The sequence below is a fragment of the Leuciscus leuciscus genome, assembly GCF_965113295.1.
Source record: "Leuciscus leuciscus genome assembly, chromosome: 16".
Classification (NCBI taxonomy): domain Eukaryota; kingdom Metazoa; phylum Chordata; class Actinopteri; order Cypriniformes; family Leuciscidae; genus Leuciscus; species Leuciscus leuciscus.
This window is the reverse complement of record NC_138740.1, coordinates 9,376,636-9,520,814: the sequence shown is the minus strand read 5'-3', so window position 1 is coordinate 9,520,814 and position 144,179 is coordinate 9,376,636. Positions and strand designations below refer to the sequence as shown.

At 39.7% G+C, this 144,179-nt stretch overlaps 5 protein-coding genes and 2 long non-coding RNA genes across 8 annotated transcripts; 2 read left to right on the top strand and 5 right to left on the bottom strand.

Annotated features, from left to right (window-relative positions):
* Positions 1–34,982: 34,982 nt before the first annotated feature.
* On the bottom strand, positions 34,983–36,804 carry LOC309477384 (P2Y purinoceptor 14-like). Its single transcript, XM_082140643.1, has 2 exons — positions 36,523–36,804; positions 34,983–36,390 (listed from the first exon to the last, which is right to left on the bottom strand). Exons 1-2 carry the CDS (start codon positions 36,565–36,567, stop codon positions 35,338–35,340), a joined length of 1,098 nt encoding a protein of 365 aa, XP_081996769.1. The 5' UTR covers positions 36,568–36,804; the 3' UTR covers positions 34,983–35,337.
* Positions 36,805–44,725: 7,921 nt separating this feature from the next.
* On the bottom strand, positions 44,726–48,478 carry LOC309477385 (P2Y purinoceptor 14-like). Its single transcript, XM_082140644.1, has 2 exons — positions 47,343–48,478; positions 44,726–47,210 (listed from the first exon to the last, which is right to left on the bottom strand). The coding sequence occupies exons 1-2, from the start codon at positions 47,385–47,387 to the stop codon at positions 46,158–46,160; spliced, it is 1,098 nt and encodes a 365-aa protein (XP_081996770.1). The 5' UTR covers positions 47,388–48,478; the 3' UTR covers positions 44,726–46,157.
* A 10,612-nt stretch (positions 48,479–59,090) lies between these two features.
* On the bottom strand, positions 59,091–105,803 carry LOC309477997. The gene is made up of 3 exons (XR_014198736.1): positions 103,924–105,803; positions 59,292–60,085; positions 59,091–59,212 (listed from the first exon to the last, which is right to left on the bottom strand). It is a non-coding gene; the product is annotated as an uncharacterized lncRNA (long non-coding RNA).
* On the top strand, positions 64,578–91,498 carry mpp1 (MAGUK p55 scaffold protein 1). The gene is made up of 12 exons (XM_082141347.1): positions 64,578–64,886; positions 76,993–77,121; positions 77,406–77,484; positions 82,106–82,191; positions 82,791–82,859; positions 84,199–84,395; positions 84,508–84,614; positions 85,534–85,614; positions 87,980–88,060; positions 89,227–89,429; positions 89,618–89,692; positions 90,787–91,498. The coding sequence occupies exons 1-12, from the start codon at positions 64,764–64,766 to the stop codon at positions 90,961–90,963; spliced, it is 1,407 nt and encodes a 468-aa protein (XP_081997473.1). The 5' UTR covers positions 64,578–64,763; the 3' UTR covers positions 90,964–91,498.
* LOC309478057 lies at positions 65,893–66,886 on the bottom strand. Its single transcript, XR_014198794.1, has 2 exons — positions 66,443–66,886; positions 65,893–66,373 (listed from the first exon to the last, which is right to left on the bottom strand). It is a non-coding gene; the product is annotated as an uncharacterized lncRNA (long non-coding RNA).
* Positions 105,804–109,799: 3,996 nt separating the features above from the next.
* LOC309476833 (uncharacterized protein) lies at positions 109,800–112,935 on the bottom strand. Of its 2 annotated transcripts, none has more exons than XM_082139969.1 (2): positions 112,615–112,935; positions 109,800–111,668 (listed from the first exon to the last, which is right to left on the bottom strand). In XM_082139969.1, the coding sequence occupies exon 2, from the start codon at positions 111,594–111,596 to the stop codon at positions 110,469–110,471; it is 1,128 nt and encodes a 375-aa protein (XP_081996095.1). In that variant the 5' UTR covers positions 111,597–111,668; positions 112,615–112,935; the 3' UTR covers positions 109,800–110,468. The 2 variants fall into 2 exon arrangements, with proteins under 2 accessions (XP_081996095.1, XP_081996094.1); XM_082139968.1 differs by having other exon boundaries at positions 109,802–111,673; positions 112,615–112,933.
* Positions 112,936–113,779: 844 nt separating this feature from the next.
* On the top strand, positions 113,780–128,024 carry ndfip1l (Nedd4 family interacting protein 1, like). Its single transcript, XM_082140665.1, has 7 exons — positions 113,780–113,967; positions 116,531–116,618; positions 118,352–118,482; positions 121,525–121,612; positions 125,691–125,815; positions 126,072–126,138; positions 126,382–128,024. The coding sequence occupies exons 1-7, from the start codon at positions 113,938–113,940 to the stop codon at positions 126,480–126,482; spliced, it is 630 nt and encodes a 209-aa protein (XP_081996791.1). The 5' UTR covers positions 113,780–113,937; the 3' UTR covers positions 126,483–128,024.
* The last annotated feature ends 16,155 nt before the right edge of the window (positions 128,025–144,179 follow it).

Genomic DNA, 144,179 nt, shown 5'->3' with positions numbered 1-144,179 from the left:
CAATGGGGTCCATCAACTGTTTGGTTACCGACATTCTTCAAAATATCTTCTTTTGTGTTCAACAAAACAGAGAAACCCATACAGGTTTAGAACAACACGAGGTTGAGTAAGTGATGACACAATTTTCATTTTTGAGTGAACTATCCCTTTAAGCACAACACAGAAATAAAAATTCAGAAAACAGACGCAAGAAAATGATTGAACAATGAATTACTCACTCCCATTGTTGTTTGGCCATTGTTTTGGACTTCATGAAGTCTTTTTCATTATCTGCCCTGAAGCGGATGAGCCACCGAGTCTCCTCAGGTGACCCTGAGGGAAAATATATGTTAACGTTAACTTGCTAGGTGAATCACGTAGCATAGGTAAGCTAGCTCTACCAATATCAAACCAGTCCACCGGTAAAATCAAAGAATAGTAATGTCAAGCTAATTCACTTCATACTGATTTCACCTAAAAACCATAATATGAAGTGTCATGTCAAGGATTATCAGATAGCTCAGCTTGACAAATAGCGCATAGCTGCTAACTAGCGGTTAACTAGCGATTCAAAACAAAAACATTAAAACCGCTTGAACATTTTATTAAAAGTATCATAAAACACAAGTGTCATAATTATATCAATTAAACTGCTGAAAATACTTACATTTGTGCGACTCCTTGATAGTTCGACGTTCAGCCATAAAAAAAGCTTGATGCCAGCACTTCTGAGAGAAATTTCTAACGTTACCCCTCTTTTTCAAGTGTGGTCCTCCGCAAACTTCGTTTCAAGGGCTATGTAGCCCTACGCCTTGGCCCTTGCCCTTAATCAAAATGAGAATTGAGACACCACTTCCCCTCACATGAACGCGCAAAACCGAGGGGGAGGGGTAAGAGTAAGGGGTAAGACAGAGAAATGAGACGCAGCCTATGTATAGCTGGGTACCAGGCTAACAGGGGGTTTGGTGAGGCAAACTGATAACGTTAAACAGCTTACAACTCTGGTAACGTTAGCAGCTATTCATTTTCGTGTTAGTGTGATGCCCCAATTGTTGGTTCTTCACAATTGATGAATATAATATTATCGCTGTATGTGAAAATACATTGAGTGGATGGTGGTTCTGCCAGACCAGTGGAGGGCGCTATGTGAGTGCAGTGTGTTGCGACGGGTCTGCTGCGTTGCTCGTCATAATCCAGCAAGACCGGAGCTGATCACACGCACATTGTTGTCCTGTGTTTCTTCCACCATTCTACAGGTTAGTCGATTGTTTTATATTTCAATTTCCATGGATGTTGAAAGAATACACGTTAGTGCATATTAAGAGTTGCAAATTGAATAGTTTTGATAAAGTTTAACATGGTTAATCTCGAGGTGAAATCGCGATCTTCTCCCGCGATTGTGTGGTATGTATGCTGCATTATAGAGTTGATTAAAGGTGAACATGTTTAAATGTGTTAATATATTAGTTAATAATATGTGTATTTTACTTAAATGCCTATATAAGTGGTCCAAAATGGGTAGAACACACAGGAATGTCTTTTTTGAATATGTGTTTCATTGAACACTGAACAGCATTTTGAATATTCAAATGAGTAAAACAGTGATTGGCTGATGGACATATCTTCATGAAAGCATTATGTAATTGTAAGAGAGACTGAAACAGTGAAGTTTTGCATATAAAACGAATTATTGTGACTTAATGTATTTTTTTGACACTTGTGTTTGTTCTAATGTGAACCTTTTGGAATAAATAGATAATCCAGCAAGACCGGAGCTGATCACACGCACATTGTTGTCCTGTGTTTCTTCCACCATTCTACAGATTGCTGGGGACGCTTAACTGTCAGCTGATACGGAGATCCTGTACCCGCTACATTAGCACAACTGTTTTTGTTTTGTTTTGTTTTTTATCAGACTGAAATGTTATTTCACTCTTGCAAAAGGAGGCTTTGTGCAAAGTACTAGCTGCTAACACGAAGGCACACGTGCTTTGAATGCCAACTAACTGTTAGAACTAGCCTAAATGATCAGTCACTCTGTGATAGCAAAAGCACTAGTTGTCAAGACTAGCTGTCTGTTGCAGTCAATTATCATACATATCGTCGCTGTCGGGCGGAAACCTCGTATGTCCAAATTTGGTCAATTTCATATTTTTTCACAAATCGATGCTATTGGTCAGTCCCCACGTGGTTCTGTTATTTTTTACAAATTATTAACCAATCTAAAGTGTTGAAAATAGCTTGAGAGCAAATCTCGTAACTCCATTGGACACTTAAACTGTCTGAGAATCCTCGTAACTCCACCTCTTCTTCACTCCGCGGCGGGAGCTTCCGCTGCATTTTGTCTCCTCAGGATTGAAAGTCACAACGATTAAGAAACCCTCGTCGAGCAACACGTAAAGCAAGCCTTAATTCTGATTTTATCTGTGTTAAACTATGATATCTGTTATTGATGTATTTTAAATGTCTACGTATTACTAGGCTTATTATTACTAGGCTTATTATACGTGTGCATTGAAGTTTTAAAATGTATCTAATATAATACTTGAATTGAATTAAATGTTTTGGATACCAGCATTAAATTATTGTTTTTATTATTATTTTACTGACTCGAAGTTGGCACTGTGCATGTAAAATACCCCAAGTAGCAGGTTTTATTTATGGGAGAAAAAGGGTCTACTGGCGCCAGTAAGCCTATCATTGCATAACTCTGTCTGTTTTTTAGACAATAACGAGTGAGAATAGTTAGGTTAGATACAATTGAGTCGGCTTGTTTTGTTAAAAATCGATAGCTGTAATGCTTTGGTGCAGAAGGAAGCCCGTGAGCCACGGAGGTAAGTTTGCGTGCAGATTAGGCAAATTTCCACCTAACGTTATTAGACTGCTAACGTTAGTCAGCTCATCATTTTTTGTTCTGCTTCACTTATAGCTCTTAAACCTTTAAAACTGAGTTTACGAAGATGTATGTAACCACAGTCGTTAGCTTTGATAATAACTATTGAAGCCTTTTCTCTTGTCAAAAGGCTCAACGCGACCGCCGATTTTGTTTGCGTGCAGATTAATTTCCGCCTATTTTAGACAGCCTAATATTTTGGTATTGCATCAGTCATATCTCTTAAACGTTTAAAATGGAGTTTAGGAAGATATATGTAACCACAATCATTAGATTTGAATAGCTCTTAAAGCCTTATCTCTTGTCAGCGACCGCAGACTTTGATGAACACTGCTGGCAGCTGCGACGTCTGTGTCCGTTCCATTCTAATCAATGACAGCGTAACCTCGTATCTCCCTGCTCCCAAGTCATAAATCTCGTATCTCCGATTAAACATGATTTTGGGAAAATGTTGTGTTAATGTTGGTATACAACAGTATATGATAGCAATACAAGGTATAATACCAACTTTAACGATACAATGTTTAATAACTCAAAAAATATGCAGTTTTTTTAATTTCCTGAAAAATAATGGTTTTGGAGATACGAGGATTCCGCCCGACAGCGACGATATCATAAGCCAGAATGCAAATGGAATTTGAAAATATTGACCATTAAAAATATTAAACGGGAACATGCCATGCTTAACCGTTAGGGTCAACGTTAAAACCACATGCCAGTTGGAAAGGAATGCTAAGGTTTATGAGTTAAAAATGTGATTTTCCAGCACTGCTAATCACTGTAAGCTATTTCAAACTTTGTTGATAGACAATAGATATATTCTTAACCTAAATTTGCTCATTACCTCGCAGCACAAAGACAGGGAACTAACTTTGAAGCACTCACCACTTCAATGTCGTGACTCGTGGTGGGGGAAATTCCAGGATCCTGGTAGAACTCCTTTGCGCATGCTCAGAAGATTGACGCTGTTCCCTCTTGCTCGGCCAACATAATATTTTTTGTGCAACGTTAAAAGTTCTGTGAACACAATTATTTATTTTCTCTTGATGAACATTTTGTAGTACAGTCATGGAAATCATGCAATCATTGACCAAACGTATTTTTCTTTTTTGACACAACCATTATGTCGAGCCAACATGTATTTCCTCATTTGTACAACTTTTTGCATCAATAATTTTTTACAGTGAACCGAATTACCATCGACGGCAATGCCTCTCTGGCAGAAGAACTTCATTGTTTCTTTCCACGCTATGAGACGAAAGCAGAAGGAACTGCAAGAATATCTACATCAGCCTCTAACAGCCACACTATCACAGTGCAGGAACATGATATGAGATGTGTGCTCAAGGCAGTGGACCCAAAGAAGGCGGCCGGCCCTGATGGAGTGCCAGGAAGGGTGCTTAAGTTATGCGCAGACCAGCTGTCTATGGTCTTCACAAGAATCATTAACCAGTCTCTTTCTACATCTACTATTCCATCTTGCCTGAAGTCTGCCATAATTATCCCGTTGCCAAAAAAGACAGTCATCAGTAGCTTCAATGATTATCGTCCAATCGCGCTTACTCCGGTCATTATGAAATGTTTTGAGAAGCTGGTCCTAAAACATATCAAAAACAGTCTCCAACCGACCTTTGATCCATTCCAGTTCGCCTATAAAGCAAATAGGTCTACTGAAGATGCTGTTGCTACTGCACTTCATATTGCGCTAAGTCATCTGGAACATCAAGGGGCTTATGTGAGGATGCTTTTCATAGACTTCAGCTCTGCCTTTAATACAGTCATTCCGGGCAGATTGGTCACAAAACGCCTCGGTTACGACTGTAACCTCGGTTCCCTGAAGAGGGAACGAGCGTTGCGTCGAAAACTGACGCTATGGGAACGCTTTGCGTGATGACGTCTTGAAGCACATGTAAAATCAGTCCAATGGTGTGGCGGAACGTCAGAGGCGGGTGACGTCACGTACCAGGAAACTATAAAAGCCGGCCCAAAACAGAAAACGAAAGCTTCGTAAAAGTCTGAAGTCGCGCTGACAGGCATGAAGGAGATATGGCAAGGCGACGCAACGCTCGTTCCCTCTTCAGGGAACCGAGGTTACAGTCGTAACCGAGGCGTTCCCTTTCAAGGGAACTCCCGTTGCGTCGATAACTGATGCTATGGGAACGTCTATACCAACGCCTCCATAGCTACAAATGTCTGTCCTGTGTGTAATCATGTGAGCAGCACTAAGAAGACAAAACATGAGACCCTGGAGTAGAGTCTAAATCCAGAGAGTAGAACCTGACGAAGGTGTGCGGTGAGGACCAGCCTGCCGCATCACAGACGTCCTGTAACGATACTCCTGATATAAGGGCCTTAGAGGCCGCCATACTCCTAGTAGAGAGCGACCGGACAGCCAAAGGAGAAGGCTGTCCAACCGCCTCATAAGCCAGTGAGATAGTCTCAACCACCCACTTGCTCATCCTTTGCTTAGACACTGGACCTCCCTTGTTAGGGGAGCAAAAGTCACTTTTACACCACAGGGCAGCTCTGTGGACATACGCGTCTAACGCCCGAACAGGGCAAAGCAAATTATTCGCCTCCTGGTCCGATTTCGAAAGGGAGGAGGACCTCCAAGTGCCACGAGGGAAACGAGATACCAAAGGGGCTTTCCCCACAGACATTCCACCCAAAGGACTGTGGTAAGCACCTACGGCCGCCACATAATCCTTTAAAGTGGACGGGGTCAGACCTGCAGTGAACCGGTCCTGCAGGAACTCCAGAACTGTACCAATTGGGCAGTTGACTGGATCCAACCGACGGTCACTACACAAAGAGGTGAATACTCTTCAGTTCAGGGCATAAAGTTTCCTCGTGGAGGGAGCTTGGACTGTAGAATGGTCTCAACAACCTCAGTTGAGAGACCTGACTCTATGAGCTGGGCCCCCTCAGAGGCCAAGCCCACAGGTTCCACAGTTCTGGGCGGGGGTGAAATATTGAGCCCCCTGCTTGGGACAGAAGGTCCCTCCTGACGGGTAGCTCCAGAGGATGCCCGTCGAGGAGGGACACAAGATCGGGAAACCATACTCTGCCCGGCCAGCGCGGGGCTATAAAAAGCAGGCAAACCCGGTCCCTGCGAACTCTTTCCAGAACTCCCGGGAGCAGAGCAACTGGGGGAAAGGCGTACAGACGTAGCCTCGGCCACGTCTGTACCATAGCATCCAGTCCCAGAGGAGCTGGATGCGTGAAGGAGAACCAAAGTGGACAGTGAGACGTCTCTTGAGACGCAAACAGATCCACTTATAATTTCCATATCAGCTCCACCACCTCGGGGGTGGAGCCACCATTCCCCGGGCCTCGGCCCCTGTCTCGACAGAGTGTCTGCTCCTATATTCTGGACCCCGGGGATGTAGGCTGCCTTGAGTGACAGCAACTTCCCCTGGGACCACAAGAGGATATGGCATGCCAGCACAAACCCCCTTGATATAGGCGACTACCGACGTGTTGTCCGTATGTACTACACATGGTGTCCCCTGAGACCTGTGATAAAGCTCCTCAGAGCCCGGAAGACAGCTAACATCTCTAGGCTATAGAATGCCAGGAACGATGATGGTCTTCCCACAGACCTTGAGATGAGCGACCCTCAGGATCGCTCCCCAACCCGTGAGGGAAGCATCCGTCGTTAGCAGTTTGCGACGACAAGGAGCTCCCAGCACTGGGCCCTGGGACAGGAACCAAGGTTTCTTCCACATAACCAAGGCACGTAGGCATCACCGCGTGACCTTGATTGTGCGAAATGGGTTGCCCCTCGGGGAAAAACCCTCTGGTCCTGAGCCACCACTGCAGGGGCCTCATGTGCAGCAGTCCAAAAGGTATCCCGTTGGAAGCTGCTGCCATGAAACCCAACAGTCTCTGGAACTGTTTGACAGTGAGTAGCTGGCCTAGCTTTACACTTCTCACAGCTGCCAGGATGGAATCGAAGCGTGGCGATGACAGGCGCGCCTGCATCGACACTGAATCCCAAACCACGCCTAAAAAAGTGGTCCTCTAAAATGGAGAAAGCACACTCTTCTTGGCGTTCAGCCGTAACCCCAACTCTTTCCTATGGGCGAGAACAACATCTCGATGTTGAACTGCCATCTAATGCGACTGAGCTAAAATCAACCAATCGTCGATGTAGTTCGTGATGCGAATACCCCGGAGGCGCAGAGGCGCCAGAGCTGCATCCACGCATTTGGTGAAAGTGCGGGGTGATAAAGCCAGGCCGAATGGAAGAACTCGATATTGGTATGCTTTGCCCCCGAAAGCAAACCTCAGGAACTTCCAATGACACGGACGGATGGAATATGCGTCCTTGAGGTCTATCGTGACAAACCAGTCCTCGGACCTGATCTGTGGCACGATTTGTCTCAAGGTTAACATTTTGAACTTGAGCTGCATGGCTGACTCGTACAGAACTCGAAGATCTAAAATGGGACGCAATCCCCCGTCCTTTTTTGGAACTATGAAGTACCGGCTGTAAAACCCGGTTTCCCTGTTGGAGGGGGGTACATATTCTATGGCCCCTTTCTCTAACAGAGTGTTTACTTCATGTTCCACAACCAGAACCTGCTCGGGGCCCACCACTGTGGGCAGGACCCCCATAAACCGCGGTGGGCGTTAATAGAATTGTATCTAATACCCTTTTTCCACGGTCTGCAGGACCCAACAAGAAACATTTGACAGTAGCTTCCACGCTGTCAAATATTCTACTAGAGGTACCAGTCTCTCGAGACTGGTTTCTGGATTTTGTTGCTGTTGAGTAGTCGGTTCGTCGCCCTGTAACGGCGCACCGGCAGGGAACGACCAAACAGACTGCTCCAGCACCCTCCTCAGAGGGGGCGGGCATCCCGAGGCCACTACGTTTCCGGGTGGACCTTGAGATATGTGCTCGCCGGAGACCGCTGCGCCCTGTAACACCGGAGGCGGCAGGGTTGGCAGAACGGTCCCCTGAGGGCACCGAAGAGAGACGGCACCGTATTTTTCTCCTGCTGTTGAGTAGTCGGTTCGTCGCCCTGTAACGGCACACCGGCAGGGAACGACCAAACAGACTGCTCTAGCACCCTCCTCAGAGGGGGCGGGCATCCCGAGGCCACTACGTTTCCGGGTGGACCTTGAGATATGTGCTCGCCGGAGACCGCTGCGCCCTGTAACACCAGAGGTGGCAGGGTTGGCAGAACGGTCCCCTGAGGGCACCGAAGAGAGACGGGCACCGTGAAAAGAGGTGTTAACCGCTCTGCTTCGGGGGGACTACCCTCATTTGTCCTGAGCCCTCAGACATCAGGACTTTTCCCCAGCAGCCTTCTTGGCGGTAATAACGGTCCGCAGATCCGTTTTACCCCTCGAAGACTGCTGGGTTTGAGAGCGCCCTCCGTGTCCCCGAGATTTTTGTGGGGGAGCACGGGAGGAAACGCTCTGTTTCTGAGTGGCGCGGTGCTCAGCGCTCTTTTTAGACTGCTCCCGCTCAGCAGCCTCATAGAAAGAACGGCGGGGGAGAAGATTCTGAAGTGCAGCTGCCTGTTTTGAAGCTTCTTGTGACTTCGCTACAGCACTATTAACTGCGTCTCCAAATAACCCTTGCGTGGATACTGGTGCATCTAAAAGAACATGTTTTTCTTTGTCCTTTATGTCACTTAATGTTGAGCCACAGATGCCTCTCAGTGGCCACCAGGGCTGCCATAGAGCGGCCGATGGATTTAGCCGTCTCCTTGGTGGCCCTGAGAGACAAATCTGTGGCTCTACGCAGTTCAGACACCGTATCAGCACTAATACCCCCGCCATCCTCAGAATCACCCAATAACTCAGCCTGGTAAGCCTGCATTATGGACATTGTATGTAAACACGCTGCAGCTTGACCGGCGGCGGCATAATCTTTATGAACCAGGGAAGATGTAACTTTTACTGGCTTGGATGGAAGTGCAGGAGCCTTCAGAGAAGATGCCGTTGCTGGAGAGAGATAGCTCGCGAGCGTCTCTTCCACCCTCGGCATCTCCCCATAACCATGCTCTTTATAATTGTGAATGGATGAATAGTGTGATGTTTGTGCAGTATACACTCGATATGACACTGGTTTCCCCCACGATCTCCACACAGGTGTGGAGATCGGGGAAAAACGGAAGGCTTCTGCACTGAGGCTGTGCACGAGATGGCAGGAAACGTTCGTCGAGCTTGCTTTTCGAACGAGCGCCCTGCCTGTCTTCTGGCCACTCAATAGATAATTGCTCGACAGCTCTAGTGATAACATCAAGCAATTCTTCAAACGCATGATACTGAGGTGGCGAATCCTCAGACTCAGCGTCAATACTAACAACGTCCAACTCCTCAGAGCTGGACAATTGCAGTATTGGTGCCTCCATCGGGGGGGAAGAAACCGCAACGCGTGCTTCCACACCCTGATGAGAGGCACTGGATCTATCAGAAGGAGGCTGAGATAAGGCAGAGCCCGTCTCAACATCCACTGATAGATCCATTTGCGAACCCCAGGTCTGTGATTGCCGCCGTGCCTCGGCAGCGGCGGGACCAGAGCCCTGGGGAACGCGATCGGGATCGGATCGCGATCGTGAACCGAGCCAAGCGGGATCGGAGCGAACGCAATGGAAGCGCGTCGCAATGCACACAGTCACCACCCTCGAGTGCTGACTGGGCATGCTCCTCACCCAAACAAACAACACAAAGAGTGTGAGTATCACCTCCCGTTAAATAACGCGGGCAGGGATGGACACACACTCTAAACTGCTGCTTGCTCGCCATACTGAATATATATATATATGTGATATAGACAGACAACACCAAATATACAGACAGATTTCACACAGAGCGCAACTGAAGACTCAGAAAGCTTTCGTTTTCTGTTTTGGGCCGGCTTTTATAGTTTCCTGGTACGTGACGTCACCCGCCTCTGACGTTCCGCCACACCATTGGACTGATTTTACATGTGCTTCAAGACGTCATCACGCAAAGCGTTCCCATAGCGTCAGTTTTCGACGCAACGGGAGTTCCCTTGAAAGGGAACTTGCCGACCTAGGCCTTTCCCAATCCATTTGTCAGTGGATCAAGGACTTTGACAAATCGCCCGTAGACCGTTAGACTGGGCCCCCATCTGTCCTCCACCCTAACACTAAGCACAGGAGCCCCACAAGGTTGTGTGCTAAGTCCCCTCATTTATTCTCTTTATACTTATGACTGTGTTTCCATCCACCCTACAAACACCATTCTAAAGTTCGCAGATGATACAACTGTGGTTGGACTTATTTCAGGAGAGGAAGAGACTGCTTATAGGGATGAAGTCCAAAGATTGGTGGTGTGGTGTTCAGATAATAATCTCAAATTGAACTCCTCCAAAACAAAAGAACTCATAATAAATTTCAGGAAAAGCAACTCAGTCATGAAGCCTTTATACATTAATGGGGACCGTATGGAAATTGTCCCTGTTTTCAGGTTCCTGGGCACATACATTGCTGCAGATCTTTCATGGGCGTACAACACCACCGAAATAGTAAAAAAGGCTCAGAAGAGACTTCATTTCCTGAGAATACTTCGGCAAAATCAACTGCAACGGAAATTTCTGGTATCCTTTTACCGTAGCTCCATAGAGAGTGTACTAACGTACTGCATTTCGGTGTGGTTTGCCAGCTGCTCAGCAGCAGACAGGAAAGCCATCTAGAGGGTCATCAGAACAGCCCAGAAGATCATTGGCGACTCTACGCCATCACTAGAGGAATTATTCAACTTGCGTTGTCTGAGTAGAGCAGCTAACATTCTTAAGGATCCATCCCACCCTGGACATCATCAGTTGCCCTCTGGTAGGCGCTTTAGATCTATTGCATCACGGACTAATAGATTTAAGAATAGCTTCTACCCCAGAGCTGTAAGAGAACTTAACAACTCTGCAAAGAACTGAACTTTTGACTATACTTTGGTAAATCATGATTCAATAGCTACGTTTACATGGACACAATCGGAATAAAATCAATATGATTGATGAATCCGAACAAGGTGTTTACATGAATGATAAATAAAGTAATCGGGTTGATATGCGCGTTCATATGTCACAAGTTTCAAATCGGATCTGATGTTTTGACATGCGCACACTGCACGAATATACAGAGTTTCCCGCTTTTCGCGCATAAATATTCTCCTCTATTGGTTCTTTATTTGTTTTAAACAGCAGACGTAATATTAATTCATCTCTGGTCATAATTTAGAGCATATTAACCGTTTTGCCGTGCTGCTTATTGATCACGCAGTGAAAATGCCCCTCCCCGCGGCCAAAACAAGGACTGGTGGGACGTTGTCCTGCTTTACTTCACAGACGCGCGAGTGAAATGAGAATTTTAGAATGACGGGAAACGTATTAATATGACACTTTATTCAACAGGAAGAACAGCTCATTCCGCGCGTCATACGTCATTACGCTATTTAACGTCATTGCACATGCGCAGTCCTTTCAGTTTCGGTTTTCAATCCGATCAAATTTACATGTTCTCTCGATCGGATTTCAAAAGGAATAAACCACCCCTTGAAATTTCATTCGGATCGAGCTCAATCGGATCGATTAAGGTGTTTACATGAAGGTTTTTTAGTCCGATTGAGCCGTCAATCCGATTATAAGTGTCCATGTAAACGCAGCTAATTATACAGATTATAATTACAGTTAAGGTCACTTTGTTTGTGACAAGAATGTGTAATTACATGAATCTATCAAGAATCTGTATTGTAGTGTGTTACATTTATGGTGTCTTAATTATTGTTTTTGTGTTATGTGTGGATGCACCGTAGAGTTTGCTAATTCATTTCATTGTATTTTACATGCAACGACAATAAAAGGAATTGAATTGAATGTTCCACTGTTATTTGCCTGTGAAGTCAGATATCACTCGTCTTAACAAATAAACACAAAAGACACACCAACATAAGCAGTAGATTTACTCTCTTGATATGCAATATTAGACATACTCTTGTCATGCTGCTGCCTCTGACGTTGTTAAGAAAGGCTGAAATCTTTGGCAAGAAATAACCCCTTGTACAGAGAGGGTTCCTCATTCCTGTCCATTACAATTGATTGCACAAAATACTCCCCTGATTTTATGAAGCGATAATGTTTGCAATTGCCATCGCAACACACTGCCAACATGTCTGAGTAACAAGTTGGACAATAAAAGTAATTTACTTCACACATCACCTCTTCTGTATGCTTGGAAAAACAATATTCGAAAAAACTTTTCTGGAACGTATCTGCACAGACATTCCCTGGCTATGACATAAAAAGTATTTTTACAGAAAATAAATATTACAATATTACAGATACAGTAATATGATTATGTGTTACAATGATTCAAGCATATTTACCCTTCCAGCCTGAACAGAACGGTGCTCCAGTAGCTTTAAAAAGGCATGCCTTGACATCGAAGGAGCAGATACTTTAATGTGAGCAAAAGCTTTTGAAAACGTCAAAACTATATATAAAACTGGCAGTTTGTTGTGCTTGGCCAGTAACGGTACTTAAGAAGCTCTTTCACCCCTGGGATCCATTCCACAAGGCAGGTAGGACAAACTTTACGGGGCAAACAGACATCATATTGTCCTGTGAAAAAAGAGGCACATTAAACGTGTTTCACAGAATCAACTTTTTCCAACTCAACTGTCCATTATTCATTCATTGTAGTTTTTGAAATGGCATTAACATTTGGTAATTGGTATATTTCTCAAAAGGAAAGCTCTGCCTTGATTGCAATTGTTAACTTCTGCGGTACAACAAAACGTCTCGGGTTACGTATGTAACCCTTGTTCCCTGAGAAAGGGAACGAGACACTGCGTCGGTGACGACACTAGGGGAACGCCCTTCAGCGTTCGGGCGTCTGAATTTATGAATGAAACCGAATCCAATCCTATTGGCGTTGCGTGATGACGTAGCGTGTGACGGCATAAGCGGATGTATACAAAAGCACGCCGGCACACAGAAATGTCAGCTTTTGCTATGAAGCAAGTGCTCCAGGCGGGGTGAGGTGTGGCGAACCGACGCAGTGTCTCGTTCCCTTTCTCAGGGAACAAGGGTTACATACGTGACCCGAGACGTTCCCTTTCGAGGGAACTCGAACTGCGTCGGTGACGACACTAGGGGAACGAGATACCCACTATACCACAACGAACCCCGCTCATCCTAGTGTGAAGCTGTCTTCAGGCACAACTTAGGATGAAAGCACTAGTGCACCGGGTGTAGAGGAAAGGTCCAGACTGTAAAACCTCATGAATGTGTGCGGAGTGGCCCAGCCAGCCGCCTCACATATGTCATGGATAGAACCCCTGAAAGGAGGGCTCTAGAGGATGCCATGCCTCTGGTGGAGTGAGCTCTCACGGCCATAGGTGAAGGCAATTTGCGCACCTGATAGGCCAGGGAAATAGTCTGAATGATCCAGTTGCTGATGGTCTGTTTAGAGGCGGGGAAGCCCCTTCTTGGGCGACCCAAAACACACCAGCAACTGGTCTGACTTCCGCCATGAGGAGGACCTCTGAATATAACACTGCAGTGCTCTGACAGGGCAGAGCAGATGAAGTCTCTCCTCATCCGCCGTCACATGAGGTGGAGGATAAAATGCCTGCAGAACCATGGGCCGTGCCACATTAGATGGCACCTTGGGCAAATAGCCGGGCCTGGGATGTAAGATGGCCTTAATGTTGCCTGGAGCAAACTCCAAGCACCCATTGGAAATAGAGAGCGCCTGGAGATCTCCTACCCTCCTCAGAGAAGTAATGGCCAACAAAAAGGCCACCTTAAACGAAAGGTTCTTGGCCTCAGCCGACTCCAATGGTTCGAAGGGAGCCTCAGCCAGCCCCTCGAGAACCACTGCCAGGTCCCAAGAGGGAACTCTGGTGCGAGTCGCAGGTCTCGTCCTCCAGGCTCCACGTAGGAAGCGTACGACCAGGTGATGCCTCCCCAGCGGGCCATCACCCAGAGGAGCGTGGAAAGCCGCAATGGCAGCCACATAAACCTTGAGTGTGGACGGGGTAAGCCCGGCAGAAAAGCGGTCTTGGAGAACTCCAGTACTGAAGCCACTGGGCAGTTAACTGGGTCCAAATCACGCTCTCTGCACCAAACGGAAAATACATTCCACTTAAGGCCGTATAACTTCCTCGTGGAGGGAGCTCTGGAAGTTAATATGGTTTCGACCACTCCAGCTGACAGGCCGGCTTCTAGGTACTGTGCCCCCTCAGGGGCCAGACCCACAGTTTCCACAGCTCGGGTCGAGGGTGGAGAACTGAGCCCTCCGCCTGGGACAGCAAGTCCCTCCTCAGAGGGATCTGCCATGGCGGGCCTGCCAGGAATGAAATGATGTCCGAGAACCATACTCGGGCCGGCCAAAACGGGGCTACTAAAAGTAGACTGACTCTGTCTCGACGGACCCTTTCCAGAACTGCTGGGAGCAGAGCTATTGGGGGAAAAGCATACAGACGTAGCCTCGGCCACGTCTGTACCATGGCATCCAACCCCAGCGGGGCTGGGTGCGTGAGGGAAAACCACAGTGGACAGTGGGACGTCTCTTGAGACGCGAACAGATCCACTTCCACTGGGCCGAATCTCACGCACATGGCCTCCACCACCTCTGGGTGGAGTCGCCACTCCCCGGGTCTCAGCCCCTGCCTCGGCAGTACGTCTGCTCCCTGATTCTGGTCCCCCGGGACATACATCGCCCTGAGAGACGATAGTCTCCGCTGGGACCACAGGAGGATCTGATGCGCCAGTCTGCACAGAGGGCGCGACCTCAGACCCCCCTGGCGGTTCAAATAAGACACCGACATGTTGGCGACCATGGAGGTCTGGCAGGAAGCTCCTCAGAGCCCGGAACACTGCCAACATTTCTAGGCAATTTATGTGCCAAGAGGAATGATGGTCCTGCCAGAGGCCTCTCGTAAAACGGCCGTCCATGACCGCGCCCCAGCCCGTGAGGGAGGCGTCTGTCGAAATAGATACTCGGCGACATAACGCTGCCAAATTGGGACCCTGGGACAAGAACCAAGGCTTCTTCCAAATTGACAGGGAACGAAGGCATCTGTGCGTAACCCTTATCAAGCGGAATGATGTCCTCGGGGAAAACCCCTTGGTTCTCAACCACCACTGTAAAGCTCTCATGTGTAGCAGGCCAGAAGGTATCACGCTGGACGCTGCTGCCATGAGACCCAACACTCTCTGAAAGTGTTTGACAGTGACGGCCTGGCCTAGCTTTAACCTGGACACTGTGGTCAGGATAGACTCGATCCGAGCAGGAGACAACTGAGCCTGCATCGTGACCGAGTCCCACACCACTCCCAGGAACGTGGTTCTCTGGGCTGGTGTCAACACGCTCTTCTTCATGTTGAGTCTTAACCCCAGGCTCTGGATGCGGGCGAGGACAACATCTCGATTCCGAATCGCCAGCTCTCGCAACTGGGCCAATATTAACCAGTCGTCGATGTAATTGAGCACCCTGATGCCCTCGAGCCTCAGGGGTGCTAGAGCTGCATCCATACACTTGGTAAATGTGCGAGGGGAGAGTGCTAGGCCGAACGGAAGAACCCGATATTGGAAAGCTTCGCCCCCGAAAGCAAACCTCAGGAACTTCCTGTGAGATGGAAGGATGGAGATGTGGAAGTAGGCGTCCTTTAGATCTATCGGGACAAACCAATCCTCGGATTGGATTTGACTCACGATGATGGGAATAGTGAGCATCATGAACCTGAACCTCCTCAGAGACCGATTCAAGTGCCTCAGGTCTAAAATTGGACGCAACCCTCCAACCTTCTTGGGAACTATGAAGTACCGGCTGTAGAACCCGGACTCCCTGACTGGTGGGGGAACATGCTCTATGACCCCTTTTTCCAGCAGCGAGTAAACTTCTTGTTCTAACACCAGACCCTGCTCTGGGTGCACGGTAGTCCAGACCACCCTTTTTCGTTGATACTTACCTTGGTGGGCGGACCCGGAACTACTGTCTGTACCCAACTTCTACAGTGCGCAGGACCCATGGAGAAATATTCGCGAGGCTTGCCATGCCTCTGCGAAATTTCCCAAGGGAACACCCTCAGGGCTGGTGTCCAGTGTTATGTGCGAGTCCTTGACGGCACCCTGAAGCGGAGGACCGTCAGGGAAAGACCGACAACGACTCACGGTGTGCGAACCCAAACGCTGTCTGACTGCAAGCCCTTGGGGCAGTCGACTCACCCATAATCCTCGACAGTTCCTGAGGGCCCAATGAGAGAGGGGACCTCGGTCGCTCTCTCTCGGGGGGGGGGGCGGCCCTTTGAGGTCTCGTAAAAGCTAGGACCTCTTTCCCTTCGCCTTCCTAGACCGAAAGACGGTCCTCAGATCAGTTTTCTCGGGAGGCTGTGGGTGAGAGCGCCGCCTAGGGTCCCAAGCTTAGCTTTTGCTTTTTTTTTTTTTTTTTTTTGAGGGGGACCTCTAGAAGCGACACTCTCCTTCAGATGGTATGCTGAATTAAAATATCTAACCAAGTTTTAAAGTCAGAATATTTTAATTATTTTAATTCCTCAGAATTAAATGCAGCCATAACCACTGGATAGTTCATATATTTATTTATTTATACGATCTCCTACCCGCTGCCTCGGCAACGCGAGATACGAGCAGTTACAAATTGGCTTTCATCCCTCGAGAAGAAAGTCAATATAGGCGCGAGGCTGAAACACCCGAAACGCACGACTGTGTGCGGCGAGTTATTTCACAATGAGCAGCCAGCACCCTCAGGAGCTGACTGCGAATGCCTCGCACCCACAGTATTATTTTCCAGATAGCGTATGTCCCTTTTATTGCAGACCCTTAACGCGCGCTGCCTCAACAAACGCGAGATTCGAGTCTTTCACAATATATTGGCTTTCATCTCTCGAGAAGAAAGTCAGCAGGCGCGGCTGAAACACCCGAAACGCACAGCGTGCGGCGAGATATTTCTCAATGAACACAGCCAGCACCCCTCAGGGACTGACTGCATGGCTCGCACCCACACAGAATTATTGCAAACTGCAAAGTACACTCGTAATCAACACACAGCCTCAGCAAACGCGAGATCCGAGCTACTAGATTCTGTATTGCAATGCAAAGCTTAGATCTACGCGCCGCCTCGGCCAACGCGAGATCCCAGCCACAGAATCTGATTGCAGAGTAGACTTGTAATCTACGCGCAGCCTCAGCAAACGCGAGATCCGAGCCCCTAGATTCTATATTGTAATGCAGACTTAACAGGACATACAACACCAAATAGGACAGACTTGTTTCACACACACAGAGCGCTTGCTGAATAGCAAAAAGCTGACATTTCTGTGTGCCGGCGTGCTTTTGTATACATCCGCTTATGCCGTCACACGCTACGTCATCACGCAACGCCAATAGGATTGGATTCGGTTTCATTCATAAATTCAGACGCGCTACGCTGAAGGGCGTTCCCCTAGTGTCGTCACCGACGCAGTTCGAGTTCCCTCGAAAGGGAACTAAAAGTAGGACTTTCCAAACTTACCATTCATGGTGACCACAGAAATATGCTTGCCAGAGGTGACCTCACTCTCATGGGTGCACTCACATATTGCCCTACATGTGGGCAAGGTCAACTGACATTATTCAGTGCAAAGAGGTTGTTACATTTTTCCTCAATCGAGAAGGTATATCTATACTTGTCATACTAGTGATTCAAAACCAACAACTACAAAATAGACCACTCTACCTAATGTCATTATCCCTGACATATAAATATGTTAGACCTATCACTTCTGCCACTAAAGATTGCTTTATCAATAATCTTCCTAATCAGTTTCATCATCTCAGCATCCCGGATAGCTTAGAAGAACTTGATATTGCAACAGAAACTTTTAACTCTCTCTTTTCCAGCACTTTAGACACCGTTGCTCCGTTGCGCTTAAAGAAAATTAAAGAAAATAGTCCAACACCGTGGAACAACGAGCACACTCAGGCCCTTAAGAGAGCAGCCAGAAAAATGGAGCGCAACTGGAAGAAAACAAAACTAGAGGTATTTCGGATTTCATGGAAGGAGAGCTCGATTATATACAGAGAGGCTTCAAAAGTTGCTAGATCTGCTTCACGAGTTCACACTTACAAATGATCAGAGAATAAATAGTTATGCGTATTTGGTGTGCTGTCCGGGGGGAGGGCTCCGAGCTCTGAAATTGGGCCCGAACCCAGAGTACTCCCCCCGTATCTCTTGGTTAGGGAGATAACCAGGCAAGTGTGAGGAGATGGGGTGGTGGAGGGATGCTGAAAACTGTCGAGGATTATGGGTGAGTCGACTGTGTGTATTTATAGGCCTTTAATCATTCTGATTGAGTGGACCTGTTGAGTGGACCTGTTGATTACTGATTGCTGACAGCTGGTTGGAATGACTTGATTGTTTGATCATTAGTGGAATTGCACTAGCATGGTTTAAATCATACTTATCTGACCGTTATCAGTTTGTAGCAGTAAATGAGATGTCTTATCGATCACAAGTTCAGTATGGCGTACCACAAGGCTCAGTACTAGGGCCGCTGCTGTTCACTCTGTACATGCTACCATTAGGAGATATCATTAGGAAGCATGACATTAGTTTTCACTGTTATGCTGACGACACTCAGCTGTATATTTCTTCACGCCCTGACGAAACTTACCAATTCACAAAATTAACGCAATGCATAGCTGATATAAAAAGTTGGATGAGTAATTTCCTACTACTTAATTCTGAAAAAACAGAGATTCTAATTATTGGACAAAAAACGTCCACACGTAATAACCTAGAATACTGTCTAACACTTGATGGCTGCTCTGTTAAGTCTTCGTCGTCGGTTAGGAACCTAGGTGTGCTCTTTGATACCAATCTTTCATTTGAAAGTCACGTGTCTAGTATCTGTAAAACCGCATTTTTCCATCTTAAAAATACTGTATATCTAAATTACGCCATATGCTCTCATTGACAAATGCGGAACAATTAGTTAATGCGTTCATGACCTCAAGGCTAGATTATTGTAATGCTCTACTGGGTGGTTGCCCTGCACGCTTAATAAACAAACTACAGCTAGTTCAAAACGCAGCAGCTCGAGTTCTTACCAGAACCAGGAAGTATGACCATATTAGCCCGGTTCTGTCAACACTGCATTGGCTGCCTAATAAACATCGCATACATTTTAAAATATTGCTGATTACTTACAAAGCACTAAATGGTTTAGCTCCGCAGTACTTGAGTGAGCTCTTAACGCATTATAGTCCTTCATGTCTATTGCGATCTCAAAATTCCGGCCAGTTAATAATACCTAGAATATCAAAATCGACTGCTGGCGGTAGATCCTTTTCCTATTTAGCACCAAAACTTAGGAACAGTCTCCCTAACATTGTCCGGGAAGCAGACACACTCTGTCAGTTCAAAGCTAGATTAAAGACACATCTCTTTGACCTAGCATTCACATAATACATTATAGACTTCTATAATTTAATGTTAGGCTGCATAGATTAGGTCAGCCAGAACCGGGAACACTTCCCAAGAATCCTGATGTACTCGTCACATCATAAGAAGAATGGCATCTACACTAATTTTAGTGTCTTTGTTTATCCCCAGGTTTTACCGCAGCCTGCCGGATCCAGGCCGTATCGGGAGGGGCTTTGAAATTCGGGAGTCTCCCGGAAAAATCGGGAGGGTTGGCATGTGTGGATTGAAGAGTGGCTCTTAAAAGTGCCTTTGTTTTCTATGTATAAAAGAGTGTCTGTAGAACAGCCAATAATCTGTAGAACAGACAAGAAAGCATCATTAGAAAGACCTCTGAGAAAAAAATATAATGTCTACATTAACTCACAAACATTGGAGTACACAATTATTTACTAATTACATTTGAATCAAAACAATGCAGAGAACAAAGAGATAATTTGGCTCTATGACGTCAAGAAAAAATAACAATAAATTTTAACCTGAATTTCTCCTATGTTCAGATTTCTGTAGACTGTAAATTAGTAGCCTACATTATTAAAGTTTGCATTATAGAGCTAAACAGTGACCGCCCACTTTTTTAACGGCTCTGGTTCCATAAGTGTTTTTCCTCATTCAATTGTTTAATTGACGTTTCGAAAATTGCTTATATAAAGAGTTTTAAGTCTGGAACTGAGCCAACCAGCTACGATATGAATAGTGAGCATAAAAATATTTGATTCGCCACAAAAAACATTTTGAAAACGGCAAAAAAAGGCAAAGGTACAAGACTGTGTACGGAAACTATCATAGACTTCAGTGGTAAAAGCTCGCAAACGTTTCTATGGTAACAGCGAGTTCGACCAATCAGAGACGTTGCTGTTACGCTTAGGGGTAGTGGGTAGATTGTGGGTAGTGTTGTTTTTCTCCATAAGATCGCGGATAAAACATGTTTTTCTTAAAACAAGGTTGATTTCATACGGACTTCCACGTAGCTTGTGGTCAGTCTACCTCTAATGGTTTAGAAATTATAATCTAAATCCTAATAGAGAAAATCAATGGGATTTTTACTTCCGGAACCACACTGTTGAGCTCTATTGCAACACAACAGACACAAACTAATCCCCAGGATGAACGCGACACTGATACAAACATAGTTGGGTTGCAATGTGCTTTGGTGCAGTGCGGGAATAAACAAGAAAGATGATGTCAATAAATAAATAACACAGGCTTGAGATACATACCGATCTGTAGACGGTAATCCTCGCAATGATTAGAAAAAACGCAAATGCCATCACAGAATTGTACAATAAGCAAAAGGCTACAAACTGATCAGGGGAGATAAGAGGTTGACAGGTTTATTAGGCTACATTGCATCGCAAACACAGACGACTTGAATAGCCTACTTAAAGTGTCAAAATCAGTGATAGGCATTATCGTCCAGTGAAGGTGAAACAATCTTTGGCGACCACTGAATATTACGTGGTACCGTCATGGAACAGGTTGACCAGAAGTTATCCTATCGATCAAACGATGACAGAACAATGCAATATCAAGTTAAAATCACTCAGCAATGGTAAAAAAAAAATATTTAAAGTGAAGTACTTTTTAAAGTAAACCCAGAATAAAGCGATACATTTCCAAATTATAAAACAACGTCAATTGGGGGAGCGCAGGTGTTGGAACAGGGAATCCATGTGTGGACCACGGATGCTGCCTGTCACTGACTTACATAGTCATCACTTCCATGGGCCCATCACGTAATTTTCGGTGATTCCATGAAACTGCCACAGATTTTGAGTTAAGGGGCCGTGTTCATTTCACGGAATTCTGTGAGACCAGGTTGCAACGGGAGTACAATCTTACGCTACCGGATTATCGAGGAGGCCTACTGTAAGGCCTACAGCTTCGACTTTCATGGATGTCAGGGACTCTGAGGGAGCATACTCAACCATCCCGAGTGGGAGGGAGTAGCTAATCTGTCTCTACCTGAGCCTGGGTGGTGAAGGGTGATATCATACGAGCTATGGGTAGCAAAGTACTCTAAATAATGACCCTTGCAAGGGGAGTACTATCAGCATGACCTTGAGGAATGTATCAGGGTCGAGGCCTATTATCTTGTATTTTTACAAGACAGATTTTACATTCTCTACTAAACCCAACGAAATGGAGGCCACAATAAGCGGCCAACGACATTCAACCTTATGACTTGAATTATTATATTCAAGGGGCTCAGCGGATCCTTTTTCAATTTTAAGGCCTAGCTGGATAAACTAGCTACAATACTCAGCTCTAAAGGGCGGAGGCCTGTGCATAATGCTTCTTACTTTCTAGAGAGAGAAGGCCTGACAACGCCCATTACATATCTGCATGGGAGGCTTTTTAAAGATGACCTATGCTGCCATCTACCCTGTAACACCACTACCATTTTTACACCTAGTGCAAAAGGCGGGCCTTGGCTAGACAACTCTTATAGTAAGACGCCACCAATTTCCTAGTTACTAAGCCTAAGCCAAAAATTGAGGCGGCCCTGTGAGGGCCGACACACGAATATAAAGTGACTGAAGTTCAGAGAAATAATCTCAATGACTCTCTAAAGTGAGAGGAGAACTGCTGCTCTAGTATAAGGTGGCTATCAAGGTGGCCCGAAGAGGGCCAATGCTTGACTTTGTAGTTCTATCTGGAGCTTGACAGAGCGGTGGCCTCAGTAGAATAACTCCTGATAGGGAGGAAGCCATCTCACACAAAAAATGTCTATTAGGTGCTCGGATGAACGGTGGCCTCACTAAAGAATTTTCCATACAGCCAACCTGTTCACTATTACAGATTGGCACTATCCGTTATATAAGCCTGACGACTCAAACATAAGATTAGATTAGATTAGATTAGATTCAACTTTATTGTCATTACACAAGTACAGGTACAAGGCAACGAAATGCAGTTTAGGTCTAACCAGAAGTGCAATAGCAGCAGGATATACAGTGGTTCCATAAGTGCAGAACACGGATATGTACTGAATAAATATAGAGTTGAATACTATTATAAACAAAAATTTACAGATAGATTTGTCCTATGAATATAATATACAGATAACTATTACTGTGAACAGAATTTACAGCTAGATATGTACTGAATATAATATACAGATGGCTATTACTATAAACAGAATTTTTACAGATAGATATGTACTGAATATAATATACAGATGGCTGTTACTATAAACAGAATTTTACAGATAGATATGTACTATGAATATATATACAGATGGCTGTTACTATAAACAGAATGTGAGCATAATATACAGATGGCTATTACTATAAACAGAATTTTACAAATAGATATATGTATAAGTTAGGCTAAAATGAGCAGTATAACAATGGATTTAAAGTAGTGCAAATAAAGTTTGGACAGAAGCTATCCGAGTGAAAGTGCAGTGGAAAGTAATTGCATATTACAGTTAAAGTACGGTATTGCAAATGTATATATAAACAGTCGGTACTGTAAATAAACAGTCGGCAGTGCAAATTGAGCATATTCCAGTCAAGGCAAGGCAAGGCAAGGCAAGTTTATTTATATAGCACATTCAAAGTGCTTTACATAGAAGAAATTAAAATAATAAAAAGAAACAAGAATAATTAAAACAGTTTAGAAAAATAAAATGAAATACAATACAGTACAGTCGGACGAACAGCGGCACAGTGCTCATTCAGTAAATGCATAGCTAAACAGAAGTCAAAGTAGTAGTGCAAGATGCATATGTAAACAGTTGTTACTATAATAACAGTCAGCAGTGCAAATGAACAAAATGGAGGCAGGTGTGAGGAGGGAGAGGAGAGTCAATCAGTATATGAGGGGAGTGGGATCAATGAGGGTTAGAGTTTAATAAAGAGACAGCTCTGGGGAAAAAACTGTTCTTTAGTCTGCTGGTCCTGGTCTGGAGGCACCTGAAACGCCTGCCGGAGGGCAGGAGAGAAAACAGTCTGTGGGCTGGGTGAGAGGAGTCCTTAAGGATGCTGCGAGCTCGATGCAGACAGCGTTTCCTCTGGATGTGCTCGATGGCAGGTAGTGGAGTCCCAGTGATGCGCTGGGCGGTTTTCACCACCCGCTGCAGTGCCTTGCGCTCTGCAACAGAACAGCTCCCATACCACACTGTAGCACAGTTGGTCAGGATGCTTTCTATTGCACAGCGATAGAAGTTCACCAGGATAGTGGAGGAAAGCTGATTCTTCCTCAGTGTCCTCAGGAAGAAAAGGCGCTGGTGAGCCTTCTTGACGTGGAGTGGAGGCCTATGGGAAGGGTATGCATAGCCTACCTAAATATGGGAACTTCAGGGCCCTAATTTCACCATCCTATGAAAACCATATTTAACACCCCTTTAATACTTCCTAACGGGGAACTGTGGCCTATTATTCAACCTTACTAAAAACTCACATAAAGGGAGAAGACCTACAGAGCTCAACCTGCTGCCCATAGAGTGATGGCCTAAACGACATTCACAAAATGGAGGCCTATCACCATTAGAGCGCACTTACTACCAAACCCGACGACCAGACCTACAGGAGGGTTCCAAATTGAAGGAATAACTCATAATAGGTCCAGCCTCAGGCTGATGCAAGAAGCACTTGGGTGTGAGATATTTAAATGCTTCAAATCAGATCAGCCTGGTATGCTTGCAAAACCATCATTGTGTGTAAGTCATCACCAGCCAGACCCGCCACCGCGTATGCCGTGCCATTTAAGCGTGTTGTCATATTTTAGTGGCTTAAGAGGCAAGGCTGGAGCACTTAGTGTCGATGCCTCTCCAGCTGTGAGATAGTTCCTCAATATCAGCGTAGTTCGCTGATGGCGATGAATGCGCACTTAATACGGGTTCTTCCATGCCTTTCTGATCTCATTGTGTAGATCCGGCAGGAATGGAAGGCTCACGAGAGCTAGAGCTTTATGGCTAGAAAGAAACCATTCGTGAAGTCTGTCACGAGCGTTCTCTTCCCTCACGCGCTCCAACGACAGCAGAAGCCTCGTTGATGCGCGTTCCATAAAACTCAACAGCTTAACATACGCGGTGCAGGGTGGCTGTGAGGGTTTGGGTTGTATATCCTCTTCACCCTCATCAGCCATCTCCTGCTCTCTTGGGCTGGTTGTTTTTATACACAGCAGAGCACTCGCTGCTGGATCAGAGGATGTTAGTGACAACACATCCTCATCCTGCAGCTCACTCTCGTAAGTCTCTGAAGGGCGTGATAGATTAACAACTCTCTCAACCTCCTCAGCGAGCTCCCTCTGAAATACCCCAGGATTCCAGTCTCTGCTCTGCATCAGCGCAAGCGAGACCTGAATCGCCTGGTACAGATGTCTGTCCATCTTCCCTCGAGAAGAGAGCAGACGAGAGTGGAGTTTTCTCAAGGGAAAAAAAACTCACTGTGGCACAAGCAGATCCCTCAGGAACTGATCATGCATGCTCTGAGGCCAAACAATAAACACACAAGTTGTGTGTCATCAAGTATCAATATCTTAGATACGGATGCACACACTTCCTGAAGTGTTTTTCACAAGCCATGATTACCTTTTTTACCGTACAAACAAAACAGTTTACCTGAAGACGAAAAAGGTTGTTGACATGTTCTCCAGGCTCCCCTTATATACTTCCCGGTCGCACTAGTGATGATGTCATAGGCTGTCGCCGGCCAATAGGATTGCCGTGATTAGATAAGCGTTTCAGACACCAGTTCACGCAGAGGCGTTCCCCCATAGCGTTCTGATGCAGTGCGAGTTCCCTTTCGAAAGGGAACTACCAATACTGTGGTAAAAGCATGGTAAGTTTTGTGGTTACTGTTAATTTACAACAAATATCACAGTAAAACTAAGGTTACTGTGGTAACAGCATGGTAAATGTTGTTTTTACTGTGCTTCTACTACAAATACCACTTTGGAACTAATTGTACTACTTTGAACCTGATATGAATATGATTAACTGATTGAAGGTCAATAGAACGTCACGTGACAGCTTGTGTTTAATCTCCCTAGTTTAGTAAGGTGTTTTGAAATAGAAAGCAATGAAACGCAAAGCCTCCGTGGAGATGACAGATATAATGCAGTGACTGAACATGAGGGAGCTAATCTGATTAATATCGACAAACAGAAAAGACATTATATCAAACATTATTGGGACAGCATATTTACGACTACTTACCAACATCTGGCACACGTGAACTGATGCCAAATATCGCGATGTGTTCAATATGAGACTTCTTCAGCGCGATTTCCTACTGATAAAATTTGCGTCTGTTGTTGACGCCACAGGTTTCCCATTGATAGCAATGGAGTTCCCAATTCGTCCATAGAGTGACGCCAAGGGGGCGCCTTTGGCCTTGGGAGTGAGAATTGGTTGCAATGGCGTGGGCCAGCCCTATTAAAGAATGTCATTGTTGGGGGACAATTATTTTAAGGAGGCACAAGAAAGAAGGAAAACGTGATTAGAGATGAAGGAACTGTGGTGAGAGCAGCTCACTCTCTGAGATCGTAACTGTGCAACTATGAAAGGTCATACGTGCAAATGCACTGGTGACCTCTCACTTCATGTTACCACATCAGGTTCATAAGAAACACTGAGGGTCTGATCAGGCAAGTCACTCCACTGGTTTGAGTCCTATCTCACAGGTAGGTCCTTCAAGGTCGCATGGAGAGGCGAGGTATCCAGAGCACATCAGCTGACCACAGGGGTTCCCCAGGGTTCAGTTCTTGGTCCCCTCCTCTTCTCCATCTACACCACATCACTGGGACACATCATACAGGCACACGGTTTTTCCTACCACTGCTATGCTGATGACACACAGCTCTTCCTCTCCTTTCAACCAGATGATCCCACAGTAGCTGCACGGGTCTCAAGCTGTCTGGCGGACATCTCCACATGGATGAAGGAACACCACCTGCAGCTCAACCTGGCAAAGACTGAACTTCTCGTCCTCCCTGCCAATCCGTCTCTACAGCACGACTTCACCATCCAGCTAGAGTCATCATTAATCACCCCATCAAGATCGGTCAGAAATCTTGGAGTAACGTTCGATGACCAGCTGACCTTCACAGATCACATTTCAAAGACAGCTCGATCATGCAGGTTTGCACTGCACAACATCAGGAAGATCAGGCCTTTCCTAACTGAGCATGCAACACAACTTATCGTCCAGGCCCTGGTCATCTCTAGGCTTGACTCACTGCATGAAAAGAGGGATTTTCGACAGTTACCGGCGCTGTAGATTGTCGTGGAAGTTCAGGTTTACGACTGCAAACGGCAATTTACAGGCAACACTGCAAACTGTCGGAAATTGTCGGAAATTGACGTGGGACTTGCTTGCCCCGTGACCCCCCTCCCTCTAATGCTTTAACATGTAAATGAGTCTGCTGTGAGCTTTACAAATGCAAATGAGGGTAGCAGGGGGAGTTTTATCCCAGGTGACTAAAAGGTATTAACTTAATTCTAAAAAAAATACAATACAATATTTATTTATAACGCACAATTAAAAACAGCCAAGGCTGACCAAAGTGCTGTACAGGGCAATAGATAAAATGCAGGGCAGAAACAGGACAATAAAAAAAATAATAATAAAAAAAATAAGCCAATAGTTGTATCATAGTCAAGGGGTATTAAAAGCAAGAGAAAATAAAAGTTTTCAAGGATGTTTTGAAGATGGAAATTGAGGGAGCTAGTCTGATATAGAGGGGTAGACTGTTCCAAAGTTTTGGGCCTGCAGTCGCAAAAGTGCAGTCGCCTCGTTTTTTAAGTCTGGATCTGGGCATGATAAGAAGACAGTGATCACTGGATCTCAAAGTACGAGATGGAGTGTACGGGCAGAGGAGATTGGTCAGATATTGGGGGGGCGGTTTGTTAAGAGCTTTATACACAAATAGTACAATTTTAAAAACAATCCTGAATGTGACAGGTAGCCAGTGGAGTTTGAATACCGCTACCACTTTTGGAGCAATGCACAACATGTTGCAGAAATTTTCACTGCCCTTTTTGTGATAGCAGTATTATTAAACAGACAAAATGGGACAAATTGAATAACCACATTAAAATCCACTTTAAAAGGCTGTTGTTCATGAAGGAACATCTGGACTTACAGTGTACAGTGACAATATATATTATTTTACATTTATCCATTTGTCAGACGCTTTTATCCAAAGATAGATTGTTTTCTGCATGATTTAGACAAAATATTAAATTATCTTCATTAATGTCTAAAGGTTACACAAACAATCCACACTGAAACTTAAGCTAACAAAACACAAACAATTATATATTCCTGTATTTTCTGTATTGTTTCTCACAGTAAACTGCCATGCAGGCTAGAATTGCGAAACATTATTGGATAAATCTTATAATTTACATTTCTCTGGGCCAATCGGAATCTTAGCACTTTTTCTCTTGGCCAATCGGAATCTTAGCACTTGCGTCATAATCTTGAAGCACACACACACAGCGTCAACAACAGCTGAGCTCGCCATTTGCCTGGCTACCGTGCGAGTCTAATGGAAACTCACGCATGAATTTTCCTGCATTGAACTTGTTTTAGCGCCTGCCAAAGTGAATTTTCGTCCCGCCAAAGTCTTATTTGATCGGTGAGTAATGTAGATGAACGGCTGCGTTTGTGACAGGGCGCATGTTTTAACTAAAAGAACGACCAGAGAGAGAGAGCCCCGGTCGCGCGCGCGCACTCTCTGTGTAAACAACTTCTCGTTAGCTTTTGGCGCTTTTTTTTTTTTTAAAGTTAGCTTGCTGCTCATGGTTCATGTTCAGTTTCCATGTTATTTTAGCTGTACACGAGAGAATATGTCAATTTGGGATACTAAACTGCACGTAAACCGATAGCAGCATGGCATAGAGTTCTGAGTCTGACTGGCTAACTTAGCTCTTTGCTAACTAAGTTAGCTTGTCCATATAGCAGCTTGCTACGGGGTTCACAGATGATGCAAGGTGGGTTTAAAGGTGAATTGTCTAATTTATAAATGTGCGTCGTGAATGTGACACCTAACGTAACAACGTTACCAGGCAGAGAAGGACGATGAGGTGATTAAATCTAACGTTAACTTAACGTTACGAGGAAGCACAAAAAAATAAAAAATCGGAGGGTTCTGTTAGAAATGGTATTCTCATTTTCAGATATTTTATATCTGAAATATAAAATCGGTTGATACAAATTGGGCCTGAAATTTTATACAAATGATTGATTTTATTTTTATTTTGCAGTATTATTGGATTCGGATGAGAATATCAGGGGTAATCGTTTTCCCTTAATTTATAATTGCAGTTTAAAAATTAAATTCTTTCACTTTATATATTTTATTTTACATTACCTCTGTATAAGCGTCAAAATATACTCCCTTCAATAATGTACGAAGGAAGCTGCAGCCCATTGAGGACACCAGCATGTTGCACAATACTGGTGAGTACTGATGACAACTTAAACATAATATTGTATTGTGTACAACATAAGTCACAGGCTTATTCATGTGTTTTATCTAATAAAGATTGTGCCATGTCTAGCCAAGTGGAGCGTCCTGGCAGTGAAATGTCCACTCCTGGTAAGTACTTTTCCCCCTGCACAAAACATTGCTCTGCACAGTCACACTCCATTCAAGACAAGTAGTTTTTTACTGCTTGTGAATGATTATTTTAAATGTGCTGGTCAGAGTTATTTAAGCCGCTTAATTAAGAGTGAGAACCTACTCATCTTGAATGGACAAAAAAAGCTAATGTTTTAGTTTCATCTTTCCATAGAACGTTTGAAAAGTAACTGACACTACTGGACCTTCAAACGGGCAGCGTTCTATGGTCAGAGTCTGGTCGTCCCTCTGCCCGTTTGAAGTTCCAGTAGTTTCAGTTACTTTTCAAACGTTCTATGGAAAGATGAAACTAAAAGCTTTTTTTGTCCATTCAAGATGAGTAGGTTCTCACTCTTAATTAAGTGTAGTAATGACTCCAGTATTTCATTATTAATTTAGTATAGGCAACATGACCGTACTTACTGGCTGACTCATGTGTTTCAGACTCTAAGTCAAACTTTGAATGTCTTGTGGAAGCCTTCTCTGACCCGGAGAAATGTGCAGCCAGATTTCAGCGCAAGGAAATTTCCAGTGAGTATTCACTTTATCTGTTGCCCCAACCTGATTTCTCGACTGGGATTGTGTAGAGACTCTGAAGCTGCATTGAGACGGACATTTGAACCGTCTTGGAACATTGAGATCTTTGGTTGCCATTAAAGTATATGCCATTAAAAATATGGAAATGTTTTCCTTAAACTTAATTTATTTTCCACTGAGGAAAGACAGACATGGATATCTTGTCAGTCAGTGTGAGTAAATTATCAGGAAATGTTCATTTTGAGGTGAACTAATCCTTTAAGGCTGATTTATACTTTTGCGTCAGACCGAAGCCCGAGCCTCTACGCTATAGGCTACACTGTTTCATTTATACTTCTGCATTGTTGTCCCTGTTGACGCACAATTACACATGCAGAAAGAAGCCTGTGAAACCCGAGGGAGGCGTTCTAGACCAATCACAGCGCTTCCGTCCACGTAAAATTGACGCATTGTTACATTTTGGGAGAGGTGCACGTCAGGGTGTGCTAAAGGGTACGCTATGTACACAGCCTACTCTGTAGCTACAGCGGGAGGTTGACGCATAACTATAAATTGGTCTTTACTTACTGCTTGAGAATCAAGTTTGGTAACAGTTTATTTTATTGGCTTAATGACATGTTTCAGACAGTCTTGCTTAGAAGAGCAGAGTGTGGCAATTCTTACCTTTTTGTTTGATTTCAATAATTGTACATTTTTGAATATTCTTTGTTTTTTTCGCCCTTAAGATGCTAGCGCACCTCTGAGCAAAGACCTGTTGACACCCAGTAAGTATTCATCTCATCGGTCACTTTTGTATTTTGTCAGGCCTTGTGAAATGTAAGAATATTCTGTTTTTCATGATTTCATCATAAAGCAAGAGGTCATGGGATTGATGGCTATTATTTGTTTAATAATTGTAAATAATCCTGTAATTTACAGGAAGCAGTATGCCATCTTCACAACTCTGAGACAAATTGTGGGCGCTACGAACTGGAGCAAGGTAAAAAAAAAAAAAAAAAGAATCTTACATTCTTTTATTTTTTTACTTTCATAAAAACTTACAAACATTTTAAAGGTAAGATTCAAAGAATATGCTTTCATTCTCTTGTATAAGAAAATAGATCCGTTATAGTTTACGATCTTAATCATACATTTTGTTTCCATAGAGTAACCTCGCCTCATAACGAGGGCGTAACCTCACATTTACTCAGAGCTATGTCTGCAAGTCCAGATTTTCATGACGCTGATCATGACGACATTGTAAGTAACTTTTACTATTTTCTCTTTGTTTCATTTTACTGTGACTTGCGTTGTTTTTATTCATATCACTCTCATTAAATTGTTTTCCAGCTGCCTGTAAGACGTACTACGAGACAGTACGCAGGAGCTTCAGGTACAAACAACCAGATCTGGCATTGCAGGCCGAAGCTGTGAAGAGTTCAGCTCGGAGTCGAGCGAGAAGAAAGAGGGTACGATTTTTAGTCAATGTGACTATTTTTCACGTGCATTAATAGATGTTTTGTGTCCATACACAGTGCATCACAGTACTGATTGTCTGTATTGGTTGTTTTTACAGCTGCTAGAAGCGAGACGGTGTGCTAGGTGAGGATGACGTAGGCATTTGGAAGTGCGCCACCATAGATCTGATGTCCGATGAAGTTCAACCACCAGCCAGGAGCTCACAGAGCTCTGTGCTACGCTGCAGTCGAGATTAGAGGCGACTCCTAAATACAGGGCAACGCACCACAGACGTTTTCAAAGTGGATCGAATTCAGAGAGAACGCCGCTAGTCACCTACAGCTCTGAAGATGAAAACAGACACTGAGCTTCCAATTTGTTGTGTGTGCAGATGATCTATGCTTTGTACATAGGTGTATATTGTTTTGTGTTTGTGCTAATAAAGCTCTTTCTTTGAATAAACAGCATGTCCCTGGCAAATTTTCCTTTCCTTTATAAATTCATGTCCTTGATGGTAATAATAGTGTAGTCCATAGGTTAACAATGACATGAATATACCACAGAATAGCATATTATGAATATAAAAAAATAATTTATATATTATTATTTATATGAATATTATAATTTTTTGAATTTATAATGAGCGAGGGTGACCAATAGTAACAGATCTGCCAACCAATCACGAGTGATTTTTCTTGTTTAAACCACGTGGGTTCAACCAATAGTGAGTGAGGAAATTCAAGCCTTTCTCTGGCGGGAGCTGCTATTCATATGGTAATTAGAGCCATTCACACCTCCGGCGCGAGCGCGCTGCATACGTCATGGTTCGTTTCCGACAATATTCGGCACAGATGAACGCGACGTTCACAGGCTGTAAATTGTCGTTAACTGCCGAAAATTAGGGAGATTTACGGCCGTTTACGGGGTCGGAAATCCCAATTTTCATGCAGTGACTACTGCAATGCCCTTCTGGCTGGACTCCCAGCATGTGCGACCAAACCCCTACAGATGATCCAGAATGCTGCAGCTCGTCTTGTCTTCAACGAGCCCAAGAGGGCCCACGTCACTCCTCTGTTCATCTCTCTGCACTGGCTACCTCTAGCTGCTCGCATCAAGTTCAAGGCACTGACGCTTGCTTACAGAACTATCACAGGCTCAGCTCCCTCCTACTTTCACTCACTCCTACGAGTCTACATCCCTACCAGACACCTACGATCGGTCAACGAGCGACGTCTCGTGGTTCCATCACAGAAAGCCACAAAATCACTTTCCAGAACATTCTCATTTACAGTTCCATGCTGGTGGAACGCTCTCCCCACCCTCATCCGGAATGCAGAATCCCTGACAACATTCAAAAAACAGCTGAAAACCAATCTCTTCCGTGAGCACTTAACCTTATAAAGAAAAAAAAAAAAAAAAAAAAAAAAAATCCTTTCCCTTTGAAACATCACTTATCAGGCTTATGCTACTCTGAATAATACCAGAACTTCGTATTTTGAGCACTTCCTGCGTTGTTGTTGCTTTTGCCTCTTTATGATGACTCGCTGAACTTAGTCCTAATTTGTAAGTCGCTTTGGATAAGGGCGTCTGCTAAATGACTAAATGTAAATGTAAATGTAAATGTCTTTCACAGATAATTTGCTTTGAATATTCTATTGCACCAAACCCATGGAACACACAATATTAAAAATGTTAAAGCTTTACATATAGAGACTGCAAAGTTCAGAGGTTTTGCCTGGTTTATAATATTCATTATATACATTATAAAAACACTTTTTTATGTGCAACTATGTGTTAAGCGCACATTAAATAGATATTAAGTGGAAAATGATCTGAACTCATAAAACTCATCAAGTCACAAATGGGATCCTGCAAGTCACCCACACGCGGCAGAAAAAAACCCGATGATTTCATCAGTGTTTGCTTAGATCTGTTGATCAGAAACAAATGATAACTTTCAACTCACACAGCAGCTTTGAGCATCACATCAAGCTCACCTATCATCCTAAGATATCAGCTGAGAGCAACAGAATTTTTTGCAGCAAACAATGCACTGATGCACACTGAGATAATTTATTTAAATTGTATTTATCTAAAAATGTATTCTCATGAACAATACAGTACAATATTTGTTACAATAATGGCTTTAGCCAGAATACAGATACACAGTACATACACAGTAATGCATTTTATGACATAAAAACATGCACCATTTCATAGTATTTATCAGGTTACTAATGCAGGCTAATAAACATGGCTAATTTCTTAATAGTTTTAAGTTACTTAATTGTCAATGAAAATAAAATAAAATATTCAACCATTTATTTATTTGCCTATTGTTTAAATAAAAAGTGAAAATATCCTTTAATCAGCATTTCCCCACATTACTTTCATGTTAAGACAGAAAGTTGGTAGCTAACACTTAAACATTGGCAGATACATTTGACTCATAACACAACAGTAAACATGTTAACCACATAAGATCTTTTTCAAAAGCGATTTTGTCGCTGTATGTCACTAGTCTCTATACTCTGAAGTCGCTTGTGGGCGTTGGTAGTGCTGTCGCTCTAATGTTATTGGTAGACTGCTCGTCTGGCCATATCTATACAAAACACCATCACAAGTGATACAACTATATTATTTTAATTTGACTAGAAATTAGGCTCAAAAGAAACAGTATTCTGTTGGGAGAGTGCTTTTATATTACCACAGTAGATAATTTACTAGATTAACAATCGATCAATCTACAAATTAAACTCACTCATACTGTCATAAATTACTAAAACGTCATCCGAATTTGACAAATAATAAATTTTCTTGTCCCTAATAGTCAACATAATGCAGGAGAAACTGTAAAATTAACTGCAGCAGTGCTAAACTTGCATCATAAAACTACAACACTCGAACTATAAATGTATGAATTAAACTCACTGTGACTGTCGACAGTTTCTTTTCCATGCATCATTTTATTATATCCATGTTTGTGGTTAGTTACAGTCAAATCATATAAAACAGTCAAATCGCCCTCGAACTCTTCTGTCTTGCCTGCACTGCACTCGAGACGGTGACGGGAGCTGAGCTCCACTGAAAGTTGAAATTTAGTTGCTGTGTGTGGTTGTTAAAGTGTCTTGAGTTTATGCTCAAGTGGGCTCAGTGATATTAACAACAATATTATGGTGTTTTCTGGCTCAAAGAGGGAAAACTCACTGTTGTAGGTCTTGAAAGAAACCACAGCATTTACAAAGGTAATTTTTTCCGTACTTGCATAAATAAAGGTCATGCTCTCAGTAAAATACATTAATAAAGGAAATGTAAAAAGTCTATCCACAAATAAACAGTCAGAGTACTCAAGCACAGTGGTTCTCAATTGATTGGTAATGCTTCCCATATTTTGTTGTTGAAGTCAACAGCTCAGCTGTGCATCTAAAAAGCGTTAGATGAATATGTTACTTGGTAGAAGCTAGTCAAATAATACAGATGCCAACACTGACATGTTCTGTGACATACCCAAAAATATGATAAATGAACAAAAAATTACCCACTAGGTTCACTTACGATGAGGATAAATTATGAGGATTTGTGTCAACCACAATTTGTTTTTAATTTGTGGATGCAGAAACCATAAAATCATTGAAATAACACATTTAGAAATCAAACTCTCATTTTCCTATTTAGCCTATGTCATGTAAATAACTGTACATGTTGTTGGGCCTGTGCAGTTTCATACATATATCCATTCTTAATTTTAGATAGACCATTTTTAATTGTTTTTGGGACCACCACACAATCTGAATCAAAGCAAACCTATTTGAGAACAATGCTCAGCTAGTCAGTATTTACAGAAACACAATAAATTCTTAAACACACTTACACTACCAGTCAGAGATTTAGACACACCTGATTATTTTTTATTTATTATAACTTCCTGCATTTTTTTTTTTAGATCATATGAAACAAATTGTGTGTGCCCAAATCAATAGTGTACATAATTTAAAACTAAATATCTTAGATTGTTGAATCTACAAAATTTGATTCATGTAGTCACAAATGGAAAACTCATCCATTAAGGATGAGAGGTTTGCGCAGAGGTTGCGTAGGTTTGCGCAGAGAAAACTGATAATCGTTTGCACCTTGGAACCTATTTCCGGGAGGGCATTCTCGAGCCACAAGGCACTGTTTTGTGCGGATGGGTGGCCGGAGCGTGTTGAGGCTTTTCTGTTAGAACGATGTCGTGTTACCGGCCCCTAAGTTAATAACTAATGATCTTCGTAATGGAAGTGAATCAATCAATCAAAACTAACTTTAGCTGGACACTAACTTTATCCTAGAGCTGCTATAAAGCCAAAACAATCTCTGTTACTGTAATTTCCTATTATCACTGTAAAGCTGCTTTGAAACATTTCATATTGTTAAAAGCGCTATATAAATGAAGGTGACTTGACTTGACTAAGGCTAAATTTCAGTAACCGAGTGGTTTATGCTGATTCTCCTTCTGTTTAAAGCATACATATTTTTAAACTTGCCCTGAATGGCACAGAGTATGGTTTTCCTGTACGCACTGTTTAAGAAGTAATAGATAATTGGGTCTAGGCAGCTATTTAGAGTGGACAGTAGCAAGGTACTCTCATTTAAGATATGCAACAATTGTTGGCTAGGAATATCCCTGATCACGTTCAGCTGAGCCAGAACGTATGGGATTCGTATTGCATGGTAAGGCAAGAAACACAAAGTAAAAATGGCCGGTACCAAGAAAGTCTTCATGATGACCCTCTTTTTGCGACTCTGTGCCTTAGAGTCACCGTTACCCATGGACATAGTCCTGAGTTTATTAGTTATCTTCACATAAAAACAAAGAAAGGCCACATAAAAAACAAGGAAGAACACCACTGTTGTCAGGTTAATGGTCCCACTGACAGTCCCCTTGCTGTGGAAGTGGAAGCAAACTTTGTCGCACGGATGTTTCTGACTGTCGCTTGTCAAAAAGGGGATCGTTCCTAAAATGAGGACAGCCCAGATGATATAGCTTGCCATGTGGCTCCACTTGGTCTTTTGGATGCTGAACACCCAAACGGGCTTAACGATTTTCAAGTAGCGATCCAGACTGATGAGGCTGAGGAACAGGATGCTGGAATACATGTTGATGTAGAAGAAGATCCCCACCACCCTGCACAAGTAGAAGGGACCTACTTTGTTGTGGTAGTAAACCCGCAGGGGCAAACACAGGACCAGCAGAGTGTCTGCCAGGGCGAGGTGCCGCATGTATACGGCCATGGAAGAGTCTGTATGCCACCGAAGGAAAAATATGTAAAGGGTGATGGTGTTGCAGAGCAGACCGATGCAACAGATGACAATGTAGCCAATAGGCACGAAGGGTGAAAGTATGCCATCATGAATCTTGCAGGATTCGTTCAAGGTTAAATTGCCTTCCTGCAGCATTGTGACAGCCAAGAAATTGGTGTACACTTGCTGACCACTGCTCCTCAAAAATCTTGACACACAGAGATCCTAATGAAGCAAAAGGGGAAAAGGTCAAAGAATGGTCTGCATTTTGACAGGTTCTTACTTGATCTTTCCTACAACTTGTTGAATTGCTATTGGACAAATGCTAAGATTCCAAGAAAAGAATAGCACTCTTACCTGTGTGAGTGGTTTGCTTGCGCCTGAGCAAGTGACTAAGTGCATGTCTGTTCAGAAACTTCTGCACCTATGCAGGAGACTCTGCCCGTATTTGCCGTCAGACCTGGTAACTGTGGTTGATGATGCTGTTAACCCCAGCAGATCTCACTTCCTCTTTCTCAGAGAACAGGAAATGTCTGGTTGCCTCAAATGAGAATTGGTGATCATTGCCTTGTTTTGCCCCCAACATTGTGCACAATTGAGGAATATACACTTTAGAGTTCTTTGGCTTGTAACAACCTTACAATAACCTTAACAAAAACACTTCATCATAAAAGTTTAGTAGATTTAATAATATTAAACTTTCAACCCCCAACGCCTTTCTTCTGACAATGGGCAAAACTGTCCCAGAACTGATCGACACAGAATGGAAATGGGACCTCGCCTTTTAACAGATGTGACAGAAATGTTGAACGGCCTCAACTTGCAGCTCCAAGGCAAGGGAAAAACTAATTTGTGACATTTTTTCCCACACAAAAGCATTTGAGGTGAAACAAGCACTGCTTGTGGGACAAGTGCAAAAGCAAGACTTCACTCATCTCCCTGTAGGGGCTTTGTGTGATATACAAAGCTTATCATCAACAGACAAAGTCATGGTAAAAATTACTTTATTGAATAACCATAGTTGAAACTTTCTCAGTGATCAGTTTGACTTCATCTGATAGCACAAATTCAACAAGTAGTTATTTTACCAAAGCAAAGACAGGCTTTGGGCTTGGGAAATGATCGATAGATAGATAGATAGATAGATAGATAGATAGATAGATAGATAGATAGATAGATAGATAGATAGATAGATAGATAGATAGATTCCTTTATTGTCATTGTACAAACATACAATGACATTTTTATACTTTCCAACGTACACAGTAAAGAGTAGTTAAATTCATATTGCAAATTGCCCATTATTAAATAAAGTGCTTAGTGTTATTTCACGTAATTGTCTAACATGTAAAAAATGTTTTCCATTTATCAGTTTTAGTTCTATTGCTGAATTTGAATAAGCTTAAAAATGACCACCTTTACTTTTCAAGTGAAGTTACCTGAGCACATCTTTAGGAACTCTCTGTGGTCTAACGTAATAAAAAAATAATAATAAAAAAAATAACTGACCATAATTTTATGCTGATTTATTTTCTACTGCAGGACACGGAGCCAGAAGACATTCACAAGGGGAGAAGATGAGGATCTTAACTATCGTTGAAGATTATGTTGCCACTATCCACTCAAACCCAAATATAAGGTGCCTCTCTGTAGTACTATAAGAGCAGATTGGGCCGGATAATGTGCAAGACCTTTGCCACAGTTGTTACTCTCGTCTTTGGCTTGATTTATGCCCTCAGTGTGAACTATCTTGAAGTATTAGAAAACACTTTAAAAAAAGGTGTTTATTTATCTAGACCTAAAGTGACCCATAGACAATGTTTATTTATCATGACCCATAGACAAAAACCCGATTCCTTTTGTATTTTAGTGGGGCTGTTCTGTGTAGTGTATACGCATCCTCACCAGCGAACCAGTCTGAAACTTCTTTATCGGTTAAAACGAACACCCGTTTTTTTTTAAACAGCGTCTTTTAAGCGTCCCCCCCCCCCCCCCCCCCAAAGATCCAGGGTTAGAAGGTGTGTAATAAGTCTTTTTCATTTCTTCTGACATATTGCCACTTCACACTCCATAAAAGAATAACTCAGAGGGTTTAAGTGATTCGGGTTTTTATTTCTTAAACAGTAAAAGGATACAAAAGGTATCATACAGCATCAATGTAGTGTAGACATTTTATACACATCACAATGTTTTTCTCAAGAATGTAATCAACCAGTGTTTCAATAATTTCACAAACATCAGTCTGATTGTTTCTTGTCAATATGTCTACACATAGATCGGTCACAAATGTACACAAACACAATGTATCAGCTATTCTAATACAGCTGCCACATTCAGTCATCAGGTCTAAACATTTTCTGATAGTTACACAAACTGGCTCACCCGCATTAACGCATAAACGCATCATATCTGTCCATTCATTTGACACAGTTCTTACAACAGACATTTGTTTCTTGAGGTTTGTAAACGTTTGGTATCAACAGCACATCTGTTTACAGTAACAGATATATTGGCACGTTCATTAATGATTTTATACAACAAGCTGGTCATCTCACATCTAATACGTTGTTTAAGTAGACACTTTGCCAGTCCAGTTGCAAAACAAGTATTTCCCATGTTGGTGTTACAGTCAGTCAACTTGGACAATACCTTTCCAACTGTCCACAGCGTCATAGACAATTTTAAGAGTTCAGATGCAAAAGCCTCTAAGTGCCATCTGAAATTTTCTTCTAGAATGATCATTTTTATAAAGCTTGTATATTTAAGTTAAGTAATTTCACTTAAATGACAATTAATAGGTAATTTGCATTGCCATTTAAGTGAAATTATTGAACTTAAATATACAAGCTTTATAAAAATGATCATTCTAGAGGAAAATTTCAGATGGCACTTAGAGGCTTTTGCATCTGAACTCTTCATTTGCTCGCTGCTGACGTCCACAACTTTCTCTCTGACGTCACAAAGTTTTTCCACAATGAAAACTTCGTCACGCAGTTCATGTAAAATAGTGTCCACTGAACCCTGAATCCTCTGGGGGTGAACCATGAAAGCTTTAGCGTAAGTTCTGCTAGGAAGACTCAATCAGCGCGTCATGTATTACCTCACTTCTAACCAATCATGTGCTAACACTCGCAGTATAAAAGATTGGTACTTAAATTTGTCTGAGTTCGCAGATGCTGACGCTGCCAATTACGCTTCCATTCAGTTCGCAGAAACCGACGCCGGCGTTCACTCACTCGCGTTTCGATTCCAACCATAACAACACAAGTCATATTGTTGATTTGATCTCAGCAACTTTCGCGGTGCGCAAGTGCGACACACTTGTGTAGGAAACAAGCGTGTGGCAGCTTTAAATCTCATGAGAGACGATCTCCACACAGGGTTTTTCAAGTTCAAGTTCAAGTTCAAGTTCCACCCTATTAACTTGCTACTCTACTGTTCCCTTCATCAGCAGTAAAGTTCAAATGGCGACTGTGGTGATGTGGTATTTTTCTTTTTTTTAAAACAACAAAAAAACTGCCGATACATACTGCAGTCTGCAACGCAACATACTGTAACGCTTTAAAGCATTTCAACAACTGCAAAGTTACAACGCACAAAGTCAAGCATGGAAGATTTAATTTAAAGAGATTGCTTTGCAAGGACTACAACAACGCTGAGAGGGACTGTGCGGCATTCCTTCCGGATAAGTGGCATCACAAACCCTAAAGTTACATAAATCCAGCTCCCGGAATATGATTTATAGCATATCGAGAGAGAATGAGCTAATGAATGACAAGAAGATAACTACGCATAAGCTACATAATTCATCAACTAACCATCCGGAAATGGGGTCTACATGTTGACACTTCTGAGTCTCTCCATCTTTGTCTGAGTCGAGTTTGAACAAAGCTAAAAGTTTTGAAAATGTCTGTGAGAGTAATCGAAGCTGCAAAACGAGCTGTTGAAACTCCACCCCCTGTGCCGGGAGCAGCAGCCCGACTGCATCCAAAGGGACGGACAAAAACTATGCACTTTACTCACCCTCAATGACAATTCCAGCACTGTATATGAAAATATCTTTGGAGCATTCCAAGTCAAACCCCTCACACACACCCTGGGGACACTGGAGACCCATCACACATCGATTTCGTAATTGTAGACGAGGAAGGAACTACCGGCTGTGATCAGGATGGGAAATAAAGGAATCTGAAAAGAAAAACGAAACATTATAAACAAATACTGCAGAAATATACGCTTTTAAGGTATAGGGAGCCACGCCTTCAGTGATATACGGTCTAGCTGGATTGAGCAGAGCGACTAATTTACATGATCACTGTTAGAGGAGGGCAGGGTGATGGATAAGGGTTGCTGAAGGGCAGAGCCACCTGAAGACTAAAGTGCGTAGCTATAGCATTGCAGTGGTCAGGAATGTGCTCGCGTGACCTTAATCATGAAATTGGAGACTACTGATTGCCAGATAAACGTCTCAGGAATAAACAAGAAGATCTGCCTTAGTGATGCAATCGAGCTTCGTTAGCACATACTGTACAGCATAAGTTTTGCCACCACTTCGAACCCAAAAGGATGTTAGCAGCCGCTATAGGATAATTTCTGTAAAGCGTGAATGAACAAAGCCTGAGCAGGCTCGGTAATTCATCTAACATTTGCTGATCAAAATGTCCAAAATCTGAGATCGGATATGCATCCTTCGTCTAGCTGCATTGGGTCACTTAATTAGGCACTGAGTGGGCCAGTGTTAACAGACGAGAGATAAATGCCCTGCCTTGAAGAGATACTTATATTTTATTTTTATTTTATTTTTTATACATTTATATATTTATTTATTTGGATTTTTTTATATAACCACTAAATCTTAATCTTATTAAACTTAGTACAATACTTACCTGAAGTAAGGTGACGGCATACCGATAAGATACAACCTCAATCACACTTGATATTCTGTTGTTGACTTTTGAGCATAGAATGTATTTCTCAGCTGCGCAGCGTACACCTGACATTACTCTCGAGTTGCTCTTTTATGAATGAAGTTTTATTCACGGACGAGAGATCTTCTTGACTGTGATTTTTCTGGTGATTGGTTTGAATGATATAACTTAAACTTATAACTATTAGTTCTACTGTGTTAAGCACATTTTGGCACAAGTCTGTGACCTTTGACCTGAGCATCCTTAGTCTGCCTTCTTTGTACATGTAATATCAAATACCTATTACGTAAATATTTCTATGACACATATTGGTGGATTAAAGTAGTCGCCAAGAACATTTGTGTTACAGCGATTGTACCATATTTCTGTTACTGAAGAACTTAAATGTAAGTATTAAAAGATCTTGATGATATGAAGAAAAAAAAAAAATATATAGAGTGTGGAACAGTTTATAGAGAATTATCAGCACTGTAAATGTATCAGTTACTTCCTTTGTATTATATACTCCTGCTACATATATATATACCCATATAAGCCCCTTCATAACCATGTCTACTACGACATACGCATAATGTCCAATGACCAACTTGCTTCCTTTAAGGTCAGCTTCTTTCTTTATGATATGGTCATATATGTATCATTTTAAATTTTAACATTTCAAATTATTATTATTATTTATTTTATTTTTTTGCTGAGCTGAGTAAATAAAATAATATGCCCCCTTTGATTGGTTAAAGTCTGCAATCATCTATGTATAAATCAAGATCTTCCCGGCGGTCGGGAAGTGATTGACAAAAACATCTCCATAAATGCCGAAACAATAACGATTTTAGAGAAGGGTGTAAAACAAGTTGAATAGGCCTACTGCTCCTTTAAGATGGAAGGCACTCTCACAATGGTGAGTGAGCAGATGAGGAGCGCGAGCTGTAATACATGGCATAAGCATATAAAGCCTATTTAATATCTTAGTTGCTCTTAAGCTTGTTTTAATTTTATTCAGCAACCCAGTTGTTAGTATTTTGCAACTGCCCATGAGTGCGTGGGATCAACGACGCTGATTACCACTGTGCTGTGGGATATCAGTTACGTGAATCTTTGCATACACTTGCTACAACCATCCAGGAATTTTTTTTTTTTTTTTTTTTACATTTGTCACGTTAGTTACATTAGGCTACACACGTTCCGCATTCTGACACCGCAGCGTGCAGCCTCTGCATGGGTTGTACCATGAGAGGGAGTTCTTTATATTTATAGTTCTAAAAAGCATTATATTTGAATATTTTTGAATACAAATAAATCTGTAAACATTAGTTCAATATGCCTCTTTGTGGAAGAGTGGGATACATTTCAAATGCTTTCTTTCTTTCTGCTTTGGTTAATTTATCAACCTATCCTTGTGGAATAGTGGAACATTTTTTGTTAACTTCTCAGCTTAAGTGAATTATTATTTAACCTTTACATTATTTGTCGAACCATGTTATTAATAAAAACTACACAATAGTAAGAGCTGAACTGTTGCTTTATTTATTCAATTTGGAAAAATGCTAATTTGGAATTCCACCATGGAAAAAGAGGGCCGGTCTTGGGCCTGAAACTCCCAGGCTGAAAAGTGGCCCCACTCCAGCCCTGCATTTCAGCGAGCTATCCGGCCCTACTGTTTAACAGTGTAACCCCTAACCTTATTTAAAACATCACATTCAAGATGTAGGTAGAGACGTAGGTGTGAAATGGCAGACCAGGAAGGAACACCCCCATACAACTTCAATGGCTAGTTGTGAGCTCATTAAACCAGCCGTAAAAACAATTAAAAGTCGAATTTAACATCTGTTTGATCTGTTTTGTCTTTTAAAATAACCCCACAGGACATCACCACGGGAGGACATGTGACAACAGCACAACGTGTCGCTATACCAACCTGGCATACACATCTCAGTCAGTTTGCCACTGTAAAACAGAAACACTGATTTCTTGAGACACGGATGACCTGTCAGCCACAGATGACAATGGGGTCATAAATCAATCATAAGTGACACATGGTATATGTTAATACTACTAAAGTCTATCCACAAATAAACAGTCAAGAGTACTCAAGCACAGTGGTTCTCAATTGATTGGTAATGCTTCCCATATTTTGTTGTTGAAGTCAACAGCTCAGCTGTGCATCTAAAAAGCGTTAGATTAATATGTTACTTGGTAGAAGCTAGTCAAATAATACAGATGCCAACACTGACATGTTCTGTGACATACCCAAAAATATGATAAATGAACAAAAAATTACCCACTAGGTTCACTTGAGGATAAATTATGAGGATTTGTGTCAACCACAATTTGTTTTTAATTTGTGGATGCAGAAAAAAAAAAAAAAAAAAAAAAAAAAAAAAAAAATCAAACTCTCATTTTCCTATATCATGTAAATAACTGTACATGTTGTTGGGCCTGTGCAGTTTCATACATATATCCATTCTTAATTTTAGATAGACCATTTTGTTATTGTTTTTGGGACCACCACACAATCTGAATCAAAGCGAACCCATTTGAGAACAATGCTCAGCTACATATTCAGTATTTACAGAAACACAATAAATTCTTAAACACACTTACACTACCAGTCAGAGATTTAGACACACCTGATTATTTTTTATTTATTATAACTTCCTGCATTTTTTTTAGATCATATGAAACAAATTCAGTCATGTGTGCCCAAATCAATAGTGTACATCATGAAAAAATAAATATCTTAGATTGTTGAATCTACAAAATTTGATTCATGTAGTCACAAATGGAAAACTCATCCATTAAGGATGAGAGGTTTGCGCAGAGGTTGCGTAGGTTTGCGCAGAGAAAACTGATAATCGTTTGCACCTTGGAACCTATTTCCGGGAGTGCATTCTCGAGCCACAAGGCACTGTTTTGTGCGGATGGGCGGCCGGAGCGTGTTGAGGGTTTTCTGTTAGAACGATGTCGTGTTAGCGGCCCCTAAGTTAATAACTAATGATCTTCGTAATGGAAGTGAATCAATCAATCAAAACTAACTTTAGCTGGACACTAACTTTATCCTAGAGCTGCTGTAAAGCCAAAACAATCTCTGTTACTGTAATTTCCTATTATCACTGTAAAGCTGCTTTGAAACAATTCATATTGTTAAAACCGCTATATAAATGAAGGTGACTTGACTTGACTAAGGCTAAATTTCAGTAACCGAGTGGTTTATGCTGATTCTCCTTCTGTTTAAAGCATACATATTTTTAAACTTGCCCTGAATGGCACAGAGTATGGTTTTCCTGTACGCACTGTTTAAGAAGTAATAGATAATTGGGTCTAGGCAGCTATTTAGAGTGGACAGTAGCAAGGTACTCTCATTTAAGATATGCAACAATTGTTGGCTAGGAAGATCCCTGATCACGTTCAGCTGAGCCAGAACGTATGGGATTCGTATTGCATGGTAAGGCAAGAAACACAAAGTAAAAATGGCCGGTACCAAGAAAGTCTTCATGATGACCCTCTTTTTGCGACTCTGTGCCTTAGAGTCACCGTTACCCATGGACATAGTCCTGAGTTTATTTGTTATCTTCACATAAAAACAAAGAAAGGCCACATAAAAAACAAGGAAGAACACCATGTTGTCAGGTTAATAAAATAAAATATTCAACCATTTTTTTATTTGCCTATTGTTTAAATAAAAAGTGCAAATATCCTTTAATCAGCATTTCCCCACATTACTTTCATGTTAAGACAGAAAGTTGGTGGCTAACACATAATCATTGGCAGATACATTTATTTCCACACACTTTGGTTGACTCATAACACAACAGTAAACATGTCAACCACATAAGATCTTTTTTACAAGGGAAAACCACAGCATTTACAAAGGTAATTTTTTATGTTCTTGCATAATTAATGGTCATGCTCTCAGTAAAATACATTAATAAAGGAAATGTAAAAAGTCTATCCACAAATAAACAGTCAGAGTACTCAAGCACAGTGGTTCTCAATTGATTGGTAATGCTTCCCATATTTTGTTGTTGAAGTCCACAGCTCAGCTGTGCATCTAAAAAGCGTTAGATTAATATTTTACTTGGTAGAAGCTAGTCAAATAATACAGATGCCAACACTGACATGTTCTGTGACATACCCAAAAATATGATAAATGAACAAAAAAATGACCCACTAGGTTCACTTACAATGAGGATAAATGAAGAGGATTTGTGTCAACCACAATTTGTTTTTAATTTGTGGATGCAGAAACCATAAAAGCATTGAAATAACACATTTAGAAATCAAACTCTCATTTTCCTATTTAGCCTATGTCATGTAAATAACTGTACATGTTGTTGGGCCTGTGCAGTTTCATACATATATCCATTCTTAATTTTAGATAGACCATTTTGTTGTTTGTTTTTGGGACCACCACACAATCTGAATCAAAGCAAACCTATTTGAGAACAATGCTCAGCTACATAGTCAGTATTTACAGAAACACAATAAATTCTTAAACACACTTACACTACCAGTCAGAGATTTAGACACACCTGATTATTTTTTATTTATTATAACTTCCTGCATTTTTTTAGATCATATGAAACAAATTCAGTCATGTGTGCCCAAATCAATAGTGTACATCATTTAAAAATAAATATCTTAGATTGTTGAATCTACAAAATTTGATTCATGTAGTCACAAATGGAAAACTCATCCATTAAGGATGAGAGGTTTGCGCAGAGAAAACTGATAATCGTTTGCACCTTGGAACCTATTTCCGGGAGGGCATTCTCGAGCCACAAGGCACTGTTTTGTGCGGATGGGTGGCCGGAGCGTGTTGAGGGTTTTCTGTTAGAACGATGTCGTGTTAGCGGCCCCTAAGTTAATAACTAATGATCTTCGTAATGGAAGTGAATCAATCAATCAAAACTAACTTTAGCTGGACACTAACTTTATCCTAGAGCTGCTGTAAAGCCAAAACAATCTCTGTTACTGTAATTTCCTATTATCACTGTAAAGCTGCTTTGAAACAATTCATATTGTAAAAACCGCTATATAAATGAAGGAGACTTGACTTGACTAAGGCTAAATTTCAGTAACCGAGTGGTTTATGCTGATTCTCCTTCTGTTTAAAGCATACATATTTTTAAACTTGCCCTGAATGGCACAGAGTATGGTTTTCCTGTACGCACTGTTTAAGAAGTAATAGATAATTGGGTCTAGGCAGCTATTTAGAGTGGACAGTAGCAAGGTACTCTCATTTAAGATATGCAACAATTGTTGGCTAGGAATATCCCTGATCACGTTCAGCTGAGCCAGAACGTATGGGATTCGTATTGCATGGTAAGGCAAGAAACACAAAGTAAAAATGGCCGGTACCAAGAAAGTCTTCATGATGACCCTCTTTTTGCGACTCTGTGCCTTAGAGTCACCGTTACCCATGGACATAGTCCTGAGTTTATTAGTTATCTTCACATAAAAACAAAGAAAGGCCACATAAAAAACAAGGAAGAACACCACTGTTGTCAGGTTAATGGTCCCACTGACAGTCCCCTTGCTGTGGAAGTGGAAGCAAACTTTGTCGCACGGATGTTTCTGACTGTCGCTTGTCAAAAACGGGATCGTTGCTGAAATGAGGACAGCCCAGATGATGTAGCTTGCCATGTGGCTCCACTTGGTCTTTTGGATGCTGAACACCCAAACGGGCTTAACGATTTTCAAGTAGCGATCCAGACTGATGAGGCTGAGGAACAGGATGCTGGAATACATGTTGACGTAGAAGAAGATCCCCACCACCCTGCACAAGTAGAAGGGACCTACTTTGTTGTGGTAGTAAACCCGCAGGGGCAAACACAGGACCAGCAGAGTGTCTGCCAGGGCGAGGTGCCGCATGTATACGGCCATGGAAGAGTCTGTATGCCACCGAAGGAAAAATATGTAAAGGGTGATGGTGTTGCAGAGCAGACCGATGCAACAGATGACAATGTAGCCAATAGGCACGAAGGGTGAAAGTATGCCATCATGAATCTTGCAGGATTCGTTCAAGGTTAAATTGCCTTCCTGCAGCATTGTGACAGCCAAGAAATTGGTGTACACTTGCTGACCACTGCTCCTCAACAATCTTGACACACAGAGATCCTAATGAAGCAAAAGGGGAAAAGGTCAAAGAATGGTCTGCATTTTGACAGGTTCTTACTTGATCTTTCCTACAACTTGTTGAATTGCTATTGGACAAATGCTAAGATTCCAAGAAAAGAATAGCACTCTTACCTGTGTGAGTGGTTTGCTTGCGCCTGAGCAAGTGACTAAGTGCATGTCTGTTCAGAAACTTCTGCACCTATGCAGGAGACTCTGCCCGTATTTGCCGTCAGACCTGGTAACTGTGGTTGATGATGCTGTTAACCCCAGCAGATCTCACTTCCTCTTTCTCAGAGAACAGGAAATGTCTGGTTGCCTCAAATGAGAATTGGTGATCATTGCCTTGTTTTACACCCCAACATTGTGCACAATTGAGGAATATACACTTTAGAGTTCTTTGGCTTGTAACAACCTTACAATAACCTTAACAAAAACATTTCATCATAAAAGTTTAGTAGATTTAATAATATGAAACTTTCAACCCCCAACGCCTTTCTTCTGACAATGGGCAAAACTGTCCCAGAACTGATCGACACAGAATGGAAATGGGACCTCGTCTTTTAACAGATGTGACAGAAATGTTGAACGGCCTCAACTTGCAGCTCCAAGGCAAGGGAAAAACTAATTTGTGACATTTTGTCCCACACAAAAGCATTTGAGGTGAAACAAGCACTGCTTGTGGGACAAGTGCAAAAGCAAGACTTCACTCATCTCCCTGTAGGAGATAGGCTTTGTGTGATATACAAAGCTTATCATCAACAGACAAAGTCATGGTAAAAATTACTTTATTGAATAACCATAGTTGAAACTTTCTCAGTGATCAGTTTGACTTCATCTGATAGCACAAATTCAACAAGTAGTTATTTTACCAAAGCAAAGACAATGGAAAATGTCTGCTTCACAACACTGTCGGGAGACATTCTAACCTGTGAAAAAATTACAGTGCACAATCATAAGGTTAAACAGTAATGTAGCAATTGCAGAGTAAATAAAATTAGTATAATATGAATATAGAAGATATATACAAGAAGAAAATAAATGATTTACTCACCCCTTATTTTGTCTCAAAATAATAATTGACTTTCTTCTGGTGAACACAAAAATATTTTGAAGGATTGAAGGTATTTTTTTGTCCACAAAATATTTGTCCAATACTTTTAAACTCCATAATGGACATGAAGGCAGCATGAAAGTAATCCATATGACTCTAGTGATTTAAACCAATCTTCACTGATGCAATACGATCAGTTTGGGTGATGAACAGAATGTGAGCCTTAATACATGTACGATTTTGGGTGACCTAAAATAAAAAGCATTAATTATGGATTCTGCCGTGGACGAGTGCCACAGGCAATCACTCCAATGCTGATATGGCATTGTTTGGGCTTGGGAAATGTTTTCCATTTATCAGTTTTAGTTCTATTGCTGAATTTGAATAAGCTTAAAAACATGACCACCTTTACTTTTCAAGCGAAGTTACCTGAGCACATCTTTAGGAACTCTCTGTGGTCTAACGTAATAAAAAAAAGAAAAAAAGTACCATAATTTTATGCTGATTTATTTTCTACTGCAGGACACGGAGCCAGAAGACATTCACAAGGGGAGAAGATGAGGATCTTAACTATCGTTGAAGGTTATGTTGCCACTATCCACTCAAACCCAAATATAAGGTGCCTCTCTGTAGTACTATAAGAGCAGATTGGGCCGGATAATGTGCAAGACCTTTGCCACAGTTGTTACTCTCCTCTTTGGATTGATTTATGCCCTCAGTGTGAACTATCCTAAAGTATTAGAAAACACTTAAAAAAAATAAAAAATATAGTGTTTATTTATCTTGACCTAAAGTACTCCGCAAGGCTGATTTTTTGCATAGTCCTTCAAAAAATAGGCCAAGTAGCTGCAATCCATATGGATAAAATTGAAAGGTTGAGCATTTATCGGAAGGCCTCATCGACACGACCAATCTGACTTCTGACCTGTAACGCTGCCTGGATCATAATCATACACTGTTCGCTCGTTGGCCAGAGGAGAACTGGCCCCCGACTCAGCCTGGGTTCTCCCAAGGTTTTTTTTTCTCCATTCTGTCACCTGATGGAGTTTTGGTTCCTTGCCACTGTTGCCTTGGCTTTTGGCTTGCTTAGTTGGGGACATTTAATATTCAACAATATTATTGATCTGCCTTATTATGGGTGGACGATGATGCAATTTTCTTCTAGAAACAAACTTTGTTGTATTATTTTCATGCTATCAATGTGAAGCTGCTTTGATACAATCTGTATTCTGTGTTTTGCAGAATAGTCAATAAATAAGTTATGTAATGATAGCAATGTCTTTTGTATTGTGTTGTATTTACAGTATGGTTTACTCCCTGCATTTAGATTTTTGAAGTATCTGGGTGAGAAATTTGAAAAAGTTGAATCAACTTAAAAAAGTAAAGCAACCAACTGCAAAGCTTTTTTGAGTTTACTGAACTTCAGGACCTCTGTAGTTGTGCTTACTCTTTTCTTTGAGTTGGACTGGTAGTTGGATGAACTTACTGAGGACAATTTGATTTGGCACAACTTCAACCATTGAAGTTGAGTAAACTCAAAAATGCTTTGCAGCTGGTTACTCAACTTTTTATTTTATACAGTGTGCCCAAAGCCTCTCAGCGGCCCCAATCCCAGCTGAAAAGTCAGTGGAAGCGCTGGAAATGCTGAAGGCGGAGTTTGACATGCGATTCCGTGAGCTACAAGTCCACGCCAAAGAAATCCAACTTTTTCAGAACCCCTTTGCTGCCGACATTGACGAAGCCCTGCCTTCTTATCAGTTTGAGTTGGCTGAGTTACAGGACTGTAATGTTCTGAAAGACGCATTTAAGCCCAACAGTCTCATTGAATTCTATACTGCCCTCCCTAACGAGACCTACCCAAACACCAAAAGGAATGCAATGAAGATGTCCACACTTTTTGACAGCACGTATATCTATGAACAAACCTTTTCACGCATGAAACTGATGAAAAATCAAGACTCACTGATGAACATTTGCATCATTCTTTGAGACTGGCTGTGACAGAAATGGAACCTGACATTGGACTTCTCACCAGCCGGAAACAAGCCCACAGTTCACACTAATTAGCCTAAAACGCATAAGTAAGTAAATGTTTTGATTTCAATAGCAATGAATATGAAAAAATGTCATTACGATAGTAATAATGCAATTTTAATAGGCTATATATCCCTTGATATGTATGGATGTACGGTGAGTAACAAAATAATAAACTAATCTAGCATTAGTGGGCATAATAAATACATTTAAAATCATAATAAAATCTCCACAATAATAAGTCACTCTGGCCCATGTAATTTTCTGTTACAGACTGACCCGACCCCCCATTATAGAAAAGAAAAATGATGTGGCCCTCACAAAAAAAAAAAAAAGTTTGGGGACTCCTGTATTTGTGCATTTATAGTGTTTTTATTATTAATTTGATTCCAGATGTATTCACAAAATCTTTTTTTAATTCCTTACCCTCTCAAAACAACTCAAAGACATTAAAAGAGATGACAAGCAGTAATAACTTGTGTATATGATGTATAAGATAGGGTAAAGGCAACTATGTGATAAATTCCTCACCATCACATTGCAAGCCTAGATGAACAAATAGCAAACTGATATGAAAAATCTTGTGCGATGTAAAGTGGTTTGACCTGGATAGTGCTATTCACTTTCTGTACAAAAGTAAAAACATTGTTTATAGTGTTTATAATGTTTATGATGTACTATAATGTAACTTATTTTTGGAGTAAAATAAGCCTTTATGGCTGGTCCTGTCCAGACATTTAATTTATAAACCATGAGAAACAACTCAATTCTTATACATTTACTGTACCGCTGCACAAGCTCATAACTGCTATCATTGCTCACACAGGAAGTGACAAAAGAGCCAGTATCAAAACTCATGCATGCCAGACAAACCACAAACACAGCTATAAGAAGCCTTGAACTTTCTAACCGTTAAATCTGCTACTTAGTGCAGAAAATGATGAACAGGTCATTTCCAACCCACGCTGCAAAAACTCCCCCAGTTTCACTTACGACATAATCAGAACTAAGAGGAAAGTCATTCTGGTAACACACATCAAATGTAGTGTTACACATAACCTAGGAATTTCATTTTCTACTCTGAATATTTTAAAATTCAAATATCCACATACAGCAAACCATTAGATTGAGTAAATAATTAATACTTATTTAATCAATCTAAAATGAATATGTTGAAGTACAACATCTCAAATTGTGATATTTTTCTTTGTTTGGGACCTTCGAATTGGGACAGCCTTCGTCGCACCGCGGTGACGCAATCGGCTAGACCTTCCCCTTCAAATGAGTCTCGGTCAGGGGGGTAATCGAGCTCTCGATTTCCGTACCACCCCCGGCGGCCGCCATTGGCTAACAAGCCTTCACCTGCTGTTAGCATCCCATTGACTCCCATTCATTTTGGCGTCACTTTGACAGCGAATAACTTTACATCTGAGGCGTTTAAAGACTCCATTTGTCCATTATTTATTTCTAAAGAAACACGACAATGTAAAAAATGCTCCATTACCATGTATCTTACGTTATGGCCCCGTAGAAGCAGTTTTTGTAAAAACAGGCTAACGATTGCGTCATAACCACGCGACTCTCTGGAAATTACCATAGAGACAGGAGGAGAAGCTCGCAGTCAATCAGGGGGACGTGGAGGCATAAAGTCCGATAAAGTCAAGGGAGAAGCCCATAGAGAATCATAAAGTTTCTCCTGCTCCTAGCTCATGGACAGCTCCTACTCACGCTCTCCGTCTCTGCAAGTTTCGGAAGGGAATGATTCAGATTTCTCTTGGCACAGCTACTAGAAGACAGACGGGTTGCTCACGTCACATCCACGTCGTCAAGCTCAGTTTGAGTCTGCGCAGTTCGCTCGGCAATCAGGAAATGAGTGCTTCTAATTTGCTTCACTTTTCTCCGTTGAAACCTATGGGGTCGCTGTGTCCAGTTTATATACTGTCTATGGTCTCGGTACGTCCTTCGAGGGCTGCGTCGGCCGCACACTTCGAAGGACGCTGCCTTCAAAGGATGCAGCCCCTGAATTAGGACACAGCTAGAGTGACAAGGAGGCTTTTTACACCTGGCCACTTCATATGTTTTCTCAGATCGAATATCTGATTTATCAAAACAATTCCATTTACACCTGGTCACATAAATGTGTTTTTGCAAAACGGATATAAATCCAATCTTCAATTCCTGCACTATATGCAGATTTAATTGAGTGCACGTCACCGAAAGCAACAGATATGAGCTGCATTTTATTGATCATCAGCTAAAATGTCAAAATCAAAGACTGCAATAAGAGAGAGCGGCAACAGCCCTGGTAAGATCATTTCGTTTCTTTACTTTTAATGAAGATGATTGTGTTTTAAGCGTCTGCAACTTACTTTCACTTTGATTTGTGATAGTTTGCACGTTGGCTTGATGAATAGATGCTCAGCTGCTCACCTGCGGTGATGCGTGTTGCAGCAGCGTCGTCATATCTGGCTATAACATGACGTATACCATATGATTATACCAAAGCCAGTTATACCATAGACAGGCTTTGGGTAAAGCCCAGGGCTGAGTTTCCCGATAACGTTGTCTCTTAGCGTGCTACGAAGACTCTTAAGGTATAACTTAACCAAAGGTATACCATTGCTAGGCGTGTTCCCCGAACCATACCTTAGGAAGCTGCTTAAGATATACCTGCGATAAGATATATATGCGACGTTACCCGGTGCTGTCCGTGGTGATGGTGCTGAATTGGTTGATATCGATGGCTGAAGACTGGAGTAATGATGCTGAAAATTCAGCTTTGATCACAGGAATAAATTACAGTTTAAAATATATTAAAATAGAAAACAGTCATAAATTGTCATAATATTACACAATATTACTGTTTTTTTTTAATTGTTTTTTATCAAATAAATGCAGCCTTGGTGAGCAGAAGAGACTTATTTTAAAAACATTAAAAAATCTTACTGACCCCAAACTTTTGAACGGTAGTGTGTATGTATATATACATATGCTTTAATTAAATGTTACACTAATTATGTTGTATACAGAAGAGAACATGCGAGTGCATGTTTTAACATGTAATTAAAGCATATATATATATATATATATATATATATATATATATATATAGCTTACGGTATATATATATTATATATATATATGCTTTAATTAAATGTTACACTAATTTCACTGTCTGCAGAAGAGAACACGAATTTCGCGAGTTTTATTTGCATGTTTAAAAAGTTAGATGACATATTTTAACTAGTTTGTATGTTGGCAAACTATTGTGAAGTAAAGCGTTTTTTCGAGCTATGAGCCGCGTACATGTGACGTCACATGGGGCGTGGCAATGCGAACCTCCAAACTCCATCTGAGTCCGATGCCTTTATGGCTGATGCCGTTTTGTCCGATGCCTTTTAGTCTGAGTCCGTTTCGTCTGATGCCTTTATGTCTGATGCCTTTTTGTCTGAGGCTGTTTTGTCTGATGCCTAATTGTACGAGACCTGACACCTGACATTGTTTTTCCTGAGACCTGAAGCTTTTCAGTCTGAGGCGCGATGCCGTTTTGTCCGATGACTGAAGCCTTTTAGTCTGAGGCATGATGCCTTGTCTTCCTATGTCTGAGGTCTGAGGATGTCCTAAAATGTACACCGTACTCATGGGATATTATACAAAAATTATCCAAACTATAATAGCCTATAATAGCCAAGCCTATATTTAAAATTGTATCATATATTGCTGCCATGATAACCATTTCAAATTTTTAAGTGCTTTCTTCTCTTTCCCATTTTTGTTCACTGAGGTGGAGCTGCGATGAAATATTGTTCTTGTAAATACTTTCCAGCATTTCAGTAATAAAAGTGTACATCTTACGTACGGTGCGCTGCAGTGATCAAAAAGGATTTAAACAGTGAATTTTGAATCTCTTCTTGTAAACTCAGAGATTTGGATTCAGACGGTAATTAAATTACCACACAAATTACCAAACAGTAGGTACTAATTTGGCCAGGGATTTTTACGCGGGTTGGGTGAGAAAAAACACTGATATTTTGGATTCGGACGGCACTAAAATCACCGACTTACCCTTGTAAATGTTTAAAATAACGGACGAGCCCATGAGAAAAAATTAGCGTCAGAATAGGACTTAACTGACTGTAGCCTATGCTTTCACTGGCCTTTAAAAGCGCTCTTTTATTAAATTAATAATGTAATATATATAATAATATAATTAAAATTCTAACAACAATCAGTGTAATGACAATTTTATTCTTTGCATGAAAACACTTGAATTAGCCTAACTGAACACTGTCTGACTCTGGGTGTATTAAAACTTCAGAATTATATTCGTATAGACCTGTAACAGTGATAAGGTAAAGCTAAGAGTGGTCCAGACCAACCTTCCGAACGTATGACTTACAGAAGGTATACTTAACTAAGAACGTTTCGGGAAACACGTATTAACGATAAGGTACAGCTTAAGGTGTAACTTAAGAACGACGTAGCGTTAAGAAGGTTTCGGGAAACCCAGCCCTGACCATTTTGTTAGACGATTCCCACCCCTTGTATTATGAGTTCCATCTCCTCCCTTCTGGTAGCCGGTACAGAACTCCGCTTAGTAAAACAAATCGGTTCAAAAATTAATTTATCCCCTCAGCTGTAAAGTTTTTAAACTCAAGGTAAATGTATTTATTGGGTACTTAAAAAAAAAAAAAAATGCTCATATTTCTTGTATATGTGTGTGTGACATTGTTTTATGTGTATGCTTGTATGCTGCAACCAAATTGCCTTCGGGAAACAAATAAAAATGAACTGAACTGTATAGCCTATAACACGCTCTTGCACATTTATTTTTTAGCATTTTCGGGAAATGCAAACCAGATGCATTTACACTTGTCCAGTTTCGTCTGGAATGTGGCCCAGACCACATCCTGAAGTGGTTTGAGCGATCGGATTCAAATCCGTCTCAAATGCGTTTTGGAGGGCATTTACACCTGGTCTTTTCACGATCGGATAGCTATCCAATCACAGAGAGGTTTTTGAATAAACTGCTTTTGTGGGAAAACAGCTCATCATTTCATGAATCGACAGCCTATCGGATAATCTTCAACATGTTTGCCATTAAACATTAGTCTTGGATTGATTGATTTTTAGAGTTTACACCCAAAAATTGCTGTTTTCTAAGAGAAGTCACAGACAATTTTGCAACAGGTAGAATTCGATTTATGGCACTTCTCATTTGTTTCTATGGTATACGTAAACAGTGATTGACAGTTACACAACTCATTGTGAGATATTCATTTATGTGAAAGAAATTCAATGACATCAAGGCTGTAATGTGATTGGTTATCAAGGCACAGATGATCCAAGTTGGCTGTTACGTTTTTTCCAATGGTAGAGCCATAGACCCTGGTATGTCCCAATTATAAGGCTGCCGGCAGGCGGTGAAGCCACCAGAAGTGTTCGATCAGCCATATTGCTATACCTAATAGACAGAAGGCATCACTGACTTACAGCCAAAACATTGACCTAAAATCATCCGATTTGCATTGTATTAGTGAGACAGGATTAGTTTTGACAGGATCCTCCACACAGGGTTACTTCAAGTAGTAGCGCGGGTGATTTGAGGATCACAGTGAGTATGCTTCCTTCGGGGAACCAACCTCCTAGGAACCCTCACTCCTTGTGCATTCCGCAGCCAGTGGAGCTGCCACAGGTACGTGCTGGGCCATCTCAAGGCATTGTACCAGCCGTATCCTTTGAGCGAGACTTCTTCGTAGATGACGATTTTGGCTATGGTTGCGGTAAGGGATGCTGTGGTTTACATGGATGCCTGGTGTTTGGACGGGTCCCCACCTGCATTGGCACATCAACTGCCTCGAGTTGCTTGCAGTACGTCTTGCTCTGAGCCGTCTAAAGAGGCCACTACAGGGAAAAGATGTGCTTGTCCGCACGGACAACTCTGCGACCATGAAATACATCAACCGACAAGGTGGTCCACGCTCCCGTCGCATGTCGCCTGCCATCTCCTTCATCTGAAGTCAGAAGCATCTGAGGTCGCTTCAGGCCATTCATGTCCCAGGGCTGATTAACCATGTGGCCGACGAGCTATCATGAGCTGCGCTCCCGGGAGTGTGTCGACTCCACCTCCATGTGGTCCAGCTGATCTGCCGTCGTTTCGGAGCCGCACAGGTTGACCTACATGCCTATCCAGAAACCACACCCTGCCAGTTGTTTTACTCCCTGACCGAGGTAACTCTGAGCACAGATGCACTGGCACACAGCTGGGTCTTCGCAAAAATGCTTTTACCCCAGTGAGCCTACTTGCACAGACACTGTGCAAAGTCAGGGAGGATGAGGAGCAGATCTTGCTAGTTGCGCCCAACTGGCCCAACCAGAGCTGGTTCCCAGAACTGCGACAGCCCCTCCTTGGCACATTCCTTGGCGCAAGGACCTTCTTTCTCAGAGACGGGGCACCCGCGCTCAGAACTCTGGAAACTCCATGAGCATGACCTGGTTATCAGGTTCCTACGGTTAAATCCTCCTCGACCTCCCTCCATAACCTCTTGGGACCTTATTCTGGTGCTTCGAGCACTTCAAAACGCGCCCTTCATGCAATTGCAGTCAGCATGATAACATGACACGTAAATACTTCAGCGCCAATACCTGGTTGACCTTTCAGGTGGCAGTATTGCACCTGCTGACATCTACCAAACAAGAAGATGACGCAGCGTGTGCAGCTACTCTGAGAAGAACCATGTCGTGAAACCATGAAACCACGAACCATGAGTGAAACGCTCTGTCCACACCTGAAAAAAATAAGCTCGCCAGTGTGGGAGTTTTTCGGCTTCAAAGAAAACAGCACCTTAGACAGACCAATCTGCAGAATGTGTAGCCACCAACTCTTTTACCCATCTCCGTGTCCATCACCCTGCAGATTACGCCATTTTACAGAGAGTAAATTGTGATTTATTTTGACTAGTCATGGAATGGGAAATGTGACATTAACCTGTTAACAGCTGGTTTGTGTGTTCATATATTTAATTAAAGGGTAATTATTAAGTACCCCATTTTCTGTGGTAAAAAAAGAAAAACTAAATAAACAAAGTAAAAATTTATTTTGACTGATAACTTTTTTCCCCCAAGGTTTCTATAGATATCGCAATATAGCGAAATCGTTAATTATTTTGGCCACAATAACCGTGGTGTGAAAAATCTAACATTGTGACAGCCCTAGTAAGTACGGTAGTAATGTAATGTAGTAACATTTTACACTAAGGTCTCATTTGTTAACATTGTGTAATGTATTAACTAACATGAACTAACCATAAGGCTATACATTTGTTAATCATTGTTAACGTTAGTTAATAAAAAATACAGCTCTTCGTTGTTTGTTCATGTTAGTTCACAGTGCATTAACTAATGTTTTTTTTTTTTATTTAAATTAATGTATTAGTAAATGTTGAAATGAACATTATTAACAAAAATTTAAAAATGCTGTTAAAGTGCAGTTCATTATCAGTTGATGTTAACGTAGTTAATGTTAACTAATGAAAACTTATTGTAGTGTTACCATTATCTTTAAGTTCCCTTTGTCTTTTAGATGTTATTGTTTGAATATAATCAATTTGAGACAAATTGTTTGTATAACTGAATTAGGCTACCTGCTTTTTTCAGAAAATGCTTTGAAGGATGATGCAAGGGTAAAACGGGACAACAGGACTTTGTAAGCAGCTGGTTGGCCATTTCTCACACAGCTGGAAAAAGAAAAAATGCACTGAGTGAGGCATAAAAACGTTTGAATCTGCCATTACTCGCTGCAGTGTTTGTCACATAACACTCAACACAGTGCCATCTAGTGGTTTTCTTGAGTAACAGGCACAATCAATAAATATCATACAAGTCCAACCTAAAACTACACCAAAACCATTTGCTTTATGCCTCAACACTTCACACAAGCTCCTCATTTCCACCAACAACACACAACAATAATAAAAACAATACATACCAGATTGCAATAAAAATGTAATATTGTACATTTTTTACAACACATTCTGTCTCAACGATGGTTGATTTTGTTCATGACATGATGTGCTGAAGTAACTTCAGATTCAGAAATTGATCGCTCTCTGGGTTCAAAGCAACCAGTGACTGCTCAAGCTGCATGTGTTGCGCTCACCAAAGCGATGGTTGATTTCTCCAAGAAGTGTGTCAAGTTCACTTTAATAAAGCCTTCGTAGCTCTGACTTGTCATTGTCCTTTTGTCCCATTGTTTCTTCAATGAAATACTGGTGTAAATTCTTATTTACTCTGCGCTGCTGTTTTGAAGGTGCAGAAGCAACATCCAAAGCGGTGACCGCATCCCACAGCTCTGTGAACTTGGCCTTCACAGCGAAGTTTACTCACACACTCAGTGCCAGCTCACTCACGACCAGTTCCAACCCAGTCAACAGGTCCAGGTCCTCACTCTGCAAAAGCTTGTTAGGGCCAGAGCCATAGAGAGAAAGAGTTGCGACACTCCCATAGACCTCCGTTGTAAAAAATGGCGGCGCTTTTAACCGCCTACTTCCGGGATTTGAAGATCGGAATAGTTCCAAACACTGTCATTTGGGCATTGGACACCATTCACTTACTCACACACTCATTTGTACATGCACAGCGTAATTATTTATATTTTATGTTGGTTGTTTCAACCAATTTTCAAGCACTGCCTGCTAGCTAGTTAGCTAGCGTGACTTCGTCAGCTGTGACAGTAAGAGTTCGGTAATGAATCGCTACCACCTTTATAACAACTTTTATTTAATTACATTTTTTTGGGATATACTAACTTTTCATTATGTTTTGTTGTCTTGAGTGAAGTGGCTTGTGAGAACAATGCTGGACCTCTAGGATTGTTATGGCCATCACCAGTCCTGTCTGTGTCATGGATCACCTGCCCCTGGTTTTTGTTTTTCTTGTTCACACACACTCACACAAGCACACATTTTTGTTGTCTGCCATTGTTTAATAAAAAATACTTTATTTGAAAACCTTCATTTGTCTTCAAGTGTTTTGTTAGTTAATTGCTTAAGTTACTTGCTACCCTTACTCTTAGCCTACTCTGTACACTAACCCAGAGCCATAGAGAAAAATCTTCACTCTGCACTTACCTATATACCCAAACATAAAAGCGTAAATTCGTTTTTAATCTGTTACAGTTTTGATAATATGTGTATGGCTTAATCTTAAAATCATATTCTTAGTCTTAACATGATCATGTTTCACGTTGTGGTCCTGGGGGTGGCCACTTTCATCAGATGAAGTGAGCTAGCTTCTAAGCGAATTCTGAACGGACCGCCACGGCAGACCTCTTTGCGTGATCACGAAGGTAGGCTAATGGCTGAATCGGAATTTATAAGCAAAATCACGGGAATCAATAGCCTAATATGCCCAGTTGTGCTAAAATAAATATCATGAGACGTCCATCATCAGATGAATGATATGGAAAAGTTAAGTTAGAGCCGCTAAAGCCAGTGCTACTACCCATGCGAACATGAACACTAAGCTTTTCCCTCCAAAAATATAGCCTAAAACTTATCTCCAAATGCAAAACTGACATTAACAAAATGCAATAATGCAATAACAGCTGAAAAAGTACTTGGGTGTGTGTTTTATTTTTCTATTTACCGTTCAATAATGCAATCGCTGCTGTCTGTCCCATAGAAGAACATGACAGCCAGCGTATGTTTTGGAACTATTGTGGCTTACATGAACCACGTGACAGCCATAGCGGTGACATCAAAGAGTGTCGCAACTCTTTCTCTCTATGGCTCTGGTTAGGGACATCCAGCAACCCCAACACCTTCTTTACAAAGTGTGCGATAAACAAACGCAGGCTGAGAAATTTCCCTGAAAAGCCCAATGGCCTCCATCCTCACCTCAGCACCATATGTCCGCTCTGCGTTGACCTCCGAAAGCAAAGAAATGATCTACTTATAAGACGTAATGATCGCAGGGTGCAACATCAAAAAAATCTCTGACTGCTCTCTCTGCTGTCAAAGTGTTCACAACAGCTGGCGGTCCATGCAATGAACATATGGGATTTCTCAGCCCACTTTTAATTGGAGTAGTTTCTGCACACTGCCATTCTTTCCAACCATAACCGAAGCTCCATCATACACCTGACTTAAATTTTTTTGAAGTGTTCAGTCTTGCTTTTGCCAGTTCTTCCATAATTTTGCTTGTAAACGTGTTGGCATCACCGGCATCCACTGTAGTTATTGTGAGAAGACGTTCTGTTGTTTAATTTAATGCTGTCACGGTTCACTAATTCATTGTTTCCTTCTCGTCTCGTGTCATTGTTGTTATGTGTGTGTGTATGGGTGTATGTGTGTGTTTGGGCGTGACCGAGTCATTACCGCTGATCAGCGACACAGCTGAGTCTCGTTAGCGGCGCCAACTGCAGCTCATCAACTCACCTTCAAATACTCACCGTTTTCTCCTCTCCATTGTCAGATTGTTGTTGATGTCTTTGTGTGCTGTCTCTTGTTCCCTGTTCCTGATCCTTGCTGCTGTCTGGTGTTCGTGAGTCGGTGTTCCGTTAGGTGTTGCTGTGTTCCTCATTCTGTGTCTGGATTACATCACTCATTCACCAGCGGATTCATCACTTCACCACCTTCATTTGTGTTGTCCGTCGAGGTCCCTGCGCCACTCATCGCCATCGTGTTGCTGCTTGTTTCTTCACTCATTGTTTACTCAATAAAGAGACTGTTTCACTCGCAGATTTGCTTCCTCATAATTCATCATGACAAATGCAGACACGAAGCGAATAACAATGGATATCTTTTCATATCCATTGGTGTCCCGTGTTCCATCCACTTTAATAGTATACCACGTATCGTCCACTTGTACAATGGCATTGGTCACAACGTTACTCATAATAGCTATCAGTTCATTTTGCATGTCCTTGTGTAGCTTGCATTACGGGGGATTTGTTTCATTATTTCAGACAATGTAGGGTCTTTCTTAACAGTATAATTCAGAAGGGAGAGAAAAAGACCATACCATCCTCTGCCATGTCATTAAAAGCATCGCAGGCTCCCTCTGAAAGGTAACTGATTTTCAGCGAGAAATCCCACAACATCAATGAGAGCAGACACGTAATAACGATTTCAGAATTAAGGAGTGCCAACGGGCCAAAGGGCCTAGCTCGACAGGAACTTGCCCGGGCAACGGAGGGCACAGCAATCCTTCCAGGCTGTCGGACCTGGACAAACAGCAGTTGCTGCTCTGTCCTGTTGGTTCCGGCTCTCCGATCACTCGCCACTCCACCTCCATTCGACGCTGTACGAGCCTCTGCTGCTCAGACTCAACGACTCTCCACAGAACCACCGCTCGACACTGACCTCAGAGAGGGACAAAGCTGATGATGACATGATGCCCGGAGAAGAATCTGTGCAGTTCTCCAGGATCTGGAGCGGCCTGAGGCTGGAATATTTCCGACATGACATTGTTAGTAATGTTTCAATAATAATTAATAATCAGTGTCAGTGGTCAATTACAACTTGTTACTATAGTTACTCAAATTTAAAAGTTTATTTCATATGCAAGAAATCAAATACATGTGATCACTTAGCTGGGAAAATTGGGGGATCAAATGGGTTAACTCGCACAAGTTACTTCTCATTCATTTAGGCTACGTTCACACTGCAGGGCTTAATGCTCAATTCCGATTTTTTGAAAAAATCAGATTTTTTTGCAAGGCCGTTCACATTTCCAATTAAATGCGACCTTTTGTGATCTCCTGTGTGAACGTGAAATGACCCAGAAGTGACCCGCATGCGCAGAAGAGTACTCAACGGTCAACGACGTCACTTGTTGTTTGCGGAAGTAGCTAAACTTTAACTGTGATTCTCTCTCACACATACACACGAGCGCGCGCAGCGACCGTTACACAAGAGCCAGACAGCAGCCGCTGACCTATCTAATATCAGATTCAGCACAAATAAGTTAACATAACGTATATATAATGGCCGTGGGCTTTTATTTTTATTTTTTAATTAACGGGCTTGTCGAGGTCGACCCGTTCGGCAGATTTACCTCAGCTTGACGAATATGCAGTCCGTTTTCAAACCGACGACTACTTCAACGCAGAATTATGACGTTTTTCGCGTATCAATGACGTGCGGGTCGGATAAATGCGACCTGGCCGTTCAGACTGAAGTCGCATTTGAAAAGATCGGATATGTATCGGATTTGGGACCACATACCCAAGTGGCCTGGGTCGCATTTGAAAAGATCGGATCTGTGTCGTTCAGACTGTCATGAAAAGATCAGATACAGGTCGCATAGGGGCAAAAAAATCGGAATTGGGTCGTTTCAGCCTGCAGTGTGAACGTAGCCTTAGTCAATCATTGTACAACGTCATAACACACCATAAACAAATGAAACACTATACATCCTCTTTGTGATAAAAAAAAAAAATACCCCCCCCCCCCCAAAAAAAAACCCAATGACAATGATAACAACAATAAAAAAAAAAAGAATAAAATTCAACTCTCCTCAGAAATACTTCTCCCAAAAATTGTGCAATAAAATAAGAATAAAAATATATAAACTTCAAACTCCTTATAGAATAAGAAAAGAACAATAAAATTAAAGTGTCCTCAGAAATAACATGAACTCTTTATTTCAATCTCACCTGTTGAGCTCTTGTTTACAGAAGAATGCTACATGGCAATGGATGACTGACGATTTCTTTCGTGTGTGGGACGCAAGGGGGCGTTCATGGTCTTAAATTTGATTTTACTCAAGCTTATGTCTGAATTTCACCTATGGAATTTCACACATCGACATTGACTGAATATGGAAAGGAAAAGTTCATTTGCATTGCTATTATAAGAGACATGAGGATTACTTTTCTTTCGCGCTGTTTTTTTATTTTATTTTTTATTATTCATATTGGTAGGCCTACAAGGGTGACCACCCGTCCCGCTTAATTTGCGTTGTAGCCTACCGCACAGCATTTTCACCCCTTAATTGTCCCGCACGTCGCATTCTGAAAATGCCCCGGCTTTTCATCAGTCTATTGTTCTTTTTATTATCATATTAAGAAAACGTGCATGCGTTATTTTGCCTTTAAAAAAAAAGCATTTTATTTATTATTTTTCACCTATATTTAATAGCACTTCGTCAGAAGTACAAATACAACAGCCGTTTTTAAAATCCCATCCAATGTTTGAAAAGAAAGGAGTAACCACGGTCACTAGGTTGTGACGGCTGTCAATCAAAATGTGGACCGGTGATTCATTCCACGAGTTTCTTGTCAGAAAACAAAAGGATAATTCGGTCAATTAAAATTTTTATATAACAAAAAATGTATACACGTGTTGCCTGCTGTGGTTGTTTTAATTCACACCCCTTCTAAAAATATGAGTTTTTGGTTTAATATATTCTTAATAATATATAAGACTGTCAATGATCTAATTTCATGTTGTTTTATATTTTATTTGTTCATTGTTTATTTTGTTGGATTTTAGTTGGACTTGGTCAGAACTGTTTCAAAAATAGTTATCTGCATGATGCCAGCTGCATTTGGGCTCATGTAAAATAAAGACGTGTTATGTTACATTGTGATGTAATGGTGTTTTCTGAAAGGAACTAAAGAACAAATAACTTTTATCAGCTGAAAGGCACACTACAAATGCTTTTATTAAGTTTGATCGAAATTATATAACAGTTTCAGGTTATGTTTTAGTGTTGGTAACATGTCCCACATTGTCCCACAACTTATAATCGTCCCACATTTGGTTTGTTTGATGGTGGTCAATTGGTAGGCAACTAGGAAGCACCACCGAACAACAAGCTGAAAATTCGTTGACTTGTTTATGACATTTTCAGTTCCATAGGGAAACAAAACAACTGCAATCAGCAATAAATGGTAAACACAAAACTGTATTTCGAAAGACCGTCAGCTAATTTTAAAATCCTATTACGGAGAAGGCTTTGCTCATTAATATTTCTCGAACCGTCATGGAGAATCCAGTCACATTACCTACTTAATATTCATGATCCACGCCTTCAATAACAGGATTCGCCAGAGAACTGGCGCCCGCCCACAGACGCTGTCTTCCAGCCAATTAATTTGGACCATTCGCGTTACGTAATTAATATTCATAATTTTAGTCTTTGCCATAGTAGAAATCGCGTGCGGTTCCCCGCTACGTTCTGTCAGGGACAGTAACTACGCAAGTGCGCACTCTAAAGGGAAGCTGCAGTGTTCCAGCCCCCTCCTCATACTACTGTTTATGTGCTTTGTCGGCTGTGTCTTGTCTCTTGCGCAAACTCCGGACTTCGAGCCCGAATCTCAAGCTTTATCTTCAACTATCTCAAGCTTTCTTATCACGTCGTGTCGCTCTACTGACCCACCCCTTTCGGACCTTGAGCAGACCCAACGCGGTCCACACTATTTTCCCTTTTTTTTCTACCCCCACCCCCTCAAACTGTGAAACATGACATTAAATTCTAATAAAAACGAACCTGCTGTCACTCTGGAGCGTGTGAACAGCGCGCGAACGGCTCTCTCCGATCTCTATCTGGAACAGCTGCTGCAGAATAAACCCAAGTCTGACAAGGTAAGAGGATTCGCATTAAACAACACGATCTAGAACGCGACTCATTTCCTTATTTCAGCATTTCCATTTGACAATCGGATGTTGACCGTGTCTGTCGATAGTTTTTTATCAGTGTCACAGATATACGAGTTTCTTCTTGTGTACTGAGGGATGAAGATTTGCTGGTTTAGACTGGTCTGGTGCAGCCCGGTTTGACATCACACACCGCTGCTCAGAACAACTTCCCTCTTCATACCATTAGATGTTTTGACCATTAGATGTTTTGACGATTTCAGCCTTGAAATAGTTCGCAAATTTTACATGACTCACATATACAGGCTTTGAATACATTATAGAATATTATTTTGCATGACGCATCGTGACGTCACGTTAATAGTGGCTGGGAAGTCCGATTCATTTCTGCGAATCGGTTCGTTCGAACACTATCAACCGATCTTTAAAAAAAGTTACGGTGATTATTTTTAATGCCATGACGTTTTTCCAATACGTTTACGTGTTTAATTTGTTTTTCTGTTTAGCTATTAAGGCCTCCGGAGAATCGCTCAGATAGTCTGCTTTGTGAACAAATCTTTCATAACGTTTAGTGAACCGGTTCACCAATTCATTGAAAAGAAACGATTCATTTACGCTATAGATACTGGCAGCTGTGTGCGCGTCGTTTCTCTCTGGAACAAATACATTCATTTATATAAGTATGTAATTTAATGCTGGTGGGCATTTTTTTTTCTCTGTGTCTGGAAACATATTCTTATGCTCTCAGATAATTTAAGACAGGCCTACTGTTTCTACTTTTTGTTGATGTTATACTCGAATCACCGGTCATATCAAACGACTAGTTTGCAAATAAATAAGGAATTTGTATTGCTTAAAGGTGGCTCTTTTATAGCTCAATACATCTAGTAGAGTTCAGTTAGTTTATGTATGAACTTTTTTTCTGACACAAGTCTGTCAATTGTGGATACATTAACAGTATAAGAGTTTTAATATTTAATGTAGATATAATAGCTCAGATTATTTGAAAAAATAAATAATCCTGAGCAGTGAGTCTGGGGTCTTTTTTAAGGAGTAAATATAACTTACTTACTTGAAAGTGTCACTTCAGGTAAAGTCTTAATTTAATGTTGTTCCTTTCTAGGTTAAACAATAGATACAACAAAAGTGATCTCATTAATTATTCTATGGGCTAGCAAAGATTATGATCACACCATATAACATTTATCTTAAAACACAATCATACTTTGACTGATAATTTAATCAATCATCATAGTAATGTCTCAGATTCACAAGTCAACTCATCATTATTACCAGTCTCTCTACTCTTTACTTTTATGAGTTAACGTCATTAACTGCTTTTCCTTTTATTATCAGCAGTGCTGGTGATTGTTCAAAAGAAGTTCATAGACCTGGGATTAGGGATGATCAGATTATGATTTTGCTTGTCCGATTTCCTTTCCTTTTTTGATATAGCCTACATATATATATATAGCCTATATATATATATATATATATATATATATATATATATATATATATATATATATATATATATTTACAACCAAATGAGCGGATTCCAATACTAATTGCAGATTTTTTTCTCTCTTTCTTTAAGCAACAGGCAAGAACGATTGCAAATGGTACATGAACATGAATTTGAAATTAAATTACAAATTAATTTGTATTTTATTATTATTGAGCAAAAAACAGAATGGTCTGACGTTATAGTAGCTTTGTAAAATTGCATAAAACCAGAGCCCGTCTACGGAGAGCTTTGGCACTTCCTATTAGCCCCATTGTATCGATCTTGGTTGCAGTTCCATTAGAATTCCACTGGAGGTGATCGCGGGCGAGTGCAGAGTGAATGGGAGTCTATGGGGCTAGACGGCTAAATGTGTCTCTTTCACCCGATTGCCGTTGAGAAATCTTAAATTTTATTGTAGGTTTTGCAAGTTCAACATGGGTTATAGGTCGAAAATTGAATGAACGAGTACTTATGTCCTTTCGATTTCGATTTCTAACACGCTAGCATTCTGCTAATGAACGCTGATTGGTCAGTGAAGGACTGATTACGACCAGAGATGCCGCTTGATGGCATCGTGGCATCCGAAGCGGGACCAGAAACAAACAAAACAAAAACTCTTCTAGCACGTGTATTTACCTGTGTCAGCTGTGTTGTGTGTTTACCTGTGTCAGCTGTGTTGTCGATGCCTTGAGAGAAAAGAAAGTGTAGAGCACGAAAGCACCAAAGTGACTGAAGGATTGCCGTAAAGCAGTATCTCTGGTCGAACGATGTGTATGACGTCATTGACATTTTAAAAGACTTTTTAAAGCAAATAAGTGACTCTAAAAAATCTAACACCCAGCAATGTGTAATTTCTTTGCATCTCCTTTCGAATACAACATTCAAATTACTAGACAAAATTTATATCCTGAGAAAAGTGGATTTTGATGGGTATAGCGCCATAGACCTTCATTCATTCTGCACTCGCCTGCGAGCGCCCCCGCATGGACAGAGACGTGTTACTGCAGCCAGTCCAGAAACCGGAAGTAAGCAGAGAGTGCCAATACGCTGATTTCACGCAGCCGCCATTTTGAAATCGAAAGTGAGGCTCCGGTGGGAAGAACCCCGGAAGTAAAGATAAACAACAATGCCTTGGATTACCAACCTGAAGCTGCTGCCGCGATTTACACTATTGGATGTTAATATCCAATATAGGATATGTATATAGTTCATTCCTGCTTCGTTTTTTACATTCTGAATTATATATAAAAAAAATTTATTTTATTTATAAATGAATTTCACTGTATATAGTCTAAAGTATGAAAGAAATGTTTGTACATTTTTAGAATTGACACAACATCATTAAACACAACAATACGCGATCACATTCACGACTCTCCTGTGATTAAAGGCGACACTTCCGGTTTTCTTCCCACCGGAGCCTCACTTTCGATTTCAAAATAACGGCTGCGTGAAATCAGCGTATTCTCTTCCTATTAGACATTCTCTGATAAAACCAAAATAAAATAATTAAAAACATTATTAAGTGCAATCAAAAGATGTCAATGTGATTTTAAGATAAAATTAAATTACAATCATACACAGAATAGCCTATATTGCCTTTATTCATGGCTTTTCTTTCAACAGCTTATGTAAGCTTTTTTTTTTTTTTTTTTTTACAAAAACAAGCATTTCAACTTTGTCACAAGCTAGACTTTTTCTTTTCTCGTCCACCACGAGCCGAGCTGAACCAACATTCATGGTCTTGTGCTGGGTGCACACAGTTACGTTCACAATTGTGCAGCAATTGACCAACTCTAGTTCGCTTCTTGGTATATGTGTATGTTTAGCATCATCAACACATTTAAAATACTCATTGTGTTCTTCTGGATGATGGACTTCCAAATGTCAGATCAAATTTGTCGTGCCAAATTTCCTCACTGTAATATTTATATTGGGAAAGACACATTCCCGTTTACACCTGGAGCCAACTGCATAAACATAGCCATTGTGTTAAGACTGTGACAGGTTTATTGGCCAAATCTACAGACTTTCAGCTATTTGCAATAAAAAAATTAAACAAAAAAGTAATTGAAATAGCTCAACACAACAAAAGTGGTTTCCCCAAATTCACATGAAAATGCAAAATTATTCAACACCCTGAATATAATCCCTCACAACAACACACATCTGCCAAACAGGTGTTGTCTGATGCAACTAATCAAGGGCTTCATTAGTTGCACCAGGTGTGCTTGAGCTAGAACACATTAAATATGTGAACTGGCTAGGTTTGTTGAGTGTCACGTTTAACTGCATGTTAGAAATATGGCTAAGTCAAAAGAATGGTCCAAAAAGTTAAGAGAAGATATCATCACCCTTGTTATGATGCTTTTCATCCTCTGGCACTGGAAACCTGCAGTGTTTGGAAGGCAAGATGGATTCATTTTTGTATATCAGGAAATTATAGTAGAAAACGTCATGCCGTCAGTGAGGAAGCTGAAGCTTGGGCATCATTGGACATTCCAACAGGACAATGATCCCAAGCATACCTCAAATTCCACCAATGCTTGGTTTCAGAAGAAGTCCTGGAAGATTCTACAGTGGCCTCACATTCACCTGACTTGAACCCATAGAAAATCTCTGGTGGGATTTGAAGAAGGCGGTTACAGCACGCAAACCCAAGAATATTACTGAACTGGAGGCCATTGTTCATGTGGAAAGGGCTAATATTCCTCAGAAATGCTGCCAGAAGCTGATGTCTGGTTGTACTTGTTTGCAGCAGGTAATAACAGTAAAAGCCTGTTCTACTAAAGCCTGAAGTACTAAAGATGCTTGCCATGTAGGGGTTGAATAATTTTGAGATTGCAGAAGACTGATTGAATTTGGGGAAACCACTTGTTGTGTTGAGCTATTTCAATTACTTTTGTTTCATTTGTTCATTGCAAACAGCTGAAAGTCTATAGATTTTGCCAATAAACCTGATAAATAAAATAAATAAATAATAATAAATAAATAAAATGTATATTTATGGGCTTTTTCAGTTATTTCTATGCAAATGGATGAAATAAGCTCACAGAACTTTCATTTGCATGCATAATGAGACAACAGAAAAAGATGAGGAGAGCAGCCACTTTTGTTTATGCAATAATAACCGCAAGACCCCGTCGAAAGCTGTGGGTTCACGCTAGAAGTCAGGACTGGTGGAAGAACATTGTGCTCGGTATGATGTCCATCTTCGAGGATGCAATGATTGTTTTTCATGTTTCATGTTCCCTTTTGCCCCGGCAAAATTAAAAACCCACCTGACCAGTGCGCTTCCCAACAACGCGTCCCACAATGATAACGCTTTAGGTCAGTAGACGGAGAGTTGGCAGTCATTTTCGACTGTTCGAAAACATTCGGCCACATGAGAGTTTATACTACAAAAGCAATCCGGTCAAATGTGTTTAAGACTAACTCTGAAAGTGGTCGAAAGTGGGCAAGCTCAAAATGTTTAAAACCCCCGTTTACACCTGTATTTAGCGTCGTAAAAAAATGAAATCTCTTAAAATCTGCTTTAAACAAGTTGGCAAATACTCTTCCTTTTTTTTTATATATTGGTGTAGCAATAGATATCCAATAAATATTTGTATGTAATAATCAGTATACAAAAATCTAATGTTTACAATAAAGCCCGACTGTGTTATTTTATGTTAAATCCTAAATTGAAATCAAAACTATTTATTTTACGGTACAAAGATGGAAACCTTAAATATATTCTGATGCTGACTGTCCTGATTCAGTACTAATATTGGCCAATAACATTGTGGCACCAGTATACTGTGAATTGTCATCAGAATATCACTTGTAAGTGGATCTTTTGACTGAACATGTAAGCTACCCTAGCATTTACCACCTAGAAACACTTTAACTCTTTTTAAATGAGAATCATGGAGATAATAAACAAAACAGTTTGCTGCAACCAACATCACCAACATCTCATCAGAATAGCAAACCTGTACAGTGGTATTGCTGACAGGGGTCTATTGGACTCTGAGCATTGTGGGTGCTGGCTTGCTGGCACAGCACCTTCTAGTCATAGATCTACAATGCTTCACTTCACTAGTCAAACTGAAGAAGCACACGCTTTCTATAAATAGAAGCCATAACTTTCTCTGCAGATAAAAGGGGGGAAGTCTGGAGAACAGTTTGTAGCTGCTTGTGTAAAACACAGTGTCCCTGTATTGTGTTTGCTTTAGATAAAAGCAAAAGACATGTAGCTTCCCTGTTCACACATGGGTGATTGTAAGTGCTGAGACTCTAGTACATCTATGAGTAGCTGGTCTACCGTGGAAATGGATATTCCCCATGTAAACGTTTTGCAAAATCTTGCCAAAATGTGAGCACAACTTATATAAATAAATATAAATTAGCTGGACCATTTTTTTTTTTTGGGTTAGTGTTGGTGTGATGAGTTTTTGGAAACTTTATGTGTAAATGATTCTTATGTAAATACATCTGGTTATTCAGGCCAGAAAAGTAGCTACACTTTATTCCTCTTAAATTGTTACACTGATCGAGCCATATTAAAAATCAAAGTACAAATTACCATACGGGGAGAAAGAGGAAATCTGACAGCTCGGCACTGGCACCATCATGTAAGTGTTAGGGGTGGGCAATATGACCAAATTCTTATTTCACAATATGAGAAATGTTATTTCACGATAACGATATATATCACAATCTAGTTATTTTGTGTTATTTTATCTCATTTATGTTATTAGAAATAAGAAAAAAAGAATCAAATTACTAACAATAGGACAAAAACTAAAAATATTAATTAAATTGTTGTTTTTTCAGGTACAATAGGTTTATTTAACATGTTAGAATTAGTACAACATTTAATAATCAAATGTAAAAAATAAAATATTGCATTGTAGAATTCACTGTATGAATTAAATATACATGTATTAAAGCTAAAAAAAAAGTAATTCAGTCAAGAACAGTGATATATTTTCTCTTTTGTTTGGTTCACATTAATCACACAGAGCAGAAGCTAGGTATATTAGGCTGCTGTCACTTTAAGACCAAACGTACGGATCCATCATACGGTTTACACCCAACTGTATACCTTTACTTGAGACATAATCGGCTATGATTACATAAATACTCTGATAATAGATCACTATAAATGTGTAATGTGAAACTGCTTTGAAACGAAGTGTATTGTGAAAAGCGCTATACAAATACATGTGAATTGAATTGAATTGAATTGAATTGAATTTAAGCGCTATAAGACGTGAAAGAAAACTGAAATTGCTATTGATAAACTAATAGACGCGGCTTTCCGTGCACATGCTTACGCTGTGTGTCAGTCAATATGCACCGCATGAGTTCTTCTTCACTGCTTATTGTGCTTAATAACACTTTTTAACATCGAGAACATCCCAAACTCGTGATCGCCTTCTGAGAGACAGCTTTCTGTGCGCGCACTTTGGCAGTGTACCAGTCAGCAGGAGCACCGTACCGAGGTTCTTTCAGGAAATATTGCGTTCATAACTCTTTTTAACATCAAACATGTCCTGCTCTTTATATTCTCATTCATGCATTTCATCACTCTGAAGTGTCAATAGTGCTGTACATTTACAAGCCACGATATAGCAAAATCTCTAATGATAGACATTTATACATTGGTAATGATATATATCGTCATACTCATACCACCCAGCCCTAGTAGGTGTTATACATATATTGTGTGAATAAAATATTGTATTTATATGCGTACTGTGGAGACCCATGACATTTTTTTAATCAGATAGATAGCAGTCTAATCGAACAAGATTTATGAAGTGACCCTTTCAGGCAGGTTGGTCTACATGGTTTGGAAGATGACACAGCTAAATCTCAGTAGTGTTGTTTTAGCTTGTGTTCGCTCAATGCAGTCGTCATAGATCAGCTTTGTCCCCCAGGGCTCAAGACGTGAGAGTCAACACACTGAGTCACCCAGTCTATCACACTGGTTTTGGTGAAGTGCACTGCAGTGCGTATCTCCAGAGCTCTTCTTTCTCTTAGATTTGTTTGCTTGCTTTAGATGGAGAATAAAAGACTGCAGAGTTTCAGAAGGAGGTGTTTGAAGTGATGTACATGATAAATGATTTCATGGGATAAATGGGTTTTTTCTTTGTCTATTGAGTCACATGACAGTCCTGACACAGTGAAACTCTAAAGTAGGAAGTGTAGCGAGCTGAATAAGGACATCATGGTGCAGACCATTATTTTGACATTGGGAATGAGGATGTGTTAGGGCCTGCCACAGATTTTCATCTTCCTCAAATCCACCACAATTTTTTGGGAGTGTACAAATAAAGTGCCCAATTAGCATTACAGTCAATGGTTGGATATGGATATGGGATTTGCTTCCAGAGAATATGACCTCTGGCTGCTGTAAACTGCAATATCTGTAGTTATGCCAACACTGAATTCTACTTGAAGTGTTGATTTCACAAGACCTGAGTCAACAAGTTTCTTTGCATGGACACGCATTAGTAGGTTCTCTTTAGCTGACTCATGCATTGATGTTTTATCAGCCAAATCATGGCATGCAAACTTTGCTCAGGATGTTTGGCTGTTTCCTATGAACATGTGACTTCCCTCTAATGACGACAGCTGTGTCAGCAGTATGAAGCGAGTTTACAGGAGGCTTTACTAGGAATGGGGACCAAACTTTACTTTCAAGGGCACTGACCGGATTACGTCGGTACTACCGAGTACCGTTTCACATTAAATCAATCGGAGAGAACGCATCTGGGCACGAGAGTATTTAAATACGAATCCTGCATGTTCTGCATGTCTCTGTGTGAATGAATGGCGTAGATGCGTGGTTTCATTTACCACACACTCACACATTGTGGAAAACAAAACATTTCATAGAACATTTTTAAAGGTTTTTTTAATGAATTAAATAAGTAGCTGGGAGCCTACTATTTACGGGTAAATATAGTATACAAACATCGCAGACAAGCAGTGTGCATTGACAATTGTCAACTTGTGTGTTTAAGGGCATTGAGACATGATATTAAACTTGCACCTCTGCCTAATGTGTTCTGGCAGATGCTATATTTAATTTTATACTCAATTGAATTAAGTGTAAATGTATATGAGTAAGCACACGTTTCAGGATTATCATACAGTACATGTGTGTGTTATGTGTGTAAATGGGTTTCTGCAGAGAATCCATACGATCAGGAAATTTTAGAGCCCTGATTTGATTTGCTTAGTTTAGTCTCCCAGATTTGGGGCTCCTCTTCTGTCCTGTTATCTCACACTAATGGACCCGGCCATAATACCTTTCACTGACACTATCCTGTTTAGGCAGAGAAATAAATGCAGAGCATTATCTAACATGCTTTTATTCAATTACTGACTAAAAGTTTTCTTATGGAGGTTTAGACAAAAGCATCTTTTGATAGTTGATTATGACCTAAATGTCATATAATGTGTCAAGTCAATTTTATTTGTATACTATAGCGCTTTTCACAATACACGTTGTTTGTTTCAAAGTAGCTTTACAGAAAATCATGATGTTAATATTTATAACATCTTAATATCCTTATGCATATAGATGATATATCGCAGTCTAGTCAAATGTATTTGTTCCATTTGTTAAACAGGTTATTGCCAAAACTTGTCATGTGTCAGGGATTTCAAAGAATGTTTTTACACTGCTGTTTTTCATTAAAACTTTAGGTGTGTCAAGTTCAAACTGAAAAGATTCATGGCTAGACCATGACAAGCGAGATTTTGTGTCATTCTTTGCTTTCAAAAACAACCTCTTTCAACAGGCTTGTTAAAGATGTTAAAGGCTGCAGTAATCTAATCCTAAGAGTTTGTTCATATGAGTCTAATCTTCTGTTTCTAATAATTGCCCTGGTCTAATGGAAGGTGCCAGCTATAATACATGTTGATGAATTGGCAATTAATAAAACCATGAACCAAACTCTCCTGTCTCAGCTACAACTAATGTTTGAGGACTGGTCAAAGTAGACGTAGCTCACTGGCAGCCAATGAAGACATGCTGGTATTTTGCAAATTTGTTACAAACCTACATACGTTCAAGCAGGAAGTAAGACTGTAATTATTGATGAAGAAAAAAAGGGACACTTTAATTAAGTGTTTTAGTTCTGCTTTTTTCTCCTTGCCTTTTTTGTCCATTCAATGGAAGTCAGTTGGCACCAATACTTTTTGCTACCAACATTCTTCAAAATATAAGTCATTAAGTTTTGGGATGACATGAGCGGGGATGATATCATATTTAAATTATGGGGTGAACTTTGCCTTTAAGGAAAAGGTGTCACATCTTATCCCACTGCCGCTCACGTGGAAACCGCATAAAAACATAGTGGATTTCACAATGTGGGAAAACATCATACTTCATCACAATATCTAGCTGACACCGGATTATGCTGGTTATCAAAACCTGACATCAGCCAATCGTCAGTCATCATGTCTTAAAAGCCGAGTTCCAAAGTCCTGATCGTGTGATACTAATGTGGTGTAAACTTTGCCCTGAGCTCGGGTCATTGATACACTGTTGATATTCAGCATGTAAGAGCTTTTCTTATATCACTGATTGAAGGGTTGTAAAATGAAGACATGGCATTTTTATGCATGTCTTCATAGAATGATTAAAATGACTGACTGCTGCCCCCTAGATCCACTGCTGTGCCTGTGAAAGCAGATGATTGACTAACAGCATCTCTGTGAGATCATTTTGCTCAAAAATAGGCTAATGCATGAGGGCAGGTTACCAGAAATAGTTTTACCATAGTCCTGAACAATAAATAATTACAGAAGTTGACCTGAAAAGAAAACTGTCAATAAAAGAAAAAAAAAAAATACGGAGAATGCAACATATTAAGCTTGTTATGAATTGTATCTGTGCAACAACACATAAAATCATGCTTTTGTAGCTAAAAGCGTTTGTGTTAATGTGCTTGAGTTAAAAAAATGTTTAAGCCTAAAGCTTCGGTCACACTATACTTTGAGCACTTCTGACACTGCAATGAATAAGATATGATGTCATGCTCTGTGGTGTCTTTTGTAAAAGCATAAATTCAACAACAACAACAACAACAATTATTACAAGATGTAAAAACACACAATCTACTCCACTTTCCTGCAATGTAGAAACATTCTAATTCAGCTAACACCGCGTTTGCACCAGAAGAAAGCGTGCCGACGTGGCAAAAGCAAATATAACCCATTATAATCAGTGATGCTGTTTACACTGGATCTGGGGCGACACAACAAATACCCGACGCTAAACTGATGCCCCATGCCTCTATTTCAGATGTACTTTAAGCGCTCGCGCTACTTTTGACACAAAGAACAAATTATTTTTTGCTTGCAACGGCTGCTTTGTCTCGTCCAGTGTAGACAGCCTCAAGCTGACTCAACAACTGTTGCGTCCTGTGTAGACACGGTGTTAGAGATCACGCTGAGATGTCTTTTTCTTCTTTTGGTCACACATCTTCATGCAGGTCAGAGTTCACCAAACTTGAATTTTGGAAGGCAGCAAAATACACAACGTTTCGCACAAGAGTGCATTTCCAGTCTCTTGCATTCACATGGGCATTCGTCCCTGTGCGGTATTTTATTTAGCAGGTTTAGGTGTCTAGTTTGTAATAAATGTGTTAATTCAAAATAAAGTCATTAATTTTATTTTAAATTAAATGAATTAATCCTTTTCTAATAGTCACATTCAATTGGAACTTCACCAAATGGATCTCGTTTGTGATTTCATTGACTTGAGTGACTTGATCTCAAAGTTAGGTAATGAACTGCCAGTTACCTGAAAACAGGCTAGTTTGTTAAGAACCTGACTATCCAGCATAAAGGTAAATACAGAGATGATTATAGTCATTGTAATGTATGAACAAAATTAACGTAGATTTGCAACTTTATTCTTGTCAATAAAAATGAATGTCAAAATTTTGAACCACTAATGAAAAGTTGGATATATACATTAAAACAAATATTTAAAAACTTGCTCTATTTAACATATTAATAACAGAGCACTATAGAAGGTACCATTATTAAGTTGTGATGAAGTTTGTTTAGTCATGCTAGTCAAGCCCCCTCATCAGACAACATAACCATGCCAACCTGTTCCCAGCACTGCAGGATTTAATGAAGTGTTAAAATGTGGCCGTTTAATCGTTAACCCAGGACAGATGTCCACAATGACTCCTTAATTCTCCTCCTCTATCATACCACTTTATTTTAAGCCAAGACAAAGTTCTTATATAGCCTATGTTTGGTTACACTATATTTTAAGGTGTCCTTTTTTACAGTATAAATTATACATTTAAGTATCGAGTAATATTAATTAACAACGTACTCACTATAGGGTTAGGATTAGCGATAGTTGCATGTAATTATGCATAATTTGCTGTTATTACAATAGTAATTGTAACATGTATAACAATGTTATAAATGTGAATGTTATTTTCCTTCCTAATATCCCGTCACAGATACATGGATTCAGCTAAGACAAAGCTAATTATTAGGATCTCAAAGGTTTGGTTCCTGTAATACAGAGCTTAATGTGCTCCCTGTTTGCATTCCCAGGCCGCCATGCAGACATATGACAACAAAGGACAGGAAGTCTTCACCAACGGCAGCGCGGGCCACATGAACGGCAAAGACGTAACCAAGATGAGAGAAGTGGCCTTTGAGAAGAACGCCTCTGAGCCACTGGTATTATACCTTTTATTTTTATGTGTAAATAAATGTGTTCTTTTGTATTTACAAAATCATAATTTGAATTATCTTTAAAGGAATAATTCACAGATTCATTCTGTTATTATTTACTTGTGTTGTATGCTTGTATGCTGTTATTTCTTCAATGGAACAAAAAAAGGAGTATTTTAAGAAGATCTTATCCAGTTCATAGTGACCATGTCTACTGAGCTCCAAAATGAAAAGAAGTTTTGAAGTCTCCAAACAGCAGAAGTGTAATATTGTGTTTTGTGTCTATTCAGGGTGTAACTCTTAAGCTGAATGAAAAGCAGAGGTGTACAGTGGCCAGAATATTGCATGGAGGGATGATACACAGACAAGGTACAGTGTATTATTGGTTTGTTTGTGAACAATTATGCAGTTTCCATAAGGGATGTCCCGAGCCAGTCTCAAGGATCGGTATTGGTCCGATTAAGCTTTTTTTACTGATCGGTATCGACTATCCTAAAGCCGGGTGCACACTGTGCGATTTATAATAGTCCTTTGCGATTGTTGCTTGTCAGACTTGTATGAACATGATCACCGCTGTAATCCATGTCACACTGTATGATCTCAGTTGTCATTAATCTAAGACTGTACGACAGTCAAGACGCGTTAAAAACGGACGCACGCAAGAAAACTTGTCCGGAGTTTTACATCATCAATCAATGACACGTACGTGCACAGTGAGCTGCATTACACGCGGGATTGAAATGGTGGCTACAAAGAAATCTTTAACGTTAACTTTGGTCACTGCTTGTCTTGTAAAACGAAGACAATTTGACGGTTGTCGTTAGAGAAGTCACACTGCAGGACTGCGAGTCAAATCTTCTGACTCTGCCAGAATTTCATCTGAGGTAAAATTTTATCGCAACGGTCATGAATCGGCTGTCGGTGAACATGTCAAACTAACGATGAAAGACTTTAGGTTTTAGCCTAGGATCAGAGGATTCTTTTAGGATTTGCAAAATTTGTCTCAGACGGCCAAATCGCTATTACGCAGGTGTCGTGCAGTAGGTGGCGGCAAGCACATTCAAGTGAATTTGAATTTTCCAACCGCCGTTAAAAGGAAAAGAAGCAGCTCAATTGAACCAATGAGGTCTGTTCTAGCGCGCCAGAAACTTATCAACGCTTCCCCGTGACTTTTAGCACTAAAATAGCTTCGCTACTGAATCACTAAGTTATATTTCTCGGCAACAAGGAGGTAACATCGCTGGTTTTTAAGTAATTAAACTCACAGCTTCATTGTTTATAGAGAGAGATGCTGAACCAGTGGCAGAACTAGAGTTTTATACATGGGGTGACCAGTGGGTGGCCACTGCTACTTTCGGGGGCACACACACACACACACACAGTGGAAGGAATTGGGTAATTCTGTTTGTGTCTATAAGTGTTGAAAAATGCCCACAGGCAAAACAATAAGCTGAATCTTGACTTACCGGTACAGAATATTCGAGCCATGAATTGTCCTTACACCAGGAGCTGTTGAAAGCCCTTTTCCTAGTACCACGCTGAATTCTGGGAAATGTTTTTAATCATGGCTGTACAGGACCCTCTTCTCTGGATCTAGAGATGTCTGAAATGCAAAAAAAATAATATTATAATAATATAATGTTAAATAATGTGTCACATCTCTATGGAAATGTATAATTAAGGGATCCACAAGAGTAGATACTAACAACTGCTAACTCAACTGTGTAGTTTAAAGTAAAGGTCTGGCCTATCACTGGGTCCTTTTGGAACAACAAATCTGGTGCTTGATGCAGTTGGGAGGGGCTCCATGACATCTCCTGGCAGCTCTGGCTCACTGTCTTGCTCAGAACCACAGGTATCTGTGTCCTCCCTTGATGCATCTATTTATAACACAAAAACCATTAGTGTATAATCACAATATAACTGCCACAGCCATCAACAACAAGAACACACATGAACCAACATTTTAAAGGTCCAAACCTGTATGACCTTCTTCTATGGAACACAAAAGAAGATATTGGTAACCACACAGTTTTGGTTCCCATCAACATCCATTGTATAGAAAGAAAAAATACAATGGAAGTCAACGGGAACCCAAAACTATTTGGTTACCAACATGCTTTAAAATATCTTATTTTTGTGTTCATTTTTGGGTGAACTATCCTTTTAATCTGACAAAATCATCTCAACTTAAATTCCTGAATTTGGTATGTGATTGACCGCCTGTGTCTGGTAGATGTTCCTGAAGTCTGACCACACTGACTCTGAGGTAGGGAGCTGCTCTGGGGTCCAGTGGTGATGCAAGGGCTGGGGTCTGTTTGCACCTGGTCTCCCCGTTTGTGCTTCTTTAAAAATAACTCTGATATCTCTCCCTTTCTTTTCATGTTTAATTGGTCATGTGCAAAAATATGACAACCTGTGGTTACATCTAATCATCCAATTACCAACATTTTTATCTTAACTCTTTCCCGCCAGCATAAAAAAAAAAAAGAAGTTGTCAGCCACCGCCAGCGTTTTTGTTCATTTTCACAATTTCATGGCACCCCGGAATATTTTGATATATGAATATCTGAACATGCAATATACCAAAAGAAAGAACAGACCCTCTGCTTTATATATATATATGTTTTATTCTAGCTTCGTGCATACTTTTTTATCAACACTTTAATGTTGGTAAGTTTCATTAAAGCTGCCGTCGGCAACCCTGGAAGATTGAGTGGACTTACCCAAAATTTTGAATGTTTACAACTCTCATGCCCCTCCCCCACTATCAACGAATACCCTCCCATCGATTTTGTGCTCGTCAGTGCGTGTGCACCAGATTTTCTGTGAACGCGCCCGTCTCATCAGCATCGATCAACACCATGGAGTAACTCATAAAGTAAATGGTTGATAAAGCACAATTACCTGTCGAGAAGAAATGTTGCAAGCTCTGCATCCATCTTGAACCCAATTAAATCACGTAAATCTCTCCACCTTTCAAATGCCGATCCGATGTTGATCCTGGTTTTATTAAGGGCACGGTCGCTTTCTTTCTTTACTTCTTTCTTTTCAACAGTTGTTCTCTTTTCCTGGGTTGTTTTTGACCTCCTAGCTCTTGAGGTTAACCGAGGAATTGGAATCTTTTCCGCCATCACTCTTCGTTACTGTGCGAACTTCAGGCGTGTGCATGTGATTGTAACGTGTGCGAGGGGGAGTGGGATCTGTGGTGTGTGCACGACCTGTGATTTGACAGTCAGATCTCACACCCCCCTGCGCTGATTGGACCCGATGATCCGGGAGTGGTGGATTTTTGCAAAACAAATAGGTGGAGTTAGAAACTCTGTTTTTTTTCTAAAACCACCTTATTTATGTTGTTCTGTCGGATTATAGTGTTGATTTCACTGAATATGATAAAAAAAATTTTTGCAGACGGCAGCTTTAAAGGAGAACTTGGTAACTTTTTTAACTTAATAAAACTGTCTAGAAATCATTTGGATGGTTAAACAACCTGTTCTGGTGATATTGGTGACTTTCCCCGCTCCCCCCAGCGTTCCCAGGCGGAAAACCAACCTTGCAACTTGCAACACTACCGTCCCGGCAAGTTAGAAATTGGAAGTCTCGTGAGAAGCGAGAACTAGAACGAGAACGAGCGCGAAACACAAATTGCTTTACGGCAATTCGACATAAACACACACGCATGTATGAAGTATTACCAGATTACCCACCTCGGTAGACATAGCTCCACGCGATACAGTTGGCTTGCTCCGATCAAAACAAACGCACATGAGCAGCGGTAGAGAGGGGGAGGAGGCCGCCGCAAATGAGTCTTTTACCACTGTGTTGTGAAATATACGCCCCCCCCACAGCTGTAGGGGGAGCTCGTGGGGAAAACATGCGACAACAAAAGGGAAAATCAGCGAAGAAGTGACTAGAGTTCGCTAGAGTTACCGAGTTCTCCTTTAAAAAAAAAAACATGAGCAAACAGCTGAGAAAATCTTATTTTTATCAAAGACTACATCCAGATCAGATTCAGAATGATGATCAAAACACAGATGAGTAGATCGAGTCCATCAGCACCCTACACCTCCAAAGCGTCACAGTCCTATAGTGATCGCATTATGATATCACTTGTTTCTGCTTCTTCTTTGCCTGCGTTTTGATCTGGAGGTACTCGTTCAGGAGATGCGTAATAGAGCAAACAACCCTGATGCTAAACCTTAAAAACGTTCAAATTTCAAATATGATGTTTTCTTATTCTTTGGTATCTTGCAACCAAATTCTCTCATCCTCTGCTCGTCCGTTTGAAAACTGTGCGCGCTGCCGGCGAACGTAAAAAAAAAAATGGGGTTGGCACCCCGGACACCCCTCTGGCTCCGCCACTGCACTGAACAGATGCAGGTAATTCACACACGGACACAGGTAATTCAAACACGCATCTCTCTCTCTCTCTCTCTCTCTCTCTCTCTCTCTCTCTCTCTCTCTCTCTCTCTCTCTCTCTCTCTCTTGATAATGAATTCAAATAAATGCTAAAACTCATTCATTTAAATAAATGTAATCTTACTCACTACTTAATCTCTGTGTCTGATTCAAAGCGGCAAAATGCTAGATCTAACAAGCCGTAACTAACTAAAATATCCGCTATTTTTACCCTTCTGGTCAAATATTGTGCAGCAAACATCAATAACAGCTTTAACTTGTCAACGTTGGCAAACGACAAGCAGGATAATCCACGGCTAGCTGTGCATTAAATTATTTGAATTCACTCAGCTTCGCGTCGTGCACTAAAATTGTTTAATGCACAGCTAGCTGTGGGTTATCCCTTATGTATTTATATACAGGCCTCTAAATTTAACCAAACATTAGGAAAATATAAGAATCGGATCAGTATCGGCAGATACTCAATATGCAATGACTCGGATAAAAAAATAAACTGGATCGGTACATCCCTAGTTTCCATAGAGCTCAATGGATAACTGCTTAACTCTTTTTTTTTCTTTTTTTTTTACAGGTTCTTTACATGAAGGCGATGAAATCGCAGAGATCAATGGGAAAAGTGTTGCTAATGAAAGTGTAGACCAACTGCAGAAGATTCTGGTGGGTTGTTGTGTCTGCACACTGAAAAAGAAGTACACTTTTAACATTAACTTTTAAAAAGTGTGCTTATTACAGAAATAACACTTTAAAAAAGAAAATGCTAAAGTGTAAACTGATTGTAATGTCTTCGTACACTTAATTGCACGTTATTGTAACTTTTAAGTAAAATTTTATTTGATATAAAAATACAAGTGTACTTGAGTGTGTTAAGAAACGTAATCAGTGGCCTTTTATTTAATTAATACTATGTTATTGGCAAGTACAGATTTATATATATATATGCATATACATTACTGTATACATAAATAAGAAAGATATGTTTTTTGCATTACACTAATTAGAATTTGCTGTGAAACTGAGCAAAGAAAGCGTAAGTGTAAATTGCTACTATCTGTTAGTAACTTTTTGTGTAAATACTTTATTAAAAGATTAACTTTAAATTGTGATTTGCTTGTTGCTTGACTAGCTACAGTTTCAAAGCAGCTTCTCCAACACTAGAACATTTTGAGCAGTTTTTAAGAGGAATTGACACTCAGAGATGATATTTGTGATTATGTTACTTTTTATTGTATGTTGTTGGGTGCTTTTTAACATTACAGAAAGACACAAACGGTGTTGTCACATTGAAAATCATCCCCAATCAGCAAAGTCGCCATATGGCATGTGAGGTGAGTAAAACAGCAGCAAAATCAATCTCACATCATACCTTTTTCTTGCTTCATTTTATTATTATTATTTTTTATGATCACAATCAACTCATCTCGCTTTACCCTTTGATCTGTAAATATGCGCTCAAATGTGATTTGATCACTTCTTTCTTTGTCTATTCTGTATCCTTGATTAAATTAAGGTGTGGGGTTTATCATGGGAATGGGAAACCAATGAAAGACACAGGTGACTATTTAAGCATCAATAGCAGATAACTGTACACTTACTTTTCTCATTAGATGAAGTAACTTCAAACCCTCTTCTGCCATCTTCTGGTCACACAGCGTCAAACTGCACTGCAGTTGATTGTGAAACATTGCTTGACGTTGTGATGAGCTATGGCAGTTTTCTAAATCCTCTTTCACCATATACAAGTAACCATTGTGCTACGTTTAAGTCAGAACATCTAGTTCCATCTAGAGTTTTGCTTATCTGTTTTAGACTGTATTTGCACTAGCTGTAGATATTGTCACTAAAATCATTCTATCTATCTATCTATCTATCTATCTATCTATCTATCTATCTATCTATCTATCTATCTATCTATCTATCTATCTATCTATCTATCTATCTGTCTGCTTTCTATCTGTCTATCTATCTATCTATCTATCTATCTATCTATCTATCTGTCTGTCTGTCTGTCTATCTATCTGTCTGCTTTATATCTATCTATCTATCTATCTATCTATCTATCTATCTATCTATCTGCTTTCTATCTATCTATATCTATCTATCTATCTATCTGTCTGTCTGCTTATTATCTATCTATATCTTATATATAAAGAATGATTTCTGAAGGATCATGTGACAGTGAAGACTGGAGTAAATCACAGGCATAAATTACAAAATATATTAAAATAGAAAACAGTTATTTTAAATTGTAATAACATTTGCTTATTGTAACAATATTGTTATTTTACTGTATTTTTGATCAAATAAATGCAGCCTTGATGAGCATTAAAATAAATCTTAATTATTTATTTAAATCTTTAATGACAATTAAATTAAAAGAATAGTTAAACCAAAAATGAATGCATTACATAAGGGGAAACTTATCTATTTATGTATTTATTTTGAAGATGCTAGTTATAGCTTCAACTTAAATTGAACTGAATTCTACAACAGGATGATGTTTATATACACAACATGATTTACTCAAGTGGGACATGTTCCTGGATTCGTTGACCCTGGAGAAACCGACCGCTAAAATTGGAAGGCACTGATTGGCTAAATCATCTTTATGAAGCACTTGTGATGGTTTTATGAGAGAGTAATGTTTTCCGAATAATGTTTTTGCAGATGTATATGAGAGCACAGTTTGACTATGACCCTGCCAAAGATGACCTGATCCCATGCAAAGAAGCTGGCCTGAAATTCCAAACGGGCGACATTATTCATATCATCAATAAGAAAGATCCAAACTGGTGGCAAGGAAAGGTGGACAGCTCCTCCACAGACTTTGCAGGACTCATCCCTTCTCCAGAACTTCAGGAATGGTGCGTTCTGACCTGCATTTGATGACTGTTCAACATTCGCAAGTAATTAGTGATGTACGTTTAAGATCTCCCTCTCTTTCACACAAACTAAACATTTCTGATGTTTCTTCAGGCGAGTAGCAAGCAAAAGCAAAGCGACACGGGAAGCCGGACAATCCTGCAGTCCTTTTGGCAAGAAGAAGAAATGCAAAGACAAATACCTGGCCAAACACAGCTCAAGTTAGTGAAGCTCACCTCTTTATAATTTCTAAGGCCTGTTTTACATCATTATTTTGAGAAAATGCTCTTATAACACTCTTTTGAAAAATAAGGCTTTTATAAAGCAATATAAAATTCTAGCGCAAACTACTTACCCATTGTTTGAAAATGCACTTTCGGTGCTGCACTAAATGCAGGTTATTTAAAGGTGCATTGCGCAAGTCTCTGAGTTTTTGCAGAAGTATGCCCCCTCTGGCGGCACGCTCACGGACCGTTTTCTTTTTTTTATCTTACGTGGAGTTTGCGTTGGTGTTTGAAATGAACTATAAGCCGGTCTCTTAGAATCCATCTTCTACGGAGAATGGCGGCGAATACACAAACCTGCCAGACAGCCAGGTGAGCGTGCCGTGAACGCGCATGACGTCACGCCCAGTCTCAAATTCCGACCCGAATCCCTCTTATTTATTTTACTGTACAGGATTATAGAGACAATCGCAGTGATCAGAGAAGGGCTCATTTAGCCCATTAGGCAATTGTTTAAGCATGTATGGGTTAGAAAACGGGTATTTTTAACATGAAAAGTTGCGCAATGCACCTTTAAGCTGTTGATAATCTGCACTTTAAATTTGTGTTCCATTCCATGTAGATTCATTTTCTTTTTGGATATAAAGGTGACAGACACCCCTACTAATGTAAATATGATTTCACTATGATGAGTTATTCTCCAATGCCATCTCCCAATAACCATTTTATGGCTGTAATTAAAACATACTCATTGTGGTAACCCAGAAATCATTGTGTTTTCTGTATAGAGCTTTAGCTCTGTTACGCAGCTCAAAAGGTGTCTGAGTTAAAGCAACAACATGAGTATGGTCCTGTAAAAAAGGCCTTAGACAGATGCACTTGTCAAGCATTAACTGATGAATTTTTTCTTCCTCAGTCTTTGACCAGCTTGATGTAATATCCTATGAAGAAGTGGTGAGACTTCCTGCATTCATCCGAAAAACTCTGGTTCTGATCGGTAAGCATTATCATACCCTATTAACTTTAAATATTGTGCCTCCGTCACCTTTGACACAGCTTAGACCAGCAGGGAATTCTTGGGAATGGAGGATTTATGTGTCACATAAACAAAAATAAAATAAAACTTTTAATTGCAGCAGTTCATTATTTTCCAAAACAACGAAAACTCTAGATCAAAAACATGAATTGAACAACCAACTAACTAAGATGAGATCGGACAATGAACAGAACTAAGGCTACGTTCACACTGCAGAGCTTAATGCTCAATTCCGATTTTTTGAAAAAATTCGATTTTTTTGCAAGGCCGTTCACATTTCCAATTAAATGCGACCTTTTGTGATCTCCTGTGTGAACGTGAAATGACCCAGAAGTGACCCGCATGCGCAGAAGAGTACTCAACGGTCAACGACGTCACTTGTTGTTTGCGGAAGTAGCTAAACTTTAACTGTGATTCTCTCACACACACACACACACACACACACACACGAGCGCGCGCAGCGACCGTTACACAAGAGCCAGACAGCAGCCGCTGACCTATCTAATATCAGATTCAGCACAAATAAATTAACATAACGTATATATATAATGGCCGTGGGCTTTTTTTATTTTATTTTTAATTAACGGGCTCGTCGAGGTCGACCCGTTCGGCAGATTTACCTCAGCTCGACGAATATGCAGTCCGTTTTCAAACCGACGACTACTTCAACGCAGGATTTATGACGTTTTTCGCGTATCAATGACGTGCGGGTCGGATAAATGCGACCTGGCCGTTCAGACTGAAGTCGCATTTGAAAAGATCGGATATGTATCGGATTTGGGACCACATACCCAAGTGGCCTGGGTCGCATTTGAAAAGATCGGATCTGTGTCGTTCAGACTGTCATGAAAAGATCAGATACAGGTCGCATAGGGGCAAAAAAATCGGAATTGGGTCGTTTCAGCCTGCAGTGTGAACGTAGCCTTACACAGGGCTTAAATACACAGGTAGATAATCAAAGAAACTCAGAACAGGTGCGTAACTAAATCAGTAACCATGACAACCAACTCAAAGCACTGAGACAGGCGGACAGGCAGGTAAAAACAAAACTAGAGCACAAAGCAAACAGACGTTATGGGAGTACATATCATCATGGGCTCTTTTCACAGTCCCTTTTGGACTGTGATGACGTGTCTGCACAGTTATTAACATCGTAAATCTAGCTCAAAGTATAAAAAAATTGTGTTATATTACCTTTAAAGACATTAAATTTAACATTCAACGATAATATTGATCTGCCTGCATTGACACCATTATATGAGAACTGAACTGAGCTGGATGATGACATCATGGTTTTGAAACTGAAACATCTCTGAGCTTACATTTTCATTCATATGTAAAAGTATGGTATTTGGGGTAAAAGGCACCCCTGCTGTTGGGGCTAAAGGCACGATAATTAACATTATAATAAATATCTGGCTGACTTTTCCATTTGTTGACATGACATGGTTAGATTAAGATGGTAAATATCATATATTAAGTTGGGTGTCCACCCTAGAGATAATCACCATATTTATAATGAAGCCATCATTCTTAAAAAATATGACATTAATCATATCATATAATAAAATATTATTTATTGTTACTACTGTACATATATTTAATAGTTATGGGATCTCCTTCAATGCTTTCAAAATCTTTACTTTATTTTTTAAATAATTTTGTTTCTGTATTTATTAAAATGAACATTAATGAACAAAAATCTATTATTTTATCAAAATAAACCAAAAATAGTACAAACTTTGCTGAAGTGATTGTTTTGAAAAAGTATTAACTTTGGCTAAAATAATATGTTTTTAATAATGTCTAAGTAATTGTATCAATACGGTGTGCCTTTTGCCCCATGCTGGTTGTACCCCGTGTGTCTGTGGGGCAATAGCTCCACCTCGCCACCGCATACACTTATCAGATTTTTAAACAAAATAAACCACTTTTATGGTTATTTTCACACAAAATCTGTTGCTCCATCAATGTTCAATACAAGCTTCTTTTTTTCTTTTTTTCTTTTGCAATCATACACTATTAGAGAAGTGAAAAGCTCATTTTCTTAAGATGTGCCTTTAGCCCCTTTGTACCCTACTTCAAATAAAGTTTAATTATAATATTTAAATCAGGAAGTCTCAAGTGATACGTCAGTAAATATGTTAATGATTTTGTAGTATACTTATTATAAATATAATACATATATAAATACATTTTGGTATAGTTTTTTTTTCATTAAGGTAAATTAGCATGTAGATCCACAAAAAGGAGCTTAATATTTGAAAATGTGCAGCTAAGTTTACAGGCTAAAATGTTATATTTAATGTTTTGCTCTTGTTTAAAGGTGCACCTGGAGTTGGAAGGAGCCATATTAAAAATGCATTGCTGACTAAATATCCTGAGAAGTTCGCCTACCCAGCACCACGTATGTACACTCCAAAGTCTTCCACCTGTATTTAGGAATTTTAAACAGTGTTTAGGAATGTTTAAACATAGCAAAACAATTATATACAGTGGCAAATCCATGTATGGATACCTTGCTGAAAAATCCAGTATTGCTGTTCACCAGCATAAGGTATTTTTTATTTAATTTAATTTTTTTGCTTGATAACAGCTTGACTATACTGGTTCACCAGCTAGACCAGCATTATACCAACTCGTAAAAAGACCGGACCAACATGGATTTCACGCTGGTTTATTTAGGATTTTTCAGCACAGTAGTTCACCTAAAAATGTGTCATTCATTACTCACCTATATTAGCAATGTCAAGTTGACATGCCACACCATTTTTATTGTTTATGTACTTAAAGCGAAATCGCAAAACAAATGGATACGAGGTCATTTTGAACAAAATCTAGCCAAAACAAAACCATGACTGTTTGCATAATAAGGTAGGTTTACTATGGGCCCCAGCAATATTTTCAGGTTCCTTTCTTGACTCAATAAATTTCTTCATCAAGGTCAGACATGAGTAAAAATGAACACACTGGAGTGCTACTTTATAGTTGAAATTCAATTCAAGTTGTTAGTCAATGGCTACCGCCAATTTTCTTGTTACCAACATTCTTCAGAATATCTTCTTCTCCTTCTTTTTGTCAATTTCGTCTGTTTTTCTATGTAAGTATGTGCTAGATGGACATCTTTGTTTGTTTCTTTTAATGCAGCACTCATGTTAAACGAAGTTCAACTTTTTAAAAATGTGTCACTAGACCTTGCGCCTTTTAAAAATGTTAATTTTCTATTTTAAAATGCAAAAACATGTTAGGCTGTTTTGACAACTTTTTGCTTCAAAATTATTTTCTTAATTTATAGATTTATTTTGTTTTCCAGCATCCTATCATCCTTAAAACAAGATCAATTTTACTTGAGAAACAAAACTGAATAAGATCTATATAAGACTATAAGATCTATATAAGCCTAGAAGATGATATATATTTCAAAGATTTAAAGATTCATATACATTTATTATGTATTCTCTGTAAACAAGTTATACGGAGTTTTGCTTCTTAAATACTTTTTTTTTTTTTTTACAATTGTTCACTGGAAAACATGACAAAATAATGAATCATAAATAAAAAATGTCTTTGCAGACACCACTAGACCTCCAAAGAAGGACGAGGAGAATGGCAAAGAATATTACTTTATTTCCAATGATGAAATGACCAAATGTATCGTCGGGAATCAGCTACTTGAATATGGCAGTCACCAGGGACACATGTTTGGTACAAAGATCGAAACTGTTGACAAGATTCACGCACAGGGTAAAATTGCTCTGCTGGATGTGGAACCACAGGTAATGCCACACTGTTGACTCAGCTATTAAATAACCATAGCATTTGATCCCAAGCATTGTGCTGTCAAGTTTTGCACAGAAAACACCATTCACATTTTCTTAAAAAAAACTAGTTTGTTTTTATTTTGATGAACGGTCACTATTTCTACCCTTGTCAGTCAATTGCTTTCTGAACTCTTTTTTTCCAGACGCTGAAAGTACTCAGAACGGCAGAGTTTGCTCCTCTTGTGATGTTCATTGCTCCTACTAACACTGGCAATCAGGTTAGAAACTGATTCATTCAGGCTTTAAGCCCCAGGGGCCAGATTCACAAAACTTTCTTAAGAATAAAATTGTTTTTGTATTTCCAATACATTTTTTACAAAAAAAGTATTTCCAAAAATACTTCTTAAGAATGTTCTTAACATTGTTCTTAAGACAAAACTTGAAAAGAAATCAAATTCGAGCTTTCAATAATGATTATTTTGGTAATAGAGTAATTGGTCGATTATTTTGATGATTATTCGACTAATCGGATTTTTTTTTTGTGGTAATAATAATAGACTAAGTGAACAATAGCCAATAAAATGAATTAAAATACATATATAATAACAATGAGGCAATAATAGTTGGTTCAAATAAAGTATCAAAAACAAGTGATCATATGGTTTTGTTGAACACTGTTACTGTGAATACAAAATGTAATATACACAATATAAACAATCAACTTATGCGCCACTTCTGGTATTTTGCCAGTTAATCGACATGGGTAAATTGCAATCAAGGATTTTTTTTTAAATCAAGTACTCAAATTTAATCAAGGAATCATGGCAGGCCTATTAAAAACCATCGTAAATAACTTTTCAAAGTTAGGATAACCTCCAACTTGTCTTAAATCCTCAAAGGTAATATCTTTTATGCTTTTATTGGGTTGTTTCAAATTCATTTTTGCACTTAAGCATTACAACATAACACTAGCTTACATGTATTGCATATTACTGCTAATAGGGTTGTGCATGTTTCCTTTGAAGTTACACCAATGTAAACAATGATTGATCCTGATTATGCGTGAATCAACCGTTTGCTGAATTTGAATTCAGGAACAATCAATTCAGCACAAATGAGAGAGCTTGTTCACCAGGACTGAAAACTACTACTCTAGAGAGAGCCAAAATACAGCATTTAAGAAAATATTTGAGAACATTTTATCTCAAGTAATTATTTCACAAGAAGATTTTTGTGAATCTGGTCCAATAAGCCCACCCTTAAGGCCCACCCAATATGCCCACCTATCCATGCTTACGACCTGAAGTTTATAATAAAGCAATATTTCCTTTGTACACTGAAGATTTGTAATCTATGCTTTTCTACTTTTCAGTCAGAGGCAGTGCAGAACATCCAGAAAGAATCCGATGGCATCCTCAGTTCATACCGCCACTTCTTCGATGAAATTCTCGTCAACAATGATGTAGATGAGAGTGTTAAGGGTGTAGAGGAGGCCATCGAGAGAGCCTCCTCAACCCCACAGTGGGTGCCAATCTCATGGGTGTACTAAAAACCCCAGTCCCTTTCCCTAATCTCCCCTCCAAATATACCATAAGAGTAAACCACGCTCACACAGTCATCAAGACAGTTTGCACATGAATAAGTGGTTTATAGAATGTTTTAAAAAAGCAATAAGTTTGTTCTTTTTGTTTAATATGTGAATGATTTTTAAATGCCAGAGTGCTATAACCATACCAGTACAGTATATATATATATATATATAGCAGTAAGCGATGACATTGTTAGCGATGCAAAAAGGACCTCTACTGTGATTCAAAATACCACTCAGTTCATTTTTGATCTTCCCTGGAGTTTCAGTGTATTTTTTTATACCATGTACCATGGTGTTCTTCTTAAATATAATTACGTAAAAAAAATTAAATAAAAAAAAACATGTTAAAAACACAGGGAAATTATATCAATCTATATTTGAAAGCAGGTTTGTCTTGTCCTGAAATGTTTCTCATTATGATATATGGTTTTACCTCAAGTCATAATGTAAGGCACTTTTAAAAGAACTGAATAAACGTCTCCCCACACTTCAATTGTGACTCTCTGTGTTAAAAAATGGAAAACGTTTAGGTTACTAATGTAACCTTAGTTCCCTGAGATGACGGGAATGAGCATTGCGTCAGTTACTGATGCTTATGGGGAAAACTCTGTTTTTCTCAGAATACTGAAGACAAATGGCATTTCAGCCCACCAAAACAGGCAGGGCCGACTGCCTATTTAAGTCGTGCTGATTGCCAATTTCGTCAGAATTTTTCGACTGAGGAGCAGGAGCTTCGACAAGCTACGTAATGCTCGTTCCTGTTAGGAAACCAAGGTTATGGACCCATGGGGCATGACACCACTAGGAAAAACCCTGCATTTGGGGACTGGTTAAGCAGATAATATCTGTGCCTGAAGAGTAGGGCCTTCCAAGTTCCAAAACAAGTCAAGTCAAATGTATTTATATAGCGCTTTTTAATACAGATTGTTTAAAAGCAGCTTTACAGAGATAACAGGAAAATAATGCAAAAAAGTTAATAGCATCGAAGTCCAGCTTAAGAAAGTTCAATGATGTTTCATTTTTGTTGTAAAAAAGTTATTAATTTAGTTAATTTATACATACGGCCGCTCTTGAGAAAACCGTGATGGCATCATCCAGCTCAGTTCAGCTCTCATATAATGGTGTCAATGCAGGCAGATAAATATTATTGTTGAATATTTAATCAAATGTTAAATTGAATGTCCCCAACTAAGTAAGCCAAAAGCCAATGGCCTTCACAAAGGTGAAAAAGGTGATAGTGGCAAGGAACCAAAACTCCATCAGGGCAGAATGGAGAAAAAAAACCTTGGGAGAAACCATGATCAGTCGGGGGGGCAGTTTGATTATTATTCAGGCAGCATTATAGGTCAGAAGTCAGATTGGATTTGACAATCAGAATATTATCCAGTTCCAACAAGGTGGACGGTGAGGACCAGTCGGCCGCTGTACAGATATCCTCGATGGACACTCCGCTAGACCAAGAGGAGGGCATACCCCTGGTGGAGTGGGCCCTCACCCCTATAGGGCACTGCAAGTCCAAGGACTTGTAAGCTAGTGCTATCCACTATCCAATAAGAGAGTCTCTGCTTCGTAACCGGCAGTCCCTTATATCGGCCTCCAAAGCACACAAATATCTGCTCTGGCTCGAGCGTTCAATGTACTCCCTAAAGGGGGTCGCACACCGGACGAGAAGCACAGCGCAGCGTCTCGTCTCGTCTAGGACAACTCGGTCAACTTTATGGCCAGCAATACTGTTATGTTTAAGGACATTATGAAACTAAGATAATGTCTGTACCATGTTACGATTGTACTGTACAATTAAAAACAATCGTTGCTATGGGGTGTAACAATACCCTTGTAGACTTGAAAATCATGCTTTCCCCCGTTATGGTTGAATCACGGAAGCTACACCAGTTACTTTGCCATGAGATTTCTTATTTATTATGTTATACATGCATCAGACAGAGAGAAACAAGCATATCAGAATAAGGCTACATGAGAGGTGGTCTTCATTCCAGATTTCTCTGTTCCCCATTTCTCTATCCTCTCATCCCATCATGCCAGCTGTAAATGGGTTCTTGGTGTTTCTCCTTCCTCACCCCCTCATCTCTCAGTTTCTCCTTCCTCTCACCCCATCATGCCTCTATGTTTCTCTGGGGTGGTACAGTAAGATTGAACTTAAATACACCACAGAGACCCTTAGAAGACGGATATCAATGGAATTAGGAGCTAGAATCGTGTGCATTCTGATTTTGACAATGAAGTTAAACAAAGAAAAAAAGAAAGAAAAAAAAAGAAAATGATCTGATTTAAATTAAGAAAAAGAAAACAAAAGAAACTGATCTGAGTTAAACTAAATAAAAAAAGAAATCAAATAAAAAGAAAGACAACTGAAAATTATAAGGGTAAACTTTTTTTAAACTTTTTTTTTTCTCTTCCTTGAGTTCCTCGAGTGAGAAGGGAGAGTGAAGCAGCCCCTTCCTTTGGAATCTAGACACACACACATACACACACACACACAGAGAGAGAGAGAGAGAGAGAGAGAGAGAGAGAGAGAGAGAGAGAGCCTGTTGCTTCTCTAGTATATAGAGAGTGGTAAGATGACCAAAAGTAATTGTATAGAAAAAAAACATTATCTTTGGGTATTTGAAGAGAAAAACAGAAACAAGCTAAGCTTTTGAACAGAAATGTCTGGTGTTAATGTGGGTTTAAAAGTAGATCATTGTTTAACGTTATAAAATGTACGTTTTTGTCTAAAAAAATAAATAAAAAATAAAAAACGAGATAAAAATAAGATCATAAGATTCAAGTTAAGGAATTACTTTGAGGAAAGATCTATGATAATAGTTTTATAGTATTTGACAAGTACAAGCTGATGTAAATTATAGTTGACTCCAAAAGAATGAGAGTTGAAAAATATATAAGGAAGAATGAACAAAGGTGTTTATTTGAAAAAAAAAACAACAACAAAAAAAACATGTCACTTCTGACTAAGTCGAAGTAAAAAGTGACTAGAATGAAATTATAAAAGTTATGAAAATGCAGAATTACTCTGAGGCAGTCTGGACTTTCTCTCAGAGTCTTTCTCTCATTCAAAGTCAGTTAGATTATGCTATTTGAGCCTGTGCCATAAATAACAAGCTATTTATAGTAAAGCACAGTGTCTCAGTTGGAAATTATAGACACAGAGATTTTAAAAGAAATGATACATGCAATTGGTAGTTAAATGTTTCAAGAAATAATAATATACCTTAAATGATAGAAGTGACCATTTTTATTTGTTTATCCCATGACCAGTAACTTCTTTGTCTCATCTTTGTCACCATGTACAGGGTTGATGGTACCGGTTATTGATGTAACAGAACATTACTATATGGACGGTTGTAATAACTAAATTCACTGAGTATAAACTCAGCATTGCTATGTTGATGTTTTGAAGATGTCTAATGGATTTTGGTGATTAAATACAACTATCATTAATTTGTCTCCATGTTTACACTATTAGGCATTCCAAATGGCTCTGATGGCTCTTGAATGCACTTTCCTAAGCTCCAGAAAATACCTGTTAAAATTCTTAATGGGAAGGAGCGGTTACCAGCGTGCATGAGGTGATTTCTCAAAGACGGGTAAGATCCTCTTTTGGCCAAGTGGAGGGCAACCTAAAGCAGGGGGTCACCGCCACTGGGCACCTACTCTGAAGGGAGGTGTTAGATGTGAGATGGGTTGAGCGGATGTTTGTTAGGCCAACAGCATCATTGAGGATTACAGCAGTCTGCCCAAAAAATGTGATCTCCATGCCTGGGGCCTCATGTACAGTGGTGGTCAAAATTGATGTCACCCCTGATAAATATGATAAAAAATGGCTGTAAAAACTAAATCTGCATTGTTTATCCTTTTGATCTTTCCTTCAAAAAATTCGCAAAAATCTAACCTTTCATTGCAGTAAAATAATTGAAATTGGGGGGTAAATCACATTATGAAATAAATGTTTTTCTCCAAAACACGCTGGCCATAATTGTTGGCACCCCTAGAATTTTTTTATGAGAAAAATATCTCTGAAGTATATTCCCATTAATATTTACCTTTTTTAGCACACCAGGGTGACTATGAAATTGTCCAGCTATGACTTCTTGTTTCACAGGAGTTTAAATATGAGGAAATACAAAGGCCAAATTCCCTTAATCATCCATCACAATGAGTAAAACCAAAGAATATAGTTCTGATGTGCAGCAAAAGATTGTTGAGCTTCACAAAATAGAAAGTGGCTGTAAGAAAATATCTAAAGAATTGAAAATCCCCATTTTGACCATCAGGGCAATAATTAAGAAGTTATAATCAACTAAAGATGTTACGAATCTGCCAGGAAGAGGACGTGTGTCTATATTGTCTTAATGGATGGTGAGGAGGATGGTTTGAGTGGCCAAAGACTCTTCAACAATCACAGATGGAGAATTGCAGAGATTAGTTGAGTCTTGGGGGTCAGAAAGCCTAAAAAAAAATATCAAACAACCCCTACATCACCACATGTTGTTTGGGAGGGTTTCAAGAAAAATCCTCCTCGCTCCTCCAAAAAAAAAACTCCAGCATATTCAGTTGTCAGACACGACTGGATCTTCAAAAGGGACCGGATTCTATGGTCAGATAAAACGAAAAAAAAAGGGCTTTTTGGCAGCAAACCCAGCAGATGTGTTTGGTGCAAACAGGGATGAAGAGTACCCCATGCCTACGGTTAAATATACTGCTGGATCTTATATGTTGTGGGCCTATTTATTTGCTGGAGGTCCTGGACATCTTGTTCAGATACATGGTATTATGGATTCTAGCAAATACAAACAGATAAAAAATCAAAACCTGACAGCCTCTGCTTGAAATCTTATAATGGGCCGTGGTTGGATCTTCCATCAGGACAACGGTCCAAAACAAACATCAAAATCAACACAAAAATGGGTAACTGAGCACAAAATGAAGCTTCTGCCATGACCGTCCCAGTTACCTGACCTGATGAGTGGAGTGAACTGAAGAGAAGAAGCACCAACATGAACTTGTGAATCTGAAGGATCTGGAGAGATTCTGTATGGAGGAATGGTCTCTGATCTCTTGTCAGGTGTTCTCCAAACTCATCAGGCATTATAGGAGAAGACTCAGATCTGTTATCTTGGCAAAAGGAGGTTGCAAAAAGTATTTAATAACAGGGTGCCAACAATTATGGCCAGCGTGTTTTGGAGAAAAACTTTTCTTTTATAATGTGATTTACCCCCCACTTTCAATTCTTTTACTTCAATGAAAGGTTAGATTTTTGTGAATTTTTTTAATGAAAGATCAAAAGGATAAACAATGCAGATTTATTTTTTACAGCCATTTTTTATCATATTTATCAGGGGTGCCATCAATTTTGACCACCACTGTATACAGTAAGGTTCCCATATGATGCAGTTGACCAGCCAAACATTAGAACGCAATTTGCAGCGATAGCCGGTTTTCCTAATGTAATCGGAGCGATCGACTGCACACACATTGCTATAAAGGCGCCATCTGAAGAAGAATTTGCATATGTGAATCGGAAACATTTCCATTCAATAAATGTGCAGATAATATGTGATGCACAAATGCGCCTAACAAATATTGTGGCAAGATGGCCTGGGTCAACCCATGATTCATACATCCTTACAAACAGCATGGTTGGGATGAGGCTCCAAGCTGGCAGGGTGCGCAATGGGTGGCTTCTTGGTGAGTGATGCATTTAAAGTTATGGTTCTATCTAATTGTATATATATTTTTTTTTATTATTTAATTATTCAACAACCCTTCGAAGACCGCGGTTATCCACTAAAGACGTGGCTGTTAACCCCCCTCACCAACCCACAAACTGACCGAGATCGCAGATACAATGATGCCCATTCTCGCACTCGGTCAGTTGTAGAGCGGGCGATTGGGCAGCTGAAATGTCGGTGGCGCTGCCTTGACAGGACTGGGGGGATGCTGTTATACCGCCCTGACAAGGTGTGCCGCATTGTACTGGCCTGTGGTGTTCTGCACAATGTCGCGCACAGGCATGGCATACCACTTGGTGAGGTGGCAGCACCGCCAGATGACCCTGACCCAGGACCAATGTATGTGCAGCCCAACCAACAAGCCATTCAGGCCCGTCAACATGTGATTGCGACAATATAAATGGTAATCGGAGACAAAGTTCATTTTTTTACCAATTCCTTTAATGAGTGGCTTATGTCTGTGAGTGCGTCAGTGATATTTTTCAGGTGACTGTTAATTTCTCAGATGGCCATAACGATTTGCTGTTGGATTACAGAACAGCATGCGTCAAGACGCGGCCAGACGGACGGGCCTCAGCACTGGGGGGAGCAGTGGAAACGCTGGGCACAGTGGGCGCTGGCTGCTCAGGAGGGGCGGATTCCGAGTGCGTGCCAGTGGATGTTCCGGCTGTTGCACCATCTGAGTCTAAATAAACACAGGCACATGTTAACTGTGATTTGAGTCTGTTCCTTATTAATGATTACACGCATTTGCCATAAATGCAATGGATACGTAAAATCTCTGGTGTACTTTTGGTCAGCTACATTGCATGCATTTGAAAATTAAATAGGTAAGCTATGTGTACCAAAGTAAAAACAAATGAGAAATTGGTTACCTTCGTGGCAGTCCTGTAGTAAATCTGAGTCTCCCACAGCAGCAGATACTACTCCAGAGAGTAAAGTGTCACCCATAATTGAGGCAACTCTCTGCTCAAAGGGTGTAAGTTCATCGACCCCTTTACCACTGCCTGTTCTGCCCACACTTTGTCGGTGCGCAGCAGTTCTCCGTTTAACGTCCACCTTTATATCAGACCATTTCTTTATAAGGTCATTTACAGTGCGACTTTCAGATCCCACCGCATTGACGGCATCAGCCAAACTCTCCCACTCATATTTTTTCCTTTTGTTATTAATTCCGGAGGACAAAGTTCCAAATAATTTTTTTTTTTTCGTTTCTACCTCCGACAGTAGCACCTCCAATTCACTTTCTGTAAAGTTTGGTTTCTTGCCGCTTGCTTTAGCCATTTTCTTACTGCTTTCTTTTGCCAAAGTGGACTCATTACCATATTTAAATTGATTTAATTAAGGGAGGAGACTGGGTGGGGCGTTGTGCTCGTGCATGTGCGCTCAATTTTACGTTAATTGGGATGTACAAAGAGAATATGCGTGGGATCCTTCGTACGCAGAGATTCATACATCTGTTTTTTTTTGTGCGTACGCACATTTACAGCTTTGTCCGTACGCAATGTTTTAGTATGAATTCAACGCAAGTCCCCTGGGGCCTCATTTATAACCGTTGCGTACACACAAAACAGGCCCTGAAAGAGGCGTACGCCACTTCCGACGCATAAGTTGTGATTTATAAAAACAAACTTGATGGGAAAATTTGCGCACCTGCACGCAAACTCTGACCCATGCGTACGAACGTTTTGGATATGGAGCAGTTTGGCGACACCGATGGTGAGCTGGAGTTAAATGTCTTTTTGGTCACTTTTAGACAGAAAATCTAAAGAAAATTAAACATATACAGAAAGATAATACAAATATGATTTCACTCACCAAGCCTGTCACTTAAAGCAAATATCCATCCCTTCTTAAATGCCATTCAAATTAATGGAGTTAAACACTTAAACTTGAAATCATTACTGAGAAGTTACAACATTTTTTATATTCAATCAATAGAAATATTTGTTGTGGATGCGATGTTTTTGAACACTTTTCCTCTGGCGTGCTGTGTTTTAATGTTTTAACCACAGAGATAATTGCTTATCATGATAATACCAGATTGTCTGAGAAAATAGTTTCGCACAAATAATGCCCAAGGCCTATCTGTTTCCATTAAAAATATGAATCAATTAAAAATACAATTTGGCCAGTGGAAAAGATTGAAAAAAACTTTCTCTGAAATGTATTTTACACTATTTGATTTATGTATTCAAAAACAAGGCAAGGAAAGGCAACTACTTGATTTTTATTAATGTAATGTGTCTTGTACCGTTAAACGTTATCACGTGGATGAATAATCATATGCAAATGATATGCAGATGAGGATCTGCATAGTAAAACTAGGCGGTAAGCTCCATATATGGTTATTTCGGGGTGGAGACGCATGTGCGCATCTTCCTCTGACTGGGATTTATAAAGTGAATTCTGCGCAGGTTCTGGCGTACGAACGGTTTTATAAGTCTGAATATTTTTTTGCGTACGCCATTTTTGGCTTTCGGGCGCACGTACACTTTTAGTAAGGTTCCTACGCACAGTTTTATAAATGAGACCCCTGATCTCCAGAAACTACATTCCTTGGATGGCTTGTATTTCATTGTGACAAGTGTCTTATAACTTGATATAACTATGCCAAGGGGACAACAACACCCTGAGGAAAGGAGATTATTTACAAAAGAGCTGATGGGAATGGGTTTTCAAGACCTAGCTGAGACCATAAGGGTGAATGTCATTAATTCTATGGAGACTAAAACAAACATCATTCATTTATTTTAGAAATATGATGTTAGTTGCCTTATGGACAAAATTTTCTACAAGTTTTAGATCCTGAATCAGTGATGGCTGTGTGATATTGAATTAATATGTACCATAGTACAATCTACCATAGTTTTCACTTTTGCAAATCATTATACATGGCATCAGACAATTCCAAGACATGGTGGTGTCTAAAGATGAAGATAATTTTTTGCCAATTCAAAAAAAGTCTGGATAACAGGGAACAAATTAATTTACCATTCAAACTAAAGACAACTTTAGAAATGCTCCTTTGATAACATTGATAAAAGTGAAATAGAAGATTTTACACATACTACACTACTTACAAAACACAACCTCACAAACAATGAACACCTGCTTACTGATTTACAACTAAGGGATAAGATCCTTTAACATTGACGTTTGTTTTAGTTTGTTTACTTGTTTACAGTTTTAGGCATTGGTTTGCATCTGTAAGCTTCGTATCTTTCGCTTTTAATCATTATTTACTATCATTCCTTGTTATTTATACTGCTAAATATAACTTAATCAACATCACACATTAACCTGACATCGCTAGCTTCAATCTAAATATTTATTGCTAGCACAACACGCTTGAAATTCTCTAGCCTGTTAGCGTAGGCTACCATCCATGCGCACTTTAATTATTATTTATTCTCTAGTGCTCTCGCGCCTTCCGTTCGCTTTTTATTTATATATTTATTTATTTATTTATTTATCCTCTAGCGCGCTCGTGCCTTCCGTGCGCTCTTTATTTATTTATTTTTTTATTCTCTCGTGCCTTTTACGAGTTCATCAAAAAACTGTGGTGAGTATCAGTCAACAAACACGGTGAGTCATGTCATCTTCTCCTCTTATTGTCGCCTGCACCTCATGTAACATGTATAGCATAGCCTTCTCTGTCAGCACAGGATTTACATGTGATATAAATGCAGGGAGATAGTAAAGCTGACGGGGAAGATTTCAGAACTAGAGACACGCATCCAAACTTTAATCAAGGTTAATCGTAAGAGTGCAAGGACTTTAGATACTGTTTTGGATGCGACTAGCTTAGTGAACTCTGTACACTGGTCGGTTCCGGCTGAAGTAGAGCCCTCACAGCAGGGCAATTGGGTGACGGTGAGACGCTCTAGTCGCGGGACAAAACACCGCTCTTCCGTTCCGATTACAACATCAAACAGGTTCTCCCCACTCAGTGAAACACCCACTGAGAATCCTGTTGATTGTGCCCTAGTTATTGGCGATTCTATTACACGGAACGTGAAAATAGAGACTCCAGCCTATAGTCACATGTTTGCCGGGAGCCAGAGCGCCTGACATCAGAGCAAATTTAAAAGTGCTGGCTAATGCTAATCGTAAATTCTCTAAAATTATTATTCACGTCGGCACTAATGATGTTAGGCTCCGCCAGTCGGAGATCACCAAAATTAACATTAAAGAGGTGTGTGAACTTGCAAGTACGATGTCAGGCACTGTAATTTGCTCTGGCCCCCTTCCTGTTCGCAGGAGTGATGAGATAGTCAGTAGACTGTCCTCACTCAATGGCTGGCTGTCCGATTGGTGTCCGCGTAATAATATAGAATTCATAGACAATTGGACAAGTTTTTGGGGCAGACCTGACCTGTTGAAAAGAGATGGTATATCCCTCCTGGGATGGTGCTGCTCTTCTCTCTAGTAATATGGCACATAGTCTTAGAGCTCAAACATGACAATCTGGGGCCTCAGGTCAGGAAGCAGACAGACTGGCTAAACCGACCGTCTGCTAGCTGTCTCACGTCACCAAGGTCAGATAAATCCCATCACATAGAGTCTCTTTCACCTAGATATCATCATATAGAGACTGTGTCTGTTCCCCGAACTAGGAAATACAAAAAACTCCTAAACCCATTCAAGGGTAAAATTTTTATTGATGTTCAACAAATAAAAAACAGATATAATACGGATGAACAAAATATGATAAAGCTTGGGTTGCTGAATATTTGATCCCTTACTTCAAAAGCAGTCATTGTTAATGATATGATTACTGACTATAATATCGACGTGCTGTGTTTGACAGAAACCTGGCTAAAACCAGACAATTATATTACTTTAAATGAGTCCACCCCGCAAGATTACTGTTATAAACATGAACCTCGTCTGAAAGGCAAAGGGGGAGGTGTTGCTGTAATTTATAGTAATATCTTCAGAATTACTGAGAAGTCTTGTTTTAAATATAATTCATTTGAAGTGTTGTTGCTAAATGTAACACTATCTAGTGTAAATCACGTTTAACATTTGTGCTGGCTACTGTATACAGGCCACCAGGGCACCATAAAGATTTTATCAAAGAATTTGCTGATTTTCTATCAGAGTTAGTACTGGCTGCAGATAAAGTACTAATTGTTGGTGATTTTAATATACATGTAGATAATGAAAAAGATGCATTGGGATTGGCATTTAAAGACATTCTGAACTCTATTGGAGTTAGACAACACGTGTCAGGACCTACTCATTGTCGTAATCACACTTTAGATCTAATATTATCACATGGAATAGATGTTGATGTCGTTGAAATTCTGCAGCAGAGCGATGACATCTCAGATCATTATTTTGTCTCGTGTAAACTTAATTTAGCCAAGGCTGCAAAGTTGACTCCGTGTTACAAATATGTTAGACCTATCACTTCTGCCACTAAAGATTGCTTTATTAATAATATTACTGATCAGTTTCATCATCTCAGCATACCAGATAGCTTAGAAGAACTTGATATTGTGACAGAAACTTTTAACTCTCTCTTTTCCAGCACTTTAGACACAGTTGCTCCTTTGCGCTTAAGGAAGATTAAAGAAAATAGTCCAACGCCGTGGTACAACGAGCACACTCAGGCACTTAAGAGAGCAGCCAGAAAAATGGAGCGCAACTGGAAGAAAACAAAACTAGAGGTATTTCGCATTTCATGGAAAGAGAGCTCGATTGCATATAGAGAGGCTTTAAAAGCTGCTAGATCTGCTTATTTTTCAAACCTATTAGAAGAAATTAAACAAAACCCTAGGGGTTTATTTGAAATAGTGGCTAAACTAACGAAAAATAAATCCTCAACCCCAGACGTTTCTAAACAACACAGCAGTAATGACTTTATGAACTTCTTTACTAACAAGATTGATAATATCAGGGAGAAAATTATAACTATGCAACCGTCTACTACAGTATCGCATCAGGCAGTGCATTGTAGTCTCCTTGAAGAAAAATTGTATTAATTCGTTGCTATAGGAGAGGAAGAATTTACTAAACTCGTTAAATCATCTAAATCGACAACATCTATGTTAGACCCTATACCGCCTAAGCTACTGAAAGAGATGCTTCCAGAGGTCACAGATCCTCTTCTTAATTTCATTAATTCATCTTTGTCAAAAGGATATGTACCGAAAACTTTTAAGCTGGCTATGATTAAACCGCTTGTTAAAAAAACGCAACTTGATCCTACAGAATTAGTCAATTACAGGCCGATCTCGAATCTGCCTTTTCTGTCAAAGATACTAGAAAAGGCAGTATCCTCACAACTATGCTCCTTTTTAGAAAGAAATGGTATCTGCGAGGATTTCCAGTCAGGATTTAGACCGTACCGTAGTACCGAGACAGCTCTCATTAGAGTTAAAAATGATTTGCTCTTATCATCCGATCGTGGTTGTATCTCTCTATTAGTGTTACTCGATCTAAGTGCTGCATTTGACACTATCGACCATAACATTCTTTTAAATAGACTAGAAAATTATGTTGGCATTAGTGGAATTGCACTAGCATGGTTTAAATCATACTTATCTGACCGTTATCAGTTTGTAGCAGTAAATGAAGAGATGTCTTATCGTTCACAAGTTCAGTATGGCGTACCACAAGGCTCAGTACTAGGACCGTTGCTGTTCACTCTGTACATGCTACCCTTAGGAGATATCATTAGGAAGCATGGCATTCATTTTCACTGTTATGCTGATGATACTCAGCTCTATATTTCTTCACGCCCAGATGAAACTTACCAATTCACAAAATTAACGGAATGCATAGCTGATATAAAAAAATTGGATGACTAGTAATTTCTTACTACTTAATTCTGAAAAAACAGAGATTCTCCTAATTATTGGACAAAAAACGTCCTCACGTAATAACCTAGAATACTGTCTAACACTTGATGGCTGCTCTGTTAAGTCTTCATCGTCGGTTAGGAACCTGGGTGTGCTCTTTGATACCAATCTTTCATTTGAAAGTCATGTGTCTAGTATCTTTAAAACCGCATTTTTCCATCTTAAAAATATATATAAATGACGTCATATGCTCTCATTGACAAATGCGGAACAGTTAGTTCATGCGTTTATGACCTCAAGGCTAGATTATTGTAATGCTCTACTGGGTGGTTGCCCTGCACGCTTAATAAATAAACTACAGCTGGTCCAAAACGCAGCAGCTCGAGTTCTTACCAGAACTAAGAAGTATGACCATATTAGCCCTGTTCTGTCAACACTGCACTGGCTCCCTATTAAACATCGTATACATTTTAAAATATTGCTGATTACTTACAAATACTAAATGGTTTAGCTCCGCAGTACTTGAGCGAGCTCTTAACGCATTATAGTCCTTCACGTCTATTGCGATCTCAAAATTCCGGCCAGTTAATAATACCTAGAATATCAAAATCGACTGCTGGCGGTAGATTCTTTTCCTATTTAGCACCAAAACTTTGGAACAATCTTCCTAACATTGTCCGGGAAGCAGACACACTCTGTCAGTTCAAAGCTAGACTAAAAACACATCTTTTTGACCTAGCATACACATAACACATTATAGACTTCTATAATTCCATATTAGGCTGCATAGATTAGGCCAGCCGGAACCGTGAACACTTCCCATAAATCCTGATGTACTCGTTACATCATAAGAAGAATGGCTTCTACGCTAATATTAGTCTCTCTGTTTATACCGAGGTTTACCGCAGTCCGTCGGATCCAGGCCGTATCCAGATCTGAAGAAGGACCAGCGCCTGGACACAACGACAATGCAGTCCTGAAGTGTCAACAAGACTCTCCGTTTCCTGAAGTGAGGTGGACCTCGGCCGTATCCAGATCAGATGGTGGATCTGCACCTGGACCTAACCATGACGCATCCTGAAGTGCCAGCCTCATCAGCCCTGTGAAGGCCTCATCGACACGACCAATCTGACTTCTGACCTGTAACGCTGCCTGGATCATAATCATACACTGTTCGCTCGGTGGCCAGAGGAGAACTGGCCCCCGACTGAGCCTGGGTTCTCCCAAGGTTTTTTTCTCCATTCTGTCACCTGATGGAGTTTTGGTTCCTTGCCACTGTTGCCTTGGCTTTTGGCTTGCTTAGTTGGGGACATTTAATATTCAACAATATTATTGATCTGCCTTATTATGGGTGGACGATGATGCAATTTTCTTCTAGAAACAAACTTTGTTGTATTATTTTCATGTTATCAATGTGAAGCTGCTTTGATACAATCTGTATTGTAAAAAGTGCTATATAAATAAAGGTGACTTGACTTGACTTGTTGTTTTGGCCAGGAACTGGAGGAGGTAATTATTTAACGAGTTCAGGCACTGGTAGAAGAAATTATTGGTTTTTCTTTTCTTGGATGATTGGGGTTTATTTTAAATGCATTCACATAGACGTTAAATGACACATAGTATGTGGGGACATAACATGGGTTGGAGTTCTTTGTTCTTTGTTTTGTTTTCCTTTCTGTTTCTATTCTTCTGTCCTTTATGTCTATTCCGTTGGTCTGCTATTTCTCCTCACTGTGTGAATGATGGTGTGGAACTGACTGTCGTAGTTCTTAATATGGAAAGTGGATTGTACCATGTGTGAGCATGACATATACGTTCCAGTTTTAAACATAAGCAACATGTTTTTTTACCTTACAAGGAAGTTGTAAAGTCTCTCTGTGGTGTATATAAGTTCAATCTTACTGTACTATGGCAGAGAAACACGGAAACGCATAGACCTGGCATGAATACAACATCTTCTCAAGTTTCTCTCCTGACAAATAAGAATAAAGATTTTTATTGGCAAGATAACTGGTGTACGGTCCCGTGAATCAAATAATAACGAGGACAAGGCTTAATTCCAAGTCTACACCCTCATGTCACGATTCGATATATATCACGATACTGAACTCATGATACGACATTATTACGATACTCCAAAACATATGATAAAAGGTTAACAAAAAATGTACTGTTGATTAAAATGCTAAATTTGGTATATGGTTGGGTGTGGAAATGAATAGGCTTGGACTTGTACTGGTAACCCGATGCACAGGACAATAGAGACACCAGAATAAAAATATTCATGATTCTGAAGCTGAAAATACAGAATTATTTTAGATGAGAATCTCACCTGAAAATGCGATAATATTAGCAATCTTCAACCACGCAGCTGGTTTCTGTAAATGAAAGTAAAACTAAATGTATCTTGCAGCACAGGGTGAAGTTAGTATGTACATTAATGACGATTTGAGACAAATATAATGTTAATTTTATATACAACTATGTAAATGGAGCGGCAGGATTTTGAAAGGGGTCCTGAGTTGTAGCTGGGAGCTGCGGAGAAGACGCCGAATGGCGCTGCTGGTGTGTGTACACTCATAGAAAATAATGTGTTCGAATTTTAAAGACGTGGCTTCTCGTCCGGTGTGCGACCCACTTAAGGGCCCGGACCGGTCAGAGTGGGTGTGGCGCCTGCTCATCATCAGTGGGAGATAGAGCAGACAGCATTATGACTTGTGCCCTGAAGGGTTTGGAAAGCATCTTAGGGACATATTGCCCCTTCTTGGTCTAAGGACAACCTTACTGTCATTAGGCCCAAACTCGAGGCAGGATGTGTCCACAGAAAAATGATTCCAACTTGCAAATCGCCAACTTGCTTGACCATGCCAAGGCTACCAGAAGGGCGGTCTTTAGCGAAAGAGATTTAAGGTTGGCTGTTGCGAGAGGCTCAAACGGAGGGTATTGGAGTAATATTAATAATAATCCGTTACATTTACATAGCGCTTTTATCAGCACTCAAAGCTCTTTACATATGGAAGGGGGAATCTCCTCAACCACCAACAATGTGCAGCATGATGCGATGCCAGCCATATTGTGCCAGAACGCCCACAACTTTATTGGTGTAGAGGAGACAGAGTGATGAAGCCAATGAGTTTATATGGGGATTATTAGGAGGCCATGATGGACAGAGGCCAATGGGCAAATTTGGTCAGGATGCCGGGGTTGCTGGGATGTTTAGAGACCACAGAGAGTTAGGACCTCCGTTTAACATCTGGTGCTTTTTGGCAGTATACTAAAGATAATTTCCAGGAAGTAAACAATAACAAACATGTTGCAATGATACTGCATATCAGGGGCCTGTTTCAGAAAGGAGGTTCAACCAACTCTGAGTTAAAACTTGAACTCTGAGTTGACTTACCCTGAGATGGGAACTCTGAGTTTTCGGTTACAGAACAGCTGAAATGAGTTAGTTCAATCAACTCTGAGTTGACCTACTCTGAGTTAAGCGCGTGCACCACAACTATAAAAAGCCATTATCAATGGAGCACAGATATTATGAGTCACCATGGCAACAGCGCCAGACAAAAAGAGGTCTGCACGTTTCTCACCTTTACATTTTAATTAGTTATACAGTGTTGGGTGTAATTAATTACCAAGTAATCTAAATACTGCTATTTAATTAAAAGGATTACTCTTAATTCTTCTGTAATTTAAAGTAAAATCTGATGTAATTGCATTAGACTATAGAACAATTCTGTATATTTAACATACATTTTTAAAAGGTGTATTTTTTATGTAACCTTCTCCCTCTACACACTTTGGTCAATTCAAGAATAATTCATGCAATTGTATATTGTTTATTTGAAAGCATTAAAAGTGTCAGTCACTCCCGAAGATCCACGGGCCTTCATAAAATTTAAGTTTACATGTGTCATTTTTTATATAGGCTAATTTTGATATTTCCATTTATTTTACTTTGGGTTGGGTTTTTTGTTGGTCCCAACATATTATGATGGTAATATCTGTCTTTTGGAGCCTCCTGCCCCAACAGAACCCCAGGCAGTTGTAAGTAGCCTACTCAATACACCAGAAATTATGATAAATAGTGTTATAAAGTGTACTCAACCAAATGCTCATCTTCACATGACGATGAGGATAAAGAGTTTCTGCTGCCACAGAGAGGTAATGTTAATATTATGTGTCCTTATTCTTATCTTATCTTATTCTTAGCATTCTTAATGCTCCCAACCATGTTAGGTTCACACAGTAAGTTACCATGGTAACTGACTCGGAGTATAAGTTACCTCTCTTTCAGAAACAGGCTTGACTTACTCTGCTTTCTCAGGTTTAACATACCTCCCATTCTGAAACAGAAAACTCAGAGTTTCCCTCATTTCAGGGTTAACGTACTCAGAGTTTTCACTTAACCTCCCTTCTGAAACAGGCCCCTGGACCTGAAGCATTTCTAGTGGCGCCATTTTTAAATCAGAGCTGTCAAAACAAAATGACTAGCACATACTTTTTAAGTCTAGCTAAAAGAGAACACTTAAGATATTTTTAAAATATATAAAAATAGACGATAACGTGGAATTACTGACCCTGAGGCGACAACTATTCACTCAGGACATAACATTTTTACCTGTAGTGACGTATCCAGACGTGTACCATTATCTGGTTGAGACAGAGTGTGTCTACACGAGAGAAGCGCTCAAGGCATATTGTAGTCTAGATACTTACAACTACTTCCATAGCGGAAAAGTTAGAAACATTTGTTCTTACAATGTGGATGATGTTTGTCTTGTATTTGGTGAAGTTGGAGCTCTGTGTGGTTCGTTGCTAAGGTGAGCAACCTTAGTGGGCACGGCCGGGCAAGTCAAGTCACCTTCATTTATATAGCGCTTTAACAATATGGATTGTTTCACAGCAGCTTTACAGAGATAATAGGAAATTACCGTAACAGATTGTTTAGGCTTTACAGCAGCTCTAGGATAATGTTATTGTCCAGCTTGTTAGTTTTAATTGATTGATTCACTTCCATTGTGAAGATCATTAGTTATTAACTCAGGGGCCGATAACACAACCGTTCTAACAGGAAAACCCTTAAAGGGAAACTCCACTTTTTTGGGGGAAATAGGCTCATTTTACAACTCCCCCAGAGTTAAACAGTTGAGTTTTACCGTTTTCGAATCCATTCAGCCGATCTCCGGGTCTGGCGGTACCACTTTTAGCATAGGTTAGCATAAATCATTGAATCGGACAAGACCATTAGCATCTCTCTCAAAAAAAATTAACAAAGAGTTTCGACATTTTTCCTATTTAAAACTTGACTCTTCTGTAGTTACATCGTGTACTAAGACCGACGGAAAATGAAAAGTTACGATTTCTAAGATTTTCAAGAAACTTTGCTGCCGTACCATGGCTCCAGCAGGCGTAATGATATGAAGCAGCGCCTGAAAATAGTCAGCCCTATAGTCTACCGAGCTGGGGACTATTTTCAGCCGCTGCGTCATATCATTACGCCTGCTGGAGCCATGGTACGGCAGCAAAGTTTCTTGAAAATCCTAGAAAATCGCAACTTTTCATTTTCCGTCGGTCTTAGTACATGATGTAACTACAGAAGAGTGCTAATGAGAGATGCTAATGGTCTTGTCCGATTCAATTATCTATGCTAAGCTATGGCTATGCTAAAAGTGGTACCGCCAGACCCGGAGATCGGCTGAATGGATTCGAAAACGGTAAAACTCAACTATTTAACTCTGGGGGAGTTGTAAAATGAGCCTATTTCCAAAAAAAGTGGAGCATCCCTTTAACGCGCTCCGGCCGCCCATCCGCACAAAACAGTGCCTGGTGTCTCGAGAACGCACTCCCTGAAATAGATTCGAAGGTGCAAACGATTATCCGTTGTCTCTGCGCAAACCTCAACACTAACACAACACCGTTCTAACAGGAAAACCCTTAACGCGCTTATACGCACATATATATATATATATATATATATATATATATATATATATATATATATATATATATATAAACATCCAGCCTGATCTCACGGCAATACGTACGAATTCTACGAGATGGCTAATTCGTACGAATTCATACGACCTCACTCATAGGAATTAGTACGATTTTTGCTATATCGTACATATTTTACGAATTGCCCAATTCATGAATTCATACGAATGACCTATCCCTGACCCCACCCCTAAACCTACCCACATCACCTGGGTTTAGATAAATCGTACAAATTTGTACGAATTAGACACTTTTTTTATCACTCGTACGAATTGGTCGTGAGATAGCGTTGAAACATCTTTGTCATTTGGACAACAGAGGACTGCCACACTCAGAAAGTAGAGTTCTCTGAAGAGTACTGGGCTCAGATCAGACCAGAACTGCATCTCTTCTACAGACAGCACATCCTCACAGGAATTTGCACACACAAACTGAGGAAACAATTTCTGATCGCAGAGACTTCCTGTTTGTCTAAAAGTGGGTCTAAAACATGTGTCACGCAGTGCTCTGTCTGTCACAAGGTGTTTCATCTGAAAAGTGTAGGCTTAAAAAGGTCCTGGTGAGCAATGGTTTTGTTCAGTGTGTTCATCATAATCCAAATAAATGTGAAATCATACACAGCCTTTTAAGCAATCTGTTAAGATTGTTAATTTTGTTGTGAAATACATTCAATCAACTGCAGAACAACAAATTTTCTCATTAACAAACAAATGTTTAATAATTGTAGATGGTTAGAAAAAAAAAAATAAAGATCAAACATAAATCCAATAAAAATCTATATACAATGGATAAACACAATGCAACATTTCATGTGTTAAATCTCCCACCAATGTTAGTTCTGTACATCCAATAACGAAATAAAAGGTTTCCAACCACTTGTCAGTGTCTACTGTCTAATGTTTTTTTACTTGATTAATGACTTGTCCAAATTAGATAATGCAGAACAAACCAGTAGAATTTTATCAACAGTTGCCACTGTATCTTTTGATCTTCGCTTCACCAAGTTCATGGGAAGTGTTTGTCGCAAAATGCAGTACTTTTTAATGCGACCAATAGCTCTTTCCACATGACCCCTCAACCTTGACATGTGACGTGACACAGACACTTCCTGTCCTGAAAGCGGTGTCTTTCCACGGGTTAAAGCTGGTATGAGTAGCTGGACTCCTTTCGTAGCAAAATACTCCGGGAAACTGAACCCTCTGTTAGCCATGACAATGTCTCCCTCTTCCAAAAGATCAATTAAACCAGATGATTTGGTGATGGTTTCGTCACTGGATCTCCCACCCCAAGACTTGGAGAGGAATGTGATTGACCCTGTTGGACTGGTGCCAACCAGGAATTTGATGGTGTTGTGGGACTTATAGTTGGTTGTTGGTGATGTTGGTTGGTCAATAAAGATCTCACTGCAGTCTATGATACATCTCACTGAATTGAAAGGGGGGCTTTTGAACAGGGCAGGAAGATTCTTCCTAATCGCTTCCCTAGAAGGCCAATGAATTAGAGAGCTGAAGCACTGTGTCATTACATTCAACCAGTCATGAAATATTGCAGAGATTGTTGCACAAGTGCAATGAAACCTGAAGGCAAGATCTTCATGAGTGAGGCCAAGTCTCAGTTTCATTAAGACTAAGTAAAACTGGAAAGGTGTTGGAGGACTCTGTGTTCTCGGACTCCAAGAAGTGGTAAGATGTGTCAGTAGGGTGAAAAACACTTTGGATGAGCGAAGGCCAGTGTAGAAGTGAATGATTTGATCATCATTTAAATCCACATCAAATTTCAGTTGTTTCCCCTCACAGGTGAGAGTTTGTACCTTTGACTCTAGGTTTCTCACTTGCTCTTTGTAAGATGTGTTCAGTTTCTGCATATCTTCAATATCACTCGTAGTGAGATCTTTTCTAAAACACATATCATTGTAGGACTTAACTTCTGTTACATTTATGTCCATGTCCTCTACTTCCTCAGTAGGCTGAACTCCAATGCTTATCTCAGAGACCTCTGATGCTCGTCTCAGAGACCTCTGATATCGGTCCATTTTTCTGGAGGTTTCAGGTCTGTGAGGAAGCTTTGATGGTGTGTAATCTGGATTTAGAGGGTCATTTGATGGCTTTCCTAAAGACAAAAGTAGAAAAACATTATTGGGATAGGTTATTGCTTTCACACATCACTGGTTGAAGATAGATGATGACAAAGGCTAAGACTATTTTTAATAATGTAATCTAGCAATAAAATAACTAGCTAGCTTTCAATATGATCACTGCATACTGCACTGTATATATATATAATATAAGACACTGTCTTATATTCGTACATATTTTAGGTATCACAAACAAACAATTCACATTTTACAGCTTTTATTATTAATTCTAATTAATTAATAAATGTATTGTTCACAAGTTCATAATGCACAGCTTGTTCGTGTTTTAACATAATTCCAGCTTATGGCAGAATCGGGTAAAAACTTTATAACGCTTTTTAAAAAGATTTTTAATAAAAAATATTTAATTAATTAAGTTGATTTGACTGCTTTTATTGCTCTCTTCATTTGTAAGTCGCTTTGGATAAAAGCATCTGCTAAATGATTAAATGTAGTTAATATTTGACTTAACCAGGTTAATGAGCAATGAAGAAAAAAATAAGAATACTGTTATTGTTTAATCCATTAGTGCATGTTGGAATTAACATTAAACAAGCTTAATAAGTGATGTAAAAAAAAATTGTTTATCGTTATCTTTTCTGAAATAATGCAGTTAAGTTGTACACAATGTACAAGTATAAGTATAAGTAACGTTACACAATGGACAGCTGAATAGATAGCTAGACAACTAATGTACGGCTATTTTCCTAATTACAGCATTTAGAAATCAAACTGAAATAAAAACCTGGCTTTTTCACTGCAAACGTTTCAAAACACTAGCTATTTACATGCTAATATACATATACATTTGAAAACAATGACGGAGCAACACTGCTAGCTCAAATAATGATGATACACCATACTTAACTAGTGAACGTAAAGAAATAATTCAGTGACAAAAATGTCGTTTACTTACCAGAGATAAAATGTGTGCTACATATCCTAGAGTGGCTAGTTGGTATCCAGCCTTCTCTCTTCACTGCCGCAATCCAGGCGTCACATTGTTTTTTGTTTCTCGGAAATCTAAACGCTTTGATTTCCGAAAGCAAGTTAGTTCCGGCCCTGAGAGAACATCCAGCCACCGAACAACATGGTCCTAATTTTAATTTTGACATGTTTTATTCGTATGAAGAAGTAAATTATGAAGTAAATAAAGCACCACCGGAGTCTGCCGATGCTTCGAATGTGCGCGCAAACTAACCGGAAACGTCTGAGGGCCAAAGACGTCACTTCCTTACATCTATAAATAGCCGCTGAATAATAATAAAAGACATAATAAATACATATTTCAATGAATTCCTGCTTAGCTTCAATGGGCAACCAGTCTTGGGCTACAAGTGATATTGGACAGTGGACAGGTCCCAGGATGGCGAGGAAAAAGTGTTAGCATGTTGCTAAATTCATTATCTTTGTAAATTATCACACATCTCTTTTAGTAATAACAGCCTTGCCATTCTGCTTTTGTTAAACGGAACATTTCAGACCACTAGATGTCAGTATAGGATCGTGTTAAAGTTGATAGAGAATAATTAGCGAGTGAACTTGCTGAATTCATCTTATTAGCATACAGCTTCTTAAATGTTCTGCCATATAAAGATAAGGTAAAAATTGTAAACTTATACACTAAGTAACGTTAGTATGCTAGCACACGTCCTAGTCAGAACAAAAGTTCTGACCTGAGTTTGGTGGATGTAAAGCTCTAGGAGGATTCATAAAAAAAATAAAAAAATAAATAAATAAAAGGTCTCAGAATAATAATAATAATAATTGACCCCAAACTTTTTCATAACTGTTTTAAGTCAGTTATATAAAATGTAGTTATTGGTCTAATTTTGTACTAAAGTAATACTCGACTAAGTTACCCCTTGATTAAGTTGGTCATCATACTAGTAGTAGTCTACTAAATTGGCTTAACATAATGCTAATTAATTAATACAACTGGCCCAGGTCTTTTTTTTTATTCTCATTAAGATAGTGTCAGTAGGCTACAGTCAGCTCGATGGTATATTCTGAATATTATTAATAATTTGGGGTGTTTTGTTCTCGTTTTGTCCTGTGATGGCGCTAAAGATCACAACCGTCTGACTGAGATCACAGGAAGCTCTAAGGCAAATCTGATCTGATGAGGGCTGTGGCTTCTGGCTTTTCCATTAACTTGTTAAAAAAATTCATTTAGACAGTTTGTTGCTTGAATCGTGTCTTTTCGGGAATTTTCGTTATCTTCTCAAGCTCGCTGAGGATGGCTGAGCCAAGTGGGAGATATCAGCAGGTGAGTAAGTCCTTATTTTTAAAGCAGACCAGCGGCATGCGCGTCCACGTCGGAAAGCATTTTCGTGAAACACCGAGGCTCTGACAGGATGCAGGCCGCAGTATTTTGAAATGAATAACACGACCATTTAAATGATTGTGGCATGACAACACATAGACTGCATTTGTGAACGTATTGTGTTTAACCAGTTTGTTATTTTAAAATAGTTGGTAATACTATAGCCTAGTTTCTTGCTTACGTCAAAGTTTGCATGGTATCTCATTTACCATGCAAGCAAATAAAATGAATGCAGGGAGGGTTAACGTTACTGCACATTGGCTGATATTTACGTAGTAGGAACCAGCCTTGACAAGTTGACAACATATCTGGTTAGATTACTGATAACTTGTAGATACCAATGTAATATAATATTCCACTACAGCAGACACGTTTGATCATATTTTTTTATTAAGAAACAAACAAACTACTCGATGACATATTGTTTCAAGGTTATTACAATGGCCTTTATGTGGTACTATGTTGCAGTTCTGATATCAGATGGTAATAAATTGGTAACGTTACTTTGATACTATAAAATGATTATCATATTCATACTTTATCCAAGCTTCTTCAAAAACAATACGTGCATCATGGTAAAAAAAAAAAAAAAACATGATTCTGGACATTTAACATATCTCAAAAACCATGGCATTCCCATGAGACATGACCGCAAAACACTGTATTACCATGATGTTACTATGGTACATGTCTGGAAAACAATGTAACTATTATAATACCTTAGTACATTTACCCCCGGTTTCACAGTCGAGGCTTAAGCCTTGTTCCAGACTGACTAAAATGTATGTGCTGTTTTACTGAAAGCAACTTTTCTTCCACTGTCATGTCTTAAAATATGCCAGTGACATTTTGTCCCAAGATGCACGCCAGTAAAGTGTTTTTTTGTTGGTTTTTGTTTTTTTCAAAAGCATATACAATATACATTCTACAAGTTAATTAAATTTCCGAATTGATTTTAGGAGTAATCCTTGCTTAATCTAAGCCTTGTCTGTGAAACCGGGCCTTAATCATGTAGCTAAAGCCTGACATAAAGCCTGGAAATAGTCAACATAAATTTATAATAAACTGAAATGGAACACTTTATTGAACCTTTACACAAAATATATGCATGATATAACATCTAAAGCTCAAAAAAATTATGGTAATGTAAATCAATGAGATTTGTAGCAGTATAGCAGACTACATACCAAACATCTCCCAAATAGTTTATTAAAGTGATATATATTCTCCCCAAAAAATACATTTCTGTCATGTTCTTCCAAAACTGTAAAAGATATTTAGAAGAATATTGGAAACCACACAGTCGACGGCACCCATTAACTTCCATAGTGTGTTTTGTTGTTGTTGTTTTTTACTATGGAAGTCAATGGGTGCTGTCGACTGTGTGGTTTCCAATATTCTTCAAAATATCTTCTTTTGTGTTCAATGGAAGAGACTCATACAGGTTTGGAACAATTTGAGGTTGAGTAAGAAATGATCATGAACATTTAAATTTTTTGGTGAAATATCCCATTTAAGATATTGAAATACTCAATAATTTTATTATCAAAAGCCCTGTCTGTGAAACCAGGCCTATGTATGTGTGGATGATCAAGTAAACCTAAGTTTCTTAAATGTGCATCTTGAAATATTACTAACAATATAAAGGTATAAACACGTATATATAAACACAATAATATAAGCACAACCTATATATAAACACAACCTACATTACTTTATAAAAAACACTAAAATGTCACAGAAAATAGACCTGTGAACCACACCCTGAACCATTTTTAGAATTATGCTAAAAGGCCTTTTACACATTACTTTATAAAAAACATTAAAATGTCACAGAAAAAAGACCTGTGAACCACAACCTGAACCATTTTTAGAATTATGCTAAAAGAACTTTTACTTACTAAAAAGTTAAACCACCAAAATGACAGAAGGCAATGTGATAGATTTTGTTCAATAGGTTCAATTCATTTTTTGCAGTTTTGATCATGTTGATAATTTAAAATTAATTTATCAAATTTGATACAGTATTGTATTTCCGGCTTTTTAGGCCGTTTTTATTATGGGACTGTTTATTTTATTACTTAGTGAATACAAATAAATACAGTTTTGCATTGTCCAGAGTCCTTGAATGTTGTTTTATGTAATGACTATTTCTGGTCATCATTAATGAAAGGCGGTTTGGTAGCCCAACCTTTACTTTATTTATGAAAGGCTGAAGGTGAACTCTTTCTTGGAACACATCATGTGAGTGTTAAGTGTTTGGAAAGTCATGTGAGTTTCAGCTTCGGGTTACATTTGTCATGGTCTTTTACGGTTTCAGGAAGTACTACAGAATAGTATACAGAACCCATTCATTTAGGCTTGACTTGAACCAAAAACAATGATCTCATATTTTCATCTGCCTTTACACCAGGATCGTGTTTACAGTGCAACCATATCACAATGAAACTGGGCAGGCAAAGTTTAGGATTTGTTGCAGCCAATGAACTGTATCTTGTGTCTCCAGCTGCCCAATGAGGAGGATCCGGAGGAGGGTCCTCAGCTGGCCAGTGATGCTCCGCCCCCTTACAGCAGTATTGCAGCTGACAATGCAGGTATGAAACACTTATAGGGCTCTATGAAATCTGTTTTATTTTGTCCCAAATTCATTTTCATTTTTTTTTTCCAAAATGTGTGTTTTCTGTTTTAAGTTTTCTGGATTTCGTTTTAATGGTTGATTAAACTGATCGCTATTGAAATTAGTAAAAATTGGGGGGTGGAGACTAGAGGCACTATTGTGTCAAAATGGAGGTCCACTGACTTTGACTTTGAAAACCCCTGAATTAGATGATGACTTCAAAACTCCTGAAGTGTTTCACATTTTGTGTGCCCTATGCATTGGACGTTCAGCTAACGGTCCATGACGTCTGAGGCTGAGACTAGTTAATGTTTAATCATCAAAAAGGATGTCTAATCAGTTGAACTAAAATAATGCTAACAATTTAATCATTTATTAAAGTTTTAGCAATATTATTTCCCTTTGAATATTTTTCACAAATTCTGTATTGTGTGTATTCTATGTACACAAAATGCCTATTTCTCTCAAATATTGTTCACAAATCTGTCTAAATCTGTGTTAGTGAGCACTTCTCCTTTGCCGAGATAATCCATCCACCTCAAAGGTGTGGCATATCAAGATGCTGATTAGACAGCATGATTATTGCACAGGTGTGCCTTAGGCTGGCCACAATAAAAGGCCACTCTAAAATGTGCAGTTTTACTGTATTGGGAGGGTCCGGTATAAAGATGTGTGAGGTGGATTTTGAGGAGGTAAAAAGCATGTTATTTTAACCAAAGTATGTTAGAAACTTTACATGAAGACCCTAAAGAATCATACCACCTTGTGGAAAATGGGCATCCAATGACCCCTTTAAAGGCTGTCTTTTACGGTTCGGTAGCTTATAAAAATGTGGTTCAGTGTTTTTTTTTGTGTTTTTTAGCTTGTTTGGTGTACACCCAGCTTTTAGGCATGGTTCTGTATTTTGTTAAAGCAAGAAATGACAAGGAGGCAGCTTCACACAATACAAAGTGAATGGAGAGGGTTGGATTCCCCCCCCCCATGTAGGCGTGGCCTAAATGTTCTCTGTCTCGATAGCTGAGACCGATCAGATAAAAAATCGCCCAATACTGTTTCTTGAGATAGGTTCAGGACATCCCTACAAATGTATTATCTATAACAATGAAAATCAAATGAATGCATAACATATTTTTTTGCCAAACAGGTTTACTGTTTAAATTAAATTGATTGTTGTTGTTGTTGTTACATTGATAAGTACATTCTACTTCTAAGCACAATAGTAATATTTCTTTGTTAAACCAATTATTATAATTTTTTTAGTGAAGACCTTTGAGTTTCTGTGTGTATCTTAAGATAGTTTAATCAAATGTAATGGTGAACTGCTTGTAAAGTGAACTCTCAGACCAGCTCTGGAGATGAAGCTTGTGTGTAGTGTTCTCATACAGTGAGATGGAAGATGCTGGAAACACCAGAAGTGTCACGTGTGCTTGAGTGTGTGGTAAAAGAAACTGCTCTGTTCATTCACACAGAGACTTGTGATAGATTTTAGATTAGCAGTCTTTTTGAAGTTTAATATCCACAGACACTAGTTTGTTTGATTAAGTGTAAAGCCCTTCATTTTATATATATTTTCATACAAAAAATCTGCATTGTGGAAATCATAGTGCCCTTATTAAAGGAGCCCTATAAACTTTCAGCATGCTTTTTCATCACATTATGCAATAGCATATGTGTAAGTAATCACTATTCATATTCTTTCCCTCTCCTCAGCATATTTTGATTACAAAGACGATGCAGCATTTCCCAAGCCCCCATCTTACAATGTAGCCACCTCACTTCCATCGTACGATGAGGCTGAGAGATCCAAAGCAGAGGTTACCGTCCCACTGGTGTCAGGTCGAGTAAGTACCACAAATCTCCCTCACGAATCCAACAAACGTCCTTAACAACATCACCACAGGAAATACTGTTTTAATGTGATGTGGTTTCCCCTGTTCACTGCTCTGTTTCTCTGCCACACACTGCTTGCGTACAGCACAGGGAACGTCTGGACACACTCGATGATGTAACTCGCTGTGCGCTGGAGGTACAGTAACAGAGTGTGTGAGATTGTAAAGTGTGATGGTGCAGGTGAGGTCCATGGAAGACCCCAGGGCTTGAACCTCGCTGCATGTCTTGACTAGAGAGAGGCATACAACATTTTTTTGGAATGAAATATATAATTTGCTGTGCAGAAGAACAACAGTAATAACAGCAGACTTTGCATGTTTGATCAAATTATTAGCATTAGCACTGTTTTGGTGCTTTTCAGGCCATGAAACGTTGCCCTTTTGGAGTGTTAGATTTTAGACGCGATGATTTCTATAGAGTAAGTGCTATAGAGTATTTTAAACATTTATTTCTAGAGGTATTTTACTATTTGAATTTATAATTCTGCTAAAGTATTTTCACCTTCAAAAACGTGTACATTCCGTTTTTTTTTTAGCCTGCACATGTCTGTCTATCTGTCTGTCTCTATCTATCTTTCTGTCTATCTTTGTCTGTCTCTTTCTATCTTTCTGTCTGTCTATCTTTCTGTCTGTCTGTCTCTGTCTGTCTGTCTGTCTGTCTGTCTATCTTTCTGTCTGTCTGTCTGTCTGTCTGTCTGTCTGTCTGTCTATCTTTCTGTCTGTCTGTCTGTCTGTCTGTCTGTCTGTGTCTATCTTTCTGTCTGTCTGTCTGTCTGTCTGTCTATCTTTCTGTCTGTCTGTCTGTGTCTATCTTTCTGTCTGTCTGTCTGTCTGTGTCTATCTTTGTCTGTCTCTTTCTATCTTTCTGTCTGTCTATCTTTCTGTCTGTCTGTCTGTCTGTCTCTGTCTATCTTTCTGTCTGTCTATCTTTCTGTCTGTCTGTCTATCTTTCTGTCTGTCTGTCTGTCTGTGTCTATCTTTGTCTGTCTGTCTCTTTCTATCTTTCTGTCTGTCTGTCTCTGTCTATCTGTCTCTGTCTGTCTATCTTTCTGTCTATCTTTCTGTCTGTCTGTCTCTGTCTATCTTTCTGTCTCGCTGACATGGCATTAAATAAAACAATCTGTCTGTCTGTCTCTGTCTATCTTTATGTCTGGCTCTCTGTGTTTGTCTGTCTCTGTCTATCTTTCTGTATGTGTGTCTCGCTGACATGGCAATAAATAAAACAATCTGTCTGTTTGTCTGTCTGTCTGTGTGTCTCTGTCTATCTTTCTGTCTGTCTCTGTCTATCTTTCTGTCTGTCTGTCTTTTGCTGACATGACATTAAATAAAACAATCTGTCTATCTATCTATCTATCTATCTGTATGTCTGTCTGTCTGTCTGTCTGTGAGGAAAATGTCTCCATTACCCCATATTAATCCTACATATATTTTAAGAATTCATTGTGCAATCAAAACATGTTTTCATAGTTATATATTACCTTGATTAGTTGGCTAATGTGTTGAAGCATTGCTTAAATTAACAAGCTCAGTGCTTCTTATGCTTTAGCTCTTAAGGAGCCGTCACAGTCACACTGACCTTTGTACGGTGAAATTGTCATCTCGGTCATGATCTGGAATTTCCCATGAGGGTCGCATGCTCACTCCTCATCCTCTGCTGTTTTTGCTGATGCGCTTTGTTCATAGACGTGTTATTTGTTGCTGTAAAGTGACGTGACTGGCGGTTGTTTTCTGTGCATATTGCGCAGATGGTATTATTCAATAATCAAGTTTGTTGTTTTTTACTTTCATTATCAAATCCTTTCTATCTACTAGTTTTTGCAGCCCTAGATTTTGAAACTTAGGTTTTAAAACCAAAGTACAAAAGTGAGGTGAGCAAACAGTACATTTCGCTGCCTTCTGCATACCCATTATCTCGCACCGGAAGCAAACGGGGTGCTTTTAATGCAAACGTGCCACTGACCCATTAAATACAGTGTGAACAGAATCCATATGAGGAAGGAGTGAGCAGTCAAACTCTGGCTTTGATCAAGCAATCAAACAAGTTTGAAAGCACCATTAAGGCCCTGATATACTCACAGAAAAGTTCTTTTTGTTTTTTGCTTAGGGGTAAAAAAAAGTTTGCAATGGTAATGTTAGCGATCATCCTGACGCTGCTTGGAGTAGCATATGAATGCATTTGTAAATGTTTGCTGCTCACTTATCTCTTGATGATAAAATAAACAGAACAAAAATAACATCAGAGAAAACATCAGATAAGAAAGCATCTGATCATAGCGATGTGGATATGTTTGCACGAGCTCTGCAATTTGGCTCGTTTGGCTCGACAAAAAGTAATTTATACCTTTTTATACAATATTGCTTTAACGCACGCAGCTTTGCAGTATTAAACATGAAAAAACTGTCAGTATTTCTTTGTATTGAAAATTTTTACTTCAATTTCTACTATAAAGCAGCGTCTGGTGTGTCCACGTTTTTACTCGTGGACGTCTGACTTTGACGGACTGAACCAAAAATGTCAGAGAAGGAGGAGCCTCGGAGCTACACCAACCTATTACGTAATCGCCATGGACCAATGGTAGTACAAAGGTGTTTAAAAGCAGCCGGACCGAACTTTTCCAGCAAGTTTGCTTTGGCAAGCTGTTTTGAATTCTTGAAATAAACTCCAGTTGAACTTCGTTTTTGGCCTGATTTTTGTTCGAAGTTTTGTTCAAACAGATCGTTATTCAGTTTCGCTTGAAGTATGTCTGGGCCTTTAAGCTACATTTCTACCAAGTTCGATCTTAAAATGTTGCTTTAGGCGTCACTTATATGTATGTGTGTCTGTGGTTTTTGTTTCTGTGAATTTTTATGCACTGCATCCAGTCACGTTTCTTTTCTGTCATTATGAAATTCTCTGTTTTCTCATTTAAACGATCACATGATTTTTCCCAGTGTTGTTTTAGTCTTGTTTTGTTCTCTGTTGATATACATCTATGTCTCTGTGTTTTCCTCCAGGATGATGACTTTGTGGCCAGAGATGACTTTGAGGATGCTGACCAGCTGCGGATAGGCAACGACGGCATTTTCATGTTGACGTTTTTCAGTAAGTGTTTTCAGCAACAGAAACAGTTTCTGCACTTTCTCTTTGTTCTTTTATCTCCTTATGATCAAGTGGGACTTTCCGTACATAAGTTAAAGGAATAGTTCACTTCAAAATGAAAATTCAGTAAAAATATAAAAATCAAGTTGTTTCAAATCTGTATGAATTTATTTCTTCTGCTGAACACAAAGGAAGACATTTTGAAGAATGTTGGTAATTAAACAGTTGATGTAACCCACTGACTTCTATAGTAGGAAAAAAAATACTATGGAAGTCAATGGGGTCCATCAACTGTTCGTTTTTTTATTTAAGGGGCTACTGGAGGAATTTTGAGATCTATAGTCAAAATAGACTTGACCCTCCCTTCGCCAGCAATAATTTTTTCTATGACCCTCCAAAATGATTGTGAAAAAAGGCATGACCCTCCCCGATAATTTATAGATTACATCTGTACTGGTTTGCGCTTGGCAAAGATGTTCAGATAGCCATTGTTTTTTTACAACCATGACAAACGACTTACGCCCGTTTCACCAATGTTGTTTTCGTCAACGATGACGATAACGAAATGATTTCGTTGACGCACCTTTTTTTATGACGATAATGCGACGATGACTAGCTAAAAATGGCTCTAAGGTGACTAAAACATGACGAGACGTTTTCGAGTTTTCGTTGACGAGACGAGACGGAACGAAAATGATTATAAGTCTGACGTTCACAATGCATGTCATTTCTGCCTAATTTGCGTGAAATCTGTCTGTTTTGAGCGAAAAAAAAAAAAGTATCAGCAATGCTGCCGCTTCCTATCCTTGTTTTGGGTACGCCCACCACCCGGCTGCCGCCATGCCGCGCACCAGATTCCACACAACAACAACACACCTGCGGCTGCGGCTAGTCACTCGCCACACATCTTCGATATGAGGCGCCGGACTGGACAAAAGCGAAACGAACTGCGCGAGAGAGCGACAGTGTGCGAGAGAGACCAACACAATCTCATGAAAGTGCGTATCTATAGCACGAATGATAATTCTCGTATAATTTATACGCCAAAACGAGTTTTAGCGTTCAAATGATACGCACTGCAAACCCCTTGGGTAGGATTAGGGGTGAGGAGGGCGTGCATATTACACGCCATAAAGTGCGTATCATATACACGCGAAAACTGCGTACCATATTTACGCTAAAACTCGTTTTGGCGTATAAATGATACGAGATATTATCATTCGTGCTATAGATACGCACTTGTCTGCGCGCGAGAGAGACCGAGTGTGTCCGAGCATTAGTTTAGTGGGCTAATTGGTACAAAGTAATATATAATTATTATATAACTTAGATTATAACATAAATTATTATTTAACTAATTATATAATAAAGCCACAATTGCCAAAGTAAGAATGTTTTTATTACTGGCTTTTTTTGAGTAAAACAGTGATTCCACTGTTACCACTTTATCTGTGTGTAATGTTGTAGTAGCTCAAAGTTTTTTGCTGTTTAAACTGTAAACCATTCCTTTATTACTGTGATTACTAGTGAAAATAGCCAATGTGCTGAAATTTTAGCAGAGCATCAATTCATGGAAAAAATATAACTTGAAATATGGGGATAAAAGGTTTCTGACAATGAAGTAGCCTACAGCTTGGCAGCACTGCATCTCCATCAATGAGAAAGTCTAGTTTATTATGCAAAGGTTTTAAGGTTAACTGTTGTTTTATGAATTGCAACACTTGCTACAACCTGTCAAACCTAAGCCCATTTCCAATACTTTTTAACCTAAATTAATTTGTTAAAGACTACTTTTTTTTTTTTTTACTAAAATTGACTAAAACTTGACAAACCTTTTTGCGTTTTCGTCGACTAAAACTTGACTAAAACCTTTTTGTGTTTTCGTCGACTAAAACTTGACTAAAACTATCAAGTTTATAAGTGACTAAAATGTGACTAAAACTAAAAAGCATTTTTGTCCATAAGACTAAGACTAACGGTACGTTCACACGGGGCGTCAGCGTCAACGCTTGACGGAAGGCGTGGCTGAAGTTTGGCACTGACGCCATGGTCATAGCAGCGTCAGCCAATGAAATTAGACAGGAACTCAACAACAAGCTTCATTGTCGTGATTGGCTGCCGCCTGGCTACTGTATTTGCATAGAGCGATCCTGATTGGCTGACGCTTCCGTCTGCGGCGCTTCACTGGCGTTGCTCGCGGCAGAAGTTGAAAAATTCTCAACTTCAGCCGCGAGCAACGCCAGTGAAGCGCCGCCGACGGATCCACAATTCTTTTCGGCAACGCTTGACGTCACCCATTCAAAGTCAATGGGAAGCGTTGACGCTGACGCCCCGTGTGAACGTACCGTAAAACTAAAAGGGCTGCCAAAAACAACACTGCGTTTCACAAATACCCCGTTTGCAGTGCGTATTTTTTTCCGTACCAATGTTAACATGTTAGAGCTTTCACACTGCACACGGATGCGGTCGGGCGATCCGTTCCAGGAGCGGTGCGTTTACAGCAGTGCAGCGATCGTTTGGCACCGAGTCTATTTCTGCTGTGCTGCACGCGCTGAATTAAAGTGACAGCGCATGGTTCGTGGTCAAAATGAACACAGATTGACATGGAAATATTATTATCTCACCATAAATGCATTTAATTAAATAAAATGTAGTAATCTCCCCATAAATGTATTTAATTAAATACTACTATTTTTCACTTTTTTCATCTTTTTACTTTAAGACCGGGGTAAAGCAAGGACAACTACAATTTACCTCAACAAGGCGACATAATGAACAACACTCGTCTCATTCGTGGAGGTGGAAAAACAAGTTCTTTGTGACATGCAAGATTTATTGTATTAAAATTTAAATGCAAAAGAAAAGGCATGAGAGTCGGCTGTTTTTTTTTATTTTTTATTTTAAGTTTTAATCTACAATGTTTGCGATTTTAATATAAGTACATGGTTAAATATTTTACCACTTGCTTGGGCAACTTAATATATAAATCTATAAAGAAGGAGCTTAATGCATTGAATAATACTTTGTTTAAATTGTGTTTAAACGTGAATACGTCTATTAAAGTGTATATGTGTACAAAGAGAATCGCAATGCTGCCAAAACTTTTTTTAAATAAAAGTTGCTGATAACTTCTTGATTTGAAATAAAAATAGTATGTGTTTGTGGTACAGTCGTGGATAATTTACGCACTGCAAACAGCATATGTGAAACGGGCGTTAACCTCTGCTTTCTCATCTTACACATCACACTCCACTGTGGAAACACAATAAGTGTTTGTGGAAACACAATAAGCATTAGTTTCCATGCAAATATGGTAGTATCGCGCTACAGCGCACATTCTATCAGCTGCAGTTCTGGCTCCTCAGTCCCAATACTGTAAAACTCGACGTATATTCACATCACATGTTAATGCAGCGGTAGAGTTACACTCGCAGGACACTGCACTTATTCGCTATCACAAAAGTTCATTATTTGCTGGTGCTTTAAAGCTTTGCCGGGTAAGCATTTCATTGGCGGTCTGTTCTGACATGATGCACTTTTTCTGAGCGCGTACGCACTGTCAAACAGCGCCAAACTGGATTTTTCTTGGGTCAGACCCATCTGCTAGCGATGGGGGGCCGAGACTGAGAGAGCTACATGGAACAAAACAAGCCACTTTGAAATGTAGCTGTTTTCATGAATACAAAAGTTGGACGACCCTCCCCTCAACAAAGAATAAAAAGACATGATCCTCCCGTGGTCCATTCCATAAATACAGAACGGTCCCTTACCGACATTCTTCAAAATATCTTCCTTTGTGTTCAGCAGAAGAAAGAAATTCATACAGGTTTGAAACAACTTGAGGGTGAGTAAATGATGACAGAATTTTCATTTTGAAGTGAACTATTCCTTTAAGGCATGAATGTTGACAACCAAATAAAGAAACAAAAAGGAAATTATGGTTAATGAGGGTCATGTTGTTGTTTTTTTTGGGGGGGGGATGTGATGATGGTACAGGAAAGATTCCTAGAATAAACAAAAAAGAAAAGAAAACAAATCAGATCAGATCAGATGTAATTGAATATATATTATTTTTCCTCAGTGGCTTTCCTCTTCAACTGGATTGGCTTCTTTCTATCATTCTGCCTTACAACCTCAGCAGCCGGGCGTTATGGTGCCATATCTGGGTTTGGTTTGTCACTCATCAAATGGATCCTCATCGTACGGGTATGCCACCACCTAAACAACTGCTGCTAATTTTACACATTTCGTTTCATTTAGTATATCTATTGGTTAACCATTTTGGCTTGGCTGGGTTTGTGAGAACATTACAGAAGCATATTACAGCGCATTATGATCTGACTGAATGAGTTAAAGGCTGTGATTTATTGTAATGTGTTTTCTTGACATTACAAGCCTGAACAGGATTGGTGTTTTGTTCTTGCTTCTGAATCTCACTCTTCCGCTCTTTTTGCATTCTCAGTTTTCCACTTATTTCCCTGGTTACTTTGATGGCCAGTACTGGCTGTGGTGGGTGTTTCTGGTGCTTGGTAAGTATAAGGGCACTAAACACAACTAAGTTTTTGCTGCTTTCCAGTCGAAAGACATTGAATGATATCAGTTGATTTTCTTATTGATCTAAAATGTTTTGGTTGTAAAATAGGCTTAAGTTGTGTTTCAATAAATACCAAAACTTAGTTTGAGTTAAGAAATTGTACATTGTTGGGCTAATTAAAAGGCCGTTAAAAGGAGCGAGAGGCGCAAGCGCTGATGTGAGTTTCCATGACCTACAGGCTTCCTGCTCTTCCTCAGAGGCTTTATCAACTACGCAAAGATCCGAAAAATGTCAGACTCCTTTTCTACTCTTCCACGGACCAGAATTCTCTTCATCTAGGTTAATTTTTGTCAGCCTGTTTTATGAAGGCAACTTGTCTTAATTGTCATGGGATTTACCTTCAATTGTTCATTCTGGTTATTATTGTGTAATTACATTTTAAAGACATGAAATCAAAATGTATGCCCTTTTTTGATCTTGGTCTTATTGTGTCAAGTATGACCCACCGTGTGTGTGTGTGAGATATTAAAAAATGTATGCGATACTAAATTAAAAGCCCTTTTTCCTATACTTTAATGATCAACACCCTTTTTTCAGGATCTAATGAATCCCTGATTATTTTTTCCCCCATATATAATAATAATGACTGGCTAGTCAAGTAAACACATAATGAATGATATATACATTTGTTTAATCTACTCGAGTCACTTGCTGGAAATGAAACCACATGTATGGGCCTGTGTTGAGCCATTGACCCGGCGGGGAAAATATCTTTACAAAAAAAAACAAAAAACGTCCTTCTGTAATCTACCCATCTGAATGAAAGACTGCGGGATTCCAGAGCGATGGAGGAAGAACTTTTATTTTCCACCCTCTGCTTCTGAAAATACTGTTTGCGTGTCAGATCGCAAGATACTCTTTTTACGTTTCTGGATGTAAAGTAGTGGATGCTAACAGCTTTATACCTGTTCTGAAATCATTCGTGGTTTGATGTTGAGTGCTATTTTCTATTTTCAGTCTGTAATGTATGAGATCTTGTTTGTAGTAAAGGCATGTGCTATGCTCCCTGTTAACCAGTAGGGGGAAGTCTTGCTTTTATATTTCAGTCTTTTTTTTTCTCTCATTCAGTCACGTTTGACAAGACAGCAACCAGTCACTGCTGGTCACCATTCATGAAGAGCTTTTCTCTTTGTGAATGGCAGTGTGAAATGAATTGAATCTAAAACAGTCAATGCTTTTCTTTTCTTCTATTCTCTTTACTGTTTCTCTTTCTCTCAGCCTCCCTACATGACATGAAATTAAAGTTACTGTTTTTAAGTTGTCACTTTTGATGTGGTTTAGACACGTTTTATTGGCTATGTAGTTGTTTGAAATGGCTTATTAAGACCAAAGTTAATATCCAGAAGGCATATGAATAGCATCTTGCATCAGCAAATGCAAATAGTTTTTTCACTGAACATTTGGCGTCCACAAAGGGGCTCTTAGAGCACCATGGTTGACTACTTGCAACTTTGCAAAGAAAAATAAATAAAAGAAAAACTGATATTATCTGCGTTGCAATTCAAGCAGTCAAACCTTTTTCCTTTTATACTATGGCATTGCAGATTTTTCCTTTGAATATACATTTAGCCGGATGCCTCTCCCCCTTGTGCAGTGGCCATGATAGGGGCCCGTTTGATCTCTCTCTGTCTAATCATGCATGATTCTGCTTTGGCTTGTCTGCTCTTGTCACCTTGGGTCTCGTCCATGACACAGGAAGTTACTCTTTTGTGCTCTGTTTTCCATACAGCTTTGCGGTCACCCTTCAAATTCCAGTGGATGTGCACATGTATTTGCTTGTAAATAAGATACTGCTATTAAATGTGTCTGGTGTTCAACATATAGTGGTAATGTTTTTGGTGCATCTTTGTCATAGGGTTGATGTATTTATGAGTTAACATTTACAGTCAGCTTTTATGCAATTAAATGTATATATATATATATACACACATGCGCACACACACACAAAGGTTGAATTTAATAACCCAGCATTTGTGAATCAGTAATTATAATTACATTAAAATGTCTACACAATACTTAAAGTAAAATATAATTAGTAATACTTAATTACTTTTTTTGCTAGACTGTTTCAAACTGTTGTTAAAAGTAGTATAAAAGATATTCAAAACCATATGAAAAAATAAAATAAAAATCTAAACATCTGGCACCTGCATTTTAAACTAGATTTTAAAAAGATTTTTCATTTAGTTTTTCTTTGCACAATCTTATTTGTCATTGACCATTTTCTAACGGCAAAAGCCTTTGCAAACTTTGGAAAGAATTATCTGTTACCAAAGGTTTGTTTTCAGCTGTTAGCCTGAGTTGCTGAACCTATAAAACTAGTCTGACCTGATTTCCTTGGTCGGATGTAGAGGAAAAGTATTCATGTCAACAAGGGCAAATTTCTGTTGTGGTTGCAGCTGGAGACTATTGACAGGCAATATATCATGTCAGCGAAATGAAAGTAATGAATCATGTGGAATGTAGAACATAAACAGCTGGTTTTGAATACAATGATATTTTTTGTGGCTTGTGCATCGGTGATATTTGCCGATGTTCGTCTAATAGCTCATGAATGCAGTATAGTTGAGTATGCGAGTGTGGGTTTGAGGAGCAGGCACAGGCTGTCTCCTGTTATTGCCTGTTTGTGCCGTCCATTTGAGGTGTGAAGCCAACAGCTCTCATTCCTCCTTCTGGTGTGACTTCCTGGGGGAAGTGCACAGCATTTAATAACCTAACACTCTCCTACCAATGACAATCATCTCCGCAAACACAAACACGCTCATGCTCTGGGGTCCTAAATATATCCCAGGATAGCTTTCCAAGAAGGTGACCAGAGTTCCATTTGAATTTGGAGGGAGGTGTTTGCAGGGACTAACAGATGACTGTGTTTGCAAAAATTAAAGTTGTCATGGCAATAATTTATTATTATATATTTTTTTTTTTGGCCTGATCATGCACCAAAAGGGGTGTTTCGCAGTGATGCCATAAAATAACCTTTCAGTGAACCCTTAAAGGCAGGGTAGTTGATTTGCTCCAGAAACATTTTTGTTATGCTGTGGTTGAAAGTCTGTTCACATCCTGATAGCAATCACTAAGTGAAGTGGTCTAAATGTATTTATATGTAAATATCTTGTCTAAGGAAGGTTTAGGGCCATACAATGTTTGTCCAATCATTGCATTAGTTCCGAATGCAACGATATGATGTCCTACCTGCCTGTTAATGTACAGTTGTAATTGAAATTATGCAACCCACATTGCATCAGGTTTATTGGCAAAATCTACAGACTTTCAGCTGTTTGCAATGAATAAATCAAACTAAAGTAATTGAAATAGCTCAACACAACACATGTTTTTATGTGGTTTCCCCAAATTCAACTGAAAATGCAACTTTTAATGACTTCTGCAGTCTCAAAATTATTCAACCCCTTCATGGCAAGCATCTTTAGTACTTAGTAGAACACTGTTTTGCTGTTATGACCTGCTGAAAACAAGATGTATAACCAGATACCAGCTTCTGGCAGCGTTTCTGAGGAATCATCCCATTCCGTATGAGCAATGGCCTCAGTTCAGTAATATTCTTGGGTTTGCGTGCTGCAACCACCTTCAAATCCCACCAGAGATTTTCTATTCAAGTCAGGTGACTGCGAAGCCACTGTAGACTCTTCCAGGACTTCTTCTGCAACCAAGCCTTGGTGGAATTTTAGGTATGCTTGGGATCAATATCCTGTTGGAAGGTCCAATCTTCAGCTTCCTCACTTAGGATTTCCTGATGCTTCAATGAATCCATCTCTCCTTGCACACACTGCAGGTGTCCAGTGTCAGAGGATGCAAAGCAGCCGCAGAGCATCACCGAGCCTGACCATGCTGAACTGTAGGCAGAGTGTTCTTTTCAGCTTATGCTTCATTCTTCTTCCTCCAGACATACCGCTGATCCATAGGGCCGATAAGTTCCAGTTTTGTTTTATCGCTCCACAGAACAGAATCCCAAAACTTCTGTGGCTTATTTATATGACTTTGAGAAAATCATTTTTCTTATGCTTTTGGGTCAGTAGTGGTGTACGTCTTGGAGTTCTGGTATGCGTTTAGCACGCGCCTTACTGTGTAAGCTTAAACCTCAGTGTCTGTTGCCACCAAGTCTTGCTGCAGGTCTCTTTGCAGTCACTTTTTCAGAGGGGTTTTCTGAACCTGCCTTCTCAGAAATCTGGTTGCAGCCGTTGATAGTTTCCTTTTTCTGCCCTGTCTAGGTAGTGTAACCACTGTTCCTTTAACTTTGAACTTGCAAACTATGCTTCCAACAGTGTCTCTTGGAACATTTAGTTCCTTCGCTATATTTTTGTATCCTGTACCTTGTTTGTGAAGGGCGATGGTATCTTCTCTTAACCTTTTGGACCATTCTTTTGACTTAGCCATATTTCTAGCATGCAGTCAAACGTGAACACTCAACAAACCCAGCCAGTTCAGATATTTCATGTGTTCTAGCTCAAGCACACCTGGTCCAACTAATGAAGCCCTTGATTAGTTGCATCAGGTGTGCTTGAGACAACACCTGTTTTGCAGATTTGTGCTGTTGTGAGGGATTCTATTCAGGGGGTTGAATAATTTTGAGACTGCAGAAGTCATTATAAGTTGCATTTTCAGTTGAATTTGGGAAAACCACTTGAAACATTTGTTGTGTTGAGCTATTTCAATTACTTTTGTTTGATTTGGTTATTGCATAAAAGTCTGTAAATTTTGCCAATTAACCTTATTTTCTAATGTGGGTTGGATAATTTTGATCACAACTGTATGTATTTTCATATTCTCAGGTGGTACAGGTCAGTGCTCTTTAAGTTGTTTATGTTTTTGATTATTGTAATATTATGTGCTTTGAGACATGAGGTTCTTTAACGCCGTCTCTTGTGAAGCTTTTGTTTGCTCCCTGCTGTGTGCGTTCATGTGTTTTGGAGGAGGCGTGGCTTTGGAGATGCTCTGAAGGGAGGGTGGGATCTAATGCTTTCAAACCTAGCTCGCTATTTTTAGCCTCTACGAAAATCACTGTACATAATAACCATTAAAACTGTCTAACACTTGATGGCTGCTCTGTCAAGTCTTCGTCCTCGGTTAGGAACCTGGGTGTGCTCTTTGATACCAATCTCTCATTTGAATTCCATGTTTCTAGCATCTGTAAAACTGCATTCTTCCATCTTAAAAATATATCTAAATTAAGACATATGTTCTCAATGACGAATGCGGAAGAGTTAGTTCATGCGTTCATGACCTCAAGGCTAGATTATTGTAACGCTATTATGGGTGGTTGCCCTGCACGCATAATAAACAAATTACAACTGGTCCAAAACGCAGCAGCTCGAGTTCTTACTAGAACCAGAAAGTTTGACCGTATTAGCCCGGTTCTGTCACTGTTCATTTGTTGGCCAGAGGAGAACTGGCCCCCCGACTGATCCTGGTTTCTCCCAAGGATTATTTTTTTTCTCCATTCTGTCACCTGATGGAGTTTTGGTTCTTTGCCATTGTTGCCTTTGGCTTTTGGCTTGCTTAGTTGGAGACACTTAATATTCAACAATATTATTGATCTGCTTGCATTGACGCCATTATATGAGAACTGAACGATGACATCACTGTTTTCTCTTAAGCGGCTATATAGATAAATTAACTGAATTAATAACTTTTTTACAACAGAAATAAACCTTACTTAAGCTAGAATATGACACTATTTTGTTCTAGATCTGCTGTACAGCAGAAACAAACTCTCTTGCATTATTTTCCTGTTATCGCTATATAGCTGCTTTGATACAATCTATATTGTAAAAAGCGCTATATAAAAATAAAGCTGACTTGATTTGACTACCATGGTACCGCCTCAGCACTTAGCAAAGGTGGGGGCAGGGGATTTAGTCACTTATGAGTCATACAGCCCCCCATCCTCACTCCACCCCCAACCCCCCATAAACACACATTTGACATAGATGTTTTGTTGGTGTGTGTGTGTGTGTGTGTGTGTGTGTGTGTGTGTGTGTGTGTGTGTGTGTGTGTGTGTGTGTGTGTGTGTGTGTGTGTGTGTGTGTGTGTGTGTGTGTGTGTGTGTGTGTGTGTGTGTGTGTGTGTGTGTGTGTGTGTGTGTGTGTGTTTGTGTGTGTCTCTGTCTCTGCCTCTGTGCTGATAAAGTCAATCGAACGGCGCAAGGACTCTGACTGGTTACCGTGGCGAGGGCGGACCAGTTACCAGGAGTGACGGCCAAGAGATTGGTGACTCATCGGCGGCTGCTGCTGCTGCTGGCAGTGATGAGTCCAATGTATTCTGCACACACTTGCTTTCTGCACCTCTCTCTACCGTCCCTCTGTTTGTGAATGGCATTCATTCACAATCTCTGTAGTTTTGCAAATCCTATATCACCTGATTTCCCCACCAGTAATCAATAACCGTCATATAAACTGCTGCCATGACTACAGATCAGTGTTTCCTTACCTTTTTGGTTTTATGAGTCCCCACAGCAACATAAATGAAGCTCAATAACCACTTCATAGCATCAACATTTCTATTATTAAAATGACAATAGTTGTGTCCCAAATGCACTTATACTATGCAGAATGTACTCTACTGCCTAGTGCAGAGATTTTCAGACCTGTCCTGGAGTACTTCTTTATCGCCCCCTATACCCTCATTCACTATTCCCTACATTGGTCCACTGATATAGTTCACTTGAGGGAGTGAACTCGGACTTTTGCATAGTTTATGCTTGCCGTTTAATAATCATTTGCAACTTAGAAAACTGGCAGTTCCAGTAGCAAGATGAAAAGATTTATCTTGAACTCTGTCATTGAAACTATGTATAAACCTTAATTAAACAATTCAATAATCAATTAAAAAGGAAATTATACCTGTATGATATTACGCTGTACCCACATTGGACCAATGTTTTGGAAAATGGATTGGTGATTCAGATGCAGGCGCCATCTTCTGGTTCAGACACAGCAATTAATTCGGCGCGCGACTCTTACAGTGCATTATGGGTATTCTCTAGCCATTGAGTATACATGGGTTGTACAGTCGTTATTGCGGTGCATTGTGGGGTTGAATTAGTTCACTCGATAACATCCACTATGGTTTCAAACACCACTACAAATGGCTGTCCGTTCAAATATGCCCTATTTAAGAGTATAGGGGGCCATTCTGGACACAGCCCAAGTCTTACAATCTCAACTAATGAGCTGATGAGTTGAATCAGGTGTGTTAGATGAGGGAGACATACTAATGCTGCATTCACACCATGTCGTAATTACCATAAATAAAGCTCTGTATGCTTTCGAATCACTCTCGCGGTACTTTGATGGCATACACCGTTCGGTCTGCACAGCGCCGCTTCAAGTCGAACACATCTTAAATCTGCAGTGGTCTGGTGGTCCAGCGGCCACGTGGTACAAGTCAGAAAATTATGAGTTGTAATACACGTTGTAATTACAACTTCGATAAGCATGTGAAGGCTTTTTTTAAGTTCAGAATTGTGACGGCAATCACAACATAACCTAAAACATAACCTAAAAACAACCTAAAATGTGCAGTGCTGGGGATGCTCCAGGACAGGTTAGAAAACCCCCTGTCTAGTGTATACTTTTTATAAGGTTATTTCATTCAGCGTCTGAGTACGATTGCCCTTCCCCCTTTTCCCCCCCTGTTGAACATAATATATTTTGAAGAATGTTTCAACCGTTTTGTCCAAACAATTAAAGTCAGTGGGGTCCAAAACAAAATTGGATCCCACTGATTTTAATTGTATTGACATTTTTGAAAATATTTTATTTTGTGTTCCACAGAAGAATGCATTTAAGTCTATACAGGCTTGCAATCGACATGAGGGTGAGTAAAGGATTACGACATTCTAATATTTTGGTGAGCTATCCCATTAACAAACATTATATATATAAAAAAAGTATACCCCTAGAGGGGAATCACTTCTATGAGGCATAGAATCATGCAGTGATGCAAGTGTCCTACAGACTCTTTGAGATGCTGGAATGCAGGCCATCCTTATTATCCAGCTATCTACATCCACATTTCATATTTTTATGAATGAGGAGAGATACTGAATGCTGGGATGCTGCGATTGGCTGCAGAGGACTCATTCAATCACACACCCCCCAAACACACACACACACACACACACAAAAAGAGCGAGGAGACGTCATGCTACGCTTCCGCAGTGCATCAAGGGAATCAGACTGCCTCTGACTCATGCTGGAGACATTGAGAGAAAGAGCGAGTGGGGAGGGCTCGCTCTTCATTCTGATTTTCTCGCTCGCTGCTCCTGGAGCCCAGTGATGTAATACAGGTGACCTATTCGTCACAGACCACCCCCGCTTCCTCCTGCCAGCCGATTGGCTGAGTGCTCGTATGAATGAGCCGCTCTGTTCCCTGTGGGGAGGGGGTTTGGGTGGAGTGAGGCAGAAGCACGTCACTTGTTCATTGAGGGGAAAAAAAAGGAAGTGGAGAAAAAACTGCTGGCTTCCTTGGCAGCAGCTCTGAATAGAGCTTAAATGAGTTTGCATGCTGATCTCACTCTTTGTCACACATGTAGGCAGAATGCATGAAGGTGACAGTGAGTGTTCGCTTTACTCTGCGTGTGTGCTGGTGGATATACATTATTAAGCACTGCATGATCGTTCATTACAGACAATGAGAATGTAATAGCTATTGTTTCATAATTATTGTAATATAATTACAGACACCAGCATTAACACAAATATTAAGTGGACTGCACATGGAAGCGTTACTGAACCGTGTCTCCAGCGTAATGAGGAACAAACCTTGTAAATTTGTGATGTCAGATGCAATTTAAAAAGCTTTCCACCTCAGTTTGCTGCTGAAGTCCTATATTCTGCTTTGCTCCTGTTCAGTTTTACTCTATTCAGTTCGGTTCCTACTGTACTTTCTGCTCAGTTCTATTCTGATCGGCTCCTATTCTGTTCTAATCAGCTATATTCTGTACTGTTTTTATTCCATTGTACTCTGTTCCTATCCATTTCTGTTCTGTTCTATTCTTCTGTTCTATTTCTATTTCTATTGTATGCAGTCCTGCTACTGTTGTATTCGATTTTTATTCTATTCTGCTCATACATGTTCTGTTACACTCCTATCCTATTCTGCTTCTATTCTATTCTACTCAGCTTTATTCTGTACTGCTCTTATTAAATTGTACTGTTTCTATTCAATTATATTATTTTCTGTTCTATTCCTCTTGTATTACTTCTGTTGTATTCTGTTTATATTCTAATCTGCTCATACTGCTCTACTTTTCTCCTATTCTATTAGGTTCTACACAGATTGATTCTATTCAATTCAAACTATTTTGCTCTGCTCCCATGCTATTCTGATTCAATTCTATTCAGCTACTGTTTTGTTATATTAGTAATCTGTTCTATTTTTCTCTATTATGTTCAACTCAGATTTAGTATACTCTGCTCCTATTCTTTTCTGCTCCTACTCTATTCTTGGCTATTCTTATTAAATTCTACTGTTTCTGTTCAATTATATTCTTTTTATATTCTATTATTGTATTCTACTGTTGTATTCTGTTTATATTCTAATCTGTTCGTTTCTGCTCATACTCCTCTGCTCTTATGCTCCTATTCTATCAGGTTCTACACAGATTGATTATATTCCAATTAAACTCTATTTTGCTCTGCTCCCATGCTATTCTGATTCAATTCTGCTACTGGTCTGTTACATTTTTGTAAATTTTTATTATATTCTGCTCGTATTCTTTTCTGCTCCTACTCTATTTCTATTCTGCTGTATTCTGTTTGGCTTGTTTCTATTCTATTCTGATCTGTTCTGTTTTACTCTCCTCTACTGTGTTCTGTTTCTATTTTATTCTGTTCTATTCTATTCTGTTCCATTCTATTTTCAGTCGTCTTTATTTCTTATTTTACTTGCCTAGAATGATCTAGTTACACAGTTTTGCTAACATAAGGATATGTATCGTCCTTTATGTCAGTATTTTTGTGAATGATTTCACACTGTGTGTATTTGAGTACATACTGGGGAGCTGAAGCTGTGTGAGTGTGTTGTGTGTGTTGTGTGTGTGTGTGCTGGGCTGGAGAAATGCGTTTGCGTGTTCAGACCCTGTCCGTCTCTGCTTGATCCTGAATGAGTCACTGCTGCAGTGCTCTGTGGGAGGAGCTAAGGTTGGATCCCCTGCTGCAAACCCAGTTCAACATACTCGCATGCATGATTTCTCTCTTTCTCTCTCTCTCTCTCGTTCGCACACAGACACTGCATGCTGTCACATCCGGCCCTCAGGTCTACAGTGTGGCCTATAATTAGCCGCCTGCACAACTTATGGCCTAGAATGATCCAACCAAATGCATCAGAATACCATTCCACTGAGATGAAGAAATCGAGAGGTGGTTGAAAGAAAAAGAAGAAAGAATAGATGCTGAGCTGGAATCTGTGTGTGTAAAACTAGAATGCCACTGCTGCCTCTCGTGCAGTCCAGAAACACTCTGGTGTGTGTGTGTTTTCTGACTGTCCTCCCAAAGCACTCCCAAACAGAATGTGTTTTTGTCATTAGGGTGAGTTCATGGTGGGAGAAGAGGCCTCTTTCTGCTTAGCTATTAGATCTTCAAAAACAGCAAAGCCCAGCAAACAAAGCTCTTGCAAGGAACCTCTGGTGACTACAAATATAGTTATGTGTCAATTTATTTTCATAATTATTAGTGGATTATGACATCCTACAACTTGTTTATTACAATTTAAAAAGCTTGTTTAGCATCTGTTTTTTAGGAAGCAGTTGTATTTAGTACAGTTTTGGTGCACAGCAATGGTGTCCTGCTGTTGAGTGGGCTTTTAAAGCCACACTTATATCCCTCAACTCATCGTGTCCGCATCACTGTTTGCTGTTGTGTGGAATCTTCCCGGGATGGACAGTGAGTCATACACTCCCCCGCTGCTGTTCCTCTCTGCCAGGAGTGGGATCTCCATGGAATCACTTATTCTTGCCTGACTAACCCATCTCTAGTCGGGTCTTCCTGCCTCCACACTGGCCAGGCAGGAGTCTTCAATGCATCATCCAGAAGATATCACACAGAGAATAAAATTCAGTCCACTTCCTTACAAGACAGGATGCAATATAAATATATATCTACATACATATACACTACCAAACATTTTGGATCAGTACGATTTTTAATGTTTTTAAAATAAGTAGCGTATGCTCACCAAGGCTGCATTTATTTGATTTAAAAATAAAAATTTAAAATGACTATTACTTTCTATTTTAATATATTTTAAAATGTAATTCATTCCTGTGATCAAAAGTCGAATTTTCTATTTCAAATCAATTTTGAATTCTTTTTAACTTTCTATTCATCAAAGAATCCTGAAAAAAAAATTGTACACAACTGTTTTCAACATTGATAATAATAATGAATGTTTTTTGAGCATCAAATCCGCATATTAGAATGATTTCTGAATAATCATGTGACACTGAAGACTGGAGTAACGATGCTGAAAATTCAGCTTTGATCACAGGAATACATTTAATTTGACTATTCACATAGAAAACAACTGTTTTAAATTGTAATAATATTTCACAATATTACTGTTTTGTTTTGTTTTTTGTTTTTTTTTATCAAATAAATGCAGCCTTGGTGAGCAGAAGAGACTTCTTTTAATATGGAACCTATAGATCTTGAACTGGTGGTATGTATGGATGGACGGACGGACGGACAGGTAGATAGATAGATAGATAGATAGATAGATAGATAGATAGATAGATAGATAGATAGATAGATAGATAGATAGATAGATAGATAGATAGATAGATAGATAGATAGATAGATAGATAGATAGATTGGACTGCTTGGGTAAACATAGCAATGTTTTTGAAGCATCACAGTCTTAGTAGATTCTTATGCAGATAAAACTTGGACAAATATCAGCATATAAAAATGACATGCATTCTAGATATAGTAATCAAGGCTTGTGTTCATAGCAAATTAATTAATAATAAGTAAGTTTTACTTGAATTGACGGTAATGATGACGTCTGTTTGCACAAAATTAAAATGATTGCTCTGCCCTCTACTCGATCCGTAAACATGTAAGATGAATTGAGCAACTTTATATCAGAACACATCTAAATATCAGTATATCAATTCCAGCACAGGAATTGCTAAACAGCAAGCGGGGAAAACAGAGGGCTGTTTACTTAGCATTAGCATTCTCTCTCTTCTGCGGCAAACTGGCCGCCAGCTGCAATCGCATATGGAACCTATAGATCTTGTTTTTGGTCTTGCAGAATGCATTCCATTGTAATGACATCCTGGCCAGAGACTGTATCATCCTCTCAGCGGCCAAAGGGACCGACCCTGGGAATCTTTGGGGTTTTTGTATTCCTCTTTAACAGTGGCAAAGTTTGTAAGACTTTTATAAAAGAGTTGTAGATGGGATTTGGTAGTTAACTTAATCTGGCAGGACAGCTCAAGGCAAAGGGCACAGTATTCTCAGTAGGGGACATAACCCTGTTATATGAACCATTACACAAGGATCCTGAAAACTGCCTAATGGGTTAAGTCTGTAAATGGATGTGGTAACTCTGTTGGGTTAAACTGTCAAAATGCATTGTAGGAAGTAGTCATTCATGCTTGTTATTATGACAGCAGCACATTTAACTAAGGTGATAGCGGAGTGTGCCGCCTCAGTGAAAAAGCTATTACAGCCTGACCTTATAGTCATGTAATCTTATATTCTTAACTTCAATCTAAAAATGACAAAAAAATTATTATTACTATTTAAAAACACATGAAATCAAATTTTTACTGCATATATATCAGTTATGAGGTCATATATGCTGGTGTACTGACAAAATAAACATTTTAAATAAACTTAATGTAACTACTATGGTATGCATTATGCATTTTTTTCAAATATGTTTTTATTACATGAACTAGCTTCGATCATACAAATCAACAGATTTTTGAGAAAAAGAAAGGGGGTACTTAGGGAAACAGTTTTTCTGTAAAATTATGATTTTATTTTATATTTAAATGCAATAATTATAATTCCTATCATTTAACCTTCAAAATAGTTCTTAAAAGTATTATAATATTGCTTACAAACAGACGAAAAATAGGTACTTTTGTACCATATATGCATAATTTGGATTCAAATTCATCCACTTTTTATTGTTTGGTATCCAGAAACTTTCCATACAAAAAAAAACAAGTCTTTTTAAAAAGTATTTTAAAAAGGTAGCCTAAGTAAATATATGGTAGCTTGGAACATGCACTAATACCATGTCGAACATGAAAACATACAAACTTTGAATGAACCCTCATTCAACTCCATCTCATCACAGTCACGGAGGGCTAACTCTGCACTCTTCCTATTGCCCTCTCCGTAAAATATTCCTGTATTTATTTTCTGAAAAGAAGAAACCAATTTGTTATTTACACGTAAATACAACTATACTACATTAAACACTTCAAATAAATAAATAAATAAATAACTACAATCATATTACTGATGCTACTATCTATTAAAAAAAAAATACCAATGAGGAAATACAGTACATTACTGTAATTCCACTGTGGTACAGCGTTGCCATATGGAAACATTGATATTTTCTCAATTTACAGTAAAACTATGCTAGACAAAGTTGATTTGTGAAAAAAAATATCTTATTAGCTTTCCAAAGATGCTGCAAAAAAATCTCTATTGAGGAGATGTTTAGAAAGGAGGTTAATAGAGCAATTTCTGGAGCACTTCAACTGGATCTTCTGTGTGAGGGTGACAGTGGAAAAGAGAGTTTTGGAGGAACATTCAAATGTTATTTGACTTGAAAAAACAGCACATCATCGGCTACCTTAAGACCTGACCTTTTAATTCCAATAGTGCAATATAATGTTGTTGTTTTTTTCTTCTGAATAACAAGGAAATGAGTAGAAATTAATTCTTGCCATATGGCAACTCCGTACCATAAAGTGTTAACACAAGGAAGAAACTTGTATTCGTCAAGCTGCTTCGCTGCCTATTGACTCCATAGGAAGTTACTTTCTTTGGCGGCATCTTAATTGAAACGGAATTGAATTCTCCACGAAGGATACCTGTGATGCTGCTATAGAATTCAACCAACAGGCCAGCATCATTATTGTACTGCAATGGGACTGTAAATAAGATTTCCTCAGCTTTAGAGGTACATTCATAATGACAAAAGTGATTGAAATGCGTTACTAATACTCAACACTTGACCTGGTGGCCCAAAAACATTCCCTTCTTTGCGAGAGGGGTAGATTGCTGTGCAGACATGGCTCTTTTCCTCACTGTGAGGTGTGGCGGCTGGGGGTGGAGGAGGTGCTGTGGGGGGTGTTCTGAGAAACGGAAGGGGGCGGAGAGAGCAGTGAAGATGGGGTTAGGAGGTGTGGGGGGGTAATGAAGGTGTAATTTGGGAACCATCTGTAAGACGCCTGCAGGGCTTCCTCTCTTAACCTCCCCCTCTGGAGGGACGCAGGTGCTAGAGGCGGAGTAGGAGAACAGGGGAGTGGAGGAGGAGAGGAAGGGGGATGCAAGGAAAAAGAGGTAGTGGTAATTGTAGTTAACTAGTTTGCTAAAATATCATCAGCTCTGGAAGTCTGCGTTTTGGGATAGGGAGTCTATGTGACGTGGATGGCCTTTGTTCCTTTGACTAACTTAAAGTTCTTAAAGTCGAGCTGTCTGCCCTTAAGGCTTATGGATGCACCAAATTCAAAGTGACCTCGGCATAAATGAAGGATGATTACACCGTTCACACCCGCAGGCCTTTCTTCTTATGCTTAATTTGGGAAGAGCGTTTGTGAATGGGAGAGGTAATGCTCTTAAGCTTTTAAGCTCAAGTTAAAATGGGCTGTAATGATTGTAAATAAAGGCCAAGTGACAAGGTAACGTCCAGAAAACATGAAAGAGGGTGGAGGACTTTGTGTTAGCTATGTTGTCCTATTTTTAGCTGGCACGGCTAGTGGGCTCCTGATATTCTAGCGTGTAGATTGGTGTGTTTGACACTTTGGAGTGCGTGGGCAACAGTCAGATGCACACTGCTCGTAGTTGCCATTGCAACATCATACTGAGCCTCATTATTCATGGAATTGTTCTGACGCTATGATTTTTAGTAGGGATATTAGACAAGAACTATTACTCTAGCAAGTTGGATGTACACGTTGACTCCTGAACTTGACAGTCTTAACAGGGTGTAACAGCTGTAGTAATAGACTGAAAAATGCATGAGTTGGACTCCATCCAATTCCATTTACAGTTGCAGTGCTCATTCTAGCATTCTGCCTGTGTTTTTTTTTTTTCTTCCATTTTAGCCACTTGTCTCTCTCTTTCCTTCCACCTTCTCATGGAATGACTCCTGCTTAGAGTCTATTAAGACAAGTGCACAACTCAATGTTTGTAACATCCCTGAAAAGACACCTTTGTTGGGGTGTGAGCATTGGGGGTTCACTGATTGAATTCCCTGATTCCCTATCATTGCAGACGCACTAGCAGGATTCCCAATCCTAGCAGTTGGTGATCTGCCGAGAGATGACCATCACCTAATTTGAGTGGGTTTGGCAAAAAGACTGAGATAACACACAGTAGGCTATCTTGTTTATCACTCGAAGGGAACCACGCTATTAATTTGCAGTTATTTAAAAAATACTTTAAACCCAAAATTAAAATTACTTTTATTTTCCCACCAGTTTTTTTGAAAAAAAGTTGCTGGCCATCACCGGCCTTTTTTAAAATAATTTTCGCAAAAGTTCCATGGCTCCCAGAATATTTTGTAGTATGAATATCTTAACATGCAATATGTCAAAAGAAAGAACAGACTAAACAAAAACATTGTATTCTAGCTTCATGCATTCCTTTTTTTATCAACACTTGAATGTGGGTAAGTTTCATAAAAAAAGCAACATTTTGAGCAAAAAGCTGAGAAAATCATGTTTTGGTCAAAGACTAGGCCTACATCTGGATCGGATTCAGAGCGATGATCAAAACATAGATGGAGTAGATCGAGTCCATCAACACCCCCAAAGCTTGCACAGGCCCGTAGCTCGTCCTGGGTCGACATTTTATTTGGTAACATTAGGCAATCTTTATTTATATGCTGTTTAATATTGATGATCGTGTTATTTTACATATGCATCTGCTTACATACTATCGCATGTTTCTGCTTCTTTTTCGCTTGTGTTTTGATCAGGAGATTCAGTACTCTTTCAGAAGATGCGTGATAGCGCCCCCTACCGTATAACAGTGAAAACACGGAAAGACGGATATATGGCCATTACCATAGAAGATTGGCTGACATGTTTGGTGGAACTTAGTCTCGGTGGAGTCAGGTGTAAGAAAGTCTGCTGCTGGTGGTTACACTCGTTCTTTAATCAGTTCAGCCCTCTCTGAGAGTCTCTCTCTCTCTCTCTCTCTCTCTCTCTCTCTCTCTCTCTCTCTCTCTCTCTCTCTCTCTCTCTCTCTCTCTCTCTCTCTCTCTCTCTCTCTCTCTCTCTCTCTCTCTCTTTGGAGTGAGTGGGCATGGCTGAGGCTCCTTCCTGCTTTGAAATCCTCTAGTCAAGCGTGCTGGCTCTCGCCACCGTAATGGGTTTAAGAGGCTCTCCTGAGCCGCCGTGGCTTCCTGCAGAAATGGCTCCTTCCGCTGGCTTGATTCTTGTCGGGGAATGTGGCAGGTGGCTGGGCTGTGCCTGCTTCTTTGTCTTTTTTTTTTTTTTTTTTTTTACCCCTCCTTTTCTTCTCTCTCTCTTTCCCTTGAGCAAGAATGAATGAGGCATTTAACCCCTTCAGCCTCATCTGTGTTGTTGGCAGTTCCTGTTGACTTTGTGTTGTTTGTGTGGAGTGGCCTTACATGTGCACTGTGCCATGAGTCTGTTCTGCATGAAGACAGAATAGTGATGATTAACTTTCTGAGGTGGATTTTAGCAGCAATACTATACATAAAAGAAGGGCTTTTGAAGAAGTTTGTTGAGTGCTAAGGACAACAGGCCATTCAAACAACACAAAGAGTGGTAATCATACTATGGATGGTGGTAACCTGCACACCAGGTTAAGTAGGGCATTTATTTGTGTTACCTACTTCAAAATACATTTTCAAGCATTTTGAAAGTTGCTCATGCAGTGTTCCTTGTTTCTCTCCAAGCAGAGAGCTAACAGTGCTCATCAGAACGACCAGCAGATTTCCTCTAATCTGGCATACCGCACATTCCCAATTTCCCACACTGATCCGCCACCCTTCCATTCGACTCAGCTGTGCTTCCAGCAGGACCTCAAGGCTCTATCGCGAACACACTGCTGAAGTACAGAAGCACACAAGAAAAGAAAAAAGTCTTTACATACGGCCATACAATAAATATGGTCAGTAAATATGTTACCAGAGAAAGGTTTTTTTTATTTATTTTTTTACAATAAAACACTACAGACAGCTCAATTTTGCAGTACTGGAATTCTTATTTTTTAAAGCAAATTTACTCCACATTATCCTCAAAGACATCCAAAATCTTTAAAATCTCCTTTCCAAAGGTAAACAAGTCTTTGAGAACTCCCAGGGGCAGCTCAGGGCTGTGGGACACAAAGGCGTCCTCTCTTGTTTCTTGACTCTTGTTGTTTTGAACTCCATCTTCACGCCTTGACTGTCACACTCCGCTGAGGCTGGATAGGATGAAGAGAAGTGGAGAACCTTGGTGATGGAGGTGCTGGTGGCTCTAAGGGCCAAACTAAACCCTAGCCCCCCTTTACCTGAAAGCAATGCCCGCAATATGCTATTTAAAAGTAACTGTCTTAAAATTACCAACAAAAAATTCAAACATATTTGTGCACATTTATTAATCTCTGATGATACTATACAATAGTGCATATGATTTCAAACATATATGAGTATTTATGCACTGCCATTCGAACTGCAGTAGATTTGCTTGTCGTGTCAGAATAGAATATTCCTGAGTCAACATCTTTATTGATCCTGGAACAACATTCAAAT

Bases quoted from the DNA above. Each gene is read 5' to 3' on its own strand.
- LOC309477384 (XM_082140643.1), bottom strand. From the start codon at position 36,567: ATGCACTTAGTCACTTGCTCAGGCGCAAGCAAACCACTCACACAG. The intron at 36,391-36,522 runs GTAAGAGTGCTA...TTGCTTCATTAG, and splicing joins CAAGCAAACCACTCACACAG to GATCTCTGTGTGTCAAGATT.
- LOC309477385 (XM_082140644.1), bottom strand. From the start codon at position 47,387: ATGCACTTAGTCACTTGCTCAGGCGCAAGCAAACCACTCACACAG. The intron at 47,211-47,342 runs GTAAGAGTGCTA...TTGCTTCATTAG, and splicing joins CAAGCAAACCACTCACACAG to GATCTCTGTGTGTCAAGATT.
- ndfip1l (XM_082140665.1), top strand. From the start codon at position 113,938: ATGGCTGAGCCAAGTGGGAGATATCAGCAG. The intron at 121,613-125,690 runs GTAAGTGTTTTC...ATTTTTCCTCAG, and splicing joins TTTCATGTTGACGTTTTTCA to TGGCTTTCCTCTTCAACTGG. The intron at 125,816-126,071 runs GTATGCCACCAC...TTGCATTCTCAG, and splicing joins AATGGATCCTCATCGTACGG to TTTTCCACTTATTTCCCTGG.
- LOC309476833 (XM_082139968.1), bottom strand. From the start codon at position 112,813: ATGTCAAAATTAAAATTAGGACCATGTTGTTCGGTGGCTGGATGTTCT. The intron at 111,674-112,614 runs GTAAGTAAACGA...TTTTGTCTTTAG, and splicing joins TAGCACACATTTTATCTCTG to GAAAGCCATCAAATGACCCT.
- mpp1 (XM_082141347.1), top strand. From the start codon at position 64,764: ATGACATTAAATTCTAATAAAAACGAACCTGCTGTCACTCTGGAGCGT. The intron at 77,485-82,105 runs GTACAGTGTATT...TTTTTTTTACAG, and splicing joins AGGGATGATACACAGACAAG to GTTCTTTACATGAAGGCGAT. The intron at 85,615-87,979 runs GTAAGCATTATC...TCTTGTTTAAAG, and splicing joins AAAAACTCTGGTTCTGATCG to GTGCACCTGGAGTTGGAAGG.